At 34.1% G+C, this 144,179-nt stretch overlaps 6 protein-coding genes across 6 annotated transcripts; 3 read left to right on the top strand and 3 right to left on the bottom strand.

Moving 5' to 3' along the window:
• The first annotated feature begins 10,266 nt into the window (after positions 1-10,266).
• On the top strand, positions 10,267-26,101 carry LOC123669234 (protein-glucosylgalactosylhydroxylysine glucosidase). The gene is made up of 14 exons (XM_045602858.1): positions 10,267-10,460; positions 11,179-11,510; positions 12,194-12,496; positions 12,703-12,803; positions 13,252-13,387; positions 13,692-13,839; positions 15,587-15,734; positions 16,721-16,811; positions 18,418-18,505; positions 18,786-18,983; positions 20,014-20,182; positions 20,717-20,888; positions 21,412-21,552; positions 25,929-26,101. The coding sequence occupies exons 1-14, from the start codon at positions 10,282-10,284 to the stop codon at positions 26,036-26,038; spliced, it is 2,316 nt and encodes a 771-aa protein (XP_045458814.1). The 5' UTR covers positions 10,267-10,281; the 3' UTR covers positions 26,039-26,101.
• Positions 26,102-36,001: 9,900 nt separating this feature from the next.
• LOC123669615 (carbohydrate sulfotransferase 11) lies at positions 36,002-55,457 on the bottom strand. The gene is made up of 4 exons (XM_045603212.1): positions 55,069-55,457; positions 54,450-54,707; positions 48,498-48,702; positions 36,002-37,176 (listed from the first exon to the last, which is right to left on the bottom strand). Exons 1-4 carry the CDS (start codon positions 55,309-55,311, stop codon positions 36,947-36,949), a joined length of 936 nt encoding a protein of 311 aa, XP_045459168.1. The 5' UTR covers positions 55,312-55,457; the 3' UTR covers positions 36,002-36,946.
• A 1,921-nt stretch (positions 55,458-57,378) lies between these two features.
• Positions 57,379-63,421, bottom strand: LOC123669613 (intraflagellar transport protein 80 homolog). Its single transcript, XM_045603210.1, has 14 exons — positions 63,327-63,421; positions 63,015-63,182; positions 62,742-62,848; positions 62,177-62,355; positions 62,015-62,104; positions 61,768-61,905; positions 61,366-61,490; positions 60,920-61,168; positions 60,684-60,844; positions 59,966-60,175; positions 59,574-59,718; positions 58,322-58,475; positions 58,056-58,196; positions 57,379-57,527 (listed from the first exon to the last, which is right to left on the bottom strand). Exons 1-14 carry the CDS (start codon positions 63,419-63,421, stop codon positions 57,498-57,500), a joined length of 1,992 nt encoding a protein of 663 aa, XP_045459166.1. The 3' UTR covers positions 57,379-57,497.
• Positions 63,422-63,859: 438 nt separating this feature from the next.
• LOC123669614 (protein arginine N-methyltransferase 1) lies at positions 63,860-65,673 on the top strand. Its single transcript, XM_045603211.1, has one exon. The coding sequence runs from the start codon at positions 64,021-64,023 to the stop codon at positions 65,578-65,580; it is 1,560 nt and encodes a 519-aa protein (XP_045459167.1). The 5' UTR covers positions 63,860-64,020; the 3' UTR covers positions 65,581-65,673.
• Positions 65,674-70,909: 5,236 nt separating this feature from the next.
• Positions 70,910-107,089, bottom strand: LOC123668133 (calcium/calmodulin-dependent 3',5'-cyclic nucleotide phosphodiesterase 1). Its single transcript, XM_045601926.1, has 12 exons — positions 107,059-107,089; positions 104,195-104,348; positions 97,388-97,501; positions 87,338-87,448; positions 83,659-83,908; positions 79,883-79,999; positions 77,449-77,589; positions 75,132-75,301; positions 72,639-72,864; positions 71,861-72,140; positions 71,427-71,519; positions 70,910-70,974 (listed from the first exon to the last, which is right to left on the bottom strand). The coding sequence occupies exons 1-12, from the start codon at positions 107,087-107,089 to the stop codon at positions 70,910-70,912; spliced, it is 1,752 nt and encodes a 583-aa protein (XP_045457882.1).
• Positions 107,090-109,855: 2,766 nt separating this feature from the next.
• LOC123668140 lies at positions 109,856-111,289 on the top strand. Its single transcript, XM_045601933.1, has one exon. The coding sequence runs from the start codon at positions 109,856-109,858 to the stop codon at positions 111,287-111,289; it is 1,434 nt and encodes a 477-aa protein (XP_045457889.1).
• The last annotated feature ends 32,890 nt before the right edge of the window (positions 111,290-144,179 follow it).

Here is a 144,179-nt window from a genome sequence, read left to right on the forward strand (position 1 = left end):
TAACGTAATAATAGTTACTATAATCATCACTTTAATATTTTCGACCAACACCTTAAGAAACTCTGGCTTGACTGTTGGATCAAGGGTTGGATTCATCACTGCCTAGTATTGCTTGAAACGGTCCGCATTGTGAGGAGGTTCCTCAGACTGTAGCCTTAACTACCGGCGGCCTGGGTCTCAACCTACCACCGCAGGACTACTGTTTTAATATTTTTAAATATTTTTATTTGTCTTTTTTTATAAATATATTTAAAAATGTAATCATAAGGAAATGTATCAGATATATAAAATATCAGAAATAATAATAATAAACTTTATTTAAATAAAGATAAAAAGCACCATTGAATCGTCATTTTATATTAGGTAGAATATCTCAGAAATATCAAAAAGCTGAGTAATGTATATTCTCCTAAAAAAAAAAAAAAAAAACGAAACACTCAAGTCAGGCTAATTTTCTTTTGTTTTAATGGCTTAACCTTCAATTTCATTAAATCTAAATTAAAGTATTTGTCTTAAAAGAAAACACGCACATCTGTCATACGATTTTGGTTCGAATTATGTGCTCTCATGCATGATTTTTCCTATGCTTTCTTGAAGTCGGTAAGAATTATGAATTGAATCCGAAGTAAGCGTGCAAATGAGATCACTCGCTGGCTCCTCGCAAGGTGGCTGACCGGAGCACTGAGCGGAACGCTGAGGGCGCTACGCTCCGCTGCGCAGCGGATAATGACATTGCCAATCATATCTCACTCCTCGCTATCTCGTTAATTGTGAAGCATCTTCTAGAAGTGCTTTTCTTCCTCACTTATTTTATTCTTGTACATTTTTTTAAACCCTCCTGTATGTATATACTTCTTGATACAATGTTACTCATATCCGCATGTGCAATAAACGTCCCACGTTGTGTTGACCTTTAAAGTTGCTATGATTCTATTGTAGAATTTCTAATTCGGTATTTCACCACGTTGTTGTACCATGAGTCAGCAGTTCAATTTCTACTAACTGTTCTTGTAACTGCTGTAACTTTGGAAAATAAACTGAAATATGTACCTGTTGTACTCATTAGTTTATGATTATTCCTTGACAAGTTTAACCTTTTGACCGCCACGATTCAAAACCATTCCCGTGCTTTGTACGCCAAGGCATAAAATAAACAAAAATACCTACGAAAAAAATAGTGTTGCCAAGAGTCGTTATCGAGTACCACACAGTGACTTGTTTTTGTTAGTTTTTATGCAATAAATGACTACTTATATAATCTAGGAAGGTTTATTTTTTAATATTTTTCTTGTGTTATCTCGCACTCGTTATATATCCTTACAACAAGATAAATAAAAAACAAACATTACAAAAATAATCGTAGTAAAGCACAACACTCTTTTCTATCGCCATGACGTCATTGTCACGACTGGACGACTACGGCCCAGCTGACCTACGGTTATGAAACTCTCTTTAGAGACGTGCTGTGTCGCACGCAAGGAAGCCGCAGGCTATATATCGATTTCGAATCGAATCGATATATACATGAAAAGTAATTTAGAAAAAAATTAACCGAATTCAAATTTCTATTTTTTAACCGACTTCAAAAAAGGAGGAGGTTACTCAATTCGACCGATTCAATATATATTTTATATTTTTTTTATTTATGTTCGGGGATAACTTTGTCGTTTATGAAACGATTTTGATAATTCTTTTGTTGTTGGAAAGGAGATAACCCCGATATAGTACCATGCTAAGGAAACCGCGATTTTATAATGAGATCTCGAAAATCTGCATAACTTTTACTGGGTGCACCGATTTTGATGATTTTTAATTTAATCGAAAGCCGATGTTTATCATGTAGTCACATTTAAATTTCATCCAAACCCGATTACAACTTTTTGATTGATCTTTGATAATGCGTATTTACTTGACTATTTTTTCGTCTACCTACGTTGTATTACTTGTCGATACAATTGACGTTAGTATTTTTCGTTTGCCTGCAAACACAATTATTATCTTATTAGATAATAGTTTATTATTTAAGGTTCATTAGAACAGTATTCCACTGTGCCCCGTTCCATAGTGTCTCAAAAGGCCAACGTTTTAAACGAGTTTTATAAAAACTCAGGTTATTTTTTGAACTTTCCACACGATTGTCTCAAATGATTAAAATTAATGAAAAAAAAATATCATTTACCTATTCTTTAAACTTTTTTACTAAAAAGAAAGTACTTTGAAAAGAAATCTCAACTTTTGAACAAGAATAATTGTGTTTGCTCGAATACAACGTAGATCGACGAAAAAATAGTCAAGCAACTACGCGTTATCAAAGATTACTCAAAAAGTAGATATCAGATCTCAATGAAATTTATATGTGACCACATGATAAACATCAGCTTTCGATAAAATTAAAAATTATCAAAATCGGTACACCCAGTAAAAAGTTATTACGGATTTTCAAGAGTCCCTCGATTTCTCTGGGATCCCATCATCAGATCCTGGTTTCCTGCGCTTCAGCCTGTAATATCCCACTGTTGGGCATAGGCCTCTTTCCCCATGTAGGAGAAGGATCAGAGCTTAATCCACCACGCTGCTCCAATGCGGGTTGGCGGATATATTTCCTACTATGAGTAACGATCGCTATCAGGTGTATATGATAACAACCGGGACCGACGGCTTAACGTGCTCTCCGAGGCACGGTGGGGAGACCCACAAGGACTGCACAAACACCCAGACCACGGCAAACACCTGTATGGCCAATACAAATGTTTGTCATGTGCGGGGATCGAACCCGCAACCGCCAGCACAACGGGTACAATCCATGGCTGTGACCGCTGCGCCAACGCGGCGTCACAGCCATGGATTGTATGGATTGCCAAGTAAAACAATAACTACTCTAGTATCTACTCGTAAGTTGTACTCAGTTTTCTTTCATAATTTGTTTCATTGACTATTAGGTTGAATACTGTTATTATTCTGTTATTGTTTTGACATATCTAATAATATTTTTTGTACTTGTTTGTTGTGTGTATGTTGTTTGTATTTGTTATTGTAGCCAGGTTGTATTTGTATTGTATTTACTTGGCACCAACTTCAAAATTATAAAATATTTATTTAATCATTTCTGATTAACTAAATCAAAATACGAATTACTTTGTACTAAGTAAATTTATTTTTCACTTTTTAGTTTCCTGTTTGAAGTCGATTTTTTTTTTGTTAAAAATTATTTTATTTTACAATTTTTAGTGATGGGTAGACCTAACAAGTATGCTTTTTCTCTTGTGTCGGGGGACCGGAAACATACACAATACACAAGCACAAACACCCAGACAATGACAAACATCTATATGGCCAATTCAAATATCTGTCGTGCGCGGAGATTATACCCACTAACGCCAGCGCAACAGCCGGTGCTGTGACCGCTGCGCTAACGCGTCGACATATTATGAGTAAAGTTCGCTATCAGGTTTACGTAAAAACAACCGGGACTGACAGCCTAACGTGTTCTCTGAGGCTAGGTTGGGAGAACCACAAGGATTAACAACTAGACCGAAAATAAATATTTGTATAAACATAAATATTCACTCCGAGCGGGAATAGAACCCGCGACCGTCGGTGTTTATTTATTATATCAAAGCGGTCGTCAAACAGCAAAAGGTAACTGCTGTAAATTGTTGAGAAATTCCCTCGAGTGTTTATGGGCTCCATCATCAAACCTGGTCCTGCGACACAGATGATCACACAGCAGGTAATTGCTATAAATCGTTGAAAAGTTCCCTCGACTATCTTTCGTCTCCATCATCAGACTGTAATGGCACTTGTAACTCATATAGGCGCAAAGTTCTCATCAATAGAAACGAATTAAGTTCAAACAGCAGGTAATTGCTATAAGTCGTTGAAGAGTTCCCTCGACTATCTTTCGTCTCCATCATCAGACTGAAATGGCATTTATAACTCATACATATGCAAAGTTCTCATCAATAGAAACGAATTAAGTTCAAACAGCAGGTAATTGCTATAAATCGTTAAAGAGTTCCCTCGACTATCTTTTGTCTCCATCATCAGACTGTAATGGTACTTATAACTCATACAGGTGCAAAGTTCTCATCAATAGAAACGAATTAAGTTCAAAAACCAGGTAATTGCTATAAATTGTTGAGGAGTTCCCTCTACTATCTTTCTTCTCCATCATCAGATCGACTCCAGACCTTTATTTAAAAGTAGTGCTTTATAGTACTTAATGAAAACATGATTAAATTTACTAGTAACCCTTACGATTTTTGAAAGTTTCCCTCGATTTCTCTGGGATCCCATCATCAGATCCTGGTTTCCTTATCATGGTACCAAACTATGGATATCTCCTTTCCAACAAAAAAAGAATTATCAAAATCGGTTCATAACGAAGAAGTTATCCCCGAACATACATAAAAAAAATATATATATATACGGTCGAATTGAGTAACCTCCTCCTTTTTTTGAAGTCGGTTAAAAAAATACAGTCGAATTGAGAACCTCCTCCTTTTTTGGAAGTCGGTTAAAAATGGAAAAATTTTCTATTCACAGTTCCATCGTTGTCACGCCGCCATATTTCACTACGTCCTCGTTTGACGCAGGACGCGCTGTAATTGGTCGAAGCGTTACCACATGAATTAGTTTAGAATTCAAATTTTTATTGACACTGTTCCATAGTGCCCCGTGTTCCATTGTTCCCCAACTCAGTAGTTGATCCGATGAAGCAAATTAATATAATCGGTGCGGTCGATGCCAGCCTTAGTTTAAAAGAAATATTTACATGCGTTTAATATTTTTTTGCTTAGGTAGCAAATAGTACTAAAACAGTACTGAGTAAGTAGCAATATTTCAAATCAAATATTTCACGACACACGACACCACATGGGTCTTAGAAAAAAAGCTTTAATGAGAGTGGGGGTTAGAGATGATATTGATGCTGCCAGATGATTTTGAGAATGAGAAAGAAAATCGTAATTTCGCTCTTAACCTTAGAAAAAAAAAAATGAAAAAAAAAAAAATATTTTTTACTGTATATTATTAAAATCATCGACACCTTCCAAAATGCGACGATGTTCTAAGGTATCGCTCGTCTTGCACTTCACTAGTTTTCTCGCTATTCGCGGCGTGTAGAGAACGGATTAATCACTACGCGCTAGAGATGCGCCAGATTTGAGATATTAGATTTATTATGGCGATTTGATTGATTTTAGTTGATTTGATTTTTTATTCATTTGCTATTTATGTGTTAGCTGATGATAGTTTTATGTTTTTTACCTTTTGTTTTATTCAAATATTAAATTATTTATAGAAAATATAACACGTTTGAGTAGAATTTTGAATAGCTAATTGCAAAAATGACTTGTAATTATGATTTTTTTAAAGTGCAATAAAGTATATATAAATCATCTATACCATTTTGACTAGCCCGTTGGCGCAGTTTGTAGTGACTACAGGTCAGCGGTGCTTTCTGCTCCGGAGGTTATGGGTTTGATTCCCACCCCGAGTCTGGGTATAATATATATTTATTTATATGTATGCTTATCAAAAAAAAAATATAGCTATACCAGTCAGCTGTTACCTATAACACAAGCACTAAGTTGCTTACTTTAGGAACAGATGACCGTGTGTGTATGTTGTAAATATTTATTTATTTATTATTTATTTATACCTCTTGCGTCACATCCCTAGCTGTCAACTATAGACGACTTCGGCGTTCTGGACATATCATTTACGTGGAATAAGAATGCATGTTTTTATTTCAATGTTTCTCAGTACGTGTAGCTCTAAAAGACTTATTTTTTATACTCAAATGTTGCGGGGATATTCTATTTTCATAAATGTTGAATTAAAATACTAGAAGTATTTTTTTAATAATTTTATTTAATATTTTTGTGGTCCGGGTTTTTTGTCACCTATAGACGTCGCTGGCGCACAGGACTCGCGTGCCCTTGTCAAGTATAGGTGACTACGGCGGTCAAAAGGTTAAGTCTTCTCACATACACGACTTTGCCAAAATCAGCACGGACAAGTAAATTTAGCATTTAGTGCACTTTTGTTCAGAATTATCCAGGCGTAAAATAGTGTTTTAGCAAATATTAACTTATTTAAATTATATTTGAATAAAACCTTACTTTTATCAATTTATTGACCTCAATTCACCTGTAACATTCTGTATCAGCAAAGCATAGGAATAGTTGCTCCATGTAGCCAAATAATAACTCTGGCCCACAAAAAAAGTGCTCGGTATTCTTGACCAGACCCATCTAGGATAACGTATTTTTATACACGAATGCGAATTTGGGGTGTCGCAAGGAGAAATCCGAATTTGGATCCTTGAAATTGAGAACTTGTCCTAGTTCAATAATAAATTCATTTGCATTAATGCATCTTTTTTTTAATTTTTAGACATTTTTGGCGGTTTTTTTAGAATTTATTCAAAACTAGGGGACCAAATGGACCCCAAATTCAGATTCAGTGCATCGAAGCACAAGCCTAGATGGGTCTGATCGAAGGTATACCTCTTTTTTTTCGAGCCTCTGTAATCAGGGAATAGTTTAAACAATAAATCCATTTGGATCAGCAATATTGCAAATAGCAGAAGAAAGTAGAACAATTTACATCGAAATAAAAAGTTTTTGAATTCATATTATAAACTCCATGCACTTTCTAACCGCCTTCATAAAAGGGATAAGGTTCTAAATAATACAGTATTTTTTTATGATTTGCTACCTCATACCTTTTTATTACAACGTCACGTTGCTGGGAGACTGGGTGGGGGTTGCTGGGGGATTTGTATTGGCCATACATAACGATACGCTATTTGCAACGATACGCTATTTACAACGAAACGCTATTTATAACGAAGCGCTATTTATAACGAAACGCTATTTATAACGATACGCAATTTATAACGAAACGCTATTTATAACGAAACGCTATATATAACGAAACGCTATTTATAACGATACGCTATTTATAACGAAACGCTATTTATAACGAAGCGCTATTTATAACGAAACGCTATTTATAACGATACGCAATTTATAACGAAACGCTATTTATAATGAAACGCTATATATAACGAAACGCTATTTATAACGATACGCTATTTATAACGAAACACTATTTATAACGAAACGCTATTTATAACGATACGCTATTTGTAACGATACGCTATTTATAACGAAACGCTATTTGTAACGATACGCTATTTATAACGATACGCTATTTATAACGAAACGCTATTTATAACGATACGCTATTTATAACGTTACGCTATTTATAACGAAACGCTATTTATAACGAAACGCTATTTATACCGAAACGCTATTTATAACGAAACGCTATTTATAACGAAACGCTATTTATAACGATACGCTATTTGTAACGAAACGCTATTTATAACGAAACGCTATTTGTAACGATACGCTATTTATAACGATACGCTATTTATAACGATACGCTATTTATAACGGAACGTTATTTATAACGATACGCTATTTATAACGAAACGCTATTTATAACGAAACGCTATTTATGACGAAACGCTATTTATACCGATACGCTATTTATAACGATACGCTATTTATAACGAAACGCTATTTATAACGATACGCTATTTATGACGATACGCTATTTATAATGAAGATGAAAGCGATCTGAATGACACATAGATTGGATATTTAGTTTGTTTTGATCAAACGGATGAATACACACAACTTCTTCTACCTCTTCTAACAACGATAGCGTCGGGGGGCGTGATAGCGCCGGGGGGCGTGGAAACAACGATAGCGCTGGGGGTCGTGATAGCACCGGGGGGCGTGATAGCGCCGGGGGGCGTGATAGCGTCGGGGGCGTGATAGGTGTGTAAACAACGACGGCGCCGTCTTCTTTTTCTTTTTCTTCTTCTCCTTCTTCTTCTCCTTCTCCTTCTTCTTCTTCTTCTTCTTATTCTTCTTCTTCTTTTTCTTCTTCTGCCTGCGTGCCGTTCCTGCCCAGCGTGGTGACTATGGGCAAAACACACGAGTTCACGTTATTTTTGGCGTAAACTTGTGGAGGCCTATGTCCAGCAGTGGACTGTATAGGCTGTAATGATTGATGATTGATACAGATGTCTGCCATGGTCTAGGTGTTTATGCAGTCTTTGTGGGTCTGCCCACTATGCCCGGAGAGCACGTTAAGCCGTCGGCCCCGATTATTATCATGTACACCTGATAGCGATCGTTACTCATAGTAGGGAATATATCCGCCAACCCGCATTAGAGTAGCGTGGTGGATTAAGCTCTAATTCTTCTCTTACATTAGGAAAGAGCATGCAACTGAAGTCGGTTTTTTTCGTTTGCAAGCAAACACATCTAATTTAATAAACAATATCTGTCTAGATGTTAGCAAGTGCGAGCTTGGCAACGAGCATTATTAAATACATATCTACAATTTTGTATTATTCGTATCTACTTATTAACAAAGTTGTAAAGGTTACTATGAGACAATAAGACAGGCGATAATTTAATCATAATTAAATAAAAATTGTCTATTTACACATTCAAATATCTACCTATAAATATTTAAACTTTCTAAGAATTTCTGACAGAAGTGTGATTCCAAGAAACTAGAATATTGGTGTATTCCTAAATTTTTAATAATATACGGTTCAAATTCTATTATAGATGATAAATCATAAATGTGGATTAATGTTGTATATGAAGTCAACGTACAGATGTACCTATTCATCATCAGTTCAGAAATAGACTCAGTTCACCTGCAATCATTATTCCTAACACTCATTGCATACGGAAATATTACATTTCTATCTTATATATGACATCACAAGAAATAAAGCAATAGTTAGGATTGGCACTATTCAAAAATAAAAATAAAAAATACTTAAATTATCGAGTTATTTATAAAACGTTAGAATACATTTTAAGGAAAACGATTATGCAATAGAAAAATTTAAAATACAATACTCAATGCAAAATAATAACCTAAATATTTGCAAACCAAGGAAAAAAATTTGCGTCCGAAAGAAATGAAAAAATGGCGTCAATAATGTATCAATAAAGTATATTAATTCTTTCTTTCATTCAAAAACTTGTCGGAATTTTATTCGGAAGGAGTACCTCAAACATGTATTGATTTGGTGTTTTCTAAATATTTTCCAGTTTCGGATGTGTCGAAACGTCACATCAAGCCGCGAAGCGTGACTAGAGGGTATACGGTCTGATGCCTCCGCTACTGAATTGAAATGATAAATATCAGTGGTTTTAGAGCGGTTTTATGTAACCAGTACCTTTATTCTATACATATTGAATGTATCTCGAGATTAAAAACTGAAATGGATAAAGTATTATTAATATTATATACGGTATATTATTATTGTTGTTGCTTTATTAATATAAATTGTTACTTGGATTAACATTAGCCAAACAGAAAATATTTGAACTTTTCAGATTTCATTCTGTGATTTTCTCTTCTACTAACAAAACGTCATATGTATAGTTCTATTTGTGTAATAGGTATAGACTGCACCAATCAATCATTTTTGTGTCTCTCCATTTTCCGTGCCATTGGCAAAACCGTTAGTACTATTTTGGAACAATTGAAAGCCATTATTCCAAATGACGAATGCATACATTTTCTAACTACGCATATACATTCATACGTAGTAAGCACTGAAGTTAGTTAAACGCCTGACTAAACTTTCTTTGAATATACAAAACAGCAGGGAGCTAAGGAAGCGTTTAGTTACATATTTAATTACACAGAGTCAATGAACTATCACACAGGGTGACATAATTAATTAATTTAGTTATCTTGTAAGCTCCTGTTGAATAATCGAGATGCGAGTTAGTGGGTCTCATCATTTAATACAATCAGGAAGTGACAATTACATTAACAATTCTGTACAAGGGCTGACAAATTCGTAAAGGTAAAATAATACCCATTGCAAAGATACATAACACAATATCAAAACAACAATATAAGCTAAAAAATGGGATTTTTTTACAACAATCAGTTATTGACATTGTTGTGACATGAGTTCAGAATATAGAAACAAAGCGACGACCCTAGTGTTCATTATCGTTTTAAGAGAACAATAAAGTGTGTCATGTCAGCTAGGTCGCGTAATCTACAGGATGACGTCGTAGGACACGGGCGCGATCTGTGTGAACAACAGTTGAAATAAAAACAAAAATAATCAACTGTGATGTTACAATAAAATCAAGGGCCAAATAATAAATAAAAAACAAAAGTTTGTAAAGAAAAAGGTATTATATTTTAACGTGGATGTGGAACTTTTTGGCACGTAATAAGCAAGTGGCTGCCATGATGGGGCTGCTGACAGTGGTAGCCTTGGTGGTGATATATTTGACGACAAGGGGTGGTGGTGGTCACATCGATGTCGAGCATTTAGAAGTCGAAGCAGAGGATGTAAGCGGTGACGCACATATTTTTTCCACTCACAGGTAAATTAAAAATAATTTCATTACATTATTCAAAAAGGTTGTCATTGTTATTTTGAATATACAATAACCATATTTTTTAAACTAACACGAAAATTAAATTACGTTTTAAAATTTGATCAAAATTATTTTTGTTTGTATAAACTAATCGAATTATAAAAACTAAATAAAAAATATGTGTATAGTACGTATATGTATGTATACGATGTAAACAAGAACAATGTGAAAATGCAGTTTGTGTTATATTTCATAACTAGCTGTGCCCGCGACTTCGTCCACGTGGAACCTAACATAAAATTTATTGTTCACTTCGCAGAGTTATAAAATAAATTTATAAAATAAAAGTAGCCTAAGTTACTTCTTATTACATTAGCTATCATCCGGTGAAAGTCCTGTCAATCCTCCATTTGTTAGTAGAGATGAATTGTAATATTGAATTAATAAGGTATTTAATGTAAATATTTTAATATTAAAACAACGAGTAAGTATAAAACAAGTACAGAACTAATCCACTTTTTTTACCCACCTACTTTTTCAAGCTCCTTCGTAATTTTTAAAAAAGTTTATTTTTCGAAAGCACCTCTATGAATGCCTTTATGAATGAAACCGGCACAGTAGTTCTCAAGTTGTAGCGTGAGATATAGGAGATAACCCATAAAGATAAACTTTAAACTCGTATAGCCTATAACTTAATATTAAAAAACCAAATGATTAATTACAGCCTACCATCAGATGACCGTTTCATGCCATCTATAGGAAACGGTCAAATCGCTACCAACGTGTTCAGTGATACCGTATATATGAATGGGCTGTACAATGGCCGTAAAGGCGAGAGTCGGAGGGCAAGAATACCTGCATGGGGAAATATAAGGCTGAAGTCAACATTGACTAACCATCCTTATAGCCCCGTCTACAGCTTGAATACCAAACATGGCGTGTTTCAAGTTACAGTGGACAGAGATAGATCGGTCGTCACCCAACGAATCTATGCACATAGATATTATACAAGAACTATTGTTAATCAAATACACGTTGAACCAAAAACACATGCAGGTAATTTATCTTATATAATAAGGTAATTAATTTTATAGGACTGAAAAATTAATATTAGGTGCATTTTTGTCAGAAAACTATCTAATATATAAAATTCTCGTGTGTTTGTAGTTAAGCTCCTCCGAAACAGCTTGACCGATAGGTGCGAGAATCGGCCAACATCTATTTTTCATTTGCCTAAGTTATAGGGGGAGGGGGGGTAAGAGGGTTCATAAAATATTATGAAATTTTGTGAGCATATCGGTTAGGCCTGAGAATCGGCCAACATCTATTTTTCATTTCCCAAAGTTATAAGGGGGGGGGGGGGGAGGGATTGAGAAGGTTAATAAAATATATGGCAAAACAACGTTTGCGGGGTCAACGAGTTTTGCTATATAATTTCAACAGGCGTTTTATAAGTAAAGTGAAGTTGCTATTTTATTACATCAGTGTAAAGTGGGCATTAAATATTAATTGAAGTTCAAGAGGACACCTTGGTCAAAAAAAATTACTACCCAGTACTTACTAGTTTGATTATAAATTTAAATCGTGCCCATTTAATCTATCCATGTACCAACACATTTAAAAGACTTTTATTGAAATTGAAACCGACTATTACTAAATTATCAAATCAACGTCAGTTGTAGGAGAACGTTTTGTACTCAGTCATGTCGTGTCATGAGTAACAAAGAATTTTGTTTTAGATCCAAATTTTGTCCATCACGAGATATGGATAGCAATAAGTCAGATGCCAGGCCCTGAAAGTAAAGATATCGCCTTCGAATCACCGATTCCTGAAATCATTGAAGACACTATAGTATGGAAAGCGTGTGGGAAGACAAGGGAATCCGAAGACCCAGTATATCAGCCCCTGCCAGTAGACGTGTGTGCGTACTGGACGTCAGTACCTGACCATCTCGTGGTACCACATTTTAGAAGCAAGGTCTTCACATTTGTTATGACGGTGGACAAAAATGAAACATTTGCGAGAAAGGAATTCGTTAAAAGTAAGTATACACGTCACGATAAATAGTAGATAAATGTGTAGGAGAGAATGAGATATATACATTACGCAGTATCTTAAATTCTCGGTGAAAAAAATATCTCGTAAGCCACTTTTCAGAAATTTTAATTCTGCCGCGTTTAAATTGCACAAACACACTTTTTTATATAGTATCAAAATAAAAACCGGTAATTTTACACGTGCGGATAGTATTGCAGGAGGACGGTGAGGAATTGTTCGAGAAGCATGTTCAATATTGGGCAAGGCTCTACCAGGAAGGCGGGATGGAGATCGAAGGAAATCTGCAATTAGTAAGTATGGGATCTTGACATGTCTAAATAATGAATGTCTATTCAGACGTTAAGATCAAAAATGTTGTTGTTAAGATGTAACATAAGGTTTAAAACTAAATGATCTCGCCTAAAGGATCTCGACATGTCTAAATAATGAATGTCTATTCAGACGTTAAGATAAAAATGTTTTTGTTAAGATGTAACATAAGGTTTAAAACTAAATGATCTCGCCAATATGGAGTATGTTTGGTTTTTGAAAAAAATTAAAAACCTAAATGAATATATTCATCATCATCATTACAGCCTATATAGTCCACTGCTGGACATAGGCCTCCACAAGTTCATGTTCAAATGAATATATTAATGTCTTATAATTTGGAAAAATCGTAGCAATTATTATAAAAATATGGTCCCGAAAGTAATAATTTTTGTTATGTAAGTTAATTGATAAAATTATTTCTTTCAGGCTAAAATAGTTAATGGCATATGGTACTATTTCTTGAGTTCGTTACCCTCTGAGGAATCTTATTTACCTCCGGACAGATACTATGGTCTCAGTCCAACCGGACTCGCTAGAGGAGGAACATTCGACGATTATGAAGGTATGTTTAAATTCAAAGAAAATTTTAAATTTACGTATGTTCTTGAAACGTTAAAAATGTCAGCTAAGTATCACATTAGTTTTTAAACTATTTTATTTAAATATTGAGTGCGCTAATCAGCTGTTATATCAGTAAGATTTTTAATAATCTAATAAATTTAGACGGTGTATAAGGTTCATAATGTGAGACTTGTACATTTTTTTACTATACGTAGTCAATATATGTGAGGAAGAAGAAAGACATTCATGTACAATATATTTGTGACATTTGCAATAATCTATTAAACTCCTCATACATTTTTCAGGACACAACTTCTGGGACACAGAAATTTGGATGTTCCCGTCAATACTAATGCTGTATCCTCGATACGCTCGCAAGTTACTTCAATACCGGCTCGACAATGTGTACGTCGCATCTGAGCTAGCTAAACTTACTGGAAATAAAGGATACAGGTAACTATTTCTCGAATGGATTCTTTTTAGGATATATACTTAACTGTGCTTTGTATATTTTCTCGCTCTACTAAAAAGTTTTGCAACGATTGTTGTTAATAATATTGCTCAGTAAAGTGTCACAGGTACATTCTCTAATTCAGCAAAATATGTCTTTACTTGCTGGTACCCGCGACTTCGTCTGCGCAAGATTAGTAGGTACTTCGAGTAGCTTATTATCTTCGCAATCTATCTTTATACCAAAATTCAGCAAAATTGGTTCTGCGACATAAAAATCAATTTGTTACTACCAAATGTGCATTAGAAATATACTATCAATTTTTATTGTATTTATGGTTTACTGTTTTTGCAATAATGGCTCACTCAGAAAAGATAAATATATGCTGTCGCGGACTTTTTTGTAGGGCTAATTAAGATAAACATTTCTCTTAAACATTATATACGTTTAAGCTACAGTTTTTGCAGCACACGCTAGAATAGGTCGCAAATGGCAGATTTTTTTCCGACTTACTTGACAATTATCATTATATTTTAGACAATTCACACACTATCTTTAAAAATTATAGCCTATGTGTAATTCTAATGTATAAACTATATTATTGTAAACTTTCATTAAAGTTTATTCGGTAGTTTTTCCGGTAAATAGAAAGAAACATCCATACATCCATTCATACAAACTTCCGCGTTTATAATATATGTCTTTAGATCTTTATTGTTCGATCTTTTACGATTATTTGACGACTATGAATTCGCAAGTCTTGTAAGAAATTCTATGATAATATATGCATGCACCAGTCTGTATTATATCAGCACGGTAAATTGCAACCTTTACCTTCCGAATATCCAATGGGTTATGTCTAAGAAGAAATTCTGAAACTGAATCAGTATGGTACTACACTCCAACGTTATCGCTAATAGGAAAAAAACGAGTGTGCTTTAGACCATGCGACTGAAGTAAAACTTGGGCTTAAAAATGGGCTTGCACTGTGTCTTAGATATACAAAACGTAACTGGCCATGAGAGAAAGAGAGAAAGAAAATGTGTGCTCGCACCTCTCTCTTTTACTCCATTCGCCTCGATCACACTTCGTAAAACTCTCGTCACGCATTTACTAAATTACTCCCCAAGAAGTTTTTACTTCAAAAACCTTAGAAAATATCATTAAAGCTAAGCTCGATATCCCTCCCTACTAGCTGTTATAATATATGTATCCTATGTTACTTTTACGAAGCCGCGTTGGCGCAACGGTTACAGCCATGGATTGTACATGTTGCGTTGGCTGTTGCGGGTTCGATCCCCGCACATGACGAACATTTGTATTGGCCGTACAGGTGTTTGTCGTGGTCTGGGTATTTGTGCAGTCCTTGTGGGTCTCCCTACCGTGCCTCGGAGAGCACGTTAAGCCGTCGGTCCCGGTTGTTATCATGTACACCTAATAGCGATCGTTACTCATAGTAGGGAATATATCCGCCAACCCGCATTGGAGCAGAGTGGTGGATTAAGCTCTGATCCTTCTCCTACATGGGAAAAGAGGCCTATGCCCAGTAGTGGGATATTACAGGCTGAAGCAAATATTACTTTTACTATCTCCAAGAATACGTGTGTGTGTGTGAATATGTGTATGTGTGTCAATGATGATCCGTTTAGTACTTGTACTTGAGTACGTGAAAGTGTAACAAATCAACTTATATTCATATTTATAATATTAATTAGGGATTAAGGATTATATCGGTGTCTATTATTTTAGGTTTCCTTGGGAGAGTGCGTACACGGGTGTCGAAGTAACGCAACCGTGCTGTCCCGATGTAGCGGAGTTCCAGCAACACGTGACAGGTTGCATATCGTTCGCGGCCAGACAGTATCTGGCCGTGACCAGGGATGAAGACTGGTTGAAGGTATTTAATTACCGAATAGTTAATAAAATGTGTATCGTAAAAAACCTGATTGCCTTTACATTTATATTTAAAAGAAAAAAATTAAGCAAATAAGTGTTTAAAATTTGGCATATATTCCGTTTCACAGAAATCTATATGTTCTTCATCATCATTCATCATCATCATTTCAGCCTATTACAGTCCACTGCTGGACATAGGCCTCCACAAGTTGGCGCCAAAAATGCGTTAACTCATGTGTGTTGCCCATAGTCACCACGCTGGGCAGGCGGGTTGGCGACCGCAGGGCTGGCTTTGTCGCACCGAAGACGCTGCTGCTCGTCTTCGGCCTGTGTATTTCAAAGCCAGCAGTTAGATGGTTATCCCGCCACCGGTCGGCTTTTTAAGTTCCAAGATGGTAGCGGAACTGTGTTATCCCTTAGTCGCCTCTTACGGCACCCACGGGAAGAAAGGGGGTGGCTATATTCTTTAATGCCGTAACCACTCAGCAAATTTCAATTAATTAATGCGAGCTATGTTAACGGAGGTTAAACATTAACTCTAAACGAGACTTTTACTATAATCCTCAAGAGTTAACTTGAGACACCTACCAATAAGAATGATTATTGAAACGCAACTTTATAGTATTTAAACAGAGGATCTTTTATTTAAAATAAAACAAACATTATCGATTCTAATATAAAAGTATGTTCTTATACAAAAATAAGTTTTATTTTTAAAATGTTTTTCGCTAATGTTGGGCTTTTTCAAAATTGTATTATCAAGCTACATATCCGCGTTTGATTTAACAATATCAAATAGAAGTAAAATAAAAAAACCAGAAGAAAAAAAAACTAAAATGTTAACAGTGGTATACTTAAACTTAACATATTTTGTTTTCACTCATAATTTATAATGTATTATTTCGTCGAACCGAAGCCTACAGGGCTTAAAGGTATGTAGCAAAGATTTAGTAAAAGTAGCTTTAGCAATACTATGGAATGTTCCAGCATGGTGGATGTTCTATTGTCACTAACATCGCGGACTTTTGGGCTTCACGAGCCGTCATCAACTACACGACGGGACTCTATGATATTGAAAGTAAGTAACGGTCTAACATTCGAAAAAGTAAAAACTTAGGTAATGAGACCTTATCACGTACGAGTTCTATTATTTTAAGAGCCCTAATCATGCATAATAAAGGCATGCAAAATATGCATTAAAATGAAGGTAGGGTAAGATTTAGATAAAATGTTTTAGTGGATTTAATCAAATTTTTGTTTGAGCGCTTAAACTGTAATTTAGCTAATATACCAAAATTTGTTTCACTGAAGATATATTCACTGTAGTGAGATTAATTTATAGATGAAATTATTGATGAATAATGAGTACAAAAATTGGATTATGTACTTATTTGCTCAAAAGATTACTTAGGATCTAAAGACGTTAAGTCAAAATCGTTCTAATAACATTTAAATCGCAAAAGTTTTTAATATTGTTGTTTAATAAACATTGTTCTTTTGTAGATTTAATGAAATTTTGCTAGAATAAAGTTTATATATCATAATTTTTAATTATTATGAGCTATATGTTCTTGTGAGAAAGTATTATATAATCAGATGAGGCAGAGTTGGATCGGTAGTATGGAGGGGAGGAGAATCATCTCATTTGATATGAGATCTCTACCCTCCATAGTCGTTAGCTAACGAATAATTTATACAGACAAACTATGAAATACTTATAACATAGCTTGACTACGTTATGTTAACATTTTCCAAGTAACAATCGCTCGCAAGCTTTATAGTATAACAACCTCAATAAAAATGTATTTAAAAAAACTATTATATAAATAAAAAAAATCGGTATAAAAATAAAAAAATCTTACTCTTTTATTTAAGATCTTAATATCGTTCCATATTGGGAACCTAATTTGTTAATATTTTTCTTAAAAATATTTTTGTCTATTGTACTTTCAAATTAATTTAAAGTAGTTAGGTAATATAAAAAATGTGTGGCGACAATTTGACGAGGACATCGATATTTTATTTTAGATAGGAGATAGGATGAATGTCAAACGTTTCAAAACTCTCTGAAAAACTATCATCATTACAGCCTATACAGTCCACTGCTGGACATAGGCCTCCACAAGTTTACGCCAAAAATAACGTGAACTCATGTGTTTTGCCCATAGTCACCACGCTGGGCAGGCGGGTTGGTGAAAAACTAGATTTAAGTTTATTTTACTAAAACAAAATAATGTTTTTGAAATATATGAGAGATATCTTTATAGAAGAATAGATAGAATAGATCCTCGTATTAAAATAAAATTAATATTATTAATGATTTTTTTTTTTTTTGGTACTCCTGGTATGTTTGGTTGAAATAATAATTAAATAGTCATACAGGTGTTTGCCGTGGTCTGGATGTTTGTGCAGTTCTTGTGGGTTTCCTCAGCGTACCTTGGATAGGATATTAAGCCGTCGGTCCCGGCTAAAATCATGTACACCCGATAGCGATCATTACTAATAGTAGGAAATATATCCGCCAACCCGCATTGGAGTAGCGTGGTGTATTAAGCTCTGATCGTTCTGCTACATGGGGAAAGAGGTTTACGCCCAGCAGTGGGATAGTACAGGCTGAAGTGTTTTTTTTAAATCAAATCCTCCAGTTTCTATTCGTTTCTTATTGTATTTTCCCATGTACTCAGATGTGATGGGTCCAGATGAAGATCACAGCAACATCACAAACTCCGTCTTCACTAACGTCGTCGCCGGTTATTCTCTGTATTTAGCGCAGTGAGTATCATTGTTTTTGCTAAGGTTCAATCGAATTATGAAATGAGATTTCAAGCACCAATTTTTGTTGTTATTTAACATAAAATGTATTCATTAAAAATCCAGGAGCAGTAGGTCTCTCTTACTATCGCATTCTATTTTTGCTGTTATTTATCTTAGATGGTGTGAGTTTCTTGTTATGAAAAAAACACTTATGAAGCTAACTTTAAACATTTAATTGAATGTTCCAAAAAAAATGAGACCAAGAAAAACAACATATATAACTTAATTTTCTTTCTAGATACGTATCCTGTCTCTGCAAATCTTACTACATGGCGAAGGCTCCAGACCACTGGGCAGACATAGCCTGGAGTCTGGCGATGCCGTATGACGAGATCCTGGACTACCACCCACAATACCAGGGTTATAAGCGAGGGGAGTTCATCAAACAGGCCGATGCTATCCTGCTTGGGTTTCCTCTGCAGTACCCTATGAATATGTAAGAAATGCAGTTTTTGTATTTGGTAAATTATCGTAGTTGTTTGAAGAATTTAAAAATAAAATGTCCTGTTAACGGTATAGTGGAAATTCAAACTGAACACATAAGGGATTAATTAATAAATAAGCACCTCACACTTAACGGCTCTTGCTAGAATTCTGTGTTGGGGACCGATAAACACACGTAATAAACAACCACAGATGGCCATGAGCGAGGATCGAATCCGCGACCGCCCATGCGAATATTTATATGGTTTTAATTTTTTATGTTACGTCTCTAATACTAATTTAGGTGCATCTCAATAATCAACTTAGAGGCCCAGGAAATATCAGCCATATTTGTTAAATCAAAGCTCAAAAAGATGAATTAGCCCTTTATGAATAGTTAAAATAATTTTCCATCTAATATTAAAATGGACACTACTTGTGTTTTGTCTTCGTTTAAATAACGCTCACGGTCAAAATCATTGTTTCATCTTAACCGTTTGCTCGTCGTAAGTGTGAATAATTTATAGCAGGTCGTAGTTCCGTTTATGATGACATCAAAACACTATTATACAACCGATTGATATTGATCAATCACAGTAATTTAGGAGCTATTTTGACTTGTGAGATTTGTAATGACCCACATTACACAATACACACATTCATTGAGATATATAGCAAAAAATTGATAAAGATAATAAAATTGTGTTTCTATTCAGCCCCTATTATTATTATTAATGCTTTTAAAAGTATAATAGTTACATGAAACTAACAATGACATAAAAATCCTTCGGTGAAGTTTAAAGTGACCCTGCCTTTTGCTCCAGGGACTGTGGGTTCGGTTCAAGGTCTAGCTGACCCAGCAAACGTTGTTTTGACTCATGTATATATTACATAATCATCACATCAGCGTATCGCAGTCCACTACTGGACATAGGCTTCCACAAGTTCGAGCCAAAAATGGCGTGAATTCATGTGTGTTTATCTTTTGAGATTGAGGTACTTCAACAGTCGGGTTGTTCTTACTATTACTGGTAAATTTCTAGCTCAACTCGAGCGAACGACCTGAACTACTACGAGACGGTGACGCGCGGCACCGGCCCCGCCATGACGTGGAGCATGCACGCTGTCGGACAGCTCGACGTCGACGATCCTCTGAAGGCTGCTAAACTGTTCAATAAGACCTTTAATGGCTACGTCAGAGAACCTTTTAAGGTAAGCTATTATAAGCAGTAATTTCCTTTCTTTTTTTAATCAGTCAACAACTTTTGATTAATGTTGCAGACCCTTCCAGCTCTGTTATAATAAGATCAAGAAAGTTTTGAGATAGGATTTGTCTATATTTTTTGTGAAAAGTATTATTTAATATTTTTATACATAACAGAAATTAAAATTTACATATTTAAGAGAAAATTTAAAATTACATATAAAAGAGAAATAACGTTATCAATATTGTAAATATGTATTTTATTAAGTAAGCGAGAAATAAATACAGCAAATAACAAAATATTATTAGGACATTAAATTTAAAACTATTTCTTATTTTTTCCTATAAAGAAAATAGTTGCTCTCTTAGCCTGGACACTAGAAATAAAAGATATTTTTTGGGTTAATGACTGTAACACTTGATCGTAACACTTTGGTAGACTAATTTAATTCTGCAAAAGTTTTGACTCAGATTTACTATTATGCAATTAAAAAGAAATATTTTAACAAGAATTGTCCAAAAAAACACTCACTATTGACCAGGTCTGGAGTGAGCTCCATCGTCCGCACGTGGGCGCGGTGAACTTTCACACAGCAATGGGCGGCTTCCTGCAGGCGCTGGTGTTTGGGTACGGCGGGCTGCGGGTCACGCTCGACCACCTCGAGTTACGACACCCGCAACTACCACCTGAGGCTACTCGCTTTAAAATCAAAGGTAAACTAAGAAAATGTGCACAATAGCATCCTCTAAAATATCAGCGTTGGAACACATTCTAACTTTACTAGGCAGTCGTGGGATTAACGCAGTTCTACCTAGTAAATGGTTTTGAGGATAAGCGTAATGCATGATGGTTACTTGGGATTGGGATGGTTGGACGGGACAAAATGTATTAACGGGCTCGTGGGTATTGTTAATTTAAAAAGTCCTATAAACGTCCCACTGTTAGTTACTAGTCTCTTAATATGAAGGCAAATGGTTGGAGCAGATAAATCTTACTACTTAAGTGAAAAAGAATAATTAAAAAAATATATATGTATCAGTATGAACATGAACGCGAAATTTGGTAATATTTCATAATAGGTTGATCTTGAAATTACGAGCGACGAAACATTTGTTAAAGAAATACTTAGACATAGACTTTGGCATAGCGGATTTTTAAAAGAGGTTAGTAATAATGCCACTTAATCAACTTGAATCAACTCTCAACCTTTACAATAATGTACTCTATTATTTTTAGGTTTTAAGTACCTGGGATCAAACCTGACGCTGGATATCGGTATTACGGAAACAACTTTAACAGTTTCTTCGGTAGACGACAACTGGCCTCTCATCATGAACAATGGAAAATACAACGTAACATTGGTTCCAGGATTAACAGGTAATTCTATGTTAACTTTTATTATTTTATAGTAAAATTTTATCAAACTTTTTTTATACTGTGTCTATCCTGAACTGGTAGATGCTTTTGTGCGTATATGGAAGAAATAAAAGCAGTAAAGCAGTAGAGCACTAAATAATATAGCCACCCTTTTCCCGTTGGTGTCGTAAGAGGTCACTAAGGGGTAACACAGTTCCACTACCACCTCGGAACTTACAAAGCCGACCGATGGCGGGATAACCATCCAACTGCTGGCTTTGAAATACAAAATCAGTTCAACAGTAATATTTATTATAAAAATTTAAGATTTTATGATCAATATTTAACAATATTTTTTCATTGCACTCGTTTTCGAATTCTTGATATAAATATATATTTATTTTTGCATGTATCAACTCTGACGACATTTAAAACTGAGCCTAATCTCACTACGAGTCATATTCAAGATGAACGTTCATTCTGAACTCTATTAAGGGCTCCCATGATTTTCTCAGCTATGTAGCGCTGACGCTGTAAACATCGATAGGGTTAACAGCAACACGCGTACCGAAAGGAACGAAACAGTTGTATAAATAATTTTAGAGCAAGCAACCAAACAATACAGTTGGCCATGTTATGTTCATAGCATTGGAGGTCACTAAAATATTTGGTTGGACTTTTTTTTAAAGGTTATTTATTTGTGACTGTGTGACTTGTGCTGTATGAAGATAATTCGAAGAAAATGATGTCGAATCATCGTTTTTAAAATCAAAATTAATTCACTCACTTCGTCATAATTATGTGCTAGAATTGTGCCTTAGTGTTCATAGAAACCTAATAAAGATAAATAAAATAAGAAGATAAGAAGTAAACCAGTATTTTTTTATCTTTACAACCATTCAATAGAAAATTTACTACACCTGATTTTAATCAACGTATTTGTTTAACACGTAACCCTCGATAAATCATTTACGATAAGGTAATTGTAAACATAAATGTGTCAGTTGAGTGTGATAGATTAGCGCCGCTGTTGGTTATTTCGTAGATATTACAAGGCTACTTATGTATATATCTAGACCATAAATATCTCTATAAAAAGCGTGAACCATTTTCTTTTATTTTAATTCGATTTGTACTATATTTCAATTTCGATTTCCGCATATTAAAACTGTTAAAGAAATGTATAAAAAAATAGCGACAATGAATTTCCTTTCTTTGTTATTTCTGAATATCTGAGTCTAAATTTTACGTCTACACAGTTTAAGATTGTCTATTTCATTTGTAATAAAAGATTGCAATATAAAAAATTGTAAAAAACTTACGATTTTATGATTTTAATAAGTGATTGAAAGTCTCGAAATGCGAATGGATAAGAATTTCTTATTTGGATTGCTTCTGAAGTCGATAGAACGAGAATTGACAAAATCAAACTTTATTTGGAAGATTTATCCTTCACTCAAATAAAACTCAATGTCACTTAATAACAAAGACTCTTAAAGTTTATCGTTTTAACCAAAAAGAACATAATTACATATACTAAATCAAACTTATATATATATATATATATATATATAATACAAAATTAAACCAATGGGTATTTTTTTATATCTAGTAACATCGAATAGTTTAGTCGAAGCTGGAAAGAAGTCCATAAATTGTTAGCTAATTTAGTCACGATGATCCGTGACTCGTAATTTTCCAAAAATGAGGTATATTTCCAATTTCCATCAACATATTAATTTGTTTTCTTTACTCCCGTATTAGACTTTTTATCATATTATTATACTAGATCGTTCAATAAGTCCCGAGACTAACCTGGAAATGGCGCATATATTAAAAACTCTTTTGATTTTTAAAAAGTACTGGCTATCAATATAAGAATATGTGTCAAATTTTTAAAAATGGAACAATAAAATTATTGATTTTGAAACATTTAAGTGACGCTACGGTTGTAATTTCGATACAATGAAAAAAAACGAGTTTCGCGTGTTGATAAAACATTGTTTTTTAATAGGAAAAAATACCGTTGAAGCACAGCAATGGCTTATAAAATGTTATGCAGGATCAGCTCCCTCTAAAGCAACCATTTGTCGGTGGTATGCCGACTTCAAACGCGGTCGCATGGACACCAATGATGGGGAACGCTCAGGTCGTCCAAATGAAGCAGTGACTCAACAAAATATTAACCAAGTCCTCAAAATCGTATTGGAAGATCGGAAGGTAAAAGTGCGAGAGATAGCCGAGATAGTGAAGATTTCAGCTGGTAGTGTTTTCACTATTTTACATAAAAATTTGGTCATGAAAAAGCTTTTTTCTAAGTGGGTGCCGCGTTTGCTTACAACTAATCAAAAGGAACAACGTATCAATGATTCAGAGCGATGTTTGGCGCTGATGAATCATAATAAAAAGGATTTTTTACGTCGGTATGTAACAATGGATGAAACCTGGATATACCATTTCACTCCGGAATCCAATCGGCAGGCAATGGAGTGGAGAGCGGCTGGTGAAAGCCGCCCGAAGTGTCCAAAGACTCAGAAATCGGCCGGTAAGGTTATGGCGTCCATATTTTGGGATGCGCATGGAATACTTTTCATCGACTACCTTGAAAAGGGGCAAAATATAAATAGTGACTATTACATGTGCTTATTGGAGCGATTGAAGTACGAAATTGCGGATAAACGGCCTCACATGAACAAAAAGAAATTGGTGTTTCACCAGGACAACGCGCCTTGTCACAAGTCCGTGAGAACGATGGCCAAAATTAACGAATTAGGCTTCGAATTGCTTCCTCATCCCCCTTATTCGCCAGACTTGGCCCCCAGGAATTACTGGCTGTTTGCAGACTTCAAAAAAATGCTTCAGGGTAAGAAATTTGACTCAAATAGTGAAGTTATCGCAGCAACGGAGGCTTATTTTGAAGCCAAAGACAAATCGTTCTACACACATGGGATAGAAAAGTTAGAAAAGCGTTGGAGGGACTGTATCGCTCTTGGAGGAGACTATGTTGATGAATAAAAAGTAATTTTATAAAAAAGACCTTTTTTTAGTACTTAGTCTCGGGACTTATTGAACCACGTGTTATATTTATCTTTCCATCAATCACCAATATTTGTGTCGCTTATGAATGACCGTCACAGATAAGCTTACTTAATTACATCAAAGATTTTTGTTATGGAAACAGCCAGGAACAGCTACCCGAGCTTATAAGAACTTGTAGGTCGCTGTCATAAATAATCTAGTAATATGTTCTTGGCTAAATGAACTAAGGCATAAGGCAGGCCAAAATCTATTCGATAGAGTTATGGCAGAGTTGATATCTGACTGTTACTAACCGAAAAATGAAACAATAAAAATTAATTTTATCCAGAATTTATGTTAGAGCTATAACCAAATACCACCCAGAGCAGACTTAGCATGCCAGGCAGCTAGGCTATACTACAATAATAATAAATTTTACTAAAGTTACAGGGCATTTAAATTGTTATATAAGTGCAATTTTTGATATTTTAAGAAATATGTTTATGTCATATGGAAAGAATGAACAAGTACTTACATGTGCTAAACTTCCAGTTAAAGGATATACTGTTTTGGAGTTCATACATTACAAATTAGCTGATCTGCAAACGAATTTAAAATATGGTACACCACTTAGCTCAAAATAAATAAAAAAACTACATAACATATTATTTATTTTGCATTAAACTTGCGGTATTTGGTTTTTTGCGACGAATATGAGAATGTAATACGAGACGTAGTAACGTCGCTAAATTTCAATCTATAAGACATTTGAAAGAAATGTAATGCGCGAAGACAGTATAATATAATTATTTTAAGCTACTGTAATTTTAATGCCAGATAACATGCTGATATTGATTTGACATTTCAGTAATCGATGTGCTCTTGATCAATTGTTTTAAATAAGGTACACCTACTGAAAATGTATAGGTAGGTACTAATATTACAAAAGTGAAAAATAATTAATAGTTTAAATGTCCTTAGAAATGTAACTACAATAACTAAAAGTGATAACTACACTACGAAGCGTTGTTAGTGGAACAATTGAAATAATGATTTTATTATTTCTAAGTCCTATTTACTTTGTATTAAAAAGTCACTGATTACCGCAATTGATAACAGCGTTTTTTTTACACCACCATAATGGCAAACGGTCCCTACAGACTACAGTTCGCCGTTTCCATTGCAGTTTGCCGCTCAGTGGTAAGCGATTACTGTAGCCTATATTCACCTGCTACATCAGGAGCAGCACAAGTACGTTGCCAACCCTATCATGACCCTCGAGCGTTGTTGATTATCTATATCTTTTTTCATACTAAATAAATTAAGAAAAATAAATAAATTTTTCAGGTTTTATTATCATTATATCTTTTTTTTTTCAGTAACTCTAGCCGGTGCGGGGCCGTTCACGATCAGATCAGTACCTTGGAAGAACTGCAAGCTGCCGGCGGACAAGATAGGACAGAACTATCTACGACCCATAGGATTATAGACTTGCCATGTATTTACCATATAACAAATAGACTGCTTCTAATTAAATATATTAATAAATTTACTGTCCTTTTTATTTTATACTACATATGGGTTATGACTAAATTTAAATTGACTGTTTAAAAGAGTTACTGATAGTTTCTTGTTCATTTTTCTCGCCAGAATCCATATTTCGAATCGGTGGTAGCTCAATTAATTTAATACTAAAGCAAAAACTATTATAGATATAATTTTTAAAATAATGACTTAAAAAGGTTACATCATTAAATATTAGAAATATATTTATGATGTATTAAAGATTAAACTAGAAAAACTTATTTGATAAACTTTTGCAGGGTGGTATGTATAACCACATGAGTACTTTATTGAAATTGTTAAAAATTATCATCTCAATGGCAAAACACAGTAAGCCTATCCAAAAATGGAGTAACTTATTATAATATTAACCACACAGGGCATTGCACAGGGCTCAATTATCGGCTCTACTGAGTACTTATATGTAAACGACACGGTTAATATCGTCAAAAATCGTCAAACAAGCCCAGGACGTATTGCAACATAATTTTAATCAACTCGGTAAACGAGCACATGATGTAAGTCTGATAATAAACGCTCAAAAAACGAAGTATATACACATTTACTCATTTCCCAAGAAGACGGATATCAGACCTACTATCGTGGCTCACAACCACTCTAATTTGCATTCCCCATGCAGTCTAAATTGTTCGTGAGTAGAAATGGAACAAGTGATGGCACATATGTACAAAGGTTTAGTAAACGATGACGGATTCACCTGAGGTCCGCTAAAAATCAGGATCCATATTAAGCAAACCTAGTATACTCAAAGTCAAATTACCATACGAGACATTGCGACCTATATGTGGCCTTGATTGCCTCGGTTATGGTATTAGTAGCTACGGCAGATCCTGCAAATCAAACTTGGAATAGTTACAACTTGCATTTAAGATTACGTAAAACACTTGTGACTAAACGCACACTAAAAGTATAATTATAAGCGCAACTATGAGCGGCTCTTTGGCCATTGCAATGTAATGAATATAATTAATTAATAATTCAACTTTGTTATATGAAAAGCTTGTACTGTGTGGCTACGGTACTAAAGAATTTAGCCACCCCCTCTCTTTCCGTGGGTGTCGTAAGAGGCGACTAAGGGATATCACAGTTTCGCTACCACCTTGGAACTTAAAAAACCCGACCGGTGGCGGGATAACCATCCAACTGCTGACTTTGAAATACACAGGCCGAAGACGGGCAGCAGCGTCTTCGGTGCGACAAAGTCAGTACTGCGGTCACCAACCCGCCTGCCCAGCGTGGTGACTATGGGCAAAACACACTAGTTCACGTTATTTTTGGCGTAAACTTGTGGAGGCCTATGTCCAGCAGTGGACTGTATAGGCTGTAATGATATGAAAAGCTTAGACCTAAACCTGAAAGATAAACTAAGATTTAGTAATTATGGATATATTATCTTTTATATGAGCTGAATAATTAAAAAATAAAAATCACATAATTATTTAAATCGGTTGACATAATTAAAAAACAACAAAATTAAATAAATACATAAATATAGGATAAAGATAAACATATAAAGAATTGTTAAGTATATACAAGTACACGCTGCTTAAGTTCAAGTTACACTGATCTCGGCCACAGCCGTGACGTCATACCGCGCGATGTTGGAATTTATGGGTCGAGCATTTATATTGCTATAAAGAAATATAAATAAAATAAGGCGTGGATCACATTTCCGTGAACTTGACGATTATACTTCAAGATTGTGTCGATAATTGCTGTTGTTATTACCAATGTTTCAGGTATCTAAAATAAAATGATGTCACCAAACTCAGACGGCAGAATTATTCGTTAGAAAAATCAGGGTGTATAGAATCCTCCTTTGATTGACCATCCACTGTGCTTGCAATCCTTTCAACGTAATCCATCAGGTTGCTAACAGCAGATTAATTCCTACAAAACCCATGCTGTGCGTCTGTGATATTTTTCAAAAAATTTGTAATAAAAGGATAAATTATTCTTGGGAAATAAACTTATAATGGAAACGTGTTTATAAATTTTTATGTTATCTATTATATTAGAACGTTTCCTGCAAGATGTAAAAAATCAACACACAAACAAAATATTAGCTTCAGAGAGAAGTGTTAGATTTTTTGATATCATTTTATTAAAAAGAGGAGGTATGCCTTCAGGGCCCGCTTCTTTACAAATATCTAGAGACTTTGGTTCCTGTATATTAAGGGTGTATGTCAAGTAAAATATATGTTGTAGAATAATCAGATCGAGAGAATACAGAAGCAAAATGTTGAGCGAAAAGATTACATATCTCCTCTCCACTGTTAGCCGAATTATTGTCGAGGTACATTTACTCTGAGATAACGGAAGTGCAAGATTTATGCTGACAGACGAAGAACCAGAACTTTTTTGGATTAGATTGAATAGATTTTCCAATTTCTTGCACGTGCTGTGAATATTGACCTAACCCGATGATTATTATTTTTTACAAATTTATAAAGATTGTACCTAAATCGTATCATTTCCCATTATTTTACCAATTTAGTTAAATTTGGCTTAAATTAAATAAGATATTTCGGATTTCGACGCTTTGTTTTGGGTATAAATTTTTTAATTAATGTTTAAATTGTCTAATACTTGTCACCATGACGTCGACCTCCTGACAATCACCAAGATCCAAAACAAAATCAATTTTACATAACAATGACTTAACCTTAAAATAATCTGCCTTATTGAAGTTATGGGTAGCAAAACAAATGTTTCTCAACATATGAGGTACTGACATATAAAGATTTATTTCTAGAGTAAGGTGATTATTGTCAATTTTAGTTAACGGATACAAACATTCAGTAATATTACTATCATATCATTAAGATTAATTAGAACGAGGTTTAAGGTTCGGTTATTGCAGTTTTTTTATCATATTGTGCAGCACGATTTCATTACGGATTTTCTGCAAATGTTTATGAAGTAATAAGTCCATTTGTTGTACACGATGTATCAGGTTAAAACCTAACACTAGCCACCTAACTTAAATAACTTTGATTTCCAGGATCGAAACAGTTAACGTCGCAATCAAATGAAACAAACAGACATAATTATAGAGATAAATAGGCACCTAAATAGGCACCTTGACAGACAATCGCTAATTCTAAAAATATTTTTTTGCGTCACTCTCATATTTTTTCTATCGACACATCTCTCGTGTTAAATAATTTATATGGTAATTACAATTTATATTACATGTGTAAATAACTCGTAATAATATAGTAAAATTCTTGATTATTATTTGTCCAACTATAGTTAAAATTGTAATAAAAATGTATATTTATTTCTATATAAAAAGGCGAGTCATCTACCACACAAAAACATCGAAAGATCGCTATCAGCAATTATCACTTTCGCTACAAACATGCAATATGATACTTTAAAACTTACATTTGTATCACATAATAGTACTAACGTTTTTGTTATTTTATTATTAATGAGTATATATATGAAAAATATACGTACACGAAATGTATCTAGCGATATGTTGATGTCAATGTTGACCTGGTCTAATAAATAAAACACGTGGAATGAAAACGACATTTTTAAACTTTCAAGATGAATATTTTATTGGAATTAATTATTATGTTCTTTGGTATGATAATTGTATTTGCTCGCAAACGAAAAAAAACCGACTTCAATTACATCGAAAAGTGATAACAACGTACGAAGACGAAAAAATAGTCAAGTAAATACGCGTTAGCAAAGATTACTCAAAAAGTTGTTATCATATATTGATGAAATTTTAATGTGACCACATGATAAACATTGGCTTTCGATTAAATTAAAAATCATCAAAATCGGTACACCCAGTAAACTCGAAAAGTAGTTGTTAGATCTCAAATAAATTTAAATGGGAACAAATGACACATCTTCCGATTAAAAAAAACTTTGTCGAAATCGGTCCACCCAGTCAAAAGTTCTGAAGTAACATACATAAAAAAAATACTGTCGAATTGAGAATTCTTCCTTTTTTGGAAGTCGGTTAAAAGGAGAATAAAGTTGTGAAGAAACTTTAGTTGGACATCAACTCCATTTTTATCTGTTATGTAATCAGTATGTCGTTGCAAATTTTCAATTTAATTGGCAAGCTTTTCACGACAAGTCTAATATTTAATTAATTACCATACTACGGGCCCCGTGATAAGGCCGTATTTAAAATAACTATTCTCTTCATTCATAAGAACAAGCTTCGTATAATGTTCTGGGTGATTTGTGTAATTTAAATACTTCTGTAAAATCTTAATGTTTCAAACCATTTACACGATTTCCGAAAAATTATATTTGACATTGGACAATGCACGAACACGATACTGCAATTGTATTTATAGTCACAGCTACATCTAAGACTAGATAAAACGTTAATTAGGCGTAACTTTGTTTGATATATGTGTTGTAACTTTTTGCGCAATGCTACCTATCTAAAATTATTTTAATTACCTAAATGATTAGTTTTAAATAAAACTTCTTATATTTAGAGATGAGTAGTAATATAATATTTACAATTTTGATTCAATAAATGTAATATATTGTATTGTATTGATTGATTGATGTAGATTAAAAAAGAAACATTGCAACGTATAGTACGTAACACAAAAATATCGATTAAGTCTATAAAACTAAATCTATATCTAAAACGCCATCATTACTTTATCACGCACGATTAATTCATTCGTAAATATAATAGGTACCTATATTCGGAGTTCGTACAGTTTATCAATACTATTACAGAAAGCTTTCGAATATTATGAACGATGATGACTCGTTATAACATTTAACATTCAACTCTTATCTTGTAAGAACTAATTACGACAGTAATTAACGATTATACTGGAGTTATAGTTTATATATAGCTCTAATCAATTTCAAATAATGAATGGTAGTTTTAGGTATAATATTGTAGGTTATTTGTAAGATCTGCTATTTTGCATTTACAGAGGACTTCAATTATATCGACAAGTAATACAAAGTAGGTAGACGAAAAAATAGTCAAGTAAATACGCATTATCAAAGATTACTCCAAAAGTTGTAACCAGATCTCGATGAAATTTAAATGTCACATGATAAACATCGGCTTTCGATTAAATTAAAAATCATCAAAATCGGTACACCCAGTAAAAAATTTCGAGAGTTTCCCTCGATTTCTCTGGGATCTCATCATCGGATCCTGGTTTCCTTATCATGGTACCAAACTAGGGCTATATCCTGTCCAACAAAAAAAGAATTATCAAAATCGGTTCATAAACGAAGGAGCTATATACGGTCGAATTGAGTAACCTCCTCCTTTTTTGAAGTCGGTTAAATAAGTGCGTATGATAATGCTGTTGGGACCTAGGTATTAGGATTTTAGACAAAGCTCAGTCACATAATTATTTTTGAGTTAAAACGGGACAATATTTAGAAAGAATATAAACTACAAAATATAATGATATTATGGTGACTCAGGAAAAGATAGTAGAAAATTGGAAACCGAACCATTATTTGATAATGGTTAAAATGAATAATTGCACCATAAGCAAACATAAACAAATTGAATACCAAAGTGATAACAGACCGACACTAAGTCTAAAATAAAACAACGATAAGTGCATATCAAACAATGCAGCTCTAACTTCGACAATTCTGACATCAATGCAAGCAATGATACATCTTTTAAATAAACAATTAAAATTATATAGTATTCTCACGGCCCATGACAGTTAAGTCGTTTTGGCTAAACTTTTGTAACTTTATTTGTAGCCTCAAGAACGGGATTTGAAATTACGTTTCTATTCAACGGTAATTTTTATCTTGACATATTCTAACATTTTTAACCGACTTCCAAAAAAGGAGGAGGTTCTCAATTCGACTGTATTTTTTTTTTTTTATGTATGTTACATCAGAACTTTTGACCGGGTAGACTGATTTCGACAAATTTTGATTTAATCGAAAGGTGGTGTGTGCCAATTGGTCCCATTTAAATTTATTTGAGATCTAACAACTACTTTTCGAGTTATATCTAATAATGCGTTTTTACTTGACGCTTTTTTCGTCGACCTACGTTGTATTATACCGCATAACTTTCTACCGGTGTACCGATTTTGATAATTCTTTTTTTGTTGAAAAGGAGATATCTCTAGTTTGGTACCGTGATAAGGAAACCAGGATCTGATGATGGGATATCAGAGAAATTGAGGTAAACTCTCGAAAATCCGCATAACTTTTTACTGGATGTACCGATTTTGATGATTTTTAATTTAATCGAAAGCCGATGTTTATCATGTAGTCATATTTAAATTTCATCGAGACATGATTACAACTTTTGAAGTAATCTTTGATAACGCGTAGTTGCTTGACTATTTTTTCGTCGATCTACGTTGTATTACTTGTCGATGTAATTGAAGTCGGTTTTTTTTTCTTTTGCGAGCAAACACAATTATTATACATTCCATGCATTCAATATAAAAGCTGTAATGGACGCGCATTCATTTTTACCTTTAGGGTTCGACTGATGAGTTTTTAAATAAAATTATATTTAATTTTTACCCCGCGCTTAGCAGTCGGACAGAATCTTGAAGAAACTTCTTTGATTCAGACAATATTCAAAAACATGTACATATTCGTAGATACGCAAAATAGTACTGCGATAGCGTGGTTTCAGGTGGTGAAACCTCGATTCAATGAATTAATGAACTATGTATAATGTAACATGCAAGCATTCCATTGAAATTTTTATAGAAAATTTAGATGCTTTTTCCTTTCAATCAAAGTAACTTAGTATTCGGCAAGAAAGGAGAAGTCCCTTCCTACTCCGGGAAAGTTGATAAACAATTTGAAAAACGAAAATCTCGTGAGTACTTTTGAGAAAAAAATATATCTTGCATTTTACACATAGTAAGTCGTTCCAGATGTTGGTTCTTACATTTTTTTTTTTTGGTTCAGACACTATCCTGTTTGGCCTGTTTTAAATTTTTAGTAAAATATTTCTTGCTGTGACCCACATCAATATATTTGTAATAAGTAATCACATTATTTAAACGAGGTTACTTCTCGGAAAACAAAATTGTCCAAAGAATCTTTAAAATGTCCATATCCATCCATAATTTCGCTGTCATAGGTATGAACATCAGTTACCTTGAATTCATTTAAATAGTTACCAAAGGCGTTTGAGTCATGTGAAACAATATTCCCTTGAACTTTGACGTCAAAAAATAGTGTAGTTAAAATATTTGCATTCTGATAAGAAATAAATATATTTAAAATACACACAGTCGTCTAATCCTTAGGCAACTTTATATCTGTGTTATGAGTAACGACCGATGAATATACATTTTTGTATATATATATATATATATATATATATATATATAAGAATTTTCCTTTTTCAATTTAATATTAAAAAAACATCATCGTATAACAAAGATAAGAGACTCTCTAGTTCCTGCGTATTTTAAATCTTCCGTCTCATTAATTCGAATTATTGTAAATATTCTTATTTCTTTTTATAATCAGGTATTGATATATAAAGCACATACACACAGTGGCTTTGTATAATTATTGAAAACGTGCACGAGGCTGAGTGGTCGCATCTTTAAAAAAAAAAATACTTTGGAAAGTTGATTTTTATTATTTCATTATATGTACGAGTATACGCCGTATCTAAAGTTCAAAGGTTTGTTAATTATCTCATTATTATATATCACTCCACACATTTGTATTATGTTTCCTGCTGTGTTTTTGATATCTTTAACATATCAGAAAAAATATTAAGATTGTAACACGGTAATTGTACTCCAGAAAACAGAAATGATTAATCCAAGTCAATGATACAGTTTAGCGGAAAAATACAAACATAATATGGCTAACGGTCATTTTCCACACATAAAAGTCGTATTTAACACAACTATCTAACAAGATCTTCTGGAACTATGACTCCAATACTTGATACGATAAGAGCTAGGAGACTTACGTACATTGGGACGAACGTCCATTCTGAACCCTAACGAGGTTTCCCATTTTTTTTCTAGGGTGGCCGTGGGGTACTGAACCGGCACCCACATCTATGATGTAATGAAGGCCGCTAGGTCCAACAGAACTACACACTCCAAATACATATTTAAAGAAATCCTATCCACCTCGTGCGTATATATCATTACAGCCTATACAGTCCACTGCTGGACATAGGCCTCCACAAGTTTACGCCAAAAATAACGTGAACTCATGTGTTTTGCCCATAGTCACCACGCTGGGCAGGCGGGTTGGTGACCGCGTATATAATATCACCTTAATATTTTCCAGCAATCGCTCTTCAAATTTGATGGTTCTAAAATAAAATAATAGGATACTCTATATAAGCTTTTTTTATACAATTAGGTCGGGAAATAAGCAGAGGACTCACCTGACGGTAAGCGATTACCGTAGCTTATAGAAGTTATAGACGTTTGCAACACCAGAAGCATCGTAAGCACGTTGCCGATCCTATTTCCAATTTCCCACAGGAGTTTTGGTCACCTTACTCACCAACAGGTAAACAATACTGTTGAAAGCTGTATTATTTAGCTGTGATCTTCTGTAAAATGTGTGTGTGTAGTGTGGCTACGGTACTAAAGAATATAGCCACCCCCTCTCTTCTCGTGGGTGTCGTAAGAGGCGACTAAGGGATAACACAGTTCCGCTACCACCTTGGGACTTAAAAAGCCGACCGGTGGCAGGATAACCGCCCAACTACTGGCTTTGAAATACACAGGCCAAAGACGGGCAGCAGCGTCTTCAGTGCGACAAAGCCAGCCCTGCGGTCACCAACCCGCCTGCCCAGCGTGGTGACTATGGCCAAAACACATGAGTTCACGTTATTTTTGGCGTAAACTTGTGGAGGACTATGTCCAGCAGTGGACTGTAAAGGCTGTAATGATGATCATGATGATGTCAGGACGAAACAACACGCGATATAGCAGTGAGAGGATATGAGTATTCCTGCGGAAGCGGATTGGGAGCCACTTGAGTTGATTGCGGATTAAAATTATATAATTTTAAAGAACTTAATATCAAAAAAATATTAAAATATTCCAAACGAACAAATAAATTAATTAAGAATGATGATGATGATGATCTTCTGTAAGGTCAAGGTACTACCCCAGTCGGGCTGCTCGGAAATTTTCTGCTGTGCCCTACCTCAGTTAACCTTTGATTATTTATGAAGTAAGGCTTATTTTTAGTTAACTTATTATTATGCAACAACAAAACTTTCCACACAAATATTGTTTTTATTCTTCCAATTAAATATTTAATCACAAAGAATTCTATATTTTTGTACTTAATAGATAAAAATATTGCAAAATGACATGTAAAGCAAAATAATATAGTGTCAACGACCCAAAAGTGTTATATAGGATTGCACTTGACAGTTACGTAATTTGCACGTGTATAAAAAAAAAAAGTAAAGCGCGAACTGGATGTAAAATTTACGGCAAAAATATTTTTTTTAAATTAAAATAAATTATTAATATTTGAAATTATATAAAATTATTAGCTGACTCGGCAAACGTTGTCTTGCCGCTAAACGCTATTTAAAAATAGGGGTTGGTGGTAGAAGGGTGAAAATTTAGGGTTGTAAGAATTTTTCAACGCCAAATCATAATAAACTAAAAATAAATAATTTATCTAAAAATTAAAAAATAATAATTTAGGGGTGGACTACCTTTAACATTTAGGGGATGAAAAATAGATGTTTTTCGATTCTCAGACCTACCCAATATGCACACAAAATTTCATGAGAATCGGTCGAGCCGTTTCGGAGGAGTTTAACTACAAACACCGCGACACGAGAATTTTATATATTAGATAAATAATAGAGCTTGAATTTGAAGTTGGAAAAAATGAAACAAAGAAATAAATAATATAGGAATTTATTTTGATTATAAATCAAGGTCCTTTGAGGTGATGAGGTGAAATAACTAAATGTACACAAAAACAGTACGAAGTTCTTTGAAAAGAAATATGACACGGACACAAAGATCACAGTAACAATCTTCTTTAATTAATTAATTAATTAAATATAATAAATAAAATCTACTTACCATCTTTATTCTCTACTATGTACAGAATAATAACATAATGTATGCCTTAGTTTATCATTAGTAATGATATAAAGCTAACAATAATTGTACTTAAATTACATACAACAATAAATTATGTACTACAACTGTATATATTTATAAAAAAATATAAATACAGATAAATGTACAATATAAAAAATATATATTTGACCTAGCATCTAAACAGAAACTTGGGTTTTTCATTCAAAATGAAATACTTTATGATCTCCCCGGTGAAACGATTATGACGCACATACAAAATTGTTTTAACATCGTCACAAAAGCGTTATCTATTGACAATTCAAATCAAGGTCTAAAGTCGCTATGACTTCAAAAAATACAGATTACATAAACATATTATGTTACACTTCAAGATTCTTGTATTTATTGTCTTGATTTTGATTATTAAGGCACTTCATCAACTTTTAAACAAAACAAATAAAAGTTCGTATATATTGCCCTTATTTTGTTGATCAATACGTTACTCTATAAACTTTAATAGAAATCATTTATTCCTACGGTCTTTATAAAGTTCTATACACGATTTACAGTAAATTATGTATCTAAAAACTTTCTAGTATATGCCATGTATAGAATTTCACTGGTAAAACAGTTTCATTTCATTAAGCCATTCGAATACTATGCTAACACAGCCTTCGATCAAATGATCGGAAAAGGAGACATCTTTATCCATATATAAAAATAATCAAAGATGACAATCATCTCAGATACGGACAAATCTATCCGAGATCGAATCCCACTATATTATCAAGATCGTAATTAAATATTTTGTAATCGTACTTATAAAGCTTGTACAGTTTCCTTATAAGAGGTAGGTCGAGTTGGGAGAAGTAATTGCGTAGCTTTTCTGATGTACCCGATGTGTGGGCAAGACGCGGGAACTGTATGTGCGATGCGTTTATAGTATGGAGAGCTAGTAGGGCATCGTCAACGAGAGTTTCATATTTACCTGAAAATAAAATTATATATTAACACTCTGAAGACAAGTTATTATCCAAGTATGTATTGTATTAATATGTACTCGAATAAAAATATATCGCTAAATTATTGCTCAGCGCAAAACCTGAGAACGGATGAATTCTAAACATTTTTTTTTTAGTTTTTGAATGGTTTGTAGAAGGTTCTTAAGAAATGAAAATTTAAGGAAATTACGCCGGCAGTGAGAAAATTTCATAGTACGCAAGCCAGGACGTCCGTCGGTTGAGCTAGTAATTAAATAAAATTAACGGCCTTTTTTTAGATTCCTTGGTATCTAGAAAATAGTGTCGAGGGCATTTGGGAATAACGGACTTCGATATAGTAAGTATCGTTCGATTAGCGCAAAATTGACATGTACGTCTGCAATATCGCTGATTTGACAGCTACTAGATTTCATTGACGGCAAGGTTTTGAGCCTTTGCTCAGGAAACCTAACTTTTATCAAAATTCAACAGAAGCGAATCCACGACAATCATACGACATATATGGAAATATTGCTTCTTGTACATTTAGATAGATAAAACGTATTTATGTGTTTTAGGATGTAATTAACACATTGAATAGTTCAATTGACACCGTACTGTACCTACATAGGTACTGTGTACGGTGTGACTATAAATATCGTAATGTGTAAGTCGAAAATGCATAAATACCATAATAATCAAACAACGTCGCCATACTATCGAATTTATATACTTTTCAATCGGTAGGTGGTGCGTGTCATGTGGTTCCATTTGAATTTAATTGAGATTTAACGAATACTTTTCGAGTTATATCTAATAATGCATATTTACTTGACTATTTTTTCGTTTACCTACGTTGTATTACATGTTTTTTTATTTTAATTTTAACAACTTGTTCGGGTCAAATTTAAGGTCTTATTAGCTATCAGTCCGCCGACTTTACTACACAATCTGTAACTAATTTGAATAGGTATCATATGTTTGTTCTTCTTTATATTTATTTGTGTAATTTTTATGAGTATTAGAATGTAGACATTCGTATGTAAGTTATAACAGTAACTACACCAACTACCAAATCTTGATATTAAGTTTTACTTTTTTGTTTGGGTTGTCTGGAAGAAATGGCTAATTAGCCATAGATCCGCCCATTATACCTTATAATATGTGGCGTACAATAAACAAATAAAAACTTATAAAAATTCCAATCAAAAACTCTCAAAAGAGAAAATCACTACCATATACATACAGATGTTCTAAGCATTTGAATCTAGGAAACGAGTACAGTACCTACTAATACCTAAGCAACTCGTCCCTCGCTAATGGTCACATAGTTTTAAGTCCTGGTCGCACCGGTATAACGAGAGTAATAAAGCCAGTTATTTACCACCGTAAGCATCATTGTACTATGAACCTAGAAACCTTATTATGATTTTACGATGAGGCAAAATATGTATATACTTATTGGAATTTATATGCTTGGAAAAGCATCCTTATTTCTTAATTGGACTAGCCGTTCAGAGTAGTAAATAATGACACAGCTTTCTGCTCCTGGAGTTGTTGGTTCGATTTCCGTATTGAGGTCCTGACTTACCTAAAACAACCAAGTCACCTACCTTCGCAACAGACGACTGTGTTACACACACATTAACACGTTTAAACATTTTCGTTTATTTATCTAAAACTATTAAATTAGCAATTCTTGTATATATATATTGATATATTTGACTAGCCCGTTGGCGCAGTTTGTAGTGACCCTGCTTTCTGCTCCGGGGGTTGTGGGTTCGATTCCCACCCCGAGTCTGGGTGTAATATATATATTTATTTATATATGTATTATTTATATGTATATTTATCAAAAAAAATATATATATAGCTATACCAGTCGGCTGTTACCTATAATACAAGCATTAAGATGCTTACTTTAGGAACTTTAGTTTACTTTAGGAATATTAATTTATTTATTTATTTATTTATACATAATGTGAATCTCGGAAACCGTCCAACTATTTTCATGAAATTTAGTATATAAGTGGTTTCGGGGGCAATAAATCCAAAATCCATCTAGCTAGGATTCATTTTTAGAAAATATCGTTTTATCCCTGGTTTTAGAGAGTGAAAAAATAGCTACAATATCGTTAGAGTACCAAGGTAAATTTCGCAATTGTCAATAAAGTTGTAATAGCTCAGGTGGGAAATCGGCCGGTCGGAAACGACTGAGAAGACCACGGTTTAAATCCCCATGTCTCCAGGTTGGTTTTTTTTTTAATTGCTAACCAGTTCATATTTTTTTATTATTGTCGGTAAAATCGAAAAATATTATTCATATTTTATAAATATGTAATTCATATTTAAATATGATTTCCAAAAAACACGATTTACTAAAAATACCGAGCCAAGCTCGATCATCCAGGTACTTACATTAATGCAAAAAAATAATTGAAAATTATGATCAAACGTTAAGATATTAGCACTATCTTAATTATCACTTATCTTTAAAGATTTTTCATATAAATAATTGCTACTGATGAAAGGTTAAAGTTCTTTGAACGAATCTATATAAGTGAGCTTTTGCTAGAGTCTTCTCACTAGATATAAGAAAATGTAGATAAGAAATCACATAAAGACTATTTTAATGACATTAATTTACTTTTTTTTTTAAATGTATTGATAAGTTTGGAGTATAATTTTATCTTAGAATTTCACATCTTAAATTATATAATATCTAATTTAGTTAAACTATATAAAATTTTAGCGCCACATCGGGCAATGACTGCAAATATTTTTTTGAATTTTCAAATAAATTTTGAGGATATGTGAAAAATATGTAAACACAGAAGTTGTAATCTTTTTACTGTTTACAACTTTGCCATTGAGCTTTTTTTCCATAGGACTTGTAGTTTAGCCGGAAATCGAGATAAACCATTTTTTACCCTTAAACCCTACCACACTTCCCGACCTCAGATCAGCCGTAATTTATGTTTCCTTTCATTTTCATTGTATTCTCTTCCTTTTCCAATGGGTCTCATCCTACTATAATTTTTATCACTTATTACCATTTTCAATGGCTAAAATCACTGGTCTATAGGTAAATATTTAGTATTCTACAATTACTTAAATACCTAATAGGATCCTGTGTTTTTTTTTTTTAATCAAATCGTCAAGAAGCGGTTTCTTAGACGTAACGATGTTTTGTAAAACAAAACTTCCTTCCTACAGCTCAGGCACTAAAATAATCACGGTTTCATACAAACTCACAGTTAATAATACCCTTGCGGTAAACACGAGGCCGTTATTTTTGGTAACTCAACTGTTGTACTTAATAAGTATAGTCAGCATTAAACTATATACATATAGTCCATTCGCGTTAAGAAAACACCTAGCTGAATGGCTTATTTCAAGTGGTCAATTTGAACACGGCGTTCTAATTTAATATGATTTAATTGATCAACGGATTGACAGCGATGACTTAGTACTTTATTAACGTAAATACACTACTTTATGCTTGTGTGTTTGTTTGTGTGTGTACGTGTTTCTGGAAACTCGACAAAGAATTGAAATCCTTCTGGAAAGCTAATTTTATCACCGACTCATTTGTGTAAATGGCTGTGACTTAGCGCTTTAGAATTGGTTTCCCTCCCCGAGTCTAAGTACAAATAAAATATATTTATTTATATGTACATTTTACGAAAATTTGGTACAGACGGTCTTATGTATTTATTAAACTTAGTTATTTAGTTATAACATATATAATTACTATGAATGTTCAATGATAATAGAGACACTGTATTCTCTATACATAATTAACTCATCGAGACATAATTACAAACTACTACATTATGTACACTTTCTAAACAATCTTGAATATTAAACATTTTCAACGTAATGCAATGACGTGACCTACTTATTGACACAACATTTAGGCCACTTTCGAAATACGATTTTGAATAAAAAAAAAAAAAAAATTAGTTGTCTGTAAAGTTGGTTTACGGATAAAAGTTTAACGTGACAACACGTCACATCAAAAATATCGTACATGCATTGTCAAAAAACAAAAATCATGATTCAACTTCAAATAAAAAATACATAATAAAACAAGATCACAAAAAAGTTATAAATATGAATTAACTCAGACTGTGACACAGTCACAGTGTTGACGCCTGTTCTTACTAAGTAAGCCCTGTAAGTCGTAGGTTGACGTTTTTGGCCTGTACTTTTTAGTAAGGTCTAACAAAAAATAAATAAAAATTGTCTGATTTCTGACCCTCATACCCAGTACAAGTGTTTAAAAAAACGAATCTATTATATATAATCAGTGTTTATGTTTAAATTACTGTTCAGTGTACCATCAAAATCGTTGAATATTAAGCAGTGGTTATGACGTAAACAGGGTCGACGGTAAAAACAAAGTTATAAAAAAGTAACCAGTGGGCTCGCTCGGTTTTGAGTATAACATTATAACTAGTGAAGTGTTTGCAATATTAAGCTATTTATGTGATTAGTTGTATCTCTTTTTGTTTTTATGTACCTACCTTAATATTGTTTACACATTGCAAGGACCACTTTTTTAAAATAAATGTATACTTATATTGTTTAATTTAACGTTTCATTTAAATATCAAGATAGCTTATACACAAACATTTTTTTTAAATAATCAAAATTGTGTATTTAATAGAACATTTTAATTTTTAAATATGACAGTAAACTCAAGTCCCATGTTAGAGCTGACACATGCTTTTTTTATATAAAATGCACGTTGAACACATTAATCACTATTTAAATTTGAAATAATACATAATTGCTCTGAATAATGTAACACCGCGTCACTATTACAAAAAACAAAAATTACGAAATTACACTAACGTACACAATATAATATCATCATTACAGCCTATACAGTCCACTGCTGGACATAGGCCTCCACAAGCTTACGCCAAAAATAGCGTGAACTCATGTGTTTTGCCCATAGTCACCACGCTGGGCAGGCGGGTTGGTGACCGATAATACACAATATAATAGCTGTGAGTTAAAATATAAGACAAACTGTTTTTACATTATCCGGAAATAAATAATGCACATCGACTATTGAAAAGAGACAAAATATTATAGATGTCTTCTTAATTCTTTTCATTTTCTGAGCATTTTGCATTCTCTGAAAACATTTACCATAGTAATGTATTTTTTTTACACCATCAAAAAATAGGGATTTTAACCGTAAAAAAGCCCATCAACATTTTAAAAAAAGCTGATATTTTGACGTGAGAATTTCCGATTGAAAATGAGGTTACTTTTTCGATACTTAGGTCATAATGAGATGAAAAAATAAATATTGTGAATCAAAAAAATTACAGTGTGTTTGGGACATAAAAGAGTAAGTTTTCGCCAAATTTCGTAAAAAAATTTTTTTCTTGTAAAAGATATTGATTACATTTTTTTATAACTTCATTAATATTACAAATATATTTTTAATCTAAGCTAAGATTAAGCTAATTTTACATATATATTATTAATCTAAGCTAAGATTGCCTATGAATAAAAAATGGTTAGGACCGTTTTCCTTTCGGCCGAGATGTGTATGAAAATTCCACTAACACGAAGACGTCATACAGACTTGAGTGTGGGTCGAATGCGAATGTTCTCTCGTACTGTAGTCAAACTAATTGACTTCAATACATTGTTTTTGTTTTGTTTTATTTGTTTTTTTTTTTTATGTCACTAGCCCGGCTAGCAAGCGTACGGCTACTACGATGGTAAGCGATTACCGTAGCTTATAGACACCTGCAACACCAGAAGCATCGCAAGCGCGTTGCCGACCCAATCCCCCCAGGAGCTCTGGTCACCTTACTCACCAACAGGAACACAATACTGCTTGAAAACAGTATTATTTTGCTGTGATCTTCTGTAAGGTCGAGGTACTACCCCAGTCGGGCTGCTCCATATTTTGAGCAGGAAATTCCTGCTGTGCCCTACCTACCTCAGTTAAACACACTAAATTTTTTGTGATGGGTAAAAATTGTTAAACTCGCATCCGGACACGTGACCCTGATCGAAAATTCGTAAGATGAAGGGCGCGTTCCACTAAATACCCACAATTTACCTTAAACATACTACGAGCAGATTTGGTTTTGAAATATTGTAGGTATTTGAATACAAACAGACGACTAAAAGTCATATGAAGTAAACCATTGTTATTTTAACACATAAACTTTAATCCGCTATTTCTTTACCTTTGTCACACTTAAACTTTTATGTACTCGTACTTTTTAACTGTCAATTTTGTTATATAGATCTTGCAATCTACGAGCGCGCGACGCCCTTAGTTGTGTGAGTGACCAATCTGTATACACGTCAATGTAACCGTGTGTAGTGACCGTGCGCACGGTTAGCAAACAAAAATTCATTAAACCAAGTTATGGATTTATTGATTAAATTATTATTAATATTATATTTAGAATTTTTGATTTATTTATTAGGTATTTATAAATAGGCAGCATAACGTCATTTGATGTAAAGTTGCCAAGAACCACATCAATATAAAAATTTAAGTAATATTTGTATTTGCTCGCAAACTCTTGAGGTAGGGCACAGCAGGAATTTCCTGCTCAAACTATGGAGCAGCCCGACTGGGGTAGTACCTCGACCTTACAGAAGATCACAGCAAAATAATATTGTTTTCAAGCAGTATTGTGTTCCTGTTGGTGAGTAAGGTGACCAGAGCTCCTGGGGGGATTGGGGATTGGGTCGGCAACGCGCTTGCGATGCTTCTGGTGTTGCAGGTGTCTATAAGCTACGGTAATCACTTACCACCAGGTGAGCCGTACGCTTGTTTGCCGACCTAGTGACAAAAAAAAAAAAAAAAAAAAAAAAAAAAACGAAAATAAAACCGACTTCAATTACATCGACATAATATATATAACGACATATAACGTAGGTAAACGAAAAAATAGTCAAGTAAATACGCGCTATCAAAGATTACTCAAAAAGTTGTTATTAGATCTCAATGAAATTTAAATGTGACCACATGATAAACATAATCTTTCGATTAAATTAAAATCATCAAAATCGGTACACCCAGTAAAAAGTAATGCGGTATGATACAACGCAGATCGACGAAAAAATTGACAAGTAAAAACGCATTATTAGATATAACTCGAAAAGTGGTTGTTAGATCTCAAATAAATCTAAGTGGGACCAAATGACACACACCAACTTTCGATTAAAAAAAATGTCGAAATCGGTCCAACCAGTCAAAAGTTCTAAAGTAACATACATAAAAAATACAGTCGAACCGAGAACCTCCTTCTTTTTTGGAATTCGGTTAAAAACCAAAGAAATTACAAAGCTAACAAAGCTTTTGCTCTCACTTAGACAGTAAAATTTCCCACGCTTGCTGTCAAGGAACAGGTAGATAGATGCAATACGTGGTTGATGAAGTACATTAACGGTTATTTTTTTTAACGTACACGTTTTTATACCGGAGGGAGTCGAGTTCATAAGGTAATTTTGAATAACTAGCTGCGTCCCGCGGTCCCACCGACAATGAATATGTACAGAAATCGTTTTCGAAGGAATATTGTGCGTTGTGCCAAAACAAATTAACAAACAGATAGATAAACATTTCAAAACTAAATTGTTTCCACTTCTAGATCATATAATTCTACTAATCCTACTAATACTATAAATATAATAGTTTGTGAGGATGTATATGTTTGTTTGTTACTCTTTCACACAAAAAGTACTTGACCGATTTTAATGAAACTTGGTACGCAGATAGCTGGAGATCTAGAATAACAGATGGGTTACTTATTTTCCAGACAATCGTACGGGATCGGTAATTACGCGGGTGCAACAGCGTGGCGCAACGTATACATCATAATTAGTTTTATTCTACATAATTATCAGATATATATTCATCATTATCATCATTACAGCCTATACAGTCCACTGCTGGACATAGGCCTCCACAAGTTTACGCCAAAAATAACGTGAACTCATGTGTGTTGCCCATAGTCACCACGCTGGGCAGGCGGGTTGGTGACCGCAGGGCTGGCTTTATCGCACCGAAGACGCTGCTGCCCGTCTTCGGCCTGTGTATTTCAAAGCCAGCAGTTGGATGGTTATCCCGCCACCGGTCGGCTTTTTAAGTTCCAAGGTGGTAGTGGAACCTTGTTATCCCTTAGTCGCCTCTTACGACACCCACGGGAAGAGAGGGGGTGGCTATATTCTTTAGTACCGTAGCCACACAGTACAGATATATATTATGTGCAGAAATAGTTCTCATATATTTATATTCATTTATCAGCAGGTTAGAATTTTATTATTCGGTACAGATATATGATTGCTTTCTTAAAAAGATCTGTCATGTACACATATTGGCAACATTATCCTTGTATGTAACGTATATTATATCAATGATCACAAAGGTTATTTATATTTGATGTTCTTGAACCAGCCTTGTGAAGTTATGATATTTCATTAACGCAGGTAGAGAACTTAGTGTCTGACCTTGTCTGAAGTTGAATGATTTGTATATATAATAGACAAGTTAGTTTTGTTACAAAAATTACTAATAAATATTTTTTTTCTCTCTTTTAGCCATTTCTTGGTAAGATTACGAAATTTCGAGCGAGTTGCAGCAAATCTAATGGGAGGTGGGATGTCGTACCAACATTTGGAAGCTGCAAAGCGAAAAAAGCCTCTAAACGCTACCAAACACGGACGAGGTACAATAAGGTTTGCGATACGCGATGACCGATAATTATCTGTGTCAGATGCGTTTAGCCATCTCAGTTTCTGTGCCAAGTATGATGGTCTATTGTGCTTTCTCAGATCAAATACGATAGTATTCAATTTAAGAGTATGTCTATGCTTCATATTTAGTACATCAAAACTATTTAGGAAAGGGGTAATATTAGATCCACGAGGAATATTATGGCAAAAATGCATACAGGAATTTTGTACTTTTTGGATCTTCGCCTCAGTTTGTTTTAAAAGATATGGCCCATAAAGTACATCACAATAATCCAAGTGGAGTTTTTTTCTAATAACAGCACTCAAAAATGGTCTTAACTTATAAAACATTTTAAGCGAAGCGTACCTATTGGCTATTTTTTTATAAACATGCTCTCGTAAATCTTAAAGACCCTTCAAATTCAACACCAAGTTTTTTTACCACTTGAACTTCTGGAATAGTACAGTTATCTACTATGATACTGGGGCTAACCCGATGGATTATATCAATTTGTCTTTTTGTACCAAAAACTGTGAATGAACATTTTTGTGGATTAAAAATAAGGTCATGTTTATGAGAACATTTACTAATTGATGCCAGATCTTCGTTTAATTCATTTAGGTTTCTGCTCAAGTCAACATTAAAACCTACATTTAATTCCATTAGGATCTACGTATCATCTGCATACATATGTATGAAAGAATATTTAATGCAATTGACCAAGTCTGATGAATAAACAGAATATAGAAGCGGACCCAAAATAGATCCCTGCATTACACCTCTACTCACTGGAATCGGGTTCGACCTAACCAACTTACCACAACTATCCTCTCGCACGCACTCTACAACCTGCAACCGCCCCAAGAAATAGCTTTTAAACCATACACTCACAGATTCGTCACAACCATACATTTTTAATTTATTAATTAAGATTTCACCATTGAAACAGTCAAAGGCACGACTATAATCAAGCAGAACTAATATACTTGCATTATTTTCATTTGAAGATGCTAAAAGTTCATCTACAATATGCAAAAGCGCGTTGTAGTGCTATGCATTTTACGGAAACCTGTCTGTTGAAATAGTATAATTTGTTAAATTCAAAATTATTAGATATTTGTAAACTATTTTTTCTAATATCTTTGATAAAACTGGTAATAGTCCTAAGGGTTTCAAGTCTTTTATTGTTTGTGAGAGCTTTAATTTTGATACAACGTCAACATGATTGACGGTCGGTAAATTTTTTTACTTATCTAGTGCGAATTTTTCGCACGGGTATTACTAGTAGGCATTAATTGAGATCAAAAAGTATTCGTCAGATGTCGATCAAACTTAAGGAGTTACATGACCCTGAAATTTTCAATAAATAGTTTCTACGTTTTAATTTTATTTCTCATAGGTTCAAAAACCTTGAAGAAAATTTTAAGCTGATTATTAAGTCTGTACTCATAATACTACCCGTCGACGGTTATAAACAGTAAATTAAAATAAAATAGCAGCAAATAAATTAACATAAATTAACAAGTATAGTGAAGAACTTTTAAGCTTTCATGGTCACAACCCTGTTAAGACGTGAAACGAGGTTAGGACTGTTTCAGGCTGATAAAGTATTATATTATCTTACAGAAAAGTTGTTGCTGATAGGCTTTGCTAGTTAAACAAATCTGAAACATGCCTCAACTAATATTACACCTTTTGTTTTCACATTAACGATCATAAATATCGAGAGATACAGTGGCATTTGATAGTGAAAAAGGAAAATATATAAAATAAGCATATTATCTGGTAGATACCTTTATGTTTTTTTTAATATATATAAATAGGTCAGAAAACAATCGTACGGATTACCGTAGCTTATAGACGTCTGCAACACCAGAAGCATCGCAAGCGCGTTGCCGACCGTATCCCCAATTCCCCCAGGAGTCACATATAGCTTTACCAATAACTCGTAAAACAGTCCCTAAGTAGTGGTACTCAGTGTACCCGAGAACATGGAGCTTATGAGAAACAGCGTCGAAATTGCTAAAAACTTATATTGATAATTGTAAATAGGCTGTTTTACGTCTTTATAATAGTTATTAAGAACTTTAAAAAGTCATAACTAATTTATATGATTCTATATAATTTATGGCCATGTTATAACTGAAGACAAATTTATGTAAAACTTATTGCATTATATATATTATATACGTTGATAGACGAATATATTTTTTTGTAGCTTGGTTGGAATAAAGGCGTAACACGAAAGGTCAAGTCTCGACGTTTCAAAACTATGTTATAATGACGTAGCGGCAATCTTTTATCCTCTAAAGGCTCTAATAAGCATATATTTTTTAACTTTGACAATGTACAAGTTCTATACAATATAATAACTATATACACAGATGAAATATGAATAAAATTCGAGGCTGTCTGATCTCACGCCCTTGTACATTACGCAATCAACAAAAATTGAATAAATCAGAATTATGTCACAGATGTAACAAATAACAATAACATGCCAAATGTTGTATATATTAGTTTTTTAAAGTAAAACAATATTACCGTAAATAAATACCAAGAAACTTATTTTGTATTAGATAATAGAATAAAGACACTTACCAACTAAAGTATATTTTATAAGGCACGGATGGCAGAGATTCGTGATCGGCTGCCAATGTTCGTTGTTGACGACATCCGCGAGTTCCTTCGACTTATTCGTGAGGAACAGCACAAACTCTTTGAACGTGACATCATGTCCGTACTCCAGGGACTCGTTGGATGGGTTCTCTCGGAATGCTTTAATGATCCTCTTTCCGACGCGATCCTTAAAAAATATTTGAATTTAGATTGTTAACCAAACATATATGCCATAAATTACAAAGCTATTCATCGGTAGCTGTGTCTCGAAGTTTTATGTAGGCAACCTTTGATTTTATTTGAAATGGGGTATTCTATATGTTGTTTTGAAATTAAACCAATATACTTAATAACAATTAGATCAATATACCAAGTTCAATTACCGTCTGTTCAATAGTTTTTGTATGTAAAAACAACAAAACACACATCTAAACATTCGCATTTATAGTAAGTAGGAAGATATTATTAACTGTAATAATATATCTTTTATTTACGAAAACGGATTCGATCATGTGGAATTCTTTTGTTTTAAGTCCAGATAAGATATCGAGTAACATACAAAAATATTACTTAATTTATAATATTACTAGCTGTGTCCGCGACTTCATCCACGTGGAATTTAACTAAAAAGTTATTGTTTAGTTCGCAGAGTTACAAAATAAATAAATTTCTAAAATAAAAGTGGCCTATGTTACTCCTTATTACATCAGCTAACTGCCAGTACAAAAATAATTTTATTTATTTGTATAGATTGAAACTAGCTCAATGTCTATGATGTTTCTTTATTATTTTTGTGCTAAGCTCGGCGGTTGTTGATAAGCTTATCTTGCACATAACTTAAATATAAGCTTTGTCAGGAGGTTAAACAGGGCTTTAAGGCAGGGCAGGGCTTTGAGGTATAGCACAGCAGGAAATTTCTAGCAGCCGGCTTTTCCGGCCATTTCCATTTTCAAAAGCCGCGCGAAAGCAGCCCGACTGGGGTAGTACCTCGACCTTACAGAAAATCACAGCTAAATAATACTACTTTCAAGCAGTGTTGCGTTCCTGTTGGTGTGTAAGGTGACAAGAGCTCCTGAAAGGAATTGGGGATAGGGTCGGCAACGCGCTTGTTATGCTTCTGGTGTTGCAGACGTCTATAAGCTACGGTAATCGCTTACTATCATGTGAGCCGTATGATATGCTTGTTGACTTCAATTACATCGACAAGTAATACAACGTAGGTAGACGAAAAAATAGTCGAGTCAATACGCGCTATCAAATATTACTCTAGTAAGTAAAGTAAAGTAAACATTAAAGTAACCACAAGACAAGCATTCGCTTTCGATTAAAGTAAGAATCATCAAAATCGAGAAACCCAGTCAAAAGTTATGCAGTTTAATACAACGTAGGTCGACGAAAAAGTAGTCAAGTAAATACGTATTATTATTAGATACAACTCTAAATGTACTTGTCAGATTTAAATTAAATTTAAATGAGACCAAATGACACGCAACACCTTTCAATTAAAACAAAATTCATCGAAATCGTTTCACGCAGTCAAAAGTTCTGATGTAACATACATAACAAAAAAATATATATCCTCTTATTTAGGAATTCGGTTACAAATAGCATGCATATTGGGTCGGCAACGTGCTTGCGATGCTTCTGGTGTTGCAGGCGTCTATAAGTTACGGTAATCTCTTAACATTAGGTGAGCAGTACGCTTGTTTCCCGCCCTAGTAACATAAAAAAAAAAAATACGAAGAGTGAGAAATTTCTACTTTTCTGTAACAATATTTAAATAAGAAAAAAATACAAGCAACTATTATTTTCTTTTTCGAAACATTTGTAATGTTAATTTTTAATAATCAATAGGTTTACTTGGTGTGAAATAATATATTTGGTGTAAAAATGATTTTATTGATGGACATAATATATTGCTGGATAAAAAGGTTTTTGACGTGCAATTGAAAATCCCATCCTATATTATAATTTTCTAAAGTCTACCGTTACTTTTTGTCGCAAAACATATTAAATACACATAAAGAGTTAGAAAAGATTAAATTACATATCAATAATGAGTTACATTATGTGTTTGTGTGTAATAGCAACACTCCAGCTCCAACTAACACGTTTACTGTTTTTGTACTTATGTGTTATTTACACACACAGTAATTCTTTATATATTGCTAAACAAATCATATACTCTAATTGTTCCATTCTTTATTCAAGCTCATTATTTTATTTACTTAATTCGTCGGTTTTACTGTTGGATACATTGAAACAATTCTCACGAATGTATAATATGTAAAACCGCTAATTACGTTGATAACTTATATGCGCCTATATATCCTATTATATTTTTAACCTTTAAGTATGGACGTCATTTTTTCTTAACACTACTGTGGACGTGTAGTCTCACAGGCTCCTATATACACACAAATTTTTTTTGGAGAATTTGATATAAGATCGCTTTAAAAGTAATTACATATTAAAGTTATGTAGTTTAGCAATTAAATAACGTGCTTATACAATCAAATTTTATTTAAAAAATTACAGAAATATTAAAAATCCAAAGTTATGGCTCTTTTCAGTCGAAATCTACTTAGGTTACATTTTTAGGTAATAAAAGCAACCAAACTTATTACTATAACAAAATAAGTCTTTTTTTCTCAAAATATAATGTATAACAAACCAAAAACACAAAAGAACTACTTTATATAACAAATATAAAAAATTTTGACAACAGTCAAATAACGTAAATTTATTGGCAGTCAGTGCACAAATGTCTAGAACATTGGAGACACACAGGTTTGTTGCACCCAAAACAAACATGGATAATCATCATATGTTTTTTCGTGGAACAGATTTTATATGCTCTTCTGGTTTCTTGACTGGTTTCTTGATCCTAGACATCTTCTGTAACCATATAAATACCTAAAACTAGAGTCATGGTCAACCTCAGCTCTCCTGGTAGTCGTGTATTTATAATACGTCTTTACATATAAGGCACCACAAGCACATGTGCTAATTTTTTAAATCTCTTTCAGCAGCTTTTGTTTGGTGCATCTTATATAAGATGTAAGAATTCATGGTACTCAAGTCTAGGACACGATATAGCAACACTATAGGCTATCTCTATAACTAAAAGATTCTTCTCCTATGTCTTGGTCCTGGTCCTGGTCATCATCACGGTCACTTTCATGATTTTGTATCAGTTTGGACTCCAATATAAAAAAAAAATCTTCAGTACTCTCTTCATTGTCAGACTGATCCGAAGCTAATAACAACTAACTCACTTCACCACAAAAGTGGATCTCCTGCACAAATTTTTTTCCCACAGGGTCCTGAACAAAACTCGTAGATGGTCGTTTTGATTTAGAACTACCGCCTTTATTGTTTTTTGACATTTTGTACTTCAAAATCTGATACAAAAGTAATCGCTCTTGTAAAATATATCATAGGGTAAAAATGGACGTGTAGCCTGACAGGCTCCGGTCAATATTTTGATGGTCATTACTTAGGTGATATTCATTGGAAGACGCAACCCCCTCTCTCGTTGGTAGTTTTACAACTAAAACAAAAGCTACTGAGCCGCTCAACCGCTGAGAATTAGGGCAAACAGGTGAAACTAGGAAAACGAAAACATCGAGTAGCCTGTGAGACTCCACGTCCATACTTAAAGGTTAAATAGAAAAGGTAATTTCAATTAGAGTTTTGATAATCTTTTTAATATATTTTTGGTCGCCCAGTGGTTGACTATAATTAATTTAAATTATAAATTTAAAGACATAATTATACTCATTCGTTATTAGCTATTATGTTTGACATTCATTAATCCATAGTCTTTATTATATTCTCAATTTGATTGACACGTGTATGTCAAATACATGTTATATAGTGTTTGTAATATGTTTTTATTGATTTAATGTATTTTATGGATAATTAAAAAATATATATTAGCAGTCTTCTTCTTTATATAAACTATAAGTGTGCGAAATTTCATACTCCTGCGTCCGGGCGATTTTCGTAAAAAGGGGTACAAAGTTTTTTCTTCGCGTATTAATATACATAGATGATTCACATAAACATGCGGTAATCTGCACCAAGCCTAATATAATTCTTGACGAAAGCAATGTTTCTGGTATTGCATTTGCAGATGTCTATAAGCTACGGTAGCTTACCATCAGGTGTGCCGTACACTTGTTTGCCAACTTCACTACATACCTTGTGTATGCTTAAATCTCTAAAACTACGCAACGGATTTTAATGCGGTTTTTTTAATAGATAGAGTGATTAAAGAGCAATGTTTATATGTACAATAACATCCATTAAATAGTGGAGAAATACTGTTATTTTTGAGGTTTCTAATGTGATGTCGTAAATAATTACATTTTTTCCGCTTACATTGCAAGCGCAGTCTGAACCGTACGAGATTTATCAAAATAATGTACTAAGTATTGTACACATTGAAAAAAAATTTCAAAGCGATTTTAACCAATACAGCATTAATCCTTATCTAATTAAATACCTTAAATACATTGTTGATTTAATATAGATCTATATGGCCCTTTACAGCATATGATTCAAATGAATATTTTCGAAGATATTACAGATTTAAAAATTGCGGTACGTAGCGTTTGCGGCGGTTCCGGCCGGCTTTTACTCTAAAGTTAACGCGTGCGGGCCACGGGCAGTAATGAATAAATCAAAACTACTGGATCGATTTTAATCATTTTTTCAGTGAATGACATAGGTTATAATTATACCTTATACCCGTGCGAAGCCGGAGCGGGTCGCTAGTAGTTGTATAAAAAAAAGCAATACTGGATAATTAATGAAATCGGTGTCGAAATGTTTGTCATGGTCTGGGCGTTTGTGCTTATGTACTCGTATAGTGTGCTGCAAAACCTTGTAATGGCCGTTGAGTTACGCTTCAGCCTGTAATATCCCACTGCTGGAAATAGGCCGCTATCCCCATATAGGAGAAGGATCCGAGCTTAATCGCGCAAAAAATATTTTTTTATTAACAATTTAATCAAAGAAAAGCTTGTTTCTGTCTTGCTTTAATACAATATGAAAGAAATAAAATATATATGTATATTCAACATTTTTCATTGTTTTATACCTATATAATCTACAAATATCACAATTAATTATAAATAATAATATTATTATTATTATTAAATAATATTATTATTCAATTATTTAATATAATGATAATATACTACATACCTAATGTGAGTTGCTTTATAGATTATGTTTATTTATTCTCCTAACCCATTTGATCCACAATAAATACAAATAAATGAAACAAAGATTATATGTATATTTAATTATTCGTGCTTCTATAAATATTTGTATATTTTTCATTTTATATAAACAAGCACTCTGCCAAATTTAACGTATACACAGATATAAGATTTCAAATATTTAATTAAGGCAAACAAGTCAGCTTAGCAATCTTAAGCAAAAAAAAATATTATTAGACACCTATAAAGTTTTTTTGCCAAAATCTCATACTAGTATGAAAAAATATCTTAATTTATTATCACATGAAATATGTTTTTTTTTTTTACATTTTGTTTTAGTTGTATAAAGTTCGTTTTTAAATGTGTGTATGTTTTGAAAGACAGCTTTAATAAGTTCTAACTTCTAAAGAAAAATTTCTGATGTATGATTTCCTAGTGGTATTATTACAAGCTATGTCACCTCCATACAGTGCATACAATAATAGATGGTTTATGAAGACTATATCCAAATGATGTATTTTATTTACCATGTGCAGGAAAAAATTCTAAAATTAAGTTTTGAGTTCCAAAATTCTGAGATAATGAGCTTTAAGTTCCAAATATCCTTTTTCATAGGAAGAGTATCGCATATCTTACAATGGGATGATTACAAGTTGTTTGTATACAGAAATATACATACAGGTAATTATGTTATTATACTTACTTGAAAATACCTAGCACTCGGTAGATTACCTTCCAATTTATTTCTGTATGCTGATAACAGTCTCTCAAACGGATTCCTTACTATAATCATTTTATGATAATTCTCTAGCATATTATCTCTATCTTCCTTGGAAACAGAACTGAGATTTTTGAACATTCCAGGAGTGTGAGCAAGACCTGCCTGAATGGATAGAACATCTGTATTGTTCCATTTTCCTTCTAATATCATGAGTATTCTTTTCCAGTTTGTACATGCTACCTATAAGTTAAAAACTAAAATATATTATCTCTTTAGTTAGTATGTGAGAAATATTAACTTTTTGTTTTAAGAAAACAGTTAACATTTTAATAAATAAAAATTAAAGTTACAAGTGGAAAAGTTTTATTGAATAAAATTTTCTTTTAAAAATGAAATAATTAAAAAAAAAACACCTTTTTTACAAACATTCTTAGAAAATTATTTAACATCGTAATAAAAATATACGTTTATACGCGTAACCAATAACTACATTTTATAGACACCACAATACAAGCTTGTAAGAAAAAAACCTATGACGTCCGCGTTAATGACTTCACAGAGTTCACAGATTACCCGTTCACCTTGACCTTCTCGATCTTACCTTTGGTACATAACAGTAGAGGAGTTTGTGATCATCATCGACCAAAATGTGTTCCAGCTGACTGGGCAACAAATCATCGAGACCCCCTTTCATTGAGAGTCGACCGCACGTCTCTTGTATAAGTTCCTGACGCGCCAAGTTTAGGGACTGGGTCAGCTCCAATGAATGCTCGCTCGCACTCTCGTTATCATTTCCATTTACAAATAAAACACATATAAATAACACTAAGCTTAACGCGTGCATTTTAAGCCAATAGAATTACAATGCAAAATAAAAACTTTCGTATTAACTACTTTTTAATGTGGGGCACTTGTATATTGAAAGAACGTCCTATTATAATTAAGCACTAAAATAACTTAACTAGTCAAACACTGTTTTAGTTATTAAAGTAGTCTCCATCTTCATAAAAATATTTTTAAATTTTAAAACACTAGCGAAAGTTGTGCGAGCATCTCGCGACACACACTCATCCACTATAACGTTGACAGCTACACTAAATTGAAAATGTGAAATCTCGAGCGGCAAGTTGAATTTGAAAACTGATGTTGCTCTCCAAAAAACAAACTCCCCAAACCTGTTTCAAAATTCACTATATTATACAAAACTTTGTTCGTGTGTATAATAAATTTTAATTTTGATAAAACAAAAATTAAATTTAGCACCGGTACTATTTTAGAAAGAATTATAGCTTTATGTTTGTATGTCGAAACAGAAATCTATAGTTAAAAAAATAAGTGTGTTTTAGACCCCACGACCGAATTAAATTTTTTTAGCTCCATTTCATTCTCTTCACTTTCGTTCGCCTCGCCCGGTCACACTTTTCTTAACGCTAAAAACATATTTATTTAACATCACTCCTTACAATCGTTTTCGTCAAAATCTGTATTGTGTATAGAACAAACAATTTTTCTAGCGGTATAGCCTTTATTGTATTGGCAACACATCTCAAACGTACAACTTTACGTCCATGCCTACAACCTACTATTTATTATAGGTAATTCTACAAGGTACGTAGGTTGTGCTTTTTTTAACCAATTTAATTAAGAATTTTATTGGTGATTTAAATGCATATCTACCTGACAATGCAGTATAAGATACAATTGTATAAAATACAAGCATCTGTAAAACGAACACGACTGCGGACAATCATGACCATAGCGTGGAGCAGAGCGGATGAATGGTGAAATAACGTCGATTTTACCAACTTTATAAATAGTGAGATTATGACCGCGTTTCACCTAAGGCCCACAACGTCGTCGATTACGACCGCTGAAATTGCCGTTCCACTAATGTAAAAACGCGGGCGTTGTGGGCAAATTTTATAAATAGAACGCATATTTGGGCGCTGTCAAGTGTCAGGTGTCAGCTGCGTGTTCGCAATATGGCGGCATGGTGCAAACATGCAGCCATGTGGGGGTTGTGAATGAATGTTTCGCATGGATTAGAGTAAAAATTAATTCAACATGGATTCCCGGGAAATTATCGTTGCGTTTTTGCACAATCGAATGAGAGATAACATTTAGAATTTGACATTGACAATTCTCGCGACGTTTTGATGAAAGCCAACTTTGACCCACCTACCACCACTAGTGGGCGATATGGTCGGGAACAGTGACGTCATCTAACGCTCGCGACGAACCGTGGTCGTCACGTCGCCTTTAGGTGGAACGATAGAACGAGCTTTGCGGGCGTTGCGGACGCTTAGTGGAACGCGGCCTATAGCTTCTATTGGCTTTGTCTTTAGGTTATACCAGGGGTGAGGAACCTTTTTTTAGTAGAGGGCCGCAAAATTTTGAAAAAATGATATTCGGGGCAAAAGCATAAAATGATGGAAACTAATAAGGCTTGATGTATAAGTATTGAATTTTGGTATGCCTTATTAAAATAAAATTGTCAATTTTGAAAATTAGAAAACCCTGGTGGGCCGCACAAAATCTCTATTGGGGCCGCATGCGGCCTGCGGGCCGCGGGTTGCTCACCCTTGGTCTATAAAAAAAACAATGATTTTTTTACCGAGTTAAAAAGGAGGGGGTCCTCAATTCGACTGTATATTTTTTATGTGTGCTACCTCATAAATTTTTAGTGTGTACCGATTTTGATGATCCTTTTTTTTATCGAAAGAACGAGTACTTTTTGAGTTGAACCCAATAATGCGTATTTAATTAATAATTTTTTCGATTGCCTACGTTAAATTACTTTTCAAGGTGAATTGTAGTCAGTATGTTTTTCGTTTGCGAAAAATAAGTTATTTTACGACAGGAATCATAAATATGAAAGGCGGTATTATTACATTATATGAAAAACAGTACATTTAATTTTTATATTATTTATTATTATAATGGTATAAATAACTAATATATGATGGTCCAATTGTACGATGTAATAATCATATTTAGTTAATACACAGCATTACGTTTATAGTACTGCTTCTACGCTGTTAGTTTCTCCGGAATAGTACTCTGTAAAAAAGATTAAGTCCACGATTAAATAAATATTTAAATTATTTAAATTAGATTAAATAAATAAACACTATCTGGTGACATTTCCATACAAAACTCATATTTTTATTCATCTTAATTTTTGAAATGTTATACCTATATAAAACAGGAACTTCAATCAGGGTAAGTCGCGAATGATTAAAAGATACGATAAAACATTAAAACACTAAAGAAAAGAAATTAAAAAAAAAAATAGATTGTGTGCTTAAGACCGCATGGCAGATATTAAAACTTTGTTGTAGATATACTAAAGCAATACAACACGAAGAACAGCTGACTGTATCTTTCTCGCTCAGGTACACTCGGCGGTCCCGAGTTCACCCGATCGATCTTTTCACCTCAGAGCATAACGGCCTAACTTACTACCTACAAAAAAAATATGTGTACGGTTTTCACTTAAAAAAAAGCTTTCAAATTAAATATTTTCAGATTCTAATCAGATTTTCATATGAAGTTAAGTGCATCAATCAATATTAAAAAAAAAATTACTCTCAAATGTTGAATGTAGCAGACTTGATGATACTGGTGTATAATAGCAAATGCTTCTTCTGCAACAGCTAGTTGATTGTATTGCCAGGCCAACACAGCAAGACACGCCCATAGCGTTTCATCTTCGACGGTACGACATAGCTGTAACCCAATAAGAAGGTTATATTTTATGTGTTTTGAAAAATAATATAAAAATTTATCATGGCAGTGTCATTAATCGAAGCATATCATAATTATAAATATCGTTGTGTCACTAATTTTTATACCTGTAAAGCTTCCTGCCACAAATTTAAAGCAACATATTTCAACAGTTTCTCTGGAAAGTCAGCAAGTGACACGTGTGATAAGGATCCATTTCCACGACAGATACATACTACGCCATCTTCAATACTTACTATACTTGGATTTCGTCCTAGATCACTAAAATCATTTAAAATAGTATAATTTACTCTACAATTCGATCTATTTTTATTGATTAAGAGACAACTTAGCTGGATACGACAAAAACAAATAATCTAAAGTTAAAAATATACCTATTTAAGTAAATTACCACAAAAATGTCTTTGAAATAAAAAGAAAAAAATAAAAGAGGGATAGAAATGTAGCAGTGATTTTAAGACTAATTTACTACGAATATTAAGACACAACATTTGCTTTAAAATTTTATTGCATTTTTATTCACACGAGTGGTCGCTCAGTGGTCGAAATTCGACCTTAACTAATTTAAATTTTAATATTATAGTTTGAACATTATTAAGTTTCTTTTGTCAAAGACTATACTTCTATAATAATAAACAAAAGAGTATATATGCGCGTGTGTCAAATATATAGTAGTCTGTGCGTTTTTTTTTAAAATTAATTTTATGTATTTATTTATGCGTAACTTTAAAAAACATATTAGCATTCTGCACGCCTTCGCTACATAAACTATAAGTGTGCGAAATTTCATACTTCTCCGTCCGCACAATTTTCGTAAGAAGGTATAGAATAATAATAATAATAAATAATATAATAATATATTTAAAATGTAATCATAAGGAAATATATTGAATAAAAGAAATTATAATGATAATATTATTTATTGCACACTACTAAAAGATACAAACAAAAGTAGTACAATTAGAGGAAGATGTAAAAAGGCGGTCTTATCGCTAAAAGAGCGATTCTTTTCAGACAAACTTTGGGTATAGGACAGGGCATAGAAAAGGGGTTAGGAAGTGAACAAATAATTGTTATAGAAATTAGAATAAATTACAATAGAATATAAAATTATACATATATACATACATACATACATACATATATACATACATATGCATACATACAAATATATACATAAATACATATAAACAATTCATACATATTTATATCATCCAAAGGTGAAAAGATATGGTGAATTTAGCGACAAATAGTGCATGGAAAGATGAGTGACTTGTTTAACCTTAAGAAAAAACTACAATGTAGTTTTTGCTTCACGTACTAATATATAGATATTTACGCTTAAAATCTATATCGTACCTAATATCTTTACTGATTGTAGTAAGTGCAAGCCAGTCAGGTTGCTTAGCGGCTCGCGGACAACACCAAGCAACAACTGAATTCGCTCGCAATCCAACTAACAATTCCGTTTCTGCGCTCCATAAAATACTTAAAATTTGAGACCCTAAAAGTTACGTTTATAGGTTTCATCAAGATTAAACTTTTTTTTACTTTAATTGGCCAAATCATAACAAAACATAGCATAAAATTTATGTAAAAAGTAAACTTCTCGGGTTTTTTTTTTTGAATACAGAGAATCAATTAATACATAAAGCTTGCTTTATTTTTTAATTTTTTGAAGCATGGTTAAATTTCTTTGTATATTTCTTGCAGTTCGGTAGCCAAAGAGTAAAGATGAAAGTAAAACTTACCCAATTTAACAAATTTAGGCTTGGGATCTTTGACAGTGACAACATATAAATCTCTGTTATAATCTAACAATGCAAGCTGCCTCTCACTGATAGGTCCAGCTTGACTCAACGCTATGTTTGATATTGTCATTTTATGTACCAACTTTGTAACTGCATTCTCGTTAGAACTTCGGACTATCAAACCGGTTGGTAAGTCATGGACGTGAATTACTGCAACAATAAGACTGTGATGAATTTTTGAGAAAAAAAAAAATTGTTTTTCCAGTAATTTATTACTTTTTACCAAATGTTATTTTTGTGGCCGCATTGTAGTATTGATGCCGCGTTGGCGCAACGGTTACAGCCATGGATTCTACCTGTTGCGCTGGCGGTTGCGGGTTCGATCCCCGCACATGACAAATATTTGTATTGGCCATACAGGTGTTTGCCGTGGTCTGGGTGTTTGTATAGTCCTTGTGGGTCTCCCCACCATGCCTCGAAGAGCACGTTAAGCCGTCGGTCCCCGTTGTTATCATGTACACCTGATAGCGATCGTTACTCATAGTAGGGAATATATCCGCCAACTCGCATTGGAGCAGCGCGGTGGATTAAGCTCTGATCCTTCTCCTACATGGGGAAAGAGGCCTATGCCCAGTAGTGGGATATTACAGGCTGAAGCGTATTTTTCAGCGTTTATTTTAGCGTATCACGAGTGTGCTTCTTCAAGTGGCTAAAATACCTTTTCTATCAGTCTGATCCACTAAAGCAAATGAGTCGGGTCCTAGCGATACTGCAGCCCTTCCTAAGGTTTCGGGTCGTGAACCACAACGAGGACTTGCTAGTAATCGTCCCATATAACTATATATCGAGACACCGGCTCTTTCAATTACGCAAATACATCTAAAAAGTAGAATTATATAGTTATGTTACCATACCGCTCTTTTAAAAAATTGATGATATTAGAACTTAACTGACTTTTCTGCCAATAAAATCATGTTAATCGTCCCTTCTTTTAGATCGAATGTTACGGGTGTATTCCATGACGTCAATTTATGTATGAAACATTGTTTAACTGTAGCAACAACGAAATGATTGAATCCTAGTGCTATTTGTATAACTCTGTCTGGATAATCTAATTGATCACTTTGGTCTGTTAGAATATCTTTAATGGAAATCACTTTACGTCCAGTTTGGGTACAAGCAAAATTCTTCCAAGTAAACTCTCTGAAAATTACAAAATTTGCATATCATTTTTTTTTTAATATCTCACGATAAGATCTCAGTTTGATTAAGAAAAAGGTATAACGTCTTTTTTTCTTGCTACAATATGGCATAGAATTTTGAATACGCAATATTTTATGAGTACTTCGAGGTAACTATTCGAGCATATTAATCTTGGAAAAAATAAATAAAAGTCAAACCTGTCAATTATATGCGCAAAGAGAACGTGTCCATTAGCGCATGCAGCAGCTAATTGTGTGCCATCTGATGACCATGCTATACTGTAGATACTACCAGTTGAAGGTCGATCGAGACAATGAGACCACTGAAATTTTGGTTTTATTTTAAACATAATCAGCAATGTTATCTTTAGAAACAATTATTCTTTATATACAAGGCACAAAAAAAACATGTAATAAATAAATATGAATTAATTTATCAAAAGTAAATGATTAAATGCTTTTACGCTTTTCCCTAATTGCATACGATATTTTCACCATATGTAATAACGTCAGCATTAATTTTTTAAGTGAATTTCTTTTTGTAGAATTCAAAAAAGATGATATATGATGATGTATAAAAGACATATTTAAATAACTTACGCCATTAGCATTGCAAAGCCGAATCAAATTATAGCTACCGATGATAAACATATCTCCAGCGGGAGACCAGTTCACACTTGTTATAGGCTGATCATGTTTAACACTAACAGATATCTGTTGACCGAACGAATCCCAAATCTAGGATAAAAAGCACGAATTAATCTTAGAATCAAACCAAATAAGTAATTGTACGTTAAATAATTAATTAACCAAATAAGTAATTGTACGTTTAATAAATTATTCTTGCCTTGGAATATCCATCTTCAGAGCCGGAAATTATTAAATTATTGTTTGCATTCCATGCTACGCTCAAAATAACGCCTTCATGGGCCTTCCACTAAAATCAATTTCAATATCAACTTCAATAAATACATTTTAAAAATTAATATTCTAAGACATATTAAATTACCTTAGTTAACTTAGTGCTAGAATTTAAATACTTAATCACAAGCGAATTCCCTTTCGTGTATAAAATGGCACTGCTATCGGGACTCCATATGGAGTTGTAGCATGGTTCATCTGATTGTACCACAGTAGAACGTAAAAGACCATTTCTAGACCAAACCTTAACAAAACCATCTTCACCAGCTACAAAATACAACAAACATTAATATTCCTATTATTTATTAATGAATGTGTGAGTAAGGTGTATAATTGATACTCAATGTTAAAAATAATTATAATGTTAAAAACTTAGTTATTTATTCCAACTTCAAAAAAAGTTGGAGGTTCTCACTACAACAGTTTTTTATGTTTGTTACCAACTGCTGGTGCTTGTCGTTCGTTTTCATTTGAGTGAGACGCTAAGAGTATTTTTTGAGTTATTCCTAATAATGAGTATTTAATCGACTATTTTTTCGAATACCGTTTTTTGTTTGATATGAAACACAATTATTTCTTTATCATATGATGATAAAATTATTTTTAATAGGTGTTAGTCTGTTCTTGACTGTTGTAATAAAATAATATTTAACCTGTAAGCAATCCGGCTCCATCAGGGCTCCATTGTGCACCTAAACAAGCTCCTTGGTGAGCAATTACACTTTTTTCTATGCGGCCGTTGTTATTGACAATGTGAAATCTACGGATTTTTTTTTAAAATAGAACTAATAAAAAGGTAAAAAAAATGGCACCAAAATGTACAATCAATCATTTACTAATAATTAGGTAATTAATGTATTTTTATTTTGAAAACATAATAGGCTATATAAAAATATTATCCGGGATTGTGAACCAAATGAACTTACTTCCCATCGGCACAAGCAATTAATATAACATCATTCTGGTGTTTGCTACTTCCGATATTGATTTTAGGAAATAAGTGCATACAAGTAGGATAAAAGTCTTCTGGTAATGTAGTAACCGTTAAACATTCGCCATTCACTAGATTCCACTTAAGCAGTTTGTGGTCATCTCTAAAAATATAATATTTCATGTATTGTAAATATTACTATGTATCTATAGGTTAGCATTTATTTCAGCAAATTACAATCGTATATTTCCTCCTGTTCATTGATTACATTGCATACACACTTGCGTTTTGTATTCTGATCTCTTACCCGCACGAAAATACATCTTCTGTGTTGTTCCAGCTGACGCAGGTGACAACGCCGACATGTTTTGGTTCTTTAAAAAAAGATATCTTTAACTTCATTTTAATATCAAAAAGAAAAATTATTTAATGCCGTTACAAACATGTATAATGTGTACTATTTGTAACCACGGCAACAAGAAAAATCTATTAAAACAAGTGATAATAATTATTTTACCTTTGAAGTGTATATTTTATTTATCCTTATTAAACATTATACGTATTTATAATTCACAACTTAAGAACTAAATATTTACAGATAGTTATGGTACAAAGCATGTCCGCGTGGAATTGGGCCAAGAAACCAAGAATGCTGGCAGCATTTTTACGTTAAATCGCTATGCCGATTCTCTGGCCAAAAAATGCACCAGCCCTTTGAAGTATTTTTATATCAATTATTCTTAACCCGCATTGTTTTAAGAATATCTAATTATTTTTTTGTATTTACTAATATTTTGTTTATGCTATCCATTCACTTGCAATAAATATTCATTCATTGTACATTTGTTTGGTTATCTACATAAGTTGTCAAGTTGACTGTCAAAGAACTTGCTGCGAAATGTGAATTGTCATTAAATATTTACCACATGGTTTTGATAGTTTGTAAAAATTAAGTTTGTAAAATTTTTTATTGACCATAAAAATATTTTTAACAAAATAGAATGTCTGAAGTACCAGATTTAAGTTCCGATGAAGAACAATTCGAAGAAGATGAATGGCAAGAAATGGAAACTAGCGATGTTTCAGTAACGTGTTTATTTTGCACAAACGTTTTTGTCACTATAGAAGAAACTGTGACTCACTGTGAAAACGTCCATGGATTTAATTTAAGCGAATTAAAAAACAAATTCAGTATGGATTGCTATTCATACATCAAATTAATAAATTACATTAAAACACATAAACCGACTGCAGATCAAATTATGGAGGCCTCGAAGCCTCTGTGGGTTGACGAAAAGTACCTTAAACCGTTAGACAACGACGAATGGTTAATGTTTGATTTTGATTCAATAATTGAAAAACCAAGTTCGCCTAAGTCTTACCACGCAAACGTAGAAAACGGTTTGGTTACATTATCACAAGCTCATTTTACAGAACTCCAAAGAACTATACATACACTAACAGAACAATTAAAAGAAAGTCAATCACATCTCCAAATGGCAAAAGAGGACATGGTTAAAATGCAAGATTCTATGAAAAATCTCATTGATGGAGGTGGTACTGGTGACATTGGGGACAGTAGTATTATAGTGGATTGTGTATCTAAAGTTCCTTTAGAAAGTGATGAGGGCTATTTTAGTAGTTATGCTCATTTTGGTATACACTATGACATGCTTTCTGATAAAGTACGTACAGAATCTTATAGAGATGCAATTCTAAACAACAAAGAAACTTTAAGGGACAAAGTCGTACTTGATCTCGGATGTGGAACAGGTATACTGTCAATGTTTTCAGCATCTGCTGGAGCAAAGAAAGTTTACGCTCTCGATCAGTCGGAAGTAATTTATCACGCTATGGATATTATCAGAGAGAATAATCTTGAAAATACTATTCAAACAGTGAAAGGTAGATTGGAAAATACTAAACTCGATGATAAAGTTGACATCATAGTATCAGAATGGATGGGTTATTTCCTACTCTTTGAAGGAATGCTCGATAGTGTGATATATGCAAGAGATAACTGTCTGAAACCAGGAGGCCTTTTGCTGCCTAACCGATGTAACATAAGCCTTGTAGCAAATGGGGATATAGAAATGCACAAAAAGTTAATTGAATTCTGGTCTGACGTGTACGGCTACAAAATGAATTGTATGAAATCAGAGGTCGTTAGAGAAGTGAGTGTAGATGTTGTGCCATCGAAACATATTTTGTCAGAACCATGTGTAGTTAAGGAGATTGATATTTATACATGTACTATTGATACATTAAACTTTACATCTGAATTTAAATTACCGATAACAAAAGATGGTTCAATTACGTCATTAGTTGGTTATTTTGATACATTCTTTGACTTACCACAAAGTGTGTCGTTCACAACGGGTCCTCATAAAATACCGACACATTGGAAACAAACCGTTTTCTATTTTAGAAATTGCATTGAAGTAAAGAAGGGTGATGTGATAGCAGGAACCATTACTTGTAATAGACAGAAAACAGATGTTAGAGCACTTACCATACAAATAAATATATTTGGAAAGGTTCATAAGTTTATATTGAGCTAACTTTAAAAGATGTTTAGATATTTTATTTGTATTTCTGTTATATTGTAAGCTTGCAGAAGGCAATTTATATTTATCGTAGATACCTATATGAAAGCCTTAATGTGTCAAATTGGCATATTTAAATGTCTTGTACCGAATAATTAAAGTAGTCCGAACTCTAACCAGTGCCTAGTTTATGTAGATAAGTAAAAGTGTTATCTTTGCTGTCAGAATAAGCACGAATTAGCACAAGTACTAAATTTAAGAAAATAGCTTATCTGTGTAGACTTATCTGCATTAAAGCTTACATTTTTGCTTGTAGAAGTTAAAAAGGAAAGTTTGACTTTCCATGTTAGGGTTATATTGTGATATAAATGTCTAGAAACTGTATCCTATTTTTTGTAAAATTATGTTTTAAGTAGTTTTTTTATAATGTCAATATTTTTAGTAAAGATAACGGTATGCATTTTGAGTTCCATTCGAAATAATGTAAACAATTATTGTTTTATAGCAAATGTATTGTTGTTACCACTGATTTTAATCTCAAATCTGCCTAATACTTGTCTAAAATCTTAAAGATTCATTTTCCCTCCCTTTTCTCAATTTTACACAAAAGCTGAAACTTTTACTGTACATTTTTATTTCTTCTTAATTGTCTTTTTCTTTCTTCTTAATTGTCTTTTTCTTTCCAAATATTTAATTTTCCATTTCATCAATATTGTAATTTTCAAATTTTATAAAAAAAATAAAACATATTTCTACGAAAATCTTTATTTCATTTTTAAATATTATACATACATCTCAAGGTGTTAAGTTACTATTATTTACAAGTAGAAAAAAAAATGTTAATAAAAAAACGACATAGGTACATTGGAGTTCAATACACAAATAGTTTTAGATAAAGAAAATACATAGACAGACATATTCTTTTATTAGTAATTTTAAAAATAAGTTATAGTCTTACATAATTGTCTTTTTATTTATTGAATAATGATTTTATAATTTAATTATAAACATTCTTATTTTAAAATATTTTTTTCAGATATAATTTTTAGCAATTAAATTTTAAAAAGGAAACTAGGTTGATATAATTTTATACCCATTTTTATTACACAATTATTTTTTTAATATAGTATTTTATAATATAGTATGTTTAAGTATATTTTAATATTATGTTTAGTTCACTTTACATTGAACGAAAAGTTTTGAGCACAAGCTCATAAATTGATACAAAACGCTAAAAGCTTTAAAAACTATAATTATATACTTTTTTTAATTTTTATAGATTTAATCTTAACTACATTTTAAAAATACAGACAGTACAAACTAGACAGTACTAAACTAGTACAGGTAAAGATGGTTAGGACAGGCAAAATGAAGGTTTAGAACTTATAATTATTTTTAACATATTATGACTATATTGCTTCCTACTTTTTAAAATACATAATCTCTATTTAAATATTGCGGCTATGTCCGGAAAAAAAATATTTAAGTAACAAATATGTCTGAACGTTTAAGTAATAATCACTTGGTTTGGATTAATTTATTATTATTAAAATAAAATATATATTTTCATAATAAAAAAAAGGTTGGTTAGGATTATTATTGTAATTTAAAATAAGTCATTCTAAATTTTAATAACAGAGTTGCTTCTATTTTAAATATTTTGTTTTTATTTATTTTAATATTATTTGAATGATTCTTAATCATGATCATTATCTAAACGTGACAGACTTAATTAATCTAAAACTACATTTTATAAAGCTATAACCCCAATCAGAATGGCTTCGAGAACTATCTACTAAGATTGTATTATTTTATTTTTTAATCTATGAGTAGGTACATTAACGCACAATACATAGTACAGTATAGTTACCTATTTTATGTTGACCATTATATAAAAAGATCATAGTATAATCTTTGATAAGCGTAACCAGTTGGTTTAAATCTAGCCTTACCATCCCTGAAACCGTATTTAGGGACCTAAATAGAGTGATTATGGTTTTGTAATGATATTCAAAGTGAATGGTCCCACGTGTCTGTTTTGAATTTTGAGAAGTAGGCCATGTTTTAAATGTTTTGATTTAAAAAAATAAATTATTATAACTTAGGTAATTACTAAAAGAATTTAATTACTGTGTTTGATATGATCGCGTTATAAGATATGATTTGCTATATTTATCTATTTTAGTGGAGTTATGTGTCCTGAAATTCTGATGATGGGTTTTAAAGGACGTATGTTATTTTCTGATCTACAAGGACGGTTAGATCGGGTCCTCCAATTTCAAATTCCTATAACCTGTTCTTCACCTTACTCTATGTTACCTTCGACATTCAGTCTAGTTTCAAAATGTGTACGGGTATTTTGATAGTTTCAGCGCGTTCTTGAAATGGTAACACCTAAAATAGCTTAGCGATATAGGTAAAGCAAAAACTTCTTAATTTACGATATTTTTACGTTGAGACAATAATTTTATATCTATGACTATGAGATGATTTTTTTCGTAATTTACAAAATGATTTCACAATAACACTTGGTCAGGGAATATCAGGACTCCAATTTAATCGGAAGTATTAAAATTAATAAGCGTATTTTATATGGGTTAAAATTATGTCTAAAATTATGTCTATAGTTATACATTACAAGAACTATATTAATAAATATATGTAGGTAAGTACAGTTTTCCATCGAAGAGAGATGCAAAGTCTAATATAAGTAACGTTTGCTCCAACACCAGCAATTTATGTAATATTATACATTGGCTCTTAATATTTAATTTTTATATGAGATAATTACTGAAAATTTCTATATTGTACTTCTATTTATTTCCTAGTGGTTAAATGCTATAAATCTGATGAAGATAGGTATAGATATTCTTTTTTATCTGAAAATCTTATAGATACGTTCACTTGAGGGAATCAGATCTATATACAAGGTTTTTACTATTATTTAAGTAACTAATAGTAATCTTAGCTTAAAGTATATTGATTAATTATTGATTACGATGTAATTTGTAGTAAACGTAAGTTTCATAAAAAAATATGAAGGGTTATTATTTTGTTTATACTATTTTTTTTAAAAAACGACGTAAACGAAAACAAAAATATTCGTATGTAAAGTCGAATGTGCAAATAAAAGCCTACTTAAAAGCTACTATAATTAGCTTATAAAAAGTGTGTATACTTATGTACTCATGTAGGAAGTTATACTTCATTGGCTAGCTAACTTTACATTGCTACCTTCTTCTTCGTTGACTATCTAACTTCAGGGTGTCGGCTTTGTGTGACGGTGTGTGCGTGCATCGTTAATATTTACCCTCATAATTTTACCCTAACTCGCCAGAAGAAGTGTAACTTCAAAAAAGAAAATACCTATATTGCCGAATCAGAAATTAATTATCAAGAATATAGATTAAAAAAGATTACAATTAAACATATTTTTACATTAAGAAGTTACTTTATAATCGAGTCCCGCTCGTAGAAATTAAATTTTATAGTCTATTCGCGTTAAAAAAATTGTAAATCATTGCTGTCACTTAGCTTAGTCACGTAATTTCATCAATTAAAACGTTACTCGAAATGTTTTTTTTTTATAGTACTAGGTCGCCAAACAAGCGGTCTGCACACCTGATAGTAAGCGATTACCGTAGCTAATAGAGGCGTATAATACCAGAAGCATCGCAAGCTCATTACTGGTCCTATCCCGGACCCTCCCCAGCTCTGGTTACTTTATTCACCACAGGAACACAAAATTGCTTGAAAGTTTTGTTATTTAGGTGTGATCTTCTGTAAGGTTGAGGCACTTCCCTAGTTAGGCTGCTCCAGATATTGAGCAGAATATTTTCTGCTGTGCCCTCTGTGCTGTGCTATGCTGTGCTGTACTCTTATTAAAACCTGAGCTTATTTCAACTGGTCAATTTGAAGATGGTGTTCGAATTTTCTACGATTTAATTGATCAAGGAGTGTGGCTAAGCTAAGTAACAGCAATAAGTCACTTTTTTCTTAACGCGAATAGACTATAATAGCAACGTAAAGCTAAAGCTAGTTAATTCTATTTACACTACTGGCGTCGCCGCTCTACGGCACTTCGCCTATTCGAATAAAACTCACTACGTTGTCTTCCACATAGAGAATTTATACATCAGATATTGTGCACTAGTATTAATAGCTATTGACCATATAATTTCTTCTTTCTGGTCATATACTTATTACCTAAAATAGCTTACATCCGAGACAAAAATTGTACACAAGTGCTGCTCTATCGTCACACAAATATGTGCTATTTTCATTTTGATTAAAGGTTTATTTTGCTTTTTTATTATCAATTCTCATATTAATCAAATTTCGGGTATGTTCTTATTTACCTAAGTTGTTGACTGTATATCTACCAATATGTACCAAGTGTACCACATACGTTTTACAATTCTGAACATAAATTTACTTTGAATATCAGGCTATATGTTGTATAGGTTTTTATATTCCCTGTCACTAAGTATATGCGCAATTAGAAAAGACTTAGTTCGCCTATACGTATATTTACTATCCGTAGTAATCAACTAACTCCTTCGTCTAAGAAATTTTTACGGAATTTTCCAAAATTCCATTTAAAAACAATTATTTCTAAAACACTTTTGAACGCGATTAATATGAGTATCAACGATACCGGATACTGCGTAGTAGAAGGGAAAAAATCATCCAATTTTGTGTAAACACTACTGTACTATTATATACAAAAATAGTTAATGTTTACCTAAATAAGTTTAAGTAAGTCGACTAACGACGAGCTCTACGGCTGTCTAGCTCTTAGAATTAAGAGTAACTAATTACGAGTATACTTAAGCTAATCTGTGGATAGACAGATGAACAAAATTCTATCAAATTACTTAGCTAAAATTAAATACAAATATACTGTTTTTGTTAACAAGGGTTCAAATATAAAAACAAATATGGTTCATATTGTATTTAACATTTGAATACTTTAAATTTCCAACACGTTTATTAAACTAATCAGAAAAGCCGCGAGGGAAATAGAGTTTTAGCAAACAAAGTTTCAACGAAATTTTTTGCCGATTCAAATTGTTTGTGATCAATTTCCGTGGAACCAAACAAATATTGGTACGTCGATGTTTGTGTTACAATCCAAACCTAAATTTCTAAAGAATTCTATGTTAGATAATTTTTATACCGAGACAATATACCCGAAAGAAGAAAATATGATCGTTTCTTTGTGCGAACAACACAACAATAAGTTAGCGATAAGCACACGAACTTAGCCTTAACATTTATTCAACAATGATCGTAACATGTTGTAACAATTAGTTTTCACGCTATTTACAAAGGTGGCCATATATTATTCTTCAGTCGGCGGAGAAGTGCCATTTGTCTCCTCTTCTAGTTTAGCACGTGCCTCAGCATCTGAAATATCATTATAATAGCATAAGAATTTTGGGTTTGATTAAATTTCGGAATATATTATTAATTACGTCTATTTTATAGTTAAAAACATTAATATAAACAAGTTTTGTGTATTTTATAAAAAAATAGGAAAGACATATTTTTAACTTCAAAAAAGGAGAAGGTTACTCAATTCGACCGTATATATATGTGTATGTTCGGGGATAGCTTTGTCGACTATGAACCTTTTTAATTCTTTTTTTTTGTTTGAAAGGGGATATCCCAAGGGTAGTACCATGATAAGGACACTAAGATCTGATGTTGGAATCCCAGAGAAATCGAGGGAAACCCTCGAAAATCGTAGTGACGTCTCGCGTTGTATTATTTGTCGATGTAATTGAAGTCGGTTTTTTTCGTTTGCAAGCAAACACAATTATTTTCGTCACCCATACTTGGATCATATTTAAAGTTACCTTTAGCGGCTTGTTCTTTCCATATCTTCTTGTTGTCCGTCAGACAAGCAACCCACGGTTTCTTGATTTTGAATTTACTAACCGTCTCCGTGCCTAATAAAATAAAATTATTTTACTTCAGTATAAGGAAACAATAATTAATCATTTCTTCTACATACGTTTCGTCTAAAATATAAATCTTTCAACTAGAACTTAATAGTAAGCTTATAATAATTAATTACTTTTTTTACAGCAAAACTGAATTATCAAAATTATGAAATATTAATCAAATTAATGATTCACATTTGAATAGTCTCTAGGGCCGTTTTAATTTATATTGGCGTGACAGTGATCTTTATAAAACATTTTATTAATTCATTAAATGATTTATCATAGGCAATTGTACCACATTTTCCAAAATACTAAACTTTACATTTGGGTAAACCAAAATGTACCTGTGCTCTCTTCATTTATAGTCCTCTCTTGTCCAGCAGCACTCGTCGAATTCTTCGAGCTGGAATGCAAAGGCCCTAATATGCATTCCAGCATATCAGCACAGACACCCATACTGGGCTCCACAATGAAGTCTATGAAACCGATCTGAGACTCGGCTACGAGGGTATTGTTCCTATCGCATAAAGGACTGAACGGAAGCCCGAGCTCTCTTTCTTTGTCTCCTTGGAGGAAGAATTCGTCAAGGAGACTCATTGTCCATCTATGGTGAAGATCCCATCTCTGAAAATGTTACAAGGATAATATTATACTTATTTTGTTTTTAACTGTCACAGTTATAGTATAGTAGCTGGATTTTCGCTAAATGTTATGCCTCGTTTTACGAAACATAAAAGTCTTCAAAAATATAATAGGTACGATGGTTTTAATTAACGGTAATGGTAAGCATGAACAAACAAAATATTCTTTCAACGTAAAAATGTAAGTAATTCAACGTAATTGTAATATTTAAACAATACTTATATGAATGATTGATTTTTAAATAAAACAAAGTTCCTTTACGTGTCAATGATATAATGGTATATGTTTTAATGACGGTACATAGAAAAATTAATATAAAAATTATCTTCAAATGAACGATAATAAACGGCAAAGCGCCTGTAGACATTAAGAAGCAATAAAATTCAGGACTTCGTATTGGTTACAGCCTGAATACTTATGATACAAATATCAACATAAGAAATAATGCTAAAGGTATTTTGAAAAAAAGAGTTATATTACCTTAGCTGGATGTGAAATGTCGCAGCAATGCAGCACAAGTGACACCGCCTTGGATTTGTCAACGGTAGGCTCTGCGAGGGTGAGTAAGGATCTCATGTTCTTCAGCTGTTGGAAGTGGAAGGACATGTCGGTGGCCAGCACCATGTCAATGACAAGGGTGCGGAATTCGCGGTATTCGTCACGTGATAGATTCTGGAGTATGTTGCATTCCTCGTCACGCAGTAACCTGAAATTGAAAATGAATTTATATCGCCACTTAGTTGAATATTAAGTGAATGAATTATGTAATTAACTAGATTTTGTTTCTCTATGAGTTTAGTCAAATATTGAATAATGTTTTTTTTATAAATGTGTCTCGATAAATATGACCGTGGTATGAAAACCTTCGTTAAGGAGTCTGACCCGGACTTTTTTTTGTTACGAAAAACTAATTATTGCTTAATTTCAGGTTGAAGCCATAAAAATATTATTATAAAGAGAGAATTAGGATGAGTATATTCAACGTATTAGTTGTTGATTTTTTGTTTGATTTAGTCGACTTATGTATGTAATGATATGGCAATTAATTAATACATAATAGCGACTCGATTTCTACGAGTCGCAACTTGACAATTTGAGCCTACTGCAATATGAATAAAAAATGCAATATGAATGAAAAAGGTAGAATACGATTTAAGAGTATTCAAATAAACTAAATACATTCTTCAGCTTTATGATAAATAGCGCGACCTTTAAGACATTAAATTATTCCGTCTCGACTTTGCTAAAATAATGTGATGTATACTTGGATGGAAACTATAGCATTTTGTCTCAGACGCTTGATTGATGTATGGGATGCGAAGAACTCTTTATATAATGTCTGAACTCGCAATAAAAGCTTTTACTGCTCAAGATATTTTTATATTGCTTTAGAGTAAAAAGGATCTTTACATTTTAAGTCATTGCTAGAAAAATAAAAATCATATCGCATTGGCTATTTATCTTAAGCTACATTGCATTGCATATTTATACGGTTAGATTTTTTTTATTTCACTTCTTTCGATGAGTCTTGTGTATAAATGTGTCACTGTTTGGTTACTTTGTTGCGCTGATGATTGGAGCCTACTTAAGGGTACTATTGGTAATGATTTCTATCACGAATTTTCGGTAACAGACAGAATCGAGGCCCTTACAACTTTACGCGCAGAAGGGAGACCCATAAAGATGATTACCCAGATCAGCAACAAATGTTCGACATTGTGATAGCTGATGTTTATTGAACTTTACAAATAAATCCTTTAGAGTTGTAGTTAGTCTTATAAACCTTCGCTTCATAATTATCTTATTTCTATTTAAATATGGATATTGGATAGTAATTATGTATGCCAAACACTGAAGGTTGTGTAAATGTTCTTCACAAAAAGACATGGTGATTTTAATAATAAAATTTATTTCATTAGTAATTTTATACTTACAATACTAGTAAAAAATTAATTATATTCTCATACGATTTACTAATTGTATGGAAAACTGACACACATGAACTTTTTATTCAATGGCAGACAATTAGTATATCCGTAAATTTCTGTTTATTTTGCAAATAAAATAAATTTTCGAGGAAAAATAAGCGTACCTATATGTTGTTTTTTACTTTAATCTATACTAATATGTAAAATTGGAGTGTCTGTTTGTAATATTAGAATAAGGGCTTTTTACTTAATGCATATGGATGTATACACGGTACATATACCAAAATAACATTTTTACAATTTTTGTCTGTCTGTTTGTTCTGGCTAATTTCTGAAACGGCTGGACCGATTTTGATAGGACTTTTATAGGCTAATAAGGAGTTACATAGGCTACTTTTATTTTACAATTTATTTATTTTGTAACTATGCGAATTGAACAATAATTATTTTTAAATTCCAAGCGGACGAAGTCGTGGGCGCAGCTGCTAGTATATATAAAAAGTAATATAATAGGAAGGCGTCCTAGGAAATTTAAATATACATCGTTAACTGCTCTCTGTGAATGATCGGTGTTCATGTAGTGTGAAAAAGAGCCGCCCGTCTCCAGGGAAATTAAGCGTTACAACGGATACGCGGTAGGCTTTTGTTGTATCTAGAACGTTCGATCGGATTCACTGCTTTTGTTACGATATTTTTGAAAGAATTTGATGAAGCGAATAGCGTCAGACTATTTTTATATAAATTCATACGTAGATATAGTAAAATGTGATGAGTTTTCCATATTTTTTTATTGCTAACTTTCAAGAGGTTTCAAGGTCTTTTATTTAGGTTACGATCATTGTTACATGCTTGGCAGTAATAGTTTAATTATGAACGAGAATTCCCTTTTTTTTATTATGAATGTCCTCAAAAATAAAAACCTTCATTTTGGATACGATTCAAGTGTTATTTTATAAGAAACTGACAACGAATTGTTGCATTTTGATATTCAAAATTCTGCCTCTCACAAAAATACAGGCAATTATTTCAAATTACATTTACCTACCTAAAAGCAGCGCTAATATGATGATTTTCAAGAACCGCTCTGTCGTTGTAAAGCAATGCCGTTTCGGAGCCAGACATAACATGGAAGTTGTTCGTGGTTCCCGTGTGCTCGAAGTCGTGAACAACAGCTGCTACCAGAGTCGCGAAGATTTCCAGATCGGACAACCAGTTCTAAAATAAAGTTATATAATCAATACAAAGATTCACACATAATATTTCTGTATTGGTATAGGAAATAACATTCCCGTATTTGAACTCATAAATACACAAAATAAAAAAGACCAGCAATTTTTTTTATTTTTTTAAACACTTTTTTTTACTTTTATGAATCTAATCCTGGTTCTGACGGTTATATATTTCGCATCAAATGCAGACATCCAATGTCCTTAACGTAATGTGCGCAGATGTTTTGACTATAGGTATGTCATTTTCATTATCACGTAAAATAGCTAGTTCCTGTAACCACTGAATTGAATACGTCGGCTTAGCATATCGTCTAATGGAAACTGGGATGCTTGAATTTTTTGGGTACGATTACAAAAATATTACTATATTTCAAGTAGTTAGGAAGAATAAAATTTTTTAGGGCAGATAGTAAATGGTACTTATATGATATATTAATAATATCTAAGTAATTGTCAATTGTTAATTTTTGAAAAACGAAACAATTGACACTTCGCTTTAATTAAGTGTCGTAAGAGGTGACTAAGGGATAACGCAGTTCCACTACCACCGTGGAACTTAAAAAGCCGACCGATAGCGGGATAACCACCCAACTGCTGGCTTTGAAATACACAGGTCGAAGACAGCCTTGCGGTCACCAGCCCGCCTGCCCAGCGTAGTGACTATGGGCAACACACATGAATTCACACTATTTTTGGCGCGAACTTGAGGAGGCCTATGTCCAGCAGTGGACTGCGATAGGTTGAAGTGTGTGTGTGTGTGTGTGTGTGTGTGTGTGTGTGTGTCTGTGTCTATGTTTGTGTTTGTGTGTGTTTAATTGAGCAATACAAAAAAGTTTTGCATAATAATTAATGATTTTTATTTCAATGGAAGAAAATACAAAATTTTAATAAAAATATCGTTTACGTGCTTTTAATTTTTTCTTTGGAACGAATGAACGGTTCGAAGACTTGAGGATGCTTGCTGAGATGAGTGCTTTTAATATTATCGTAATAAATAAATAAATTTGCATTAGTTGTTTTGTAACAGTAATGTAATTGAACCTCATTTATATAAAAGAGAGTTGCTCTTGGAGTACAGTATAGTAAAGTATAATTGAAGGAGAAAATTACATTTAAAATGTTCGGTATATGATTAAAATGGAATTATGTTTTAACCATACTACTAACACTTTCTGTGTTTCCTACCGGATATAAATGTTGAGTATTTAGATAAATAAATGATAATAATTATGTCTTTAAAAAGATTAGGTACATGAATATTTTATTTATGATGGTTGACACAAATAATAATTCAAGTTAAGAAAACAACGACTCATTGCTGTCCCTTAACTTAGCCTCTCTCCTTGACCAATTAAATCGTAGTAAATTAGAACATGTGTTCAATATTCAGTCTTTAATAAGACAGTTCCTTTTTTTTCGGTAAGCTTATTGTAAGGTCACAAAGATATGCAAACTCCTTGGACTTTGAAACTACACATTTTGGATCCAACACATTTACCTTCAACTTGTTGCGGAGTTCATGTAAGTTCCCAATTAATCCCATATAAAAGTACGTGTAAGTTTAGACAGAATATAACAATAATATCTCATACCTCAATTTCAGAGAAATTAATTCTTAAGATAAATCAGAAGACGGTCCGCGGCTTACACTCGTCTGCCAGGCAAACGGATAGATAACATTTACATATTCCCTTTCATTCGTCATTTAGATGTACATATTCTAGCTTGTACGATTTACATGAAATATTAGTTGTGTACAAGATGTAAATTATTGATTTGCGTACAGTTTGAATCGATTTCAATACTTGTTCGAGAGAAGCCTAATTTTTATATATGAACGAGAGAAGGTTAATCATTTTTTAAGGATGATAATTGAAATAGTTTGTATTACGAGGTAGAATATATAAAAGTAAAAAAAAAAAAACTGTGGTCGTTTATAAGCACGTTTATATGTAGGTTTTGAATATTATTAAGTTTGTTTTGTTAAAATTTCGTATTATATTTTAATTTTTAAGCTAATTTTAACCGGTAAGAGGAAACAACGTGCATATATTTTACTGAAAATAAAACAAATCAAAATAGTAAGCTCACAAAATTCGTGATAAATATTTGTAAATGAAAATTTCCGCTTACCATTAGTCCAGTTTGACACAGCATGTAGTGAACGGTCTGCGCCACGTCAGCTGCGTGGAGATTATTGTGGTACGGGTTATGAAACCTGCAATATCCTTCTTCTATTCGACTCAAGAAGTTCTCCAAGATTGTGGGCGGCACCTGTGTGTTTACGTAATTTAGTGTTACTATCAAGTTGTATGAATTTGATTATGAGCGGATATTTTAAATACTGTTGTTGTAGTAGTTTATTTATAATATCTATATTAGATGTAAATCAATAGTATTATAATAGAATGATACAATGAATACAATATCATTCTGTATTATTTGCTGTTAGAATTTTTACAAAAATTAGACATTTTATGGTGTAAAAAGTTTTAAACTAGCGGTAAGTATAACTATTATTAAAAATATAACTATTAGACATTTAGAAATATCATGGAATACCAATAAAAAGGAAATATAATTTTGAAAGTTTTTGTTCTTATAGCATAAAAATAAAAAAATCGTAACATTTTATTTCCAGAAGTCTAACATTAAGTTTGAATAGTCAAACAACAAGTTGGAAAGTCGCTCCATCTTGTTATAAAGTCTAAAAGTCTATCTAATCTAAAGAATATAGAATTATAGATACCGAACATAATACACTTGCAAATTAGTGATTCTAAATTCATTAGAAAAATTAACAAAACGTCGGTTCCGGTTTTTATCATGTACACCTGATAGCAATCGTTACTCATTGTACGGAATATACCCGCCAACTCGCATTGGAGCAGCGTGGTGGATTAAGTTTTGATCATCTTCCTACACGAGGAAAGAGGTCTATGCCCAGCAGTGGGATATTACAGGCTGAAGCATTTGTTTATATTAATAAAACTAACAAATGATCAGTTGAGCTGGCAGATTGCTTCTTTTAAAAATAATACGCTTATATAAATAATTTAAGTAGGTAATAATCCAAATGTTTACCTAACAATCATCAAATTAATTCGAATTCAATCGATTAACTGAGATAATTCAACCGAAATTAATTAATACGATTGTTTCGCTGTAACTGATTAGTCTCAATGTACAACACTGCTGACGCTATTTACCTGAAGGCTATAATCTAATAAGATAGTTCCAAAATACATTCTATTGTTCAATAGTGGATCTATAACTACAATAATGATAAAGGATTTGTTTGTTCGTTTAAATAAATTATTGATAATATAATAAATATAAGGACCTATAAGTGATTGAATTCGAAACAAAAATTGAGACCGTCAAGATTTTTTGCCCATATAAATGAAATCAAAATCAAAAGTTTTCTTTATTTAAGCAGGTTTGAAACCTGCACTTAAAATTTAAATTTTATAAAGTATAATTATACTACTCTTTAATAAATTAATTATAGTTACTATGAAGCAAACACATTCGGATTATAAATCTTGTTGAGAAAAATCGGTAATAACGCAACAGTTACGCTTTAAAAACCGTAATTCATTACAAATATATTTATTTATTTTATACTTTATTGTACACCACAAATATATTAAAAAGTTGAAAAAAAATTACAGTTTATGAAGTACAATGGGCGGACTCATGGTTTATTAGTCATTTATTCTAGATAACCCAAACAGAAAAAGGAAAACTTAATATAGAGACTGCACCTAGATTGTAATATTGTAAATTTAATCATGTTTTGAATGATATACAGCGCTACTGAGCACACATGTATTCATGATTAACATAATTATGAATTATATGATTTAGTTATAAAAAAAAGATTTGATGTGCACTTTATATTAATTTCTTGTCTCTACACATGTATATTGCAAATTTCATCAAATTATTATAAAAAGTTACTTTTGAATTATTTTAGTATTTTAGGGCAATTTATACGACATATGTGGACATCATGAGATTGAAGTCACAAAGCAAATTTGAAAAATCCAAAATTCAACACAAGCGAATACGCGAGGCGAAATCCGTTAATATATAAACAGCAAAGCTTAGCGGCCTACACTATCAGCTTTACACTGTTGATTAATAATGTACGAAGCATTTTCTGGAATAACGTTTTACTTATCGTCAGCACAATACCTAACCGAAATAATAATGGGTACGTTTGTTCGCGAATATTACTTAGTTTAAATCAGTAAATAGACTCGAGTTTAAATATATGAAATCTCCTTCGTAATAAATTTGTCTATTGGTCTCTATACAATGTCTTGAGCAGTATTGAATGAAAAAGGTAGCCACCAAACCTACCTCTCTCATGGCAAAAGTTGCTACTTTTTTTGCTACGTTACCACTTTTGCGTTAAAATACTTAGACAAATTTACAGAAAAAAAGTAACAGCTACAAATTTAAATAAATATTAGTGACAATAGATATAGTTTATTTACAATACTATAAAATAAGCTAACAGGAAAATTGTTGATAGACATTGTTCTTTTTTTCAACTGACCTTGAACTTGTGTATCATTCCATATCTGTTTAAAAGTTCGTAACCTAAGTATTTGACTGGCTGACCAGCGGCTGCATCGTGTAGCGCGAACACGTCAAATGACCATTCGTCCAACGTCTGAAACAAAACAAAGTATTACGATTCTAGACTAAAATATCTATATAAATTATTTGTATATAAATTGTATGTATGTATGTATGTATGTATGTATATGTTTATTTGAATATTTATAATAAATTGATTTTTTATTGACTATAGGTTAGGGTAAAGAAAACTTTGCAAGAAAATCTTCAAGTCTCAAAAGAAATTCTGAGATAATTGAACAATATTAATAATTATATTATTATACATATATTATTTATCTGTGTGGCTACGGCAATAAAGAATACAGCCTTCCCCTCTCTTCCCGTGGGTGTCGTATGAGGCGACTAAGGGATAACACAGTAATTCCACTATCACATTGGAACTTAAAAACTGACCGATGTCGTTATAACCATCCAACTGCTGGCTTTGAAATACACAGACCGAAGACGGGCAGCAGCGTCTCGGGTGCGACAAAGCCAGGCCTGTTGTCATCAACCAGCTTGCCCAGCGTGGTGACTATGCAGCAACACACATAAGTTCACGCCATTTTTGGCGCAAAGTTGTGGAGGCTTATGTCCAGCAGTGGACTACGATAGACTGAAGTAATGAATAATTATAATTGTAAAATCACTAATCAAAATGCTTTTGATAAAGATACTTTTGATATTTGTTTTATGAAGCAGAAATTTGAACGCTTTACCAAGAAGAGAAATGTTAACTAAATATTTCAGTACATCATAAATCAGTTTATGCTCTAGTATTTCACATTTTCAAAGAACGGGCAGTCGAAATTCTGATACAATATACATACCAAATTACATTGAATTCATTGGTACAATTCTAAACGTACCAACGCCATTACAGCTTATATTGCGAAAATTTATTCCTAAAGTAACATTCGAACTAAAACAACTTTAAACAAATACACCGTTTTTGCTAACTGCGTTATAATCATAGTAGTTTCTTGTTCTATTGTTATGGGTCTTAAATGGACGATTGTAAAGTAAAACGCTTAGCTGGTGTAATTGCTTTAACTCCCAGAGGCGATTCTACGTAACAGTTTTGTACTAACCATTTGTTTAATTTAAATTAGTTGTAGGATTACTTCGTATTAAAAATAAATGGTAATAATTGTGTTTGCTCACAAACGAAAAAAAAAAACCGACTTCAATTACATCGAAGAGTAATACAACGTAGATCGACGAAAAAATAATCAAGTAACTACGCGTTATCAAAGATTACTCAAAAAGTTGTTATCAGATCTCGATAAAATTTACATGTAACCACATGATAAACATCAGCTTTTGATTAAATTAAAAATTATCAAAATCGGTACACCCAGTAAAAAGTTATTGCGGGTTTTCGAGAGTTTCCCTCGATTTCTCTGGGATTCCATCATCAGATCCTGGTTTCCTTACCATGGTACAAAACTAGGGATATCCCCTTTCCAAAAAAAAAAAAAAAATAATAATTATCAAAATCGGTACATCCAGTAAAAAGTTATGCGGTATAATAAAACGTAGGTCGACGAAAAAAGCGTCAAGTAAAAACGCATTATTAGATATAACTCGAAAAGTAGTTGTTAGATCTCAAATAAATTTAAATGGGACCAATTGGCACACACCACATTTCGATTAAAACAAAATTTGTCGAAATCGGTCTACCCGGTCAAAAGTTCTGATGTAACCATACATAAAAAAAAAAATACAGTCGAATTGAGAACCTCCTCCTTTTTTGGAAGTCGGTTAAAAAATTAAGTATATGTGGCAATAGGAACACATAAGTTATATATTTAGAGATTCTGTATTTAAACTCAACGTAAACGGAAGATGATAACGGTCAAAATAAAGGTGTCCTAAGTGAGAATTGAATCTTTATTTATTACCTTAGCTTACGTCAAATTAACACGAAAGTAAAAGTCAAAAGGTTCAAAGGGATCGACTATCGAGAAAACAAATATCTAAAATAACTTAAAGATTTTTTTACGTAGTATGAAGTGGAAACTTTCCTTGATGATGAAAACCTCATTGATTATCTCACGTGCGCTATTTACACTATAGTATTGTGCTATAAAACAAGAAAGTGTCGGAATATTTGATTTTAGAGCAGGATATCTTGGTCAAAGTTTGGATCAGCCTAACTGGGAAAGTACCCAACACACAACTTAATAACAGAAAAATGAACATAATAATGAAGCAAGTCAATTAGAGATACATCTGTAATTACAGCTCTATACATTTTATATCAGTGTTATTTCTAAAAATGAATGATTGGCATAAATGTTTTGTTCAGTTCAAATAAATATAGAGCAATTGAAATGAAAACATAAAATATTAGTTTTTCTTCCAATTTGTTGACATTTGTGCTATTTAATATTTATTTCTCAAGTACAAGGGCTCACAATGAAGAATAATGTGAGGGCGGAAAGAAGTGAATCTTGTTAGTTTGTAACAACCTAAATTGAGTTGTTGGCTTTAATGTCTAGTAAATATTTGATGGCTTCACGAAGATTTATCACTGTTGTACAATCATGTAATACCTACGCGAAAAGTAATGAAATTATAAAGAATAATACAATCTCTCTCACAAGAAACTCAGGTTTTCACTACAAAATGAACTGATCAAAAATAAACCATATTACCTTGGTATAGCAATTCGGAGAATAAACTTATGTATAAATTAACAATTTTTGGATTGAAAACCCAATTTTAAGATTCAAACGAAACCCTTTTAAGTTTTTTAAGTTATAAATAATAAATAAATATATAAATATCTATACAATACACACACTATATATACATATTTATTTATTTATTTGTTTCAAGTTTAACTAACATTTTCATATTTTTTCTGACATAGTAATAAAACCCATTAAAATATTCGTATTAGACAAAAGAAATACGTGAGATTGAATTTAGTACAAGAGCATAAAAATACTGTAGAAATTTATAAATACGAATATAAGTTCTGCATAGGCGTATTTACCCTGGGGCCGAAAGGGCTATGGCCTGGGGCGGCAATCTGCGAGAGGCGGCGTAAGCTAAGCATACGTACTAGGAAGGTGAAAAATTAACCTATTTTTACCGAAAATAATCGATTTTTTACTAACAAATCTCTAACATCTCTAATAAATGCGTTGCATTTTCCTTTTTCCCTTAATTTATGGGGCGACGAATTCAAAATGACGAGGGGCGCTGAATCTAAAAATATGGCACCGGATCTATTCTTGCAGCAAAAATTTTACAGGGTCAAAGAATTAGTTACTTTTCATTTTATTGATTCTGTGTTAATTGCTTTCAACATTGTAAGTGTACCCCGCATAATTATTATTAATAGTTAAACATGAATGAAAGGTGCCGAATTTCCCATAGCGGTCCTTTATGTAATTATTGTACAGAATAAGAATTTGAATTTGTGCCAAACTATCGAATGTCTGATAACTTATGACCCCCTAGTATCGATATTGAATAACTATTAAAAAATTTTTCCTACACAAAATTCTTCGACGGTTTTAATTAAATTGTTGCTTCCAAACTTAAAAAAATATTTAAAAGTAAAATAACAATAATGTTTTAAATTAAAAAATATTCAAAACGACTAAAGCCTTACAAAGTTACTTTAATAAAACTTGTACATTTTTATGTACAGAAAAAAGAAAACAAAATTAATGGTTTACACAAATTTACACTTACTTTGAGTACTCTGACAACGTCTTGAGGGAATTGCATAAGCGCTGTGTTCGTCACCCTTCTGTAGATCCTGTCCACAAATATTCCGGCTCGAATTGCATGCGCCACTGATCTGAACTTCGGTTTTTCATCGGACTTCCGCTTCGCTGTTGCCAGTTGTCTCGTAAACGTCGAAGCGAGCCATTCCCGAACTTCTGGAGGTACTGCGTCTGGTTGTACTTCTGATAACTCATCATCTTCATCTGCTAGTCTCCTGCACATAATTCATTGGATTAGAAGAAACCCATAAAATACCTTTGACTCAAGCAGACCGTTCAAGCTAATACCATAACTTTGTTAGCATCCAGACGTATCTTCACGTTTTTAATTACCCCACGGAAAAGCAGCGAAGCCTAGTGTTGACAAATGTGACATATAATTAAATTTTTAATGTGAATTTACAATGATAACTTTAGTTTTTAAATTAATTCTTTTGTTCAGACTAAATAATTGACTACGAAATGTTTTGAGTGTCGACGCCTCGCTTTTAAATAAATTATTCATTTCTTTATTGAAAGTCTCGAACATTCCCGAGCTTAGATAGCTACAGCGAAAACTTTCATATAAATTTGCATTAGTTATTTTTGAAACCAATTATGAAACAAGTACAAAGCCCGTTATGGTTTTTATAAGTTTTTTGATAAGTCAATTATATATTTATAAATATTAAACTAATCTAATATAACTTAAGATTCTATTTACATCTATATCTATCTCAATTAACTATAACTATGGTCTAATATCGGATATTGATACGATTATTATAATTTCTAAGGACCTGAAAAGAATACTGGTAAATGAAATTTTTTAAAATAGAAATAATAATTACAGTACATCTTACCGAATGTACTCGTATCAACATATTAGTCACTGTAATAAAGATATATCGATGATCGAGAGATATTTAACAAAAAAGTGTAATTTTTTAAAATGCAAAATTGCAAAAATGTGACGGCGATAAGAACCTCTTTAGTGATTCTTCCGTATTTTATATCAATTAGGATCAAAACGAAATAAGAGTCGACGAGAAAAGCTTGAGAAAAACAACATGCTTAAGTTCTCAAAGATCTATAACCATGCAACGTGCTTACAATCTTTCTGTTACATTGCTTTCCATTGTATTGTGATGTGTATGTGATGTTCCATGGTACCTAGTGAGGTGAATTGAAAATAATAAATTGATACGTTTGAAAACGCGTTGATACAAGGTAGAAAAAGTATAATATTTTGTAAAATAAAATCAAATGAACGCGTATGCAGTCTAATGATACGATTTCGTTGCTTTTTATTTGTTTTATGTACAATTTTTATAAATGCATAATATAGATTTTATCTAGGAAATCATACACTGATTTCACTTGATATTTGACATGAAATTCTGTTTGCATTCAAATACTGAAAGCATCGCTACAAGCGAACATGTACTTGGATTATTATGTCAACATTCAAAGCTAGCGAAGTGTTAAACATATTTCGAACACGAATGTTTTATTGAATTTTCATACTACTATCTGCTTTATTGGACAAAAGCGGACAGTTTTACAATAGCAAATTATTTAGTGATTACGTGATCAAACACCGTTGTCGTTGACTTGTGTCGTCTAAAGCATATTTTGAAAGCAGAAATCTAAATTAACACTTTCATGCGAACAACGTATATGTACGTCATATATTGGTAGATATGATATGGCACAACGTACTATAACGTTCAGCAAAACCCCGATTTATTGAGCACAACGTAATGGTTCGGTGCCTGGCCATACTAATGTTTAAAAGTTTGGTTGCTGTGCCACAACATATCGAATTCTAAAAATTGTAGTGCTACGCCGCACCGATTTAATTTTGCCTTCTTTGATGGCATTCAGTCCTGATACAGTACCTACTTTTTTAGCGCACAACGTCACTATACGTCGTTTCGCCTAAGAAGTTTTATTACTTCACTCGACTTGTGCGCCTCGCGGGGGTAGTGCGTGCGCCGATTGTGTTCGCGTAGAATATTGACGTAAAATATATGTAAAATGAGCTAAAAAAGGAATCTTCTTTGAAAATCTTAGAATTTTCGTTATCACGAGGAATCACCCCACAGACCCTTTTGTTGACGATGGAGAATTTGGATCGGATGCTGATTACGACTTGACGATTGACGACGTCTAGAAACGTCAGCGCAATATATTTAAATACTAATATCATCAGCTATTTGCACAACGTCATTAGACGCCGCTCGAATTTATATGAAAAAATGATGTGCAATATCGCATAGAGCTACAATATTGACTTGTTCGCGTGAAAGTGTTAAGCTAAATATGAGCCTTTCAAACATCGAATATAATGACAATTTTAATAATTGTGATTGCAATGGAAAGCAACGTCGATACACATAACCACATAAAGCGGTCTTAGGGAATATGGAAGTAATTACAAGGGCATATATTACCACTTGAATGTAATTATAAATTTATAATATAATTAAATAATTGTACCTAATTTCTATCGATAAAAATAATATTTTTAGAAATTTCGAAAAAACTAATTAATAAAAAGGAAATAGTGATGATAAAAATAGATTGAGTGAAATAAAGCTGAATCAATATTTTTTGAAAAAGGTAAGGAAAATATATATATAATGGGTGCACTTAAGGTGCTTTTAAAAATAAATGCCGATGAAGAAAGAAAATTCAAGTGGTAATATTGTCAAAAGAACGTGGTAACATCGACACACCTAAACACCAGGGTCGGCGCCGATTGCTGACGCGCCACAGCCGGTCTAAAATAAAACACCACGTCATTGTTCACACTTAGGGATTTAGAGGATTTGGGGTTCAACTGAAATTAGCTCTTGGTCTCGTCTGATGCTGATACATACACGTTACTTTATATAATCACAAAAATATTTAAATCAAAAATAAAATAACGTTTCATAACAAGTAAGGACAAATTTTGATCATTCGCGATAAACAGAAGAAAAAGTTTTCCATTGGGAGTAGATTTGCATTTAAATTATAAACACAATAATAATAAACACACAGTTTCTGATTACAAAATATAATGATATATACGATATTTTTATAAGCAGTATTTTTTAAATTAAAAAGCAGTTTTTAAATTAAATAGAACTAAAGAAGGCATAATTAGATAAGTTTCACTCATGTACACATGTGTAATAAATCATAAAATATCCAACTAAAAAAATATAAGCACGTGAGAAAACATCATTCGTCATGCTTTTATGGTAAAATAATTTGATTGTGAAGTAGTATTCGAAATGAAAATATTTGTCACAGGGTCCTGGACGGTACAGGGTACTACTTCCAGACTAAGCTAACGTAAGGTAAATCCACAATTCTACATAAGAACAAGTGAAGCAAAACCGAAATCAACACATTCATGTTTGATCTTCCCTTATTCTTCGAAGGGGTTAATTAAGAACAAAAGTGGGTGGGTGGTAATCACCAATTTGGATAGCTTAGAATAAAATCATCCAAAATGGTGACAATAGAAGGTATACTAAACTAACAGATGGACAGGAAACTGAAAGATTTCTTTACTGAAGCATCAACAGAACAGAAAGACCTAATCGCACAGAGTGGACAGAAGGGAGGCGCGACTACTTGGCCATTGCCGGCGGTGGTGTAACGGTATTAACTTTGCTTCGTTCGACTGTTCTACAGAACACCGCGCCCAGCATGGTGTGCGTAGGCGCCTCATGTGAAGTGGCGCTGGCTGCATACGCGGCTGCTCTGGACCTCTCCTATCCCTGTATTACAAATCATCACTGGCGGGGCAAGCGCCCGCTGTTCATAACCATCGGATAGGTCATTACTGGATCACTTGACCTATACCTTAGCTATACCCTATTCGCCATGGACAAATGAAATCAAAAGATGAGAAGAAAACTAAAGAAAAAGATGTGAATCCTTACACTTATATAACATGGCGGAGCATTACCAAAGGTATTATCGAAGGTCTTTGATATAGTGATTAAAAACAAAGATTAATTTTATGATATTCTAAGAACACGCTATTATAAAGTAATGTATCTTAAGTTCAGCTTAAAACTCCAGTTGAAACCTTATATGAGAACTCTCTGTAATAAAGTAGTAACTTTGAAGAGTGAAACAGGTGGGATAAATGGCAAAGATGCTTTTGTATATAATTTCAAAATTTTTAGCAATCATGGCAACTTCGTCTATATTAAATTGCTACTTCAGAATATTTCAAAATTGAAAATGATAGTATAAAACTTTATGTATTTATTTATTAGGGATGGTACACAGCACAGAAAAATTATAAAAAACAAGAACGAAATAGGTATAATCATAAAGGCAAATTACGACCATCCATCCGTTTAAAATTAAATTTACAAACGTGAAAAAAAAAGAAAAGAAAAATAAAAAAAAAAATTTAAAAGCGAAATAAAAAAAAACTTATTTATATATTAAACTAATAAAAATTGTAAAATAGCCGTGTGAAGCCGGGGCGGAATGTTAGTCGTAAACAACATTTTACTAAATTTTAAATATAACTTCAATAATATAATTTGTAATATTAAGTTGGGGAAATTTAATCATTTTCAACTAATTGTTGTGATTGCTTTTCTAAAGTTAGTTTGTTTCTTTGGCGAGTGTTTTGCTAGTTAAAAGTAAATTGGTATGAAATTACGTTATACGAATTTTCTGCGGCTTTCGTAGCATCTGCGAACTTTATTCGCGGATATATTATATGGAAGCTGAGGGAATTCATTTGCATATGAATTCGCTTTGCATATTTTGTAACATGAGGTAAGTAGACTTCTGATTGGGAAACTGAATAACCGAGTATAATAAAATTTTCGTGATAATGAGCAAAGTGGTTTTATGCTTACATTATATTTCTATAAATTTTCATTATTTAACGGAATTGTATTTATTAGACGGGATTTAAATAGTTGAAAAAATCAATCTAACTATATCCAAGTTGTTGTTGATTAAGAAAAGTATCTGATACAATTGTATTGCTCAACTTTTAGACGATTAGTAAAAATTATTTCGCGGTTGATATTATTAAATATTCTAGGATATTTATCATTATTCAAAGCACATTTAAGTATAAATTTACTATTATCTTGATAAACGTATTTTTCAGAATATTAGACAGCACTGGTTTATGACTGTTGCGCTGGCGGCTGCGGATTCGATCTTCGCACATTACAAACATTTGTATTAGCCATACAGATGTTTGCCGTAGTCTGGGTGTTTGTGCAGTCCTAGTGTGTTTCATCAGCGTGCCTCGGTAAGCACGTTAAATCGTCGGTTCCGGTTGTTATCATTTCCACCTGATAGCGATCGTTAGTCATAGTAGGGAATATATCCGGCTACAAAAGAGTCCTATGCCGAGCAGTGGGATATTACAGGCTGAAGCGTAATATTACTACTGAATATATACTAGATTTTACCCGCTGCTTCACTCCCATTGGTTTTTTTTTAAATAAAAATAACCTATGTTACTTCTAATACCTCCAAGAATATGTGTACAAAGTTTCATGATGATAGGTTAACTAGTTTTCGCGTGAAAACGTAACAAACAAACTTACAGACACATTTATAATATTAGTAGGGATTAAAAACAAAATAACATTACTTTTATTTTCTATTAATGTATCATTTAATCTATCTATGTACATGTATAATTTTCATAAAATTCAGTAACAGTATACATTTTAATAATAAAAAGTACCTTTCAAAATCTGTTTCAATTTATTTATAATAAAACGATAAAAGATGATTATATTGTCAACGTTTTCGAATTTCGTCATAATTAAATATTATTATCTCTTTTGCTTCGAGCTCGCTGAATCCGTAACGGTACTCCAACAATACGTATTGATTTTAGAAATCTGATCGTTCACGTAAATATTAAAATTCGAAGAATCTTCGGATTAAACGCTGTTCAATCGTGCATTGCAGTTTCCAATATTTTCATTTAGGTAGCTATCTATACTTTTATATTTCACGTTTATGAGTTTGAGTATATTTATTTATTTGTTGTCAGTTGTGTAGCTTCAATTTAAGTATAATGCTGTGGTTCAAATGTATTAATTTGTGTTTGTAGTTGATATGCCCTTTTTAAATTAATATATAAAAAAAAATCTACAACTTTTTAATCTACACAATGTCCCTTTCACGTAATTACATTGACTAAACTACCAAATTAATACTAAAACTTTTACCGAACTAGATAATCATATAAAGTAAGTATTGTCGCTTTGAAGTAGAATTTCCTTTAAGTTACAAAAACTTACAACACATTTTCTGTTAAGATTAATGAAATTGAATAAAAGTAAACGGCATAAAAACACGGCATGTCAGAGGGTGAAGTGTTATACGTGTAGGCACATTTGTAATTTTATCTAAAAATATTAAAATGTTCTCGGAGAAAATAAATAATAATAAGCTTATAAATATTTAGTTATGTACCTTTTATTTTTAAAAAGGCTGTCAGGAAGCATTTTCTTGATATTCAACGTGAATAAAATTATATATATATGTATGTATGTATGTGTGGAGAGAGGGCGCTACAGTGCCAACGTTTACTTCGACTCCGTACTATTAGTGATCTCAAACAAAAACAAGTGCATTGACTTAGTGGGGAAAGGTACAAGTGAAGAAATAAACAAGTGCTTTACACCATACATTGTGGAAAACATCTACCATCGAGTGAAAACTACGTAATCAGTGAAAACATCGTAACTGTGAATTGGTCGTATTACGTATTTTATAGACATTTATCCTCGACACTAGACATTTGAAGTGAAAGAACAACTAAAACTGAAGTAAATTGTGCTTTCATAATCCCGCCAATTTGTCTTTTGAATAATAAAATTGTGTGATAAGTTGTTTGAATAAATAGTTTACCCTACTTTTTATTTATAACAAGTGAGCAAGAACTGCACAAAGACACTGGTGACATCTGTCGAAAGTTACCCGTATTACTAATACAAGTCCGAACCATCTTCGATCTACGATCGATCTGCCAGAGCTAGCTATCTTAGCAGTTCGGAACAATAATACAAGAGGGCGTTAGTAGTAACAGAACAATCACCTCAACATTGTTACACATTTTACAAAATAATCTAGAAAGTATAAGAAATGGAGGAAATTATGCAAGAGCTTCGAAAAATTCGAAGAGACTTAGATGAACAAAAAATCGCAATAGAAAAAAGTGGAGAGAAAGTGACAGAAAAAGTTACACAAAATATAAACTGTATACTGGAAGACAAGTTTAAACTGTTCAATGAAAAATACGAGCACCTAAGGGAAAAATGTGAAAACCAAGAAAAACGATTATATTTTCTAGAAAAACAGACAAGAAAAAACAACATCGTCTTTTTCGGAATAAAAGAAACAGAAACATCATATTCTAACCTAGAGAGCCTTATAGTGAACTTCATTAAAGAACACCTCTCTCAAGAACTGGACCGCAGGGATATTCAAGAAGTTAAGAGAATAGGGAAGAAAGGGGAAAGACCTCGACCAATAATTGTGACTTGTTGTACACTCGGCACAAAAATTAACTTGTTTAAAAATAGAAAGGCACTAAAAAATACCAGCTACTACATGACGGAAGATTTCCCACAAAATATACTAGAGAAGAGGAAAGAGCTACAAGAACAGGCAAGAATCGAAAGGGAAAAGGGAAACCTTGTAAAAATAAAATACGACAAGCTAGTCATAAGTAAAAGAAACAAAACAGCTGTAAATAACAAAAGAATGCTTTCAACTTCACCTGACAACCAAACCATAAAAGGAGCCGAAACAATTACACAGACTTACAAGAAAAATAAATCACAAACACTAATAAGAAGAACTTCAAGCCTATCAGAAGGTACTTCAAAACCGGGCATGCTGAATTACCTAATTAACAGAAACACAAACAACTCATCAGATCTGCAGCAAAATAATATCGTTAATATATAGCAATCGCCGCCCCCCTCTCGCAACGTCAACATACAACAAACATCATCAGAACACCAAACTCATCTTCCAAGCCGGCTGGTCACCGTGGAAGATCACGACCATAACCCTCCAAACAACCCTCCGAAAAATGAAAAAACCTTACAAAAAACGCTATACATTCTGACGTATAACGTTAAAACACTTTCATCATATGAACGTTTGTTAGAGCTAAACGAAGCTCTCAAAGAAATTAAATATGACATATTAGGATTAGCTGAAACAAGGTGCCTAGGAAACAAAATTGAAGAGCATGAAAACTTTATTTTCTGCTATACAGGACACACACCTGGAAGACATGGCGTAGGTTTTTTAGTAAAATACCATCTTAAAAACAATATAGAAGGATACCTCGGTCTTTCTGAAAGAGTAGCTATATTGAACCTGAAATTCGAGTATACCAGCTTATCCATCATCCAAGTATACGCCCCTACTGCACAAGCAAGTGATGACGAAATCGATAGCTTTTATGCGACAGTAAGTAGGGCAATAGAACTAGCACACAAAGACTTCATACTGATGGGGGACCTAAATGCTAAAATTGGGATACCAAAAAACGAGGAGCATTTGATTATGAAAGCACACGGATATGGAATCAGAAATGAGAGAGGACAAAGACTAATCGAATATGCCAGGGAAAACAAACTATCTATTTTGAACACTTTCTTCAAAAAAAAAGCAAAAAATAAATGGACCTGGCGATCACCGGATGGAGCCAACAAAAATGAAATCGACTTTGTTCTCTCAAATCGACCTCGTCTGTTTAAAAACATAGAAGTACTAAACATAAACTACCCTTCTGATCATAGGCCAATAAGAGCTACAATATCATATGACACACATTTCAAAAAAAGCAGAACAAAGTTTACTAACTGTCAACATAATACACTAACAAGCGAAGAAGATATCACCAAGTTCAAAGAATATCTAAACTCCTACATATCGAAAGATAAAATGTTCGCTGAGACTATTATCCCAGTTCAGAAGTACTACGATAACTTAATCAGAATCATCACCTTAAGCTTGCAAAACGCCAGAGTAGCACAAAACCCAAAGAAAGGCCACAAAATAATTTCAGAGCGTACATTAAAACTTTTTAAAAGAAGACAATACCTGCAAAAAAGTTCGAATAAAACCAGAGCAACTAGAAATGAAATCTCGGCGCTTTACAAGCTTGTCAACAAATACATAAAAAAAGACTACGACAACTACAGATATAAAACTATTGAAAAACACCTAAGACAAACTGGTAGCACAAAAAAGGCATACAAAGAGCTGAAACCAAATAAAACTTGGATCGAAGAGCTAAAACGAAGTGATTTAACTAAAAATAACCGCGGCGACATTATAAGTATAGCGACAGATTTTTACAGGGACCTTTACAACAGAAAAGAGCCAGGGGACACAGACCACGAAAACCAAAATAACAGCAGCAATGTTAACATACTAAAAATACCCCAAATTGAAGAAAATGACGTCATCGAGGCATTCAACAAACTGAAATTAGACAAAAGCCCGGGCTCGGACAACTTAACAAACGAGACTCTAAAGATATCTGCTCCAATACTAGCTACACCCTTTACAAATTTATTCAACGCTATCCTCGAATGTGGAGAGACACCCACCCAATGGTCTGAATCTAACATAATTCTGGTATACAAAAAAGGCGACCCTAAAGATATTGGGAACTACAGACCTATAAGTCTGCTACCGAGTACATATAAGCTTTTTTCTTCAATATTGACCAAAAAAATTAGCTCTACATTAGAAACAAGACAACCTGTTGAACAGGCAGGATTCAGAAAAGGATTCTCTACCATCGACCATATTCACACACTCGAACTTCTCATTGAGAAATATCAAGAGAGTAATAGATCACTGTACTTGGCATATGTCGATTACAAAAAAGCATTCGATTCAGTTTCACACAACTATATCTGGGAAACTTTAACAACACAGAATGTGGAAAACGAATACTTACGAGTAATCAAAAGCATATACAGGAACAGCAAAAGTAGAGTTAAACTAGAAACCGCAGGTCCCTGGTTCCCTATAAAGAGAGGCGTAAGACAAGGGGACCCGCTTTCACCTATATTATTTATAGCCACGTTAGAGTCGATAATAAGCAAGCTGGACTGGAACGAATGCGGAATAAAAGTAAAAAATAAGTATTTGAACCACCTACGTTTTGCCGACGACTTGGTACTGATATCAGAGAATGGTAGAGAACTGCAGTACATGGTAGAATCACTAAACAAAGCTAGCAAGCTCGCCGGGCTAGAGATGAACCTCTCAAAAACTATGGTAATGACCAATAACACCCAGGTACAAATATACGTCGACAACGAGCTGCTCCAATACACTGATAAATACATCTACCTAGGTAAACAAATAAGCTTCGACAGACTAAATCACTATCAAGAGATTGAGCGCAGAGCCCAGCTAACATGGAATAAGTACTGGAGCCTAAAAGAAATATTTAAGAGCAACATGCCAATCAAACTGAAGACAAAGGTTATGAATTCATGCCTTCTACCATGCCTGACCTATGCTTGTCAGACATGGAAGTTTAACAAGAATGTTAAGAATAAAATTATAACATGCCAACGAGGAATGGAGCGGAGTATGCTAAACATAAAAAGAATAAATAAAATAAGGCATACAAAAATACGCAATATCACAAAAGCAACAGATGGTTTAGCACAAGCTCTTGCATTAAAATGGAAGTGGGCCGGACACATAGCACGCCTGCAAGATCAAAGGTGGACAAAAAAGGTGACAGAATGGAAGGGGCCAGTGGGCAAAAGGAAGAAAGGGAAACCTTACACCAGATGGGAGGACGAAATCAAACGCATAGCCGGTCCAAACTGGACACAAACAGCACAATCCAGAGAAAACTGGTTAAATTTGGAGGAGGCCTTTACCTGCAGAGGGGTTCTTGCAGAATAATTTTACTAAACAAATAAACAGTTACATAAAACATCTATTATAATAATGTATCTAAATATTTCTTATATTAAGCTGTAATTACTAACCATTATAAAAAAAAAAAAAAAAAAAAAAAAAAAAAAAAAAAAAAAAAAAAAAAAAAAAAAAAAAAAAAAAAAAAAAAATATTAGATAGCTAAATTAAAAAAAAAAAAAAAAAAAAAAAAAAAAAAAAAACAAAAAAAAAAAAAAAAAAAACAAAAAAAACGATACTAACAAACCAATTTAACTTGTAAACTATTATTTTCTGGAAGAAATAAAAGGCTTTTTTATTTTTATTTATTTATGTATGTTTGTATGTACGTGTTTGTGTATGTATATGTTTATGTATTTATGTATATATGTATGTACGTATGTATGTATTTATGTATGTGTTTATGTATGTATGTATGTATGTATGTGTGTATGTATGTATGTAAATATGTTCAAACGTTTATGTCTCAATTTGTACACCTACATGACACGATACCATCTCCTCTGCCCCTAGGTTGCCTGGAAGAGATCGCTTTTCAGCGATAAAGCCGCCCTTTGTACCTGATGATACTCTGTTTAAGCCCATAATATGTATTATTTCTGTTTTGGTGTACAATAAAGTGTATTGTTATGTTATGTTATGTTACCTTTATGCTTCTAATATTTCTATATATATTTTTATGATTATTCTTTGTATTGTCTCGTATGATTTCAAAGACTGTTCACTTTCTTAATACAGTTTTAATTAAATATTTAGATTTTAATTCAATCTTAAGAGCTTTATTTCATTGAACAGTAACGACTATCATACCCACTATATCTTTCAGATTAAAGGGACTAATATTATAATGTTATTTAAAGTAGAAAAGACGATGTATGTGAGATGATACTTCCGTATCAAAGCACGTTTTTGCACATTCATAATCAAGTTGCAATTACGACGCATGTCTATAACTTTGTTTAGTATTTTAATTAACATATTTTATTGAGGTAAGATGGTTGACGACCGTTATGGTGTAATGGCACGTGTGCCGTGTCGGCGGCACCTACCCACCGACGGTCGCTGTTTTGATTTCCGCTCAGACTGGATATTTGGGTTTATACAAATATTTATTTCCAGTCAGGTTGTTAGTCCTTTGTGGGTCTCCCTACCGTGCCCCGGAGAGCACTTCTCCTCCTCATGATCCTCCTCCTACCAGGGGAAAGAGGCTTATACCCAGCAGTGGAATATTACAGGCTGAAGCGCAAATATACAGACGGGATATGAAATTATATTAACTCTGACGCAATGCTCAGCTCGTATGTCAAGTATCAAAGACACTCGATCTTTCAAAATAAATTATTTTATATATATATTATTTACTTCCGAATTTTATTATTCAAAATACTCCGCCATCGATACAAAAGATAAGGAATATGAAGTAATAAGCAGCTTATTTATTAGCGTTTATTAGCTTTACATATAGCTTGGAAATGAATAGGTTGACAATCGTCGTATATTTTATGCTAATTCTTAAATATCATCCCCACTGTCTGGTAGCCTGAAACACAGCAATGATGAAATATTCATTCGTTTAATACATTATTGCAACATATACGCTTATATTTTATAAGTTCTTTGGTATTAAGTTATTTTTTTTATATTTGTTGTAATTAAATAAAATGCCCGTCTCTAAATTGTCAAAGGACCTGTATATCTTCTAGTTTATTTCAAGTTAGTAATATAATATTTGAACAAGGATTTCTGTTTAATAGTTGTATAAAATACAAGTATTAAGAGTGTAAGGTATTACAAATATGATTCTTACAACATAATAAATTATTTTATGGTCAATTATGAAAATGTTAAGGCATTTTCATTGATTCACAAAACGTATATGTTGCATTTCAATCCAACGCTTCACAAAGCATTTATCAATCTTAACATAAATAAAAATTTCACTAAATAAAATGAATAACAATATTTCAAAAACCATACTTTGTTAATTATAAACGAAACAATGAAATATACATGTATTATCACAATCAACATAAATTGATTTGATACACAGAAATAGCGCTTACTTAAAATTTAAAATCACACAAAAAATTTCAATATTATTTTTTTAACAATTAAATAATCTTTTTTAAATTATAACATACTACTAAATTAGCTCCAAAGTTAATTTTACCTTTACCTTTTAGCTTCAATTTTGTATTGAAGATTACCTAACTGAAAATTTTCTCTAATTTCTATTTATCTAAATCTTTTCATTAGAATATAATTGAATTGCAAAACATTTTAATTAATTTGAATTTCGTTTGAAACCGCTTTAACGTATTTTGAATAGATAATTTAATATTTTTTTAAATCAATAAAATTTTGTCTTTCATATTATTTAATAGTTTTGTGGTCCCACGACAAGAATGGTAATAAATAATAATTGATAATGTAATATGTGATGCTAAAAATTTTTGTTTGTATAATTAATAATACTGGTACAGTTTGATAACATACTATTAAATAATACATATAATACCTTAGTTAATCTGTAAAGATTTGATTAGAATAAAAAAAAATCCTATTTTTTTCTTGGCTTTATGACAAGTAATGTTAGCTCAAGTAATATTAACTGTTTATTATTATTAAATTTGTCTAAAATCTATGAAGTCCCATCGATCAACTTCAAAACTTTGTAGAGCGTAGTTTTTTTTTGATAAATTACTTTTCTTTACATAATAAATACAATAATGTTTAATACATACTTGGTTTCATCTATGTAGACAGCTTCGAGAACTTTTGCGGCGTATTGGAGGTTCTTTTGTAATGTTTCAGCGGGTATTTCACCTCTGTTTAATTGTCTAAGGAGGTAGCGTAATCTGTGAACAAGAGAAAGACATTTCATATTATCATATACTATATATTACTCGTGGATTTTCTTACATTGTTTTAATACATTAATTAATTGAGCTTTACAAGTGCAGTAATCACAAAGATGTCTTTTGTGCTTGTGGTTGAGAGTTCGATCTTCGCTCATGGCAAACGTTTGTGTAGGCTCTATAATGTTTATCGTAGTCTGGGTGTTTGTGTTTTGTGTTTTTAAAGCTTTACCTCGAGGATTAATTCTAGTTAAGTATGAGGCAATCATTTTCTGTAGCTGATTCACTTCATAATTCAGAGCGTGGCGTCTGAAGGATACTTTTATGTAAATATAATTACTACCACAGATGTAGTGATTAAATTTTAACCTACTTTAGAGATTAATGTATTTAACTATCAAATAACAAGCCTTAGTCACTTTTTTTAAAGTTAAATTATTATGCTGTATATATAAATTATGAAAAAATTATTTTCATTCCTTTAAATACAGTTTTGTAATGAAAAGCATTATGTATGTTTGTAAGTAATATACAATTTATTAACTTGCCGTATATCTTTGTAAGCAATTTATAATTCGTAAGCTTGCAGTAAAATATACAATAGGAGTTGTAGTCTGTTACAATGTAGCAAAGTAGCTTGCATTGTCGCAATTATAATAAAACTCTCAAAATGTATATTATTATAAAATTATAAATGTATATGTATGTTGTTATATTAGATGAAGACTTAATATGTTGATTCTAACAACCCCATGATAGTTACAATAAGTTACGACAAATTATTTAAGATAAATGAAATATTAGTGGTAAATAAAGTGCTCTATAAGTTTAAGACTATTGAAACAGTAGGCGTCTTTAAATGATATCATAAAGTGTGTAGAACTTAAACTCAATTCAGTTTATTTTTCTACTAAAATATTTTTCATTGGTGCGTGGTAAATAAAATTTAAAAAAAATACTGAAATAAAAAGAAAATTCCTTTTATTATCGTGCGTGTGAACTACCACTTATGTATGTGCTTTCGAGCCATTTACCAAGCAATTCAAGACGGCTCCGCTTCTAATTACCGCGTTCAAATTATTACAGGTAGAAAAATTATCACTTCATCGCTTTGATGAATTTGAAGTCGAAACTTTAATTTTAATCTTATTTCGACGCTTATCCCTACTGTTCCTCTTCTAAGTTTTAAGAGGAAAAATTAATGGTTAAAATTACTTAATAAATGTTAAAAGGGTCGTTAAAAACGGATCAACTTTAGTTAGCCAGCGCTTCAACATTACAACTTGTTTTAAAATAAGATTATAAACCCGAAAATAATTTTTCAAGTTTGAATGGTAAGCTTTGATCCTTAATATAGTTAAGAAAACAAACTCTTGCGTCAAGCAGTAAAGTATAAGTAGTGTAATTTTAATATCCTTTGTAATATGGTTGCCTGGTATACGCTATTTAGCGTTAAAATCTCAATCTTTACATATTGTTTGTTGACTCAATTGTTTGTTTTATAATCCCTTCTTACTGTACAATGAGGATACATTAAAATGTATGCAACGTGATTGTTAAGTGATTACAAACTCTGTAACATAAATTATTCTTTATGTAAGATTATACGAGATTTTAAGTGCAAAAATTGTTATTTAGGTAATAAATAAAAACTACACGTAACTACACACGTAACTAGGTAGAAGGCTGTACAGATAAAATAATAAATTTTGATCTCTGAGATAACAAGATGCTATTTTACTAACAGCCCAATTCTTAAAACAATATCTTTAATTTTCTTCGGAACAATAATTGTTAATATTTTACTTTTCGTTCGGGAGCTGGTCAACTTTCAGACCCTTTTAGAAGTCCGTAGTAAAGTTGGAAAAAGTAGTCCCAAGGGTGACTTTGATGTTTGTAGGTAAGATATCTGTTTCCCGAGAAATACACAAGTATAAACGATAGTCGATCGGGTTCTACGTACAGTTTATACAACCTATATTTTGTAGTAACTTTTTCAAAACATTTATTGCATACAAACTCTATCATTTCATTTGTTTATATTATTTATTTGGTTTAATGGCTTATATTGTTACCAAAATAGCGTAAATAATTTAATAATAATAATTCGCAAAAGGTTCGTAAAATCTTGACTGTTATAGCTAAATCTCTTTCAATCGCATTGACAATACATTTAACAGATAAAAATTCTTTTTATTCTACTTTTCCATTACATTAAATTTACTTTACTATAGAAAAATAAATAATATTTATATAAAATATTTTATAATAGTACAATTGAAGTGTTAATATTTAATGTTTTATAGAAAAGGAAACGACATATATGTTTATTTATTTTTAAGTAAATATGTTTATCAACGTGTGTAGTATCAACTAATATAATTAAGTTTTAACAAAATTCAGGACAAAACACAATACTTTAAAAATTTTATTAAAACTTGTATAATTAATTTTATACATAATAAAAAAAAAAACAAAATCAAATTTCGTATTTTTTCGAAAATAAAATAGTTTTACGAATACCTTCTATTGTTAGCAATAATTATTATTAATATAGAGTTTATCATGTAAGTGTTTTTTTCTTATTATTTATTTAAAAACTCGGAAATAATGTTAATAAGAGAACGTTATTATGTAATATTTTTAATTGAAAATATTGCTCACATGACATCCAAAAGACAATATATCCTCCATTCAATCACAACAAAATAGGTCGTATATAGATAGTGTTATAGAAAATAAAAAAATAAAATATTGTACAATGCGGAGGCAGCGGCTCAACTGGTCCGTGAAGCGATTCCTAGCGCAAACGTTTGATCTGTAACGTTCATAAACACCTGTGATGTGGAAATGATTATATCGTACAAGACATATATTTTTATTATAGTTTTTCACTTAGGTACAATTATTTCTATGTACATTCTTTTCTAATTATATGTCAATGTGTTCTTCTCCTATATTTTACACTAAAATAATAAAAAAAACGATAAAACTAATAAAAAAAAACCTTTACAAAATGCGAATTTATTGCTAAAGAAAGCTCTTTCAGAGAACCTTTGAGCAAACAACATAGAACGGAAAGAAAGTATAGGTAAGGCGTGTGAGAGTGGTATATAAAAGATGGGTTGCAGCTTAGTCTACCCAGTAACTTTTCGCCTAAACCATAAACAAATGTGTCAATAAATACAAAATATAAATATCCGTTTCCTCTGGGACTCGAGATTATTGATGTTAATGAAACTTTTATCACCATCACACTTGAATACTCAAAAATTAAATAGAACCTATATGAAAATATTTATACAGTTTATTTTTAATTTTACTGTACGCAAGTGTTGTACTTATCATAAACACTTTCTTTCATTAAATGCGAATATAATTGTATTATATTTAGTCACTGAAATCTTGGAACTAAGTTAATCTTAAATCCAATATTAAACACTTGATAATAAAACATAACTAAACATACTCCTTTTAAACAATTAATATGAAATTACCCGGAGTTTCGTTTGACTTAAAGTCAGATGTCTTACAAAGATATCCCAAATCTTCACAGTATCCTAAATCAGTGCCTGTGACAGCTTAAACTAAATTAGCCCGTAGGCTTGTTGTCGTATACACACGCTTTCAAAATATAAATTAAAAGATAACTCGCGCACGATCACCAGTAACCATTTTTTTTATTACCTACATAATTTTAATAATTTTAAAATATAAATATAGTTATCTATTGATAATCGAAATGTGCTAATATAGGACGAAAAAGGTGAGCACGAGTGAGGCACGAGCCCATAACGTATATAGCATTTACCGTTGCGTATACTGTCGTGCTTAAGTAATACGCTGTAAAAAAAAGACTGCCCCTGATCATATATTTTTCACCGTCAATATACATTATGTTAGACGAACAAATTTGAATGTCAGTCTATAATTATATGGTACACTAGCTATGCCCGTGCGAATGATTCGCATTAAATAAGTATAATAATTATCACTTAACAAAGTTACAAAAAAGTATTTATACATGAGTTGTTTTGAAATTGAACAAAAAAATTACTGACCGTTACTAATATTGACATTGTTTCAAAATTAAAGCCGTCATATATATATATAACTAGCTGACCTGGCGAACTTCGTATCACCTTATTTTTTTCTGAAATATAATAATAACATAATATATCAAAATAAAATATAGCCTATCTTTTAAGTTGGATCGAACTGCACATGGTGTGCGAATTTTATTATAATCGGTTAAGTGGTTTAGGAGTCCATTGAGGACAAACATTGTGACACGAGATTTATATATATTAAGATTTTATAATTAATTAATTTACAAAAAAAGCAATAACAATTTTTTAGCTGTTCTCACCGGTAAAGCAAGCAATTGTCTATAAAATGATAAATAATTTATATGGAGTAATTGTGAGGCTTTTAAAAAAAAAGGGAGTTAAACATCTTAAACTTTAGCGTATTAATATATATCATATATCTTGTTAAACATGCTATTGATTAGGATTCAGCCTTTTAAAAGATCACAAATTGCACACCACTTATTATTTTTCAAATATCAATAATGATTTTAAAATAAAACTTCTAATGTGTTGCCCTGTATTGCTGATAATTGGCAGAGATTCGGGAGATTGAGTCAGCGCCTTATTGCGTTTTCTTCCATATACATATTGTCACTATGTTGGTTACATTTCTAAACCATTATGGTTTGTTGTGCCATACGTGTTTGTTATGCATTCAAATATTCCACTTTTAGTGAACATTTGAAATATAATTTACGCGTTGGTATTAAGACTATAAATCCAATAAAGGATGTGTGTTTGTTGGTCAATTAACACATGCTCTATGACTATTCACTGCCCACTGTTTCTCGTAATTTGATCGTATTATAATATAAGGGTGCTATTGTAACGTAAACGATTATGGCCTTTATTATTTCAGGAGAAAATAGATTGTAAAGGGAAGAAGTAGTTTCAAAGTCAATTCGGTAAAAGTAAAAAATCTAAAATATTATTCTAGAGGAAAAAAAATCAGGTAAACAAAATATAAGAAAAAGTAAAAAAATAACGAGTTATATTAGATCTCATAATTATAGAGTACAAACAGGTACAATTTTTTTTCAAAATTTTTAGACATAAGAAGCTATAATACTTTATTATATATTTTTAAAAAAACTGCGAGAGAGCAAAATTGTCGTGTTTGCAAATAACTGCTGCACATCTTAACACGAAGTCAGCAAAGCGAGGTCAACAGATTTAAATTTATACGGTCGGTAGGGTCGTTTACTGAAGATACTGTAGCGAAGTGTAGTTTGTATTAAAATCATAACAGTATGATGAAGCTGTGAGGACGCTTGAGCTCTTCCATTACTGAGGATTTGGACCTAATGTGGATAGTTTACAGGCAATGGATTAAAGGTATATTTTTAGACTACCTTTCAAAGAGGGTTAATAGATAAAAAAATGCTTATTTTTTAAATAATTACAAAGTATAAAACAAACTCGCTTCCTGCTGTCTGTATGCTTAGATCTTTTAAACTTCGCAACGGATTTTGATGCGGTTTTCTTTAGTAAATAGAGTGATTCCAGAAGAAGGTTTATATGTATAATACATGCATAATATAGTAGAGGAACACTGATAGTTTTTCCAATCGTGCGAAGCCGGGGCGGGTCGCTAGTAAATAATAACCTGAAAAGGATGTATTGAATAATTTATATTTGGACTTTTGATATATTGTATGAACAGAAAATTATGTGTCAGATATTGCAGTAATAGTTTCAATATCGTTTTTGACAAATGGGACTGGCGAATTGAAACATTTGAACTGATGAATATTTGTGCTCTACGAGGCACAGTGGGGATACATGTAAGTGCATACTTTGAGATCAAAACAAACATTTAAACATAATCAAGCTGAAAACCTCCACATTTCAACACCAGGTCCAGGTACAAAGTCATGCCATATTTCGCGAGGGTTAATACGATAATTATTTTATTTTATTTTTAACCGACTTCAAAAAAGTAGGAGATTACTCAATTCGACCGTATATGTTTTTTTTATGTATGTTCGGAGATAACTCCGTCGTTTATGGACCGATTTCGATAGTTCTTTTTTTGTTGAAAAGGAGATATCCCTTGTTTGGTACCATGATAAGGAAACCAGGATCTGATGATGGAATCTCAGAGAAATCGAGGGAAACTCTCGAAAATCCGCATAACTTTTTACTGGGTGTACCGATTTTGATGATTTTTAATTTAATCGAAATTCGATGTTTATCATGTGGTCACATTTAAATTTCATCGAGATCTGATAACAACTTTTTGAGTAATCTTTGATAATGCGTATTTACTTGACATTTTTTTTGTCTACCTACTGTCGATATAGATAATTGAAGTCGGTTTTTCTTCGTTTGCCTGCAAACACAATTATATTGTCTAGATTACTGCAGAATCTTATGTAAATATTTGTAGTATTAGCAGCTGGTATACAATATATTATTATGGTTAAAAATATCAATGAATATAAAATTAGCTAGTATAGTAAACATCTTAAATTTATATTTTCAACATTTTATCTAACTTACATATGACATGTTACCTAGCTGTTAATACTTAAATAGTTAAAATTAAAAATATAGTTAGGTTAATAGTTTGTTATAAAAATACTTATAAAATAATAATCACCTAAGTGCGGCTTTGTCGCATGCATCGGGCGTGTCGACAGGGGGCAAGTGCTCTGTGTCAAGATCGAGCTGGTCGAGCTGTTCGTCGGTAGGTGGAGAGCTCTCCGTCTTACCGCGACTGGAGGAACGACGGACTATTGTGAGAGCGCCTTGTTCTGTAAGAAAAGAGAAATTTAAATTAATAAACACTTCATAATATACAGATTACTGACAGATAAATTGTTAGGGGGTACGGAAATATGACCCAGACACAACCCACGATAAATATATTATAATCCTAATTAACAGCTTAAAATAAAATAAAGATATGCATTAAAAATAACGTTATAAAATATCCCAAACAAATTAAAGCTGCCGCGAAGTAATATTCTTTATGTGATTTTACTTAGAAAAAATGTTTTCGTATTTTTAATATTCGATAGCTTTTTGCTTCCATTGTTGTCAGAATATAAAAATTTTGAACGTTAATTTGAACAAAGCCTGGGTTAAAAAAGAGTGCTCAGAAAAGTATATAAGTTTTTTTTTTTCATTTATACATTATTAAAACAATAATTTGAAAACGTTCGATTTATAAAAATATAGTTAAAGCTTTGTGAAAAAGCGTATCAAGATTTTATCAATTGGATAATATTAAAGGGCAGTGAATCATTTTCTGAACAAGTACTTTTAGTTTATTTAAAATATCTATTAGAGATATTTAAACCTTCATCCCTATATACTCTTGATAGACTCGCTATTATTAATTAGTAAAATTTAAATAGTTTTAAAATTAAGATCGAAGCCTGTCTTTCCAAAATATTTTGAGATTTTTTTGCCTGGATACGTAGCATACATAAAATACAGTCGAATTAAGAACCTATCCTTTTTTGAAGTCGGTTAGAAACGAAAATTTCTTAATAAACAGGTTAACGCCTTACATACAATGGTTCTAACTAGGTGTAACATAATATTAAAATAATAAAAAACTCTAGATCACGGCAAATAGATATTCAATTTAGGCGTATCACGTGAAAGGAATCGAACCGATGACAGCTCCATAACAGCAAATTGTCGTGGCCTATCATCCAATATATAATATCGTAAAATATTTATATACATTTTTTTATATATTCGTACGCATTTTGGAAGAGATAGTGAATATTAAAATTTCAACGATTAATTTTAAAATTAAACAAATGATTGATTCATTCAAACTTTATAAAATTAAGCATAGTTTATACGCAGTTCTTCCTATTTTCATTGTATCACACTCAGATAACTTCCATCGCAAAATCGAACAAAGAGAACGGCACAATTAAACTTTTAGTCTATTTCTAACTCTAGCGGCGCTTTGGCATTGTGAATATTGAGAGCTTTTAGTTTTTTCAGTGCGATTCTCACTTTTCAGATACTTCTTATACCGTTTTATGGCATTATTTTTCAATTAAGTTGAAATACATTATTATTCTAACAGGTCGGTAAAAAGTATTTTCGTATTTTCTAGTAAAATGTTGCAATTAGATCTTTTTGGTTGTATTGTTTGTAATTGGTTTTGATACCATGAAAAGGTGACATTTTAAAAATGAAATTAAAAAGTAAAAAACAGTATCCCGTCACTTTTTATTTGTTATTCTGTGCGTCAAAATGGGTGAATTCAACCTTATTAACACATTAAATTATATTAATACTAGCTGACCAACTGCAAACGTTATTTTGCCATATATTTTATTAACCTTCTCAGCCCCCTCCTCCCTCCTATAACTTAGGGGAATGAAAAATAGATGTTGTTCGAATCTCAGACCTACTCGATATGCACACAAAATTTCACGAGAATCGGTCAAGCCCTTTTGGAGGAGTTTAACTACAAACACCGCGAAACGAGAATGTTATATATTAGATTAATTACATTTTAAAATTTTACTTTTGCAAAAGGAAAAAATGCAACTCGAATCACGAAAAAAATAGTGACGTTTATGGATAAATGTAGTGTCAGTAAAAGTAGTACAGAATTCGTTTTAGCATTTTCAGGAAATTTTATGTCAAAGATGCATTTCGCTCTGGTCGCCCAGTTACGGAAAAACGTGACAACATTTTTGAAAAAGTAAAGCTATAGCAATATTGACCATAAAACAGTTTCTACACATTTTAAAAAAAAAACCTAATGAACCGTGTACTCATTTGCACTTCTCTCTTAAGACGTCATGATATTGAAACCATTTTTAAAAAGATTGATCACTGATGACGAAAAGTGGATCACCTACGATAAGAATGTAATAAAGATACGATGGTTAACGGTCGGTAAAGCTGCACTACTAGACTAAAGCGGAATGTTGAGTGTATGGTGGAACTGGAAGGTCATCATTCATTATGAGTTTTGCCCCCGGGCCACCCATCGATTCGGGTTTTTACTGTCAACAGTTGATTAGACTTAAGCAAGAAATTAGGAATATCAAGAGGGGCTAGAATTGATCAACAGAAAAGGTGTGGTCTTTCATCACGACAACACCCAACAACATATATCTTTAGCTACTTAACCAAAATTCAGAAAGTTTGACTGTGAAGCCTTAATGCCATAAAGCCCCGATTGTGCACCGTCAGATTTCCATCTGTTCCAGCCTCTTTAGAATCCTTTAGGTAGTGTAAGTGACTATCAAAACTACTTGTCGTAGTTTTTTAATGAGAAGTCCGAAAATTTCTACAGCAACGGAATCCTGTCACTTACCTACGAGATGGTGTCAAGTTATCGAACAAAATTGTACATATATATAATAATGAATGTAAATAAATTATGTAAAATCTTACTTTGAATTTCTATACAAAAGAAAAACCTTTTTCCCTACCCCTCCTTTTTATATACTAAACGTACCGTAAACGTTGTTTTGTTACGTTTCCTAATTTTCTGAGCATTTTCTGTCATTTATTCTTCTAAGTATTACAATTTATTACAAGGGTTATAAAAAAATAGGCGAATTATTCCAGTCAGTTCATTGGCAGGAAACGAAACAGCCAAAATCATGTAATCCATGCGAGCAAAACTGCGAGGTAATAGGAAATAAACAAATATTTAATGTAATATAAAACCTAGTAGAAGTCCAAATACAGAGACCTAATTTAATATAGGATCGAATGAAAAAAGCTTTCTTTCCGTCGATTCGATTGGGAGTAGGTGTAAAATAAATATACGGATTTAATCAAATTCCAGCTGAATTTCGTACGAGTAGGGAATATCTGGGTCTGACACGCCTCTGCCAGACACTTGCTCAGTGTACCGCATACCCTTGTTCGAGTATCTGCAATAAATGCCTATAAAATTTTAGATTTTCAATTAAAATAAATAATTATTTTCCTAGAAGTACCTGTGTATATGAAGATGAAACTCTACACATACACCATTAAAATATAATTTTCCCACGTCCTAAGATTAATCCCTCGAAGTGATTGATCTTCAGCAATACGTGAGCCTTGTGGAAATAATTGAAATTCAATTTTAAGGTCACTTTTTTGCCGTAAAATAAAGTGCTATTATTATTTGAGTTGTCTTTGTCTAATTATCTTTAAGTTATTTTAATTTACACTGCTACAATACACATGCTCTATTAGTAAGCTTTAAATAAATAAATAAATATACCCACAATACAGCCTGACTTATAAAGGGTATTTTACCCGCCACTGTCGCGGAAGCGGAACCCCAGTTTCCGTAGAATGCAGACATGTATGTTGAATTGAGTAGTGAATACGTATTTTACGAAGCGTTTTACGTCACTGTTTCTTGCGGACGAGATAAGAAATGCGTAGTGCATTCGTTTACGAGTCTAGCCATTTAATTCTTGTGGCATCTGCGTGTGTGTGTGTGCATTTTGCCTTTCTTCTCTAGTTAATTTATGAATATTGCAGACTAGAGATAATAATTTTGTTGATTCTATTTCTGGTGTGATTTCAGGTTAATCTATTTTACTCAATTGTACAAAAATAGGACCATCGCAAAGTTGGCAAATTTCTTGTAGGTCATTTTGTATCCGCTGGTAATGGCTACGTGACCGCACTAACTTCCTTCCGTACGAGTACAAACTTATGTTCGTTCGGTACGTTGGCTTTAGCGAGCGATTTAGTACCGCGTTTGCGGAAATACGGTTTTAATCAAAAAACTTCGCCGCACGTCCGTATGGACATTTAGTCAGTAAAGGTTCGGAAAAGTCCACAGCATCGGTGGAAAAATATTACAAGTTAGGCGGTAATTTAACGACAAAGGTATGGTTAGAAAAAAGTCGGAAAAGAAAAACCGAAAGTCCACAGCATTGGCGGAAAAATATTGCAAGTTAGGCGGTAATTTAACAACAAAGATATGGTTAGCAAATATTCGGACAAGAAAAACAGTTTGTGTGTGATTTGATTTATTCTAGATCTGATATAGGTGGTTGAGGGGCCAATTTAGTGTACAGTATTAATAACTTATGTTTTAAAGTAGTTAGTTGTCCATAAATATGTCTATAAATAGGTAGGTAGTCTTTGCTTAGCGTGACGAGGTACGACAAGGGTAATTTTTTTTAATAAATGTTTAAAATAAGTATGTCTGTGTGTACTTATATGTACGAGCGTTAGAAGTTTTATTTCATGGCTAGCTAATTTCAAGTTGCTAACTTCTTCATCGTTAAATAGCTAGCTTCAGGGTATCTGTTTTTTGTGACGGTGTGCGCGCGCATCCTAAAAATTTACTCTCATCATTTTTCCCTAACGTGCCAGAAGAAATATAACTTCAAAAATGTAATTATTAATCCACATGATGTTTTGTTTTTTTATGAAATCGCTTCAGCCTGCCTATAGTTGGGCATATACCTCTTTCCCCATGTAGGAGAAGGATCAAAGCTTAATCCACCACGCTGCTCCAATGCGTGTTAGTTAATAACACAATATTTATTTAAAATTAATACGTTTAAACATGGCGATTATCCTCGAAGTGTTTTCCTTCAGATAGAATATTATTTTGCTTGATATTTTTAGAACATAAATATAGAAATAATGCAAAAATAAAATTCAAATTGATTAATATAACAGAAGGCAGGGGGTCGCAGTTACTCGCGTCCGTAGGATGTACCAAGTCAGGTCTTAACCCTCTTTACCCTACACGTGACCCCTGGGTGGTGCAAAACGAGTAACATACATAGGTGGTAGGCTTCGGCCGTGGCTAGTGTGACCACCCATCGAGCAAAGACGCGCCGCCAAGTGATGCGTCTTGCGACACGACTTGTCGTGCCGTGAAGCGCCTCGCGTTCCGGAACGATGCTCGTAATAGCCAATCATAGGGGTATGGGTATGTACAGTTGCGCTGCGTCTAGTGACAGGATCCTGATCTGCGTAGTCACTGCGCCGGACGTCTCGACCTGGAGGGTAGCGGGATCCGAAGCACAGTGCACCGCTGGCCGACCACAGGCAGTAGGGGGCCCAACTAGTAGGTTCGCCACCTATGAAAGGCTGCCCCGACACCTAGCGAAAAATCCAGGGATGGCTTCCATCGTGCCGGTTGGCGACCGGTGAGAGGACCCGATGGCGATTTCCTGGGGGTTCGGGCGTCCCCGCAGTCTCCAGTCGAGTCTTCTTTAGTGTGGTTTCTGCAAAAATCGTGGAGTCTATAGACGCAGCGCCTCGTACAACTACCATTTCCCCTCCTATTCACCCCTTGACCACAATGAAGAACAAGAAAAAAAGTAAGGTTAAACAGCGGCTGCACCTCCTCTCTCTCAAAGTGCACCTCACCAACATACGAGGATTGCACTCAAATCTCGTTGCAGTCCACCACCACCTGGAGACTGAGAGGCCGCATTTACTTTTTCTTACGGAGACGCAAATTGGTAGCCCAGCAGATGTAACGTACCTGCAGTACCCTGGGTATTCGCTCGAACATAATTTTAAATCTCACGCTGGAGTCTGTATGTTTGCTCGTGATGATGTTTGCTTCCGGCGTCTACGTAACTTAGAGATACCTAACCTTTCCATCATGTGGTGTTTATTGGATACGGGCATGGAGCAGATTGTGTATGCCTGTACCTATCGGTCGCACAGTGGTGATCGGGAGACGACTCGGATGTTCGACTATCTCAGTGAGACGGCTGATATGGTCCAACGTCGGTATCCAGCTGCCCAAATGGTATTTCTGGGGGATTTTAACGCTCACCACCAGGACTGGCTGTTCCCATACCAGAATACCGACCACGCTGGGAGAGAGGCGCTCAAATTTGCTCTGTCGCTAGATCTTACCCAGCTAGTCCAAGAAGCAACACGAGTACCCGACGTTGACGACCATACACCTAATTGTTTGGACCTTCTGTTGACAACTGACCCAGACTGGTCCTCGGTATCAGTTGCAGCTCCCCTGGGCACATCTGATCACTGTGTGGTAAAGTCAGTATCTAACTTTCACCCTCTGGATACAGGTCCTACCGGAACCAGACGTGTGTGGCGATATAAGTCGGCAGATTGGGATGAGATGCGACACTTTTTTGCATCCTACCCTTGGCGGCGGACTTGCTTCTCTTCCAGTGATCCGTCGAGTTGCGAACAAGAAATATCGGAAGTGATACGTCAGGGTATGGAGTACTTCATTCCATTTGCTGATGTATCACTAGATGGCAAGATCCCTAGGTGGTATAATGCAGAATGTGCCGAAGCTGCAGCCCGTAAGGACTCAGCGTTTGCAGCGTGGGCTGAAGCCCATACCCTTAAATCTCCAGACATAACTACGAGGAAGAGAGCGTTCAACTCTGCTGCCAAGTCCTACAAAAGGGTTCTTAAAAAAGCTCGTTTCAACCGTATTAAACGCATCGGAGCCCAACTAGCTTCCCATCCGCGCGGTAGTAGAGCATTTTGGTCACTCTCTAAGTCGGTTGAAATGAGCTTCTGCCGTCCCTCGCTGCCTCCTCTGCTTAAACCAGATGGATCGCTGGCCTTTACTGCGACAGACAAGGCTAACCTTTTAGCGAATCTGTTTGCAGAAAATTCGCTCCTTGATGCAGGTAGTGCCTCACCACCCAGACATCCACCTTGCGACTCTGTTATGTCAGAACTACGCATTCGCCAAACTGAGGTTTTGAGAGTACTCCGTAACTTGGACGTACGTGAATAAGGCTAGTGGCCCTGACGGGATACCAGCAAGAGTACTTAAACACTGTGCTCCTGAGTTGTCTCCTATTCTCACGCGCTTGTACCGCCTCTCTCTAAAATCCGCTCAAGTTCCTAAAGCATGGAAGATTGCCAACGTACAACCTGTACCTAAAAAAGGTAGTCGTGCCGACCCGGCTAACTATAGACCTATCGCGATCACCTCCATACTGTGTAAAAGTTTGGAGCGTATACTGAATGAAAAGCTCCTAGCATACCTCGAGTTGAATGACCTCCTGTCGGACCAGCAATACGGTTTCCGCCATAACAGGTCCACGGGGGATCTTTTAGTGTACGCCTCGCACATCTGGGGCGAAGCCTTGGACAAACACGGAGAAGCGCTAGCTGTCTCACTTGATGTATCGAAGGCATTTGACCGGGTCTGGCATGAGAGCCTATTGAGCAAGCTTTCAGCTTACGGAATACCCCCGACCTTGTGTGACTGGATATCAGATTTCCTGAGTGGACGATCATTTCGGGTGGTCTTAGATGGCTCCTCGTCTGACTTGATGGCGGTTAACGCCGGTGTCCCTCAGGGATCAGTTCTCTCTGCAACCCTCTTCTTGATTCACATAAATGACCTCCTCAGGCCCGGTATCTTTGGATACGCGGATGACAGCACTGTTACGGAGAGATACGTGTCCGGTCCCCGAGCTGGTGGGGCTGAAACTCATGAGCATAGAGAGGCCCTGGTTGAACGCATGAATTTGGCTTTGAAAGAGGTATCCGATTGGGGTGACGCCAACCTAGTCAAGCTTAATGCTTCCAAAACACAAGCGTGTCTTTTCACTGCTAAACGGAGTCCATTCCCATTAGCCTCAACTTTCCGGGGTGTATCTGTTCCGATCACCGATAGTATTGATCTTCTAGGCATAAATATTTCGTCTAATATGAACTTCGGACAATGCATATAATCCAAGGCAAAAATTGCTGGTAAGAAACTTGGTATCCTCAATAAAGTCAGGCAGTACTTAACACCGGAACAGCTTTTTACTCTCTACCAAGCACAAGTTCGATCGTGTATGGAGTACTGCAGTCACTTATGGGATGGCTCTGCCAAGTACCAGCTCGCTGCTTTGGATTCTGTGGATCGACGCGCCAGAAGACTCATCGGTGACAAATCGCTGGTTCGCTCTAGACTTCAAAGTCTCGAACATCGGCGCAAGGTTGCCTGTTTGTCGGTATTTTACAGGTTATATTTCGGAGAGTGTGCTCTAGAACTATACAATTTGGTTCCACCATCACCTTTCTACCACCGAACCGCAAGGCATCGCATGAATTTGCACCGCTACGTGGTTGAAATCCCACGATCTCGCACTAAACGATTTGCTTCCTCGTTCCTAATACGCACCGCAAAAATTTGGAATGCCCTTCCGGCTTCCGTTTTTCCAACGAACTATAACTTGGGTATCTTTAAATCAAGAGTGAATAGGCATCTTCTAGGCAAGCGCGCACCACCTTAGGCTGCATCTTCACTTGACTTCAGGTGAGATCGCAGTCAAGCGCTAGTCTATATATTTAAAAAAAAAAAAAAAAGAAGGCGTGTTGTTTGCGATTAGTACGGGTCACGGGTTTAACAGGACGAATGCAATCGTTAAAAAACTCGCGCCGGTGAAAAATAAACACTGAAAAAAGGTTTTATTATACTCACTGGAAGTTGAAAACCATTCGTTTTTATTTGATGATGAAATATACATAAAACTTGTACAAATATTAAATATGTATATTTACGGTTTTATATTGAACATTGAAAAAAAAAGTTCGCGTAGCGTTCGCAATTGTAATTGTGTTTGTACTCAAAGAAAAAACAGACTTCGATTTACATCGACAAGTATAGTACATTATATATTATTAATATCATATAATATAATATAAAGTATATATATCATCATCAGATTGCGCTGAAAAAAAATAACGGAATCACACGACAAACACCAGCTTTCGAATTAAAAATAAAACATCAAAACTGCTATACAAGTACGATCCAACCTTTAACATGTCTCTGCTAGGCATAGGCCTCTTTGTCCATGTAGATATTTTTATACAACTTTTGGGCTTGCAAGTTTTTTCTTTGTTTAAGATCGTGTAACTTGTCCCGGTCCTCATTATTATTGCTACATTCACAGACAGACAGTTTGAAACCCTATTTATAAAACACATAAATAAAATTAAAAAAAATTAATTCAAAATCTTTAAATCAATATTGCGAATAAAATATTTGCGATTTAGAACTGCTTATTCCGACTGTTCTAGTGAGTATCACACCATCAAATGTAACGTAGAAGCTTAAGGGACCAATTATGTCTTTACAAAATTGTCCATAACCTTCTTGACTCTAAAAGTCTATATAATAAAATCTTATTGGAATATTTTAGAAATGATTACGCAAAAAATGTCTTTTTGCTACGTGCATGTACCTAAGTAATTAACATTGTGAAAATTTAGGTATATTCAACAAGAAAATTAGTAAATAAAATAACTGTTTACATGATTTATTTAAAGCTCAACTATTTTAACTGTGTAATGGCTTTTTTTTCTGTTTTTAGTTTTATTTTTGTTGTAAAAGTTTTCAAATATTTAATTTTATGTGGAAAATTGATTGATTTATGTTATTTTTATTTAATTTTCATTGAATTAGTTTGTTTTAGTAATAAAATAAAATAAATCTATAATACTTCTGATCACGGGATGGGGGAATCCTTTAGTTTAGAAAATGGTGGAATAAAAAGTATTCTGAATCTACAGTTTTCTATGTACTAAGTTTCATTATAATCATTTCAGTAGTTTTTGGGTGTTTTTTTTTTGTTTTTTTTTTTTTATGTCACTAGGTCGGCAAACAAACGTACGGCTCACCTGATGGTAAGCGATTACCGTAGCTTATAGACACCTGCAACACCAGAAGCATCGCAAGCGCGTTGCCAACCCAATCCCCAATCCCCCCAGGAGCTCTGGTCACCTTACTCACCAACAGGAACGCAATACTGCTTGAAAACAGTATTATTTTGCTGTGATCTTCTGTAAGGTCGAGGTACTCTACCCCAGTCGGGCTGCTCCATATTTTAAGCAGGAAATTCCTGCTGTGCCCTACCTCAGATATATTAGTCAATATAAAAAAAAAAAAAAAAAAAAAAAAAAAAAAAAACAAGCTTATATTAACGACATTATTTTTTTATTACAATATATTTTTAAACGCTTAAACAAAAAACGCGAGGTCAGACCGCTCCTTATATATATTAAAGGATGTAATCCGTTTTACCATTAGTCGACTTTTATCCTATTTCTCTGTGACCTTATATTAGATTGAGACACTTTCTCTTGGTCACTCAAATCCCAAGGGTCAAAGTGAAATCGGGACGAGACGGATACACCCTGAATAAATGATATATAAATGTATAAATGTATGATGTCGTTTACTTTGATTACGACACTACATGGACATATAAAGGAACACATTTTTTATAAAAGTAACATACACATTAAAAAAGTGATATATTTGAACTTAAATTTCCGGTATAAGGAACCCTGATGATAAAGAATAAAATAAAATAAAAAAAATTAAAAGAAAAAATCGAAGAAAGAAAGAATTATTCTTATTATAAATGTTAAGCCTTGTATACATATAAATTATTCTTTAATTGTTTTGTTATGTAGTGATTTTCATCGATTTGTTGGTTAGTTATATATTAAAACATACACGAGACTTTTATATTCTTATATACATACATCATGATAATGTGGTCCAATAAGGCATATAATAATATGCCTTATTATATATTGAGGTATATTATGTTTTAGTAATAGTAGCTTCTAGGGTATTTATATTTTGTATAAAAAAAATATTTTTAATATATTTCATAACGTAAGATGTATCGAGTTTTTCAAAATAAATTAGATTGCTTTCGTAAAATGATTGTGATTACTTGCGATTTGTCTTTAAATATATTCACAATTACAGTATTTCTTTTTGCGAATTAGAATTGTAACTGAGCCAGTCCACTTACTTATTAATCTCATTGGAATGTGGGAAAGATAAGAAAGATGACTGTGAGTGAGAGAAAAATCTGTCATATGTAGAATGCCACACAGTAACATTCCTGGTGCATCTTCGCGTTACATAGTATAAAACAAAGTCGCTTCCGTATGCTTAGATCTTTAAAACTACGCAACGGATTATAATGCGGTTTTCTTTAGTAAATAGAGTGATTCCAGAGAAAGGCTTATATGTATAATAACATAATTTTCTATTTAGTAGCAGTATTGCACCCGTGCAAAGCCGGGGTGGGTCACTAGTATACTATGAGTCTTAAAACTGCCTTCAAATTGTGATAATGACTTTGTAACGTTATAAGCCTTTTATTCCTCTTATTAATATATCCCACTTTCTCAGTCAGCAGGTTCGACTCCCGCCCGGTTGGATGTTATAACAATGCGCATGTTTGAAAACGTATTATGTATACGCGACTGTTACTTAAACGACAGGTCTACAGGTATGTTAAACGCATTTTTTTTATGATATACGGTCTATAAAATATTTGCTTTTAAAACTAATTGTTTACTTCATAGATCTAATATATAAAATTCTCGTGTCGCGGTGTTTGTAGTTAAACTCCTCCGAAACGGCTTGACCGATTCTCCGACCAATTCTCATGAAATTTCGTGTGCATATTGGGTAGGTCTGAGAATCGAACAACATATATTTTTCATCCCCCTAAATGTTAAGGGTAGTCCACCCTTATTTTTTTTTAATTTTTAGATAAATTATTTATTTTTTATTTTATTATGATTTGGCGTTGAAAAATACATACAACTCTAAATTTTCACCGTTCTACCTTCCACCCCTATTTTAAATACCTAGCGTTTAGTGGCAAGACAACGTTTGCCGAGTCAGCTAGTAATATTATACTCGTAAAGTTTCTTTTTATATAGTAAGTCGACGCAATAAAAATGTATAAATGTAATCAATTTAGTAAACTTACTAAAAAAATGTTAAGATTAGTTAAGAAATGTTATATTAGAACCATTTTTAATTCAGTTTTATAAGCTATAAACTCGATTTACGATGCTTTAAAAATCAGTCATTTTATTCTCATAAGTCATCACTTTTAATTATACTATCTAAAATAATTGAAATTTTACTAGCCTCTCGCGTAAATTATTTAATTTTTTCTTCTATTGGAGCTATAAACAAATTTGCCGAATCTTTCTTTTTATACCGGTAGGGTAAACGGAACACTTAATAATCGCCTATACACGCCTACAACACTAGAAGCAACGCAACCGCGTTACCGACTCTATTCCTCTCCCTCGCAAGGAGCTCTGCTGGTCACCTTACTCACTACAGTAACATAATACTAGTTCTATCGATCTTCACATTTTGAGCAGGAGTTTTCCTAATGTTCTTCACCTAAGGGCCAGTACTATAACGAGTTTTAATAGGATTAATATATATTATATATGTTTTTATCCTCGAGTATTTATTACGAAATATGAGAACTATACGATGCGGCAAATCAAAGTTGATAATAATCTTTTCGATTGTTAGACACATTGCTTAGAATATGATAGTTGTAATGCTACAAACCCCAAAGGCATACACAGATAGCAATAACAATGACATTAAAAGTTTTGGTTTTACGTGTTCTTTAAGCAATTTCTATTTTTATAATCAGTATTAAAACATGAATTTGAAATGAAAGGCACTTTAATTAACCGACTTCAAAAAAAGGAGGAGGTTACTCAATTCGACCGTATATATATATATATATATATATATATATATATATATATATTTTATGTATGTTCGGGGATAACTCCGTCGTTTATGGACCAATTCGACCGTATATATATATATATATATATATATATATATATATATATATTTTATGTATGTTCGGGGATAACTCCGTCGTTTATGGACCGATTTCGATAATTCTTTTTTTTCTTGGAAAGGAGTTATCCCTAGTTTGGTACCATGATAACGAAACCAGGATCTGATGATGGGATCCCAGAGAAATCGAGGGAAACTCTCGAGAATCTGCATAAATTTTTACTGGGTGTACTGATTTTGATGATTTTTAATTTAATCGAAAGCCGATGTTTATCATGTGGTCATATTTAAATTTCATCGAGATCTGATTACAAATTTTGGAGTAATCTTTGATAATGCGTATTTACTTGACTATTTTTTCGTCTACCTACGTTATATTACTTGTCGATATAATTGAAATCGGTTTTTCTTCGTTTGCCTGCAAATACAATTATTATTTTTATACTTTGATATTTATCAACTTGTTTAAATCATCGAATATTTTGAGGTTGTTTTATATAATATTGTTTTTAATATTTAAAATATGCTATTAAATCATTTAATAACTGGAACATAAGTTACAAAGTCTCTTTTGCCGTCAAAAGGCTTAATCCGTCCGCTTCTGCAGTACACACAGATGTCTAAGAATATTTCTCTGTAAGTTTGAATCGATATCCTTCACTAGCTTTACAAATATATATAAATGTAAGTCACAAGAGGATTACGACACACTAAACTACTCACTAAAGTCTATCTGTTCTCTCTTTTATATCATATACATAATATGTACAGATATATAAAATAAACATAAACAAATACTGACATACATGCAACATATACAAGCCAAAACTTCGATATTATATACAACAGTGTTTATATAAATATGTATAATTAAATATACTAAAATATAAAGATCTTAAACATCACAAAATACATATACATATAAATTCTCATTTTAAACGATCAGGCCATACTTTAAACCAGAACGATTACGGAATTTTCAAAAGGAAAAATGTTTTAAATATAAGCGTCTACTGAAAGTAATTAAATTACAAAATTCTCAGCCCTCAATCACAAACTTTTATACAGAAGACATGCTTAAGGAAACAGATTTCGAAAAGAAACAATTTTTCGGACATATTTGGTTTTGAACGGAATTTTATTGGGTTTTTAACGTTGATAAAATTTGATACACAGAAAGTGTTCTTCTAATTTTAAATCTTAAACAAATAAAAATTGACATTCGTACAACTATTAGTTCCAATTTCTACATTGTAGGTGTTTCAAGGTATTTGATTACAATTTACGTACTTTAAATATGTATATAACATGTCTATAATGGTAATGTTCACTAGTTTTAAATTAAATTTTGTCTGACTCCTTAAATATTATATGTTTATATATTTTATTGTTATTTTATAACTATTTAGATAGTTTGAGATTTAAGATTAAAATTGTTTAATATACAATTTTTAATGAAGTGGTAATTGTAAATTTAACATACTTGATTGTGTTTAAATACTAAATCCGAAAAACTGTTTGATGAATTAGATAAGACTAACAACAATAAGCATCATACGTGAGATTGGAAAGTGACAGAAATTTCAAAGTGCACGAAATGACGTGGCTGCTATGATTTTAATGTCTAGGAGGTTCGAACAAGAACAACTTCACGCATCTGTTTAATGGACGAAAATTATTTTATATTTACCTTAGTATATAAAAAAAAAACTGCAAGATTGTTAGCTGAAAAATTCCTGGCCAGGTATAGTTAATACAAAATTGAAAATTTAATTTTTATTTAAATATGCAACGATGAGATGAAGGAATAAATTTAATAACCGACAGTACGAAGTCTATAATTATAAAATGCAAACATTGGGTTGTCTTTTATTTTCCTGTTATGGTTGGCAGCTACAAACAGGTATAGTAACATATTAATACTAGTTATTTTCAACCACATGTTTAATAAATAAATCTTACATCAAATTGATCGCTGTGTCATTGCGAATGCGATGACATAGGGTTGTTTGCTAAAAATCTTGTTTAAATTTTTCAGCCAACCCTTTCGAGATTTATCTTTAACATAAACTAGAAATAAAATAATTTTTATCCACTAAGCAGATGGGCGAAGATTACGTGTAGCTCGGCTCTTAGACTATACTAAAAATAGCATATAAAATAGCAAATACGTTAAAAATATCTCTACATATATTTTTATACTTCAACTCTAAGAAACAAGTCGGGAGAAAAATATTGCAGAAGGAAGGGTCTTCTATACACTAAAAAAAGCAGATTTGACTGTATAATTGTTACAGTGATTGCTGTTAAAAATATTAAACCAAGCAGCCACTGTGGTCACAGAGCCGTGCTTACTGGGTGAGCCGTTGCGTGGGGCGGGCGGCGGCGGGCGGGGCGCCTCCTCGCGAGCAGCGCCCGCGCCGCCGGGCGGACTCGCCACTGCAACATCAACCGTCTGTTAGAAAATCACCAATGTTTTTTTTTGAAAATATTACTATTATTAAGTTTCTTATAAAATTTAGCTTAGCGTAAATTTGTGTGGAATAGAAAAAATAATCGTGTTAGAACGTCGTCGTTTGAATACGTAGTCTAGCGTAAAACTAATAATACGTTGAATGGAACATTTGAAGTCATTTATTTGTACAAAGTATGTAATCCAAAAAATATACAAGACGATGATATTACTTGTTACCAAAATATCGTTTTTTTTTTGTTATGGTGAATCTTAAGCTGAGATATGACACAAACATTGACTGCATTAGAGTACGTACTACGAGCTACAATATAAGTATTTTCGAATGTGTATTGAATGTGTATGTTTATCCAATGTGTATGGAACTATCTAGAAAGGTAATTCAAATACTTAATTCATTTCTCATTTGGGGATGAAAATTTCGAAGTTGCATTTACAGCTTGTACTACATTAACGGTTTCCAATAGGCTTTACATCTATGTCTGTGGTCTAGAAATGCACATAACACACAAGCACAAACGCTCAGATCACGACACTTCTGTATGACCTATACAAATGTTTGGCCATCAGCGGGGATCGAGCTCACAGCCGCCGTTGCAACAGCCAGTGCTGTGGCCATTGCGTTAACGCGTTATTAAAAAAATATGAATATTTACACTAACACATTGTTTTAAAAATTGTGTTAAATCTGTTATTAGCGTTCGATAATACTATCTATCATTTTTGAATATCATATCAAAAATTGACCGCTCCAGCGGGGTTCGAACCCGCGTCTCCGACTTGCCGTGTCGGCGCTCTAGCCAATTAAGCTATGGAACGATGCACCCGCTCGAGCGAAATTTTCGATATGATATTTTTTAATTTTCGGTTTAAGCGAACCGTGGCGCCGTCTATAGTGAGCTCTTTACAGAAACCCGTAACTATTCAAAGTTTCATATTACAATGAAAATCTTTGACAGGAGACGACACCGTGCTATTTTTAATATCTAAGATTTTTATTTTTGTGTTACCCACATTAGGAATTCTAAACATTTTTGAATATCATATCAAAAATTGACCGCTCCAGCGGGGTTCGAACCCGCGTCTCCGACTTGCCGTGTCGGCGCTCTAGCCAATTAAGCTATGGAACGATGCACCCGCTCGAGCGAAATTTTCGATATGATAATTTTTAATTTTCGGTTTAAGCGAACCGTGGCGCCGTCTATAGTGAGCTCTTTAAAGAAACCCGTAACTATTCAAAGTTTCATATTACAATGAAAATCTTTGACAGGAGACGACACCGTGCTATTTTTAATATCTAAGATTTTTATTTTTGTGTTACCCACATTAGGAATTCTAAACATTTTTGAATATCATATCAAAAATTGACCGCTCCAGCGGGGTTCGAACCCGCGTCTCCGACTTGCCGTGTCGGCGCTCTAGCCAATTAAGCTATGGAACGATGCACCCGCTCGAGCGAAATTTTCGATATGATAATTTTTAATTTTCGGTTTAAGCGAACCGTGGCGCCGTCTATAGTGAGCTCTTTACAGAAACCCGTAACTATTCAAAGTTTCATATTACAATGAAAATCTTTGACAGGAGACGACACCGTGCTATTTTTAATATCTAAGATTTTTATTTTTGTGTTACCCACATTAGGAATTCTAAACATTTTTGAATATCATATCAAAAATTGACCGCTCCAGCGGGGTTCGAACCCGCGTCTCCGACTTGCCGTGTCGGCGCTCTAGCCAATTAAGCTATGGAACGATGCACCCGCTCGAGCGAAATTTTCGATATGATAATTTTTAATTTTCGGTTTAAGCGAACCGTGGCGCCGTCTATAGTGAGCTCTTTACAGAAACCCGTAACTATTCAAAGTTTCATATTACAATGAAAATCTTTGACAGGAGACGACACCGTGCTATTTTTAATATCTAAGATTTTTATTTTTGTGTTACCCACATTAGGAATTCTAAACATTTTTGAATATCATATCAAAAATTGACCGCTCCAGCGGGGTTCGAACCCGCGTCTCCGACTTGCCGTGTCGGCGCTCTAGCCAATTAAGCTATGGAACGATGCACCCGCTCGAGCGAAATTTTCGATATGATAATTTTTAATTTTCGGTTTAAGCGAACCGTGGCGCCGTCTATAGTGAGCTCTTTACAGAAACCCGTAACTATTCAAAGTTTCATATTACAATGAAAATCTTTGACAGGAGACGACACCGTGCTATTTTTAATATCTAAGATTTTTATTTTTGTGTTACCCACATTAGGAATTCTAAACATTTTTGAATATCATATCAAAAATTGACCGCTCCAGCGGGGTTCGAACCCGCGTCTCCGACTTGCCGTGTCGGCGCTCTAGCCAATTAAGCTATGGAACGATGCACCCGCTCGAGCGAAATTTTCGATATGATAATTTTTAATTTTCGTTCCATAGCTTAATTGGCTAGAGCGCCGACACGGCAAGTCGGAGACGCGGGTTCGAACCCCGCTGGAGCGGTCAATTTTTGATATGATATTCAAAAATGTTTAGAATTCCTAATGTGGGTAACACAAAAATAAAAATCTTAGATATTAAAAATAGCACGGTGTCGTCTCCTGTCAAAGATTTTCATTGTAATATGAAACTTTGAATAGTTACGGGTTTCTGTAAAGAGCTCACTATAGACGGCGCCACGGTTCGCTTAACCGAAAATTAAAAATTATCATATCGAAAATTTCGCTCGAGCGGGTGCATCGTTCCATAGCTTAATTGGCTAGAGCGCCGACACGGCAAGTCGGAGACGCGGGTTCGAACCCCGCTGGAGCGGTCAATTTTTGATATGATATTCAAAAATGTTTAGAATTCCTAATGTGGGTAACACAAAAATAAAAATCTTAGATATTAAAAATAGCACGGTGTCGTCTCCTGTCAAAGATTTTCATTGTAATATGAAACTTTGAATAGTTACGGGTTTCTGTAAAGAGCTCACTATAGACGGCGCCACGGTTCGCTTAAACCGAAAATTAAAAATTATCATATCGAAAATTTCGCTCGAGCGGGTGCATCGTTCCATAGCTTAATTGGCTAGAGCGCCGACACGGCAAGTCGGAGACGCGGGTTCGAACCCCGCTGGAGCGGTCAATTTTTGATATGATATTCAAAAATGTTTAGAATTCCTAATGTGGGTAACACAAAAATAAAAATCTTAGATACTATCTATCATAATTTACCCACGGGTGACAGGTGGCAAGTCGACCCCCTACCCCTACCCTTATCTTCACCCATCGTGCAGTCCCCCGCCCGTCTTTCACCCGTTTCTCAACCGTTATCGCGATAACCCGTCAATTATATGAGAAAATAAATTATCTTTTGCAAGAACTTCCGTGCCGTGTTTATTTAAAAAATAACTTTGGCTTTGCATCATTTTAATAATTTGTTACGGAATAAAATTCAATTGCAAGGAAAGTGTGTTTTTTTTTATTCAACAATAATAATTATTATTCGAATGAAAATCAATCAAAAATTAATTCACCTCTGTCAATTTATAATACTTGAATTATATAATTAGGTCTATAAATACCATATAATATGTTTTATAGACAAAACCTAACCATGGTCCAGTGTACTCGCGACGCCTCCAACAGAGGGAAATAGAAGCACATCGCCAGGAGAGCTATCCTCGAAAATATTATCGACCCACCAAACACCCCACTATTTACCTCGTCAGCGCAGCCACGACAACTCTGACAAGAGTGTGCGACTAAGAAGAATAAAACCTAAAAAAAAAAAACTAAAGTTATGAATATTTATCAACAATAGCGTAAAAATATTAAGAAATTGGTTTTATATATTCTAAGCATAAGTATTTTCAACATGGTACAGTTTAAAGGATAAAACTGTATATTAGAAAATTAGCATTGAAACAGATATGACTGATTTTGCATAAAAATTGCAATTTCTGCTTCAGTAGTTGTTTATAGTGAAAGCCATAAACTGCAGTTATATGGTTGAAATCTTGCTGGCTTCACTATGTAACGACTTTATGAAAAATATCTGCGAAAATATTATAACCGTGTATAAAAAAATGTGTCCGTTAGCTTTGACACGCCTACGCGCCTTGAATTAAAGTATTATTCCTAATAATAAGAGACTTAAGTCAAAAAATATTTAAATATCTAACGTACACAAAAAAAGTGCTGAAAAAGTTACTCTCATTTTGTTTTATATATTTGAGTAAAGTAAGTGATGGATCACGGAGAAAATAAGACTTGACAACTTTTTCCCTCTACTGTCAATTAGTCTTACTCCAATCAAAGAAGCTATGCCTTAGCCGTGGAGTATTGCATTCACACTGTGTCATCGCCTGATTAGTTCAGTTATTGTGGGTGCTTTCTTTGAATTATTTGAAACAGCACATTTAGAAAAGTGCCTTCTGGTTATAATAAGATTTTCTTCACGGCATTACTTACTAAGTTGATTAAATAATAATATTATGACGTATAATGGGGCTGTATAGCAGTCAAAAAAAACCCTTCCATTGAAAAGCCAGCTTAATAAGGAATATTATAGACAATAAAATATTATGCTACGGATTCACAACAGTGGAGCAGCATCCATCAATGTTAAATAATCTGATAAATAACGAATTTTATTGCAGGTAAAACTGCGGAGCACATCGAGCTTTATAGTAAATAAACAGTAAGTAAATTTATTTACACTGAAGTAATTTTCGTATACCTATTCGTTTCACGCTAGAATTGTTGTACAAATGGTCACATTAAAAAGACAAATGAGAAATAATTTGATAACTACCATTCGAATCGTTCAGCTCCGGTTGTTTGTACAAACATTATTTATAACAGTAAATGTTATACACAAATTTTGTGCTGTCTACAGCAATATTAGAAAAAGGAAAGGTTTGTTATTTTTAAATATTTAAATAAATAATATATATCATAAAATACTATGCCGATTTTAAAAATTATTTAGCGAGAGAATGGTGCGTTATTGTTGAGTAACACGATATATTATAATGGGATAATTTTAAATAATCAAATTCGCATAATCCTTGTGAGCAAAGCCGCGAGCGTTAAGTATTATAAGTAAATATTAAAAAAATACTTCAAATATAAAAATGGGTGAGATCCATAACTTGAATTAATGAATTTTTGCTGCTTAACTGAACGCACGGTTACTCTCACGCATACATTGACGCGTATACAGATTGGTCACTCACACAACTAAGGGCTCATCGCGTTCGTAGATTGCAAGATCTATACCAATACTCGACCTCACATTATTATTCAAAAGTATATTCTTGCCAATATTTATATTGTCTATCGATTTGACATCTCAATGACTAGAACATTGATTGCTACTACATACGTAATATTATTATTGTTTGTCTAGTTCCAATGTTGGTTAAATGAGAATCTCTTATTAGAAACTCTGATACTGAAACTTATCCAATATCCCAGTAGCTTGTATTTGTGTCCACAATGACGAATGATGAATGTTTCAAGATATTTGAATTTCTGCTGGAATATACTATGGTCGTATGTATTTGAGAAATTGAATTTTATACAATTTCTATTGTAGGTACTTATTTTTCACTGTTTAGCAACACATTCAACTATTCTTTTTTATTTATATACACAATATTTTTCCGTCTATAAACTTTTACATTTAAACTTACAAACCAATTTTGATGAATCTGAACAAAGAGACTTTGATGTCGGCTTTTATCATGTAAATGTACACTGAACACGGTGAAATAGGTATATAGGGGTCGGAAATTTGTATGAAAACCGTGGTGTTAATTCGTCTCAGTATGATAAACGAAAGTTCAACTTTTTGTTTTTAGTAATAAATCAAATATATTTCACCGTTTTAGATTATTCAATCTTTTTTTGAAGAGAATGAATTGAAGAATGCGTTGAGGAAATAAAGGTTCACTGCTCGTTCCCGGTAGGTGATAGCGTGATAATATGTAGCCTATATGTTGACCCGACTTCTTAATAATATTCGTGTCAAATTTGAAGTAATTCCGTGCGGTACTTTTTGAGTTTATCCCGGACATACATACAGACAAACAGACAAACACAAAAATTTTAAAAACTATATTTTTGGCTTCGGTATCGATTGTAGATCACACCCCAAGTATTCTTTAAAAAAAATATTCAATGTACAGTTTTGAATTTCCTACCATTTTATTATATGTATATGGATAAAACACTTAATAAACAAAATTTTATATCAGGCAATATCGAGGTTCACGATAAAACGACATCTTTCTTGTATTATATTGTTTAAAATGTAAATAATTATTTTACGTATTAATATTGCTCTGTAATAACTTCTCCCGTAGCTTTGAATATGAGAGTAGGTATTGTATGGTTTGTTCGCAATTTACTGTTTGTAACTGATGCGAGTCGATGAGAGAGTTATATAACGTTTGCTTTCGAAAAAAACCTTTTTTATTGTTGGTTTCATGTATAACGAGTTTTACAGCGGATATTTTATTAACTTGTATAAAATGGATAACCTCTTTGGTGTAGTGGTGCGTGTAGGTGCCTAAACACAGGCAGTTGCGGTTTCGATTCCCGTTCGTAGTAGATATTTGTGTTTGTATAAATATTTGTTTTCAGTCTGAGTATCTGTCCTTGTGGCTGTCAATGAGCCTCAGAAAGCACATCAAGCTGTCGGTCTCGGTTGTTCGTAAAGACAGATAAAGACCCTTAGAGACCAGATAGCATTCGTTACTCATGGTAGGTAATATATCCACCAACGTGCAGAGGTTAACATGGTGGATTAAGCTCCGACCTTTTCCCTACATGGATAAAGAAGCTCATGCCCAGCAGTGGGAATCCACCCGTTACATCAATAAAAGAAAATATTTTATTGTCTTAGCAAGGACATAGGCTTTATTGTATAAGAAATGGTATAAAAGGAATGATTTATCCGTCTCCACCTTAACAACGAATAAATATAGTCGTTCGTATGCCATTGTTTTATAATAACAAAATTGCGACCAAGTAAAAGACTATTTTCTTAAATTTACCTTTATTTTCTTAAAATTTATTCACGATGAAAATACTAAATAAAATTAGAGAAGAAATAAAATAAAAAAAAACATCTGTACATTTCCATGTTTTTCATTTAGCATCTGTTTAACGACTGCCTTTTACATTTTCATTTTATTGACGTTTACTTAATTAAGGCACATCGCGTTCATTAGTAAGGTTTCATTTTAATTATATTTATCTTATTTTTATTTATTCGATTATTTGATCATTGCTATTACAATACTAAAAAGTAATGGCGTTTTTGTAAATTATATTTTCGACAGATTTATTTCGATATACATGTTTCTACGGCAGTAAAGTATATAGCCACTCCCTCTCTTCCCGTGCGTGTCGTAAGAGGTGACTAAGGGATAACACAGTTCCACTACCACCTTGGAACAGCCGACCCATAGCAGGTTATCCATCCAACTGCCGGCTTTGAAATACACAGACCGAAGATGGGCAGCAGCGTCTTCGGTGCGACAAAGCCAGCCCTGCGTTAAAAAGAATAAACACTTATGTTTAACTATGTTTGATACACATATGCACATTCTTCATTAGTGTATCTGCCAGGTTCTGAAATCTGAAGGAAATTACTGAAATCTTGGAAAATATTCCTAGTTTATTCATGTTAAATCATACATCCTCGTAGATTCTTGTTGTGTACATCCTTTCTATATTAAATAGTACAATAAACATCAAAATCATTGACATAAAAATGTTATAATAAGCACACATTACAACATAGCTATCTTCTACTTGGAAATCAAGTGATTCGTATGCCCGATGGAATTCATAAGGCTTTGTACACTAACGAGGTGGTTAACGAGCCGTAACAGCGTGTACAAAATAATGACCCGAAACGCTATGACAGTTTGATACTGTCCAGAAAGAAAAAAATAAAAATGTTTGTATGTAGAAATCATGTAGTTGTTTTATTTTTATACAATCGGAAAACAGTAATGATCGTTACAGGTTGTCAGTTATATTATTACACTATACGTCTATGGAGGTTTTAGTTGCGATAAGTTTTGATACTTGCCGGTATTTTTAAGTAAGCGATGACAAGCGATACGGTAATATGTGATTTTATTTCACGTAAATTTAATTAGTTTTACAATGATACACAGCTTATAAATACAAATCAAGCCATTATTATGATTATTGCTTCGCGTAGCTGCGTATTCCTTATTAACCAAAACATTTCTTCATCCTTATTAACTTTTGAAATTTCTTTCATTGACAGGTACTTTTTGTAACCTTCTGAAACTTTACTGAAAAAAAAGTGTGGGCGTCAGCTTCAACACGCGATTGGAGATTACGTCTTAAAACGTTTATCGTGACATTTAAAAATTCGAGTATATTTATCTCTTTGTCGAGCTCTGCAGGTAACGTTGCGCGGGAAAACGTGACTTTCAGGGCAGGTCGCGTCTGCTTTACACGTTTTCACTCCCCTTAATTTTTTCATATCATGGAACTTATACATATTTTTAAGGAGTGAACTTTTGATAATATGTCCATTTTCGAACTTATTTATTTTAGACTAGCTAATATCTAAGTTAATAACATATGGCATGAATCTATCTCAATACTGTTTTTTCCTGCTTTTGTACTTTTTAAGGTAGATTGGTAGATAAAGTTATATCGCTTAAATAATAAATATAGAATGTGTGCTCTGTTATTTTTGTTTACCTGGTATGACAAAATGAAAATATTTCATAACAGCGCATAATTATTTTCGGCTTTTATCAATATTTTTATATCCTTCGAAGTGCTACCGATCTTACTATACAGGATTATCGAAAATTAACAACACTTACTCCCTTTTTACTTTGGATTAAGGTTGAATATCGCTTGTTTCCGGACTTAATTACTGTGGTTCTCGTTAGTGACATGTTAATCTATTCTGTTGCGGAGTTGGCGAACTTTCCTTTGAGTTCTGTATTGAGTAACGAATGAAGGAAGCTTGTATGGCGTTTGATGGTCGATTATTTGTGGTAAATTGCTTACCATTATTAACAGGTGTTGAATGTTTTGTGTAAGTCCGGCTTCTGAAAAGCTAGTTTATTTAAACGGTAATTGGAATAATGGCCTTTGGACTTATGGTGCTAATAACAACTTTCTTATAGATAAGTAACACGAGGTTAGCAAAAAAAAATAGATTACTGCAAAGACCCGACCCGACTGGGGTAGTACCTCGACCTTACAGAAGATCACAGCAAAATAATACTGTTTTCAAGCAGTATTGTGTTCCTGTTGGTGAGTAAGGTGACCAGAGCTCCTGGGGGGATTGGGGATTGGGTCGGCAACGCGCTTGCGATGCTTCTGGTGTTGCAGGCGTCTATAAGCTACGGTAATCGCTTACCATCAGGTGAGCTGTACGCTTGTTTGCCGACCTAGTGACATAAAAAAAAAGTACTGGGATAGCTTAAGTGATAGAAAAAGAATAAAAATAAAACTTTAGTGTGTCCGTGATATACTGACTTGTAGTAAGTAAATAGGTAAATAATCCTCAAACAAATGTTTGTTGATAAGTTTATGTTTGACAAGAAGTTGAACAAAGTAAGTCTTATGTTTATTCAAAATTTCTGTTTTTAATTTGAAACTATTCCAGTATATTTATTTTTCAAATATTTACCCTCGTGATTTCCGATCCCGTGGGAATGACAGGATAAAAAGTAACCTACGTGTTCTCCAGGACTCCAGCTATCAAGGTACCAAGTTTTAATAGAAATATTTCGGTAGTTTTAACAAAAAATAATAAACATGCATCCATCCTTACTATCTTCCACATTTATAATATTATATACTAGCTGCCCGGACAGACTTCGTTCTGTCAAAGTTAATAATTTTAAATATATTTTTAATTTTTTTTTAGTATTAATACCTTCCGTGGGCCGTGTGTCTTTATTTGTATTAAAATAGAACCCAAAAAGTTCGCGATATTTCGGCACTCTTGCGTTGTATATGCGCTTGCAAGTAATAGTAAACATGAAATTTTAATGACGTATACATCATATGAGAATTTCATACAAAACAAAATGGGTAGCAGTGATAAAATGTTTGGAAATTATATTCAGGGTTCAAGTAACGTATATACTGTGTTGATCGTCTACTTTTTTACACAAGCTATTTTTGTAAGATGTCAATTTATTCATAATTGCGATATCTTGTTAGATGACCCCATTTGACTGTCTGTGTAATCATTCAATGTGTAATAACGACCTACTGGGCTTCGGTATACGTTTAAAACAAGTCCATAACAATAGGATTTATAGAGACACGGCTGTGTAATAAATATTACGGTGAGAGTTTACGGTTGACTTTAAATTGTACTTATTTATGGCTCGTAAGAAACGCCTCGTTCCCTTTGAAAACGTTGAGTATCCTTAAACGAGAGTGTTTCGTTATTTTGGTGTATAATAAATATTAAGAATTTTTATTGGGACAATAAAGGCATATTTTCCTTAACTAGGACTTGGAAATGGTGCTCATTTTAGAATGAATTGAACAACTTTATTAGCAATTATATTAATTACATTTTGTGTAAAATAATTTTAATGATTTTTGACTTTTGTTTAACGTAATTCTGTAGAAATTGAACATAAAGCTATTATGCATATACGACTTTAGAAATCACATTTATTTAAAATTACTTTTAATTAAAAAAAAGTTAGGGCATAAAATCTATAGCTTTATTTTTCACTGCCTCAATAGTGTATATTAGGTGTAATGATATAGCCTATTATAGTCAAGGCATTGTAACGAGATTCTGTTAGCACGTTTTAGCTACGGAATACTTATAGAAATGAAATAATGTTTGTAGCTCAGATTAATAAATGTTTATATTAATCTGAGGTTTGTAGGTTAAGTATTACTTAAGAAGCACTGTTTGTCTTATTATTTTTATAATTTTTGTAATAATCCGCATTAGGTTTACAGGGAGAGGAAAATTGGAAAAGTTTCGCAGAAAATTCCAGAATTCAGGATAAATTAAAAGTGATATTTTCTTAATAATTGAGATGGCATAACTTTAGTTGAGTCCGGCTCAGCTGGGCATTATTAAATTAAAAAAAATTAAAATGAGCGATTGTGTTTTATAGAAATAAAAAACTGAAAACGATTTTCTCCTTAAAGTTTAATTTACTTTAAAAAGTTAAAATGATTTCAGAAATAAAGAAATTAGACATGTTTAAAATTCGTTTTTAATTATAAAATTAATTAATTAGTAACACGATTATTATAGGAGGCTTACAATTTTAGATGTAATGTGTAGTTATAGCGCATAAACTATTTAATAATATAGGATATTTCTGTTATAAATTTTTTAATAAAATGTAATTACTTATACGTGTATAAAATATAAATGTGTGACAATCTCTAAATAAAAACGTTAAATTTTATTAAATAACGAGGTCGTAAATATTTAAGATGATTAGAAATCTGAATTTTCTAAAATTATGCGTATAAAAGCGTAGTCTGGTTTGCTTCGTTAACGGCTAATCTCTGTAAATATTTTAAAATTTAAGAGGCTTTTCACAGTATCGAAGGAAAGTACGATACTTATTATAGCTCCGTAAAATAAACAAAATTGTTTGAAAGTCTTTCAGATTTAAGAAAGTGGGATTTAAAGGTAAGGGTAGATTTTATATAAAAAATAATTATTTATAAAAAAAATAACACAAAATTTAAAATTTAAGATTTTGATTTAAAAGTAGAAATGTGTATTATTATCATTCCTTTAATATCTATAACATATAAAACGTAGCAAAAATATAGAATATCTCACTTACATACTTATTAGAAATATAAGTTTCGAAAGGGTGAAATTTCCTAAAAATAGATAAGATGCACGAAGTTCCGTGAGCTTAATGTCTATGTACGCAATACGCATGTATGTATGCATGTACTGGTAGAGTAATGTCTATGTCGCCCTTTAGAGTTGTCACTGGTGTAAATAACATTACTAAAATTGTTAAAATTGGATAATTAATTAAGATATGTGTCAAAAAATTGAGTCTGAATTCGCGACAGACGTCTGGTCAATACAAATGTATCAGCGGGGATCGAACCCGCGACCGCCAGCGCAACAGTCAGTACTGTAATCGTAACGCCAATGCGTTATTACATTGATGATTTCTTTTTTAGGACTCCGTACCTTAAAAAACGGAACCCTTATAGGATTACTTTGTTGTCCGTCTGTCTGTTAAAACCCTTTTTCTCAGGAACGCGCAGAGGTATCAAGCTAAAATTCATATCAAATACTTAGGTCTACTGTCCCTTGGAGCTGTGAAAAAATCAAATTTCTAAGCCAAAGAAATCAAAAGGTATAGCCGCTTTTGCTGAAAATTTTCGACACTCGCAAGGGAATCAAAACCTACAGGGTACTTCCCGTTGACTTAAAATCTTGAAATTTGGTACGAAGAAAAGTCTTATAGCACACATAAAGGAAAAATTGCGAAAAGCATAAATTTTTTGACCCCTCGGTGCGCGAGTCCGACTCGTACTTGGCCTTTTTTATATGACTATATTGGAGATAACATGATAAAAATAGATGTTAATGAAATTCCGATTGTACCGTTGTAGAGAAGTTTACACAGTTTATTTGAAACACAGTCAAAAAGTTTAGCAGATTCAGCTTTAACCTTCCCGGTTCAGCAGTTACGAGTAAAGGAGTGAATTGTATTCTGTCTGTTCTGTATTTTTATATATTTCTTTACCTAACGTAACCTTTTAAGTAAATGCCTTGTCCTAATTGGCCGCGTCCATTAGACCCCGTCTAAAGTAACCAAGCGGCTATTTTGTCCTTTTGATTGCTGAACCAAGGAATGAATCATTAGTACACTGGATTCTACTTTTATTCTGTAAAGATGAAATACGAAAATTGGAATATATATTTAAAATTCGCAAGTAAATTCTCCTACACGGAAAAAGAGTCCTGTGCTCAGCAGTGGGATGTAACAGGCTGGATAATGAAACGCGAAATAACAAGCTAAATATTAACCCTTTAACGGTATTGTAATTCTCGCGAGGTTGAAAAATTATTAATTAAAATAATTTTTATGCTACAATAATATTGAAGGAATGCTCAACTTTTATGCTAATACATTAATGATGACGATTGATTGTTGATAGCATTGGTCTTTGCGACGAACGTTGACATGAAAACGAGTTTCTCGAAGATTAATCTTCGACAGATCCATTTCATAAGATTAAGTACAAAAAGAATATAAAACGACACGCATTAAAGATTATGCGTTGATAATACTTAAAAGCTTAAAAGGTTTTCGTTGGTGTCTTCTCCGTCAAATAGATATGACGCGATCTTTGACAAAATATGCAGACCGCTTGAATAACTTATTAAATACTAGCTAATTATCCCGGGTTTACACGGATAGTATATCTAACGGATAATATGGATCTAACTAGAATATCGAGGAATGGTATGGGATTGCATTGTAACACTAAACGTATTTTAAATCAGATGTAAATTTTTTTTTTTTTTTTTTTTTTAATAACGATATATATCCACGGGCTTATAATGCCCGTGCTCTTGTTATTCAAATTATTTGTTTGTTACTCTCGATACCTTGGCACCTACATATGCAACTTAGAGACTAATTAAACTAAGCTTAGTATCACTAATCCTACGTGAGTCCACCGACCAAAATTTAAAGTTATGCTATCTTAATTTACTTATATATATAATTACTACTATTTATTATTACTTTTTCCTTTTCTTCACTTTTATCTTACAATTATCCAGGGGTAGAAGCTGTGTACATTTCTTGAAATTTTTGTATTTATACTGTTATTTTTATTATCTAAGTTTATATTTACACTTATATGCTAGTTATCATATATGTACACTTATTTCCTAGTTACCTTATATATACACTTATGGCCTACTGGCCTACTTACAATATACACTTAGCCTAGGTTACTGTTAGTAAGTTTTTTTTTTTTTCGTTTTTTGTTTCTTTTTTATATATATTCTTATATATTTATCACCATATATGTATTTTTTTTTAAATTAATATTATATAATTAATCTTAATTAATTTGTTACACATGTTAAGTATAAATAATTTGTACACGTTATGTTATATGTAATTAATCCTGTTTAATTTAGTAATTATTATTTATATTTATATAATTAATCGTATTTAATTTAGCACTTAGTACTTATGTTTATATACACACTATTTATTTATTCAACAAGTGCCTTCACACGTCAATAGTTTTCAACATGTCGAGCACACTCTCAGTGACGGCGGCATCTCTGTGATGAATCGCCATCTTGAGACTGTGCTCGAGTATTTTCTTATCCGCGGTCTCCGCTGCCCTCGCCACAAAGCGACCAATTGCGTCGTCACGGTCGTCGGTGTAATAGACACAGGTGTTGGTGTGTCTAGTCACCGCGACTACAGCGTGCGAAACGCTGTCGTGGATCCTGAGCCTCCTCGCCTTCGTCTGGAGGACAATGACGTCCTCGTAGGTCTGGCCCTGCGCCTCGTGGATGGTTAAGACGCGCGATCCCTCCCCGGATCCGTATCCCTGGTCAGTCAGCAACCTCTTCTCCTCTTGCGTAAAGACCAGGTATAAGGTTCGGTCTCTTCTTGCAGGAATACGCGCGCCCGTGAGGCTCTCCACTCGCAAAGATCGGATCTTTGGGCTTGAGCTGTATACGTCTTTATAAACTTCGCTGATGGCAAGGGCTACGTCTTTGGGATTTCGATGCGTGCATGACAACTCGCACGAGATGGTTGTTATCCGGGTTGGTCTGCAGTACCGCATTTCGAACAGGTTGTCCCTGTCGATGTACGGCAGCTGGTTTATGTCTCCGATAAGGACTACCTTCTGAGCTCCCGATAGTCGGGCGGCCATTACTATGGCTCCGAAGTGGTTCATGAGGGCCTCGTCCACCGTTAGGCGGTTGATTTTTGAGCCCTCGTTGAACCCATTAACTAGAACGGAGGCCATAGTGCGCACCTTTTGCTTGGCTTTGTTGCCGTAGCGGTGCGCCAGTTTTTCTTTTAAGTCTTTGGCCGCCTCGACTGTGGTCGTAATCACGACCTCCGTGTCCTCATCGAAGTCCCCGACTATGCGAGTTGTCTTGCCGCATCCCGGTACCCCGTTTATCCACTCCAGTGATGGTAGTTCCCAGGGCACGGTCGGTAAGCCGTCCCGGTCGCCCGAGATGGTTTTCGCCATCCGTAGCATCCGGTCCCCCAGCATTACTTTCGTGCATCTGGCCACTACCACCACTGGGTTCCCTTCAGGTGTTTCGAAGGTTTGTGGCTCCTCGTCATTCCCCTCCGACTCGACTGCGCTCACGAAGCCTGCTGTGCTGTTATATGCTGCCATATACCTACCCGACATCTTGCCCTTGAGTATTTGTCGGGTTTCACTGTTGTATATGGCCGCTTCGGCTTCCTCGAGTTCCACCTCCAGTAATCTTTGGTGATCGTACTGGTAGGCCTGCATGATCTTTTTGCAGGTGGCCAGGCTTACCTCGCGGTTTGCCTTTATTATCGCCAGGAACTCGATTAGGGCGTTCTCCGCATGTTGTAGCGGTGTGGAGGCAGGTCGAAGTCTCGGCGGTGTTACATGTCCCATGTCGGCCTTAGTACGAGCGGCCGGTGACGCCTCCGGGTGCCTCGGACTATTGTCTCTGGTGAACCTGCTCAGCGCCGCCGATTGCCGCTCACCCTGTCCAGCCTTTTTGGGAGAGAGGTGATGCGGGAGCTTGCCTGGTTTTGGGGAGATGGTTGCGTGGATAAAGGTCGCCAATGGCATCGAGCTCGGCTTAGGTTCAGGTGTGGCCTTTGCCTTAATTCGCTCTGCCTTCTGGGTCTCGATCCGTTGTTGTAGGCGCTCCGAGCCGCAGAGCGTGGACTCGTCGTCGGCCGGAGATGCAGGAGGTGTTGGTGTTATGGATTTCGGTCTTAGATATCCGAGATCCTCCCCCCTGTCTTCGTAGACTATGACCTCACTGTACTTGGAGGCCATTAGGCAACCGTACCTATCAGATACGTCACCACTATCATATCCGACCCTCATCGAATCCACGCTAATTCTTTTGGGGATTCCACCGGGGGTCTCGCTCAACCGGCGTAGCCACACACTAGACTGCGTAAAGGGGGACGTCTTTCCCCACTCGAACAGCACGATGGATTTGTTATTCAAACGCACCAGACGGTAGGTCGAGTCGCCCTTCTGTTCTTGCGATAGCGCTGTGATTTTAGTGCGCTTTATACTTGTCTTTTGCGTGCTACCCTTTAACAGTAAAGCGAGCCCCGGCGAAATCGCCAGCCGATCGCGTCCTTCGGAACGACAGAAACTTATTCCCATCCTCTCTACTTCGCTGTCCATGAACAGAGCCACGCATCTGGTTTTAATTCCCACTACTTCGCTTCCGTTCCCTTCGCTAAGCGAGGATTGTGTCATCCCGCTGTGGGTCGGTTGCGGAGGTGCGTTTTGGTCGGCTCTGTTCCTGAACAGTTTCTGCAGCGAGGAGGGCATGACCTTTGTTATTTGACCCAGAAGGGTGCGGCCAGGAGAAATCCGCGGAGCCGTTGAGCTGTTTCTCTGAGTGGCTTGTTGGACACAGTTTTGTTGTGTTTGTAGTTGTGCGTTGTGTGTTTGGGTGTGTGTTGCGTGGACGACGGTGTTAGCGCTCTGCGTGGGTATTACAGCAGGTGGTGGAGCGGTCGTGCTGTTCCTTTTTGCGGCTATATTGACGGCCTTTCTCGCGAATGTGAGGAAGGCAGTTCTGTTTTTTTCACTCTCCAGGATGGTATGGAGCGATGTCTGCTCAAGTTTGATCTGGAGTTTGAGTTCTAGATCTAGCCTATCCTTACTGAATCTCGGGCAGTCCAGTATAACATGCAGAACTGTCTCCTCACAATTCGGATCGCAGATACATGAAGGACTGTCAGTGAGGTGGAATCTGTGGAGATACGCCGCAAATCCTCCGTGGCCGGTCAGAATTTTGGTGTCGACAGCTGTTGGTGCCGATTTCCTTACCAGCCTGCAAGCGGTCTTTACATCCGGTAGGAATATTTTCGTGACCGAGCCCGTCTCCGAAGAATTATATCTTTCCTGCCACATCCTGACAGTCTCTTCCCTGATCTGCCTTCTGACATACGAGATGGGTACTCTGTCGTAGTCAGGTGCCGTCTTTTTTGTTAAGGCCGCCTTTTTGGCCAACCCGTCCGCTCTCTCATTGCCCGGTGTTCCAACATGGGCCCTCAACCAAAAGAACCGCACTGTCTTATTCTCCTCCCGGAGCTGTCTGATTCGACTCTTCATTTCCAGGGCCAGAGGGTGAGTCAATGAGGGGCTCCTCAGCAGATCTAAAGATGACCTCGAGTCGCTCAAGATGTTAATGGAGCATGACTTTGAGGTTTTTGCCATGTCCACGGCTCTGAAGAGTGCGTACATCTCCGATTGAAAGACAGTGTTGTGCGGCTCTAACCGGAAAGTAGAGTATCTTACTTCCCTGCCTTGGTCCCAGCATGTGAGGGCGGCTCCTACTTTACCCTCTATTTTGCTTCCGTCGGTAAAGATGAAAGGCCCGACGATGTTGTGTTCTTCAAGGACTTCGGGGTTCAGATTCTCTAAGCGCTCGTACTCTGTTGTCATGAGTAGGGAAGGGTGGGGATTTTGCATTGGTCCCACCCTGCGCTCTAGCTCTCTTCCCGGTGGAAGAAGATCCGTGCTGTGACCTTTTTTGGTTTTGAATAGTATGGCCGCCTCTCGGACGCGAAGGTCTAACGGGAGCAAGCCAGTGAGGACTAGTGCCGATGTCAGAGACACCGTTCTGTACGCCCTGCACATTTTTTGTGCAAATCCTCTCTGCAGTGAGTCTAGCTGCTTTCTTATCGACAGTTTCTCTGCTGCAGGGGACCATACGCTCGCTGCGTACAGAACGATGGGCTCTATCACCGCCACATATATGATCCGTACGATCTCCCCATTCAGACCCCAACTCACTCTCGCCGCGCGCGCGAGCTGTTTATAGATGTCCGCCGCTTTTTTACACACGGCGGATACGTGCGCGTTGAAAGTGAGCTTCGAGTCCAAAATGAGCCCCAGCAGTTTTATTTCATCTACAAGCCTCAGTCGAGTGCCGGACATATGGATTATGGGGGTGTCGTATTTGAGTTTTTTAGTGAGCACCATCGCGTTGGTTTTGTGCGCGGTGAAGCTCAGCTTGTTACGTATACCCCACTCTTGTACGGCCGCTAAGGTGGTTCCGGCTGAGGTCTGTAGGTTGCTGGTTTTTTGGCTGGAGAAAACGAGGACAACATCGTCCGCAAAGGCCTGGCAGTATACCCCCATCGCGCTGATCTCTCTCAGAAGCGAATCCAGTATGAGGTTCCAGAAGGTCGGCCCGCCAATGGATCCTTGGACACAACCCTTCGTGGTCTCCTTTTCACTGGTCGCTCTGGCGTAATTTACGATGACCTTTCGGTCCTGGAGGTATGAGGCGACCATAGCGTATAGGTTTCTCGGGCAATGCTTGTCCACTAGCTGTTTTTTGAGAGCCGGCCACCATGCATTGTCGAAAGCGCCCTCTATGTCAAGCGATACCAGAAGTACTATCTTCTTGGACTTAATTTCCTGCCTGATATGCTCGACGAGATCGTAGAGGGCGTCTTCCGTTCCCCTCTGTGGCATGAATCCGTACTGGCTTCGGTGCAGCGTGGGGAAGAGTCTCCACTGAAGTCTACCTATAAGCATTTTCTCAACTGTCTTTCCTAGGATTGACAGGAGTCCTATAGGTCTATAGGACTTCGGGTGGGTGTAGTCCTCTTTGGCTGGTTTGCGGAGGATGCGTACGTGGGCGACTTTCCACAGCTTGGGGAAGTGGGACAGCGATAGGCATTTGTTCGCCAACGCTAGGAATAACTCCCTGTTGCAGTTTATTGCCGCCGCGCATATATCCGACGTTAACCCGTCTGGGCCTGGAGCTTTTTTGGGATTTTGGCTCAAAAGAACCTGTTCCAGCTCCGCGGCCGTAAACGGCGGGTCGTCATCGGACAGAACTCCGCGGGAGTTCTGCCTTCTACGGCCTCTCGGATCTGTTTGTGATGGGCGGTTTCGGTCTCTACAGAGTCATCAGGGTAGAACGTTTTTGCTAGGAGTTTTGCCGACTGTTCTGGTGACAGTGTTTCGCCTGATTCGTTCCTTAGCAATGCGTCCTCGTGTCTACGAGAGGTCTTCCTGATGACTCTGTAGATACCGTCCCACACGCTTTCGCGGTCCTGTGCCGTGCAGAACTCTTTCCAGCTCTGAGTGGCTGCTTTGTCTGCCGCTTGTTTATATTTTTCCTTGGCCCGTACGTATTCTTCGATGACGCCAGCCCTTCTGCAGGGTGCAGCATTTCTGATGCGACGTTTGGCTCTTAGTTGTTCCCTTTTCAGGGAATCTAGCTCTACCGACCACCAGGGTGGTCGGGGGTCGCCTTTCCATGGTTTTATCTTCGGGATGGTACTCTCGCATGTGCGGTGAATAATCGCGACGTATTTTGCGATTATGCCATCGAGATCGTCCTTGTTCGAGACATTTCGGACGGCTTCCAGAGTGATGCTTTCTTCCGCGAGGCCGGTTGTTAGGGTAGCGGAGAAATCTGTCCATCGCGCCTTTTTGGTGTTGTATCTACGCGTCGAGATTGGGTCCAATGGTTTCAAGGGCCCCTCAGTGCGCAGACTAAACGTAATGGCGTTGTGATCAGATGTGATCAGATTTCGTTCCACTCGCCAGGTTTCCAGTCTCGCGAGAAGAGATTGACTGGTTAGAGTCAGGTCTACGCAACTCGAGTATAGCCTGTCTCCTCTGTAAGTCTCGAATGTAGGAACTTCCCCGTTGTTATGAATGTGGAGGTCCATTTCGGTGATAAAACCATGGAGTTGTGCTCCGCGATGGTCTTCTGAGCTGCTGCCCCACCAGTGACTCCAGGCATTGACGTCACCGGCCACTATGTGATGGTGTGTGGGAAACTTCGTGGTAGCCGTTCTCACCTGTTTGAGATATGGTTCTATATCTTGGTCCCTTGGTTCGAAGTAGACGGACAGTATGCCAAGCTCGAGTCGGCCGGCCTTTACGAAGACGGCGGCCACGTTCTCGGTGACAATTTGGGGGTCATGAATGACTTCCACGTTGTCACCGAACACGATAATCGCCGCCTTTACTGGTTTCTGGCGGCCCAGGGTGCACTGGATGATCTTCGTGCCAGGGTATTGCCTCATTTCGCCCGTTCTTCCGGTATACGGTTCTTGTACTAGGGCGAAAGAGATCCCCTTTTTCTGGGCCACCTGAAGCAGTTCGCTCGTTGCCAACCTTGAGCGCTGCAGGTTTGCTTGTATAAAGCGCAAACCGCATCCTGCACCGTCCGCCTTTCTGTTAGGGACCACAACTTTGGTCTCCGGGTCACCCTTAGCAATATTGCACCCGTGATCTCGCTATGTTGTCCCATTTTATTCTCTCTGGGCACTCAGCGCTGTACGCGGTGTGTTCCAGGTCAGGACCGGATCTTTTAGCTCTGAGACAGTTTATACACTTGGGCAAGTCACTTTTCGCTTTCGAGGGACAGGTCGCCCCCGTGTGTTCTCCGGCGCAGTAGTTGCATGTGTTTTTGTCCTGTTTGCAAAGTGCCCTGGTATGTCCGAAGCCAAGGCACCTCATGCACTGGACGAGAGGGGTCTGATCCTCGACCGTGCATCTACTGAATCCTACATAGATCTTGCCCTTGTCTATAAACTTTCCCCAGAGCGACGGGGAAAGCTCGATCACAGGGTGACATTCGTGGGGGTTTCGGGCGCGCTTCCTAAACCGCACCTTCATTTTAAGTGCCGCCTTGTCTACTCCTTCGAGGATATGACTATTTTGGGCCTTGATAAGGTCTACAATCTCCTCGTTGGTGTAATTTGACAGCACTCCCCGCACGCAGACCAGGGGGTCCTGGTTTGTGGGCTCCCGCACCGTCAGCTCTGTATTTTTCTGGACCTGGCCCCTGATTTTAGCCATGTCCTCTTTTGAGGCGCACCTCACCACGACTTTCTGGTCGCGAGCCTTACGGACCCTTTCCATCCTCGCCCCAGACTTCTTTAAGTCCAGCGAGTCTTTGACCTTGGTAAGCACTTGCTCGCTGGTCTCCTGCGGGTTTCGGGACGAAATGATGAGAGTGTGGTTGGGTCTTTGTTCCACACTCTCTGTTTTTAGTCGGGCTGCGGCATAGGCGTAGGTTGTCGGCGCCAAAGGAGCTAATTTTGTGACTCCTTCTTTAATAGTATTGAGGGTCTGCTTGACCTCCTGAACCGCCATCTCTGTCTCCAGTGTTGGTTTTTTTGGGGATGCGGTGGTCTTGCTAGAATCCCTCAGGGTGCGCAGCTCCGAGGACATGATCTCGACCTTTTCATTTAAAACTTCGAATAGGGGGGCCAGATCTTGTTTTGGGTTTGGCTGTGTACTAGATGGTTGTGTATTTATTGACTTTATGTGCTGCTTGATCTCATCCAGATGGGTTCTCCATACCGTGTCCTTGTTTACCTGTGGGCGGCTTTCGTCGTCCAAGATCAGTGGGATGTCGTCAATTTTCGCAGTGAGGAGGGTCTTGGTATGAGTTAGTTCGTCTTTCAGCTTCTCTAGGCCACTTGAAAGCGATCCTATTTTATTCTCCACTGCCTTAAGTAACTCCTGGACTTTACTGTCCGTCTGCGAAGTCACTTCACTGCCGTTCCTGGTTGACGAGACCACCCTATGGAGCTCGCTCAGCTTTTCTTCTAATTTGACTTGCGTTTCCCAGATGTCGCGGATCCGCCGGAAAGGCTCCACCGTCTCGTACTCCAGCCAAGAGCGGACGGCTCGAGTCTCCCTCAACGTCTCCACCAAGTCTGTCTGAGTTTTTTGCATCCCTGAGAGGAGCGTCTTTTTGAGTTCAGTGAGCTCTTTAGCATGAGCTCTTTCGACCCGCACCAATTCTTGGGCATGACGGGCGCGCTCCTTCTCGAGGCTGCACTTGTGTCGGCTGCGCGAGTCCGAGAGCGACAGAACCGTCTCGTAGAGGCCCTGCAGACTCTCATAGGCGATCATTTTCACCCCACGCTTCATATTGCCGCTACTTTCTAAAGCTTCCTTGCCGCGTTGTAGGAGGTCGTTGGCCACACCCGTGACCATGTCCATTTCTACTCCTGTTCCTCTCTTTGGGGTGGTGTAGAGGAGGGAGGTCCTCCTGCTGTTTTCGGAGGCTACAGAGCCCGCCGAGGACGTCTCACCGTCCTCCAGATCTGACAATGGGGGCTCCGAGGCTGTGTCGGTGTGGACGACAGTGAATTCCGCTACATTTTTGGGTTTTTCGCTTGATGTCGACGGCAGAGGTGCGGCAGGTGTACTAGTTCCGGTTACGTTTGCAAGCTTTTTCAGTACTTTTTTACGAAGCGAGACCGATGATTTTGAAATCACCGATGACGCTTCGGTTGTCTTTTTGTTGATGTGTGAAGACATCTTTGCTTGCACTTATGTACTAAAGATATCTATACAACTAATAACTACTTTCAAAATATACAGCGATGATTACTTTTAAAACTAGATTTGATCAGTTGGACTCACGTGGCGAAAGGATGTGATGTGCCGATGATTCCGCAAGTGTCCCGTAGCTTTGTCGTTGCAGCTGTCTTTTCACGTGTTCTTCGCGCGGTCTTGATACAGTATTTACTTGATACAGTTTTACTTTATTTGAAGAAGCAGAGTCAGGTGCAGTTTGCAGTCTCGCGACGTCCGAGCCGCGACGCAACGTAAGTATTTTTTTTTGTCGGTCACGCGCTTAAACTAGGTCGCGAGATTGATGTGCTCTTCGACTGTTTTATTTACCTTGTGTGAATTTTAAATAATTTATTATGTAACGTTCCTTCTATGTGTTTTTTCTCTGCTGTCACTGAAGATGGATCACTGAAGATGGTATGGATGGTGTCGTTGCAAGGGTCTTATCACCAACTCTCTGTTGATCTAACTCTCAATTTATTGCGACGATCCTTTCTGCTTGTATCAATGATTTAAAACTTAGGTCTTGTTACTCCGGTCCCCTTGGGGTTACGGGTTTGCCCGCAGGGTATGATGTGAAAAGCACTTCCGAAAATCACTTGGCACACCCACTGTGGCGCTTGGCTAAAGATTCTATTTTTGCAGAATTTTTGTTGAGGAGCCGATGTTGTTAGTGCGATGTATTGTATTGTTCTTTCCAGATGTAAATTTGAAACCCACCAACCCGCAGGAGAGCGGCGTGTTGATTGGCGTAGCGTGGATTTGAGCGTGCAGAGGTCTATGCTCAGCAGTGGGATATTACAGACTGAAGCGTAAGCGCGTAAGCGTAGATTTGAAAGACGATCAAATTGTAATGAGTTCGATATCTAATTCTAGCTAATGCGTTGTTTTTATTGCATAAATTTCAAAATCAAATGTTTGTTTAGTTGAGGTTTAAATAATGAAACTATAGCAATATTAAGATATAATATAAAAATGACGCCATTTAATCTGTGTATTGCCAAAGATATAATAATTGTAAAACACATTTAATTTTTGGAGTTAATTCTTTAAGAATTGATTTTCATAGAAGGCCCCCGGTATGAAAAAAATATGAGTAAAATATACTGAACGAATGACTTATTTGCGATTGTAGCGTCATCTATTGGAACCAATAGGGTTCCGATTGATGGCGTAACGACGTTTTCTAATAACGCCATCTTAGATAAATCGATGGCGTTATTTGATTTGTTTATTTACCATTTGATATGGCATTATTCTTATTCTTAGACTAGTAAGCCTATTTTTGCTTATTCAGACAGTCGATCTAAAGGAGTAAGCATCAGTCGTGCGTCGGAGCTGACAAACACACTTTTTTAAACATTTCTCAAGCATATAATATATTAAAATATTTAATTGCAGGTGTGATATATGGGTATAAAAATCAATTTTTATTTCCCTCGCTCACACGTCAACTTCAGGACAATCTTACTGATTTTAGTCCTCTTTTAAATCGGCCTCAAAAAGGGAGAAGATTTTCAATTCGACTATTTTCTTAATGTTTATTACCTCATAGCGTTTTACTGGGTGTAGTATTATTGATTATTCATTATTTTTTCGAAAGCTGGTCCTTTTTAGGGTTCCCTACCTTAAAAGGAAAAAACGGAACCCCTATAGGATTGCTTTGTTGTCCGTTTGTCTGTCAAGACCCTTTTTCTCAGGAGCGCGTGGAGGTATCAAGCTGAAATTCATATCAAATACTTAGGTCTACTGTCCCTTGGCTGTGAAAAAACTAAATTTCTAAATTTGAGCTAGATATAACAGTATACAGTTAACAAGTACTTAATAATGCGCATATTAAATTATTAAATAGATTATTTTTTCGACTCCTTTTTTTGTATTAATTGTAGATGTAAATCGTCGTGACATTATTAACCTATTAAAGTAAGATCGCAAAGAGGCTTAATAATAATTCATGATTACATAGATA

The sequence above is a fragment of the Melitaea cinxia genome, chromosome 3, assembly GCF_905220565.1.
Source record: "Melitaea cinxia chromosome 3, ilMelCinx1.1, whole genome shotgun sequence".
Classification (NCBI taxonomy): Eukaryota; Metazoa; Arthropoda; class Insecta; order Lepidoptera; family Nymphalidae; genus Melitaea; species Melitaea cinxia.

Excerpts from the sequence above, each read along its gene's own strand:
- LOC123669234 (XM_045602858.1), top strand. The coding sequence starts at position 10,282 with ATGTGGAACTTTTTGGCACGTAATAAGCAAGTGGCTGCCATGATGGGG. Across the intron at positions 10,461-11,178 it reads CATATTTTTTCCACTCACAG|CCTACCATCAGATGACCGTT; the intron begins GTAAATTAAAAA and ends GATTAATTACAG. Across the intron at positions 12,497-12,702 it reads GAGAAAGGAATTCGTTAAAA|TATTGCAGGAGGACGGTGAG; the intron begins GTAAGTATACAC and ends ACGTGCGGATAG.
- LOC123669615 (XM_045603212.1), bottom strand. The coding sequence starts at position 55,311 with ATGCACGCGTTAAGCTTAGTGTTATTTATATGTGTTTTATTTGTAAAT. Across the intron at positions 48,703-54,449 it reads CGAGTGCTAGGTATTTTCAA|GATCGCGTCGGAAAGAGGAT; the intron begins GTAAGTATAATA and ends ATATTTTTTAAG. Across the intron at positions 37,177-48,497 it reads TATAAAATATACTTTAGTTG|GTAAATATGAAACTCTCGTT; the intron begins GTAAGTGTCTTT and ends TTTTATTTTCAG.
- LOC123669613 (XM_045603210.1), bottom strand. The coding sequence starts at position 63,421 with ATGAAGTTAAAGATATCTTTTTTTAAAGAACCAAAACATGTCGGCGTT. Across the intron at positions 62,849-63,014 it reads ATTGCTTGTGCCGATGGGAA|ATTTCACATTGTCAATAACA; the intron begins GTAAGTTCATTT and ends AAAAATCCGTAG. Across the intron at positions 58,197-58,321 it reads TGTGGCAGGAAGCTTTACAG|CTATGTCGTACCGTCGAAGA; the intron begins GTATAAAAATTA and ends ATTGGGTTACAG.
- LOC123669614 (XM_045603211.1), top strand. The coding sequence starts at position 64,021 with ATGTCTGAAGTACCAGATTTAAGTTCCGATGAAGAACAATTCGAAGAA.
- LOC123668133 (XM_045601926.1), bottom strand. The coding sequence starts at position 107,089 with ATGACAGAAAATGCTCAGAAAATTAGGAAAC. Across the intron at positions 72,865-75,131 it reads CATATTAGCGCTGCTTTTAG|GTTACTGCGTGACGAGGAAT; the intron begins GTAGGTAAATGT and ends TTTCAATTTCAG. Across the intron at positions 70,975-71,426 it reads GAAAGAACAAGCCGCTAAAG|ATGCTGAGGCACGTGCTAAA; the intron begins GTAACTTTAAAT and ends ATGATATTTCAG.
- LOC123668140 (XM_045601933.1), top strand. The coding sequence starts at position 109,856 with ATGAAGAACAAGAAAAAAAGTAAGGTTAAACAGCGGCTGCACCTCCTC.